General features: G+C 43.7%; 2 protein-coding genes across 3 annotated transcripts; one reads left to right on the top strand and one right to left on the bottom strand.

The window, feature by feature from the left end:
- Window positions 1–67233: 67233 nt before the first annotated feature.
- LOC132826753 (scrapie-responsive protein 1-like) lies at window positions 67234–80890 on the top strand. Its single transcript, XM_060842923.1, has 3 exons — window positions 67234–67782; window positions 68544–68792; window positions 80077–80890. Exons 2-3 carry the CDS (start codon window positions 68557–68559, stop codon window positions 80129–80131), a joined length of 291 nt encoding a protein of 96 aa, XP_060698906.1. The 5' UTR covers window positions 67234–67782; window positions 68544–68556; the 3' UTR covers window positions 80132–80890.
- A 17900-nt stretch (window positions 80891–98790) lies between these two features.
- On the bottom strand, window positions 98791–125367 carry sap30l (sap30-like). Of its 2 annotated transcripts, none has more exons than XM_060842908.1 (4): window positions 125233–125367; window positions 119040–119165; window positions 112893–112991; window positions 98791–99821 (listed from the first exon to the last, which is right to left on the bottom strand). In XM_060842908.1, exons 1-4 carry the CDS (start codon window positions 125332–125334, stop codon window positions 99699–99701), a joined length of 450 nt encoding a protein of 149 aa, XP_060698891.1. In that variant the 5' UTR covers window positions 125335–125367; the 3' UTR covers window positions 98791–99698. The 2 variants fall into 2 exon arrangements, with proteins under 2 accessions (XP_060698891.1, XP_060698883.1); XM_060842900.1 differs by having other exon boundaries at window positions 124335–125366.
- Between the last annotated feature and the right edge of the window lie 18812 nt (window positions 125368–144179).

Genomic DNA, 144179 nt, shown 5'->3' with positions numbered 1-144179 from the left:
TCAGATCATGTTGCAGTATATCTAAAGACTGAGGTGGAGGGTGGTGTTGCAGGCTCTCGGCACTGACGAATGGATTTCTTCATTCTTAGGGACAGTAAGGTCATTGAATATTTTCTCAACAAATTTATCCATCAATTCGGACATGGCCAGCAACCCGTCTACTCTTTGGGAAACGATTGAGGCTCATGCCGGGGGGATAATCATGACTTACTCTGCTCGTCAGAAACGACAGAAGAGGGAGCAACAGCGCCTGCTTGAGGTGTATTTAAAGACCACTGAAAAGACGTATTTTGATAGGTCATCATTGGTTAAGCTGCAGCTCTTCAGTCCACGTGGAATTCCTTCCTTCCTCATGGAAGAAACTTTCCTTTGCAATATGGTGGGCCGCTATTTAGTATATCTTGCTCAATGAAAGAATGCCCCCCAATCCATTACCTCATTTAGGGACGGGGGTGGGATGGTCACTTGTGACTCTAAAAAGATCAATGCAGCATTGCAGGAATTCTATTTTGAGTTATACTAGTCTGAGCATTGTGAGGGTGGATGAGCTAAGATGGAGCCCTTTTTTTAAGAACTTGAATCTTCCAGGTGTCACTTCTGAACAGGCATCTTTTCTTAACGCCCATTAACAGTTACAGGAGGTACAGGAGGCTGTTAAACATATACAGAGTGGGAAGGCACCTGGCCCTGATGGTCTCCCCAGTGAGTTTTATGAAGAATTTATAAGTATACTGTTGGGACCAATGTTAGACATGTATAATGACTTGCATAGCCATGCTCGTCTCCCACCATCCCTGAGAGAGGCTAATGTTTCTCTCATTCTTAAAAAGGGGAAGACTCCAGAGGAACGTACTTCCTGTAGGCCCATCTCACTTCGGAACTCTGATTTTAAAATTTTGTCCAAGGCTCTTACATTAAGATTGGAAACTGTGCTGCCTTCCATTGTAAAGGGCGACCAGAATGTTTTTATTAAAGGTCGTAGATCTTCCACTAATGTCAGGAAGTTGCTGAATATGATTCAAACTTGTCAGCAGCATTCAGTTATAGAGACATAGAGTCAGAGAGATGTACAGCATGGAAACAGACCCTTCGGTCCAACCCGTCCATGCCGATCAGATATCCCAACTGCCAGCATCCGGCCTATATCCCTCCAAACCCTTCCTATTCATATACCCATCCAAATGTCTTTTAAATGTTGCAATTGTACTAGCCTACACTACTTCCTCTGGCAACTGATTCCAAACATGTACCATCCTCTGCATGAAAAAATTGTCCCTTAGGTCTCTTTTTTATTTCTTTCCCCTCTCACCTTAAACTTATCCCTTTAGTTCTGGACTCCCCCACAATATTCCAACAGTGGTCTAACAAATGTCCTGTACAGCCGCAGCATGACCTCTCAAATCCTGTACTCAATACTCTGACCAATAAAGGAAAGCATACCAAACACCTTCTTCACTATCCTATCTACCTGCGACACCACTTTCAAGGAGAAATGAACCTGCACTCCAAGGTCTCTTTGTTCAGCAACACTCCCTAGGACCTTACCATTAAGTGTATAAGTCCTGCTAAGATTTGCTTTCCCAAAATGCAGCACCTCTCATTTATTTGAATTAAACTCCAACTGCCACTTTTCAACCCTTGGCCCATCTGATCAAGTTCCTGTTGTAATCTGAGGTAACCTTCTTCGCTGTCCACTACACCTCCAATTTTAGGGTCATCTGCAAACTTACTAACTGTACCTCTTATGCTCACATCCAAATCATTTATATAAATGATGAAAAGTAATGGATCCAGCACCGATCCTTGTGGCACTCCATTGATCACAAGCCTCCAGTCTGAAAAACAACCCTCCACCACAATCCTCCTCTGTTCTTCTACCTTTGAGCCAGTTCTGTATCCAAATGGCTACTTCTCCCTGTATTCCGTGAGATCTAACCTTGCTAATCAGTCTCCCATGGGGAACCTTGTCGAACACCTTACTGAAGTCCATATAGATCACATCTGCTGCTCTGCCCTCATCAATCCTCTTTGTTACTTCTTCAAAAAACACAATCAAGTTTGTGAGACATGATTTCCCATACACAAAGCCATGTTGACTATCCCTAATCAGTCCTTGCCTTTCCAAATACATGTACATCTTGTCCATCAGGATTCCCTCCAATAACTTGCCCAACACTGACGTCAGGTTCAATTATTTATAGTTCCCTGGCTTGTCCTTACCACCCTTCTTAAATAGTGGAACCACATTAGCCAACCTCCAGTCTTCCAGCACCTCACCTGTGACTATAGATGAGACAAATATCTCAGCAAGAGGCCCAGCAATCACTTCTCTAGCTTCCCACAGAGTTCTAGGGTACATCTGATCAGTTGTTGTGGTTCTGATCAGGTCCTGGGGATTTATCCACTTTTATGCATTTCATGACATCCAACACTTCCTCCTCTGTAATATGGATGTCACCATCTATTTCCGTACATTCTTTATCTTCCATATCCTTTTCGACAGTCAATACTGATGCAAAATACTCATTTAGTATCTCCCCCATTTACTGCGGATCCACGCCTTGCTGATCTTTGAGGGGCCTTATTCTCTCCCTAGTTACTCTTTTGTCCTTAATATATTTGTAAAAAACCCTTGGATTCTCCTTAATTCTATTCACTAAACCGATCTCATGTCCCCTTTTTACCCTCCTGATTTCCCTCTTAATTATACTCCTACTGCCTTCATACTCTTCTAAGGGTTCACTCGATCTATCCTGTCTATACCTGACGTATGCTTCCTTCTTTTTCTTAATCAAACCCTCAATTTCTTTAGTCATCCAGCATTCCCTAGACCTACCAGCCTTTCCTTTCAACTAAACAGGAATATACTTTCTCTGGACTCTCATTATCTCATTTCTGAAGGTTTCCCATTTTCTAGCCATCCCTTTACTTGCGAACAACTGCCCCCAAATAGACGCAGAGTAGGCATTTGATTGGGTCAAGTGGCCATACCTTTTTTACACCCTTGAACGATTTGGATTGTTGGAGTTTTTTATTAAGTGGGTAAGGATCCTTTATGCTGATCCTCTGGCAGTTGTTCTCAGCAATGGTCTAAGGTCTAGTAACTTTGATAGTTGTAGGGGCAGTCAGCAAGGCTGCCCCTTCTCACCATTACTTTTCATGTTGGTGATTGAGCCACTGGCAGGGGTGATCCATAGGGATTTTAATATAGCTGCCCTGAAAGTAGGATCTAAATTGCATAAGATCTCATTATATGCAGATGATGTTCCAGCTTTTCTGTCAAATCCACAGGTCTCTGTATCCCATCCCATTCAATGCATCAATTCATTTGGGTCCTTTTCAGGTTATAAGAGTAACTTCTCAAAATCTGAGGCTCTGCCTATAAGGGGTCTTAGGAGAATATATGAGGTGGAGGGTGAATTACGGTTCCCATTCAAATGACCACAGGAGAGTTTTATTTTTAACCTGGGCATCTTTATCACTCCTGACTTTGATTGGTTATTTAAGGCCAATTTTGCCCATTTGCTCAACAGGATTAAGTAAGATCTTCAGTGATGGGATGCGCTTCCAATATCCTGGCTAGGCCAGGTATCTCTTATCAAAATGGATGTTCTCCCTGGTTTGCTCTATCCTATATGAATGCTTCCTTTGAATTTCCCTAGGTGGACATTCCAGAAACTGAATGGATGGTTTAGTTCTTTTATTTGGTGCCGCAGGCAGCCTCTTATCAAGTTGTCTAAATTACAGTTGCCTCATGGGTTGGGTATAGAGTGGATTTCCTGGATATAGCAGAGGTAGTAGAGGCAGACATGGTAGATTCATTTAAGGTACGTCTGGACAAATGCGTGAGTAGGTGGGGAGCAGAGGGATACAGATCCTTAGAAATTGGGCAATAGATTTAGACAGTGAATTTGGATTAGCACAGGCTTGGAGGGTTGAAGGGCCTGTTCCTGGGCTGTAAATTTTCTTTGTTCTCTTTGTTTATTAAAAAATACCAACTGAGTTCTCTTCTATCTTTTGTTAGTCATTGGGCTTCTAAGGACCCAGAGCCAATGTGGCTAGATATTGAGGCCTCCCAGGCAAAGTGTCCCCTTATTAGTCTGCTATTCTTAGACAAAACAAAGGGAGTCATGCAATATTGCCATAATCCGATAATTATTAATACTGTTAAGGCATGGAGGATAATGTGGCAGAGGGAGGGTAATATGTCCAAAATGTCCTTTCTTACCCCTATTGCAGATATGCCAGTTTTTCAGCTGGGGATAATGGACATCGGATATCAGCTCTGGGCAGCTAGGTGAATCTCCTGTTTAGGCAATTTATTCAAAGGTGAAATAATGATGTCATTTGACCAAATAATCCATAAATATGGTCTAGTTAGCAAAGACCTTTTTTGCTTTTTTCCGGTCAGGGATTTTATTCAGAAAGGGACCATACTTCTGACCAACCCCTGCAGATTTGTTGTGGAGAAGAGGGTGCTTCATGCTAAAAGTACTCTGTCTATTAATGTGCTTTATCATTTGTTCAAGGGTGATCTTTCAGAAGACGCCGAGCAGCTAAGTGCGATCTGGGTGAGAGACTTAGGGGTTGAGATCTCTATCGAGGCAAGAATGTGAGGAAGACCTTGATTTGTAATAGATCCCATGCCATGCAGTTAAAGAATTTGCATCTGGCCCTAGACCATCCCTCAAAGTTTAAGGCGGAGTATCTTCCTTTTGTGCTAAGTGTAAAATGGGCATTGGTACTCTCACTCATTGTTTATACACTTGCCACAGGCTCCGTACATATTGGAGTGCTGTGGCAGGAGTTATAGAGAGGATCTTGGGGTCAGAGGTTAAGATGGAGCCTATTTCTCCTCCCCTGGGCCTACCCAATTATATGATCTCTGGATGCTCATGGGAAAAATCTTTTTAATATTTTCACTTTTTGTGCAAAGAAAAACATTCTAACGTGTTGGGTTTCTGAATCTCCCAGCACCCCCATCCCACACCCCAACCCCGGGTCTGTTGGGTTGGCATAGGTTTAACATGGAGCATTTCACTCTGGACTTTCTTATGAATATGATACACTGGAAAACTGAAAACTTTTATAGGATATGGGAGATCTTTCTGGACTACTTGGAAGTAGATTTATCTGCCATTTTAACAAGGGCTTTTGTGTAGCCATGACAATCTGATCGAGAGTACTTCATGTCCTTGAAGGAAGAATTCCGAATAACTTCATATGTAATTCTTAGTGCTCTCAGAGGTCGGGAGTTAATATTTTGTTGCGGTACTTATTTATTTGTCCACAGGTCGGCGCAACATCGACGGCCGAGGGGCCTGTTCTGTGCTGTATTGTTCTATGTTCTATGTTTATTTATTACCTTTAATGATTTGCTTATTTTGCACATAGGTATAGTTGTGTTTTGTTTATGTTGTTGGTATTGTTGCTTTTCTCTCTCTCTCTCTTTTATTGTTATATACATATAGAGTAAGGTCTTTCTTTCTCTCTTTCTTGGTTTGTTGGTATTGTAATTTTTTGCAATTTTATATGGAAAAAGAAAATTTTCTTTTAACTAAAATATCTATTAAAGTAGTATATTTATATATGCTCCATAGTCACAAACACACAGTTTGGTTCCATACCATAGCATATGGAAACAAATATTGGAGTTTGACTCTATTCAAACAAAGCAAAGGCATCTCTTATTTGAGCCAAAGAAAATTTACATACATTTGAGGCACCAGGAGGATATTATCTCTGAATGGACCCCCACTTACCTTCAAAGTAAGACCTCAGACAGTGGTCTTTTCCCACTGTGCCTTGGTGGCAGCTGCTCCAAGCTTTAGTACATCCCTCAGCATGTAGTCCTAGACTTTGGAATGTGCCAGTCTGCACATTGGTTGGGGTCAATTCCTTGTTCTGGAAGACCAACAAGTTTCAGGCACACCAAAGAGCATCTTTCACCGAGTTGATAGCTCCCCCATGCACAATTGATGTTTGTCTTGGCATGGGTCCTGGGGAACAGACCGTACAGCACAAAGTCCTGCATCATGGAACTGCATAGGATGAATCTCGACAGAAACCACTGAATCTTTCTCCAGACTTCCTTTGCAAAGGCACATTCCGAAAGGAGATGTGTGACAGTCTCTACCCCTCCAACAACTTTGAGGGCAGCTTATGGTGCTGCAGACCAACTGGGCGTACATGAAGGATCTCACAGGTAGTGCCCTTCTCACCACCAGCCAGGCAATGTTTTGGGGCTTATTGGAAAGTTCTGATGATGAGGCATTCTGCCAAATGAGTTTGACAGTCACATGCCCAGGTAAGCCTCTTTTATTTCTAACATTTTTATTCATAAATATGTAGAAATACATAGTCACAAATGCAGTTCAGTTCTGTGCAGTAGCACATCAAGGAAAGAAACAATCTTTGGAGTTTGACTCTATCCAAACAAACTGACGGCGTGTCTTACTTGAACCAAACTATATTCATATGCATTTGAGGAAATAGGAAGATCCAATGACTGAATGGCCCCCTGTTTAACATTAGCAGGAAGTAGATATGTATTATATCACTGAATCAATTTAGACCAATCTTGTTGTGCTTCTTCAGTTCTGATGAAGGTCTATACTTGAAAACTTGTTATCCTGCCTCCTCTCTTTCCAGATGTTGACTGACCACCATTTCCTGTATTTATGGAGCTGCAATATTCATGTCAGTGCATGTGCCAAACCATTTCACATTGGTGTTGCATTTTTTATACTCTTTCACAGGATCTGGGACATTTCTGTCAATGTACAAATTGATTTCCAGGTTTCTAACATAACGCCAAAGGCTACATCTCACAGAGTACTTCACTGTCTTTAAAGTGCTTTGGATATCCTGAAGGAATGAAGTGTACTGTAGACATACATGACTTTCTTTCTCTCTGTCTTGTTTCTCTCTGCACTGCTTTCAACACTTGAAACCCTGGTCCATTGATGCTACAGTGAAGAAAGCACAACAATGCCTCCTAAGGAAATTCGGCATCATCGCAAAGACTCTCGTCAATGGATGCACCATAGAAAGCATTTTATGACTTGGTATGGCAATTGCTCTGCCCAGGACTGTAAGAAACTACAGAGTTGTGAACATAGCCTAGTCCATCTTGAAAGCCAACCTCCATCTATTGTCTCCATCTGTACTTCTCACTGCCGTGGGAAGGCAGCTATCATAATCAAAGACCTCTCCCATCCCAGTTATAATCTCTTCCCACCTCTTCCATTGGTCAGAACATACAAAAACCTCAACACATGTACAGTACTGACAGATTCAAGAACTGCTACTTCTCTACTGTTAGCAGATTTCTGAATGGACTCTCAAATTTTAAATTTAATGTTGACCTCCCTCTTTGTGCATTTTCTCTGCAGCTGTAACATTGTAATCCTCGCTCTGTTCTATTATCCTGGTATACTTTGTCTGGTATGATCTGCCAGTGCTGCACACAAAACAAAACTTTTCACTGTATCTAGGTACATGTGACAATAATAAATTGAATTAAATTTTAAAAAATGAAACTTTGCTCATATTGCATTTCTTTGACTCCTCTACATCCAGAGGAGTGTTCCAGGAATCTAAAGCCCACCTTCCTGCACCAATTTTCCAGCCATGGACTTATCCACATTATCCTTCTATTTCAGTATTCACTTACCTTTATTGATTAAAAATCTGTCTACCTCAGCCTTAATTATACTTAATGACCCAGCCTCCACAGCCCTCTGCTGTTAAAAAAGAACAAATTCACCACCCTCTGAGAGAAGTTACTCATAGAGAATAATAGAACAAGGACTCCCAAATCCTTCTGTGCTGCAGCTTTCTCCATGTCCACCTTCTAACCCTGTTACACTCAGTACATTGAGGAGATATTTGTTTAACGCTTAATTAACAGATGGCAAGAAACAGAGAACTTTCACCTGTCTTGCATTCTGAGTGTTCATAAGCTTTTCTCAAGCAATGAAAATAATTTGAAGTATTATTGTGCAGGTTAATAAGATGGATAACTGTTGCACAGCCAAGTTTTGCAATTTTAGGCTTCTCATGACTTACACAGCAGTACTCGAATTCCAGGAGCAGCAATTATTGTTTTATGTGCTGTTGCATAGTTTTGGCATTTTGGAAAAAAAAAGTCAAACCAATAGCAGTTTAAAAGGGAGAAGAGCAGCCAAAGGAAGCACATGGTGAGGACAGTGCAGGAGAGAAAGACTGAGACAGAGAACCTGCACAGTTACTGCCTTTGCTGTTTGAATTTGTGTATCGCTGGACATTGGAGTGCATCTGGGAAAATTAACAAACTGTGAAATTCACAACTAATCTTGGAGGAACTGTTGGGTGAAGCTCACAGCACAGAATCAGACAAGTTAATTGTTGTTTTAAGTCTGTCCAAGAGAAAGGCTGCAGGAGTGAGTATAGTGGATTCTTTCTTGATTATATGTTTTTGGAGATAAGTCTCTTGATTAAACTTAAAATATAAGCCATAGCTATTAATTTAACCTGGGGCAGTGTTTGTAGAGGAGTAAGACAGTGTTATTTTCTGGGTCTGTAGATTGTGAAGGAGCAAAAATGGCCTTTGCAGTGATATGTACTTCTTGTTAGATGTGGGAGTTTAAAGAGAGTTTAAGGGTTATTGCGGATTATATCTGCCATAAATGCTGTTGGATGCAAATCTTATCAGAACGAGTAGATCGATTGAAGAGATAGGGAGAAGCGATGAGGAATTTGCAACAGCAATAGTATGTGATGGATGGCAGTTACAGGAAGGGGCGAAAGTCTCAGACACAGTCACATAGATGGGTTAACTCCAGGAAGGGTAAGAGAGGTAGGCACCTAGTTCAGGAGTCTTTTGTGGATATACCCATTTCAAACAGGTATGCTGTTTTGGAAAATGTAGGGGGTGATGGATTCTCAGGGGAACGTAGCACAAACAGCTATTGGGACTGGCTCTAATGCAACAAGGGGTATGTTGGCTTCCAAGAGATCAATTGTGTTAGGGGATCCTGTAGTCAGAGGTACAGACCGATGTTTCTGTGGCCAGCAGAGAGAAAGCAGAATGGTGTGTTGCCTCCCTGGTGCCAGGATCAAGGATGTCCTAGAGAGGGTGCAGAATGTTCTCACGGGGGAGAGGGGCCAGCAGGAGGTCATTGTCCACATTGGAACCAATGACATTGGAAGGGAAACGTTTGAGATTCTGAAGGGAGATTACAGAGAGTTAGGCAGAAATTTAAAAAGGAAGTCCTCAAGGGTAGTAATATCTGGATTACTCCCAGTGCTACGAGCTTGTGAGGGCAGGAATGGGAGGATAGAGCAGATGAATGCATGGCTGAGGAGCTGGTGATGGGAGAAGGATTCACATTTTTGGATCATTGGAATCTCTTTTGGGGTAGAAGTGACCTGTACAAGAAGGACGGATTGCACCTAAATTGGAAGGGGACTAATGTACAGGCAGGGAAATTTGCCAGAGCTGCTCAGGAGGATTTAAACTAGTAAGGTGGGGGGGGGTAGGACCCAGGGAGATAGTGAGGAAAGAGATCGATCTGAGACTGGTACAGCTGAGAACAGAAGTGCACCAAACAGTCAGGGCAGGCAGGGACAAGGTAGAACCAATAAATTAAGCTGCATTTACTTCAATGCAAGGGGCCTAACAGGGAAGGCAGATGAACTCAGGGCATGGTTAGGGACAGGGGACTGGGATATCATAGCAATTATTGAAACATGGCTCAGGGATGGGCAGGACTGGCAGCTTAAAGTTCCAGGATACAAATGCTACAGGAAGGATAGAAAGGGAGACAAGAGATGTGGGGGAGTGGCATTTTTGATAAGGGATAGCATTACAGCTGTGCTGAGGGAGGATATTCTCGGAAATACATCCAGGGAAGTTATTTGGGTGGAACTGAGAAATAAGAAAGGGATGATCACCTTATTGGGATTGTATTATAGACCCCCAATAGTCAGAGGGAAATTGAGAAACAAACTTGTAAGGAGATCTCAGCTATCTGTAAGAATAATAGAGTAGTTATGGTAGGGGATTTTAACTTTCCAAACATCGACTGGGACTGCCATAGTGTTAAAGGTTTAGATGGAGAGGAATTTCTTAAGTGTGTGCAAGACAATTTTCTGATTCAGTATGTGGATGTACCTACTAGAGAAGGTGCAAAACTTGACCTACTCTTGGGAAATTAGGCAGGGCAGGTGACTGAGGTGTCAGTGGGGGAGCACTTTGGGGCCAACGACCATAATACTATTCATTTTAAAATAGTGATGGAAAAGGATAGACCAGATCTAAAAGTTGAAGTTCTAAATTGGATAAAGGCCAATTTTGGCGGTATTAAACAAAAACTTTTGAAAGCTGATTGGATGCAGATGTTTGCAGGTAAAGGGACGGCTGGAAAATGGGAAGCCTTCAGAAATGAGATAACAAGAATCCAGAGGAAGTATATTCCTGTCGGGGTGAAAGGGAAGGCTGGTAGGTATAGGGAATGCTGGATGACTAAAGAAATTGAGGGTTTTGTTAAGAAAAAGAAGGAAGCATATGTCAGGTATAGACAGGATAGATCGAGTGAATCCTTAGAAGAGTATAAAGAAAGTAGGAGTATACTTAAGAGGGAAATCAGGAGGGCAAAACGGGGACATGAAATAGCTTTGGCAAATAGAATTAAGGAGAATGCAAAGATTTTTACAAATATATTAAGGACAAAAGGGTAACTAGGGAGAGAATAGGGCCCCGACCTCAAATTTATCTGGACCGTCTCAGACCCCTCCCTTCCCTTCCTAGACCTCTCCATTTCTATCTCGGGCGACTGACTCAACATGGACATTTACTATAAAGCAACCGACTCCCACAGCTGCTAGATTACACCTCCTCCCACCCTGCCCCCTGTAAAAACGCCTTCCCATATTCCCAATTCCTTCGCCTCCACCGCATCTGCTCCCAGGAGGACCAATTCCAATATCAAACAACCCAGATAGCCTCCTTCTTCAAAGACCGCAATTTCCCTTCAGACGTGGTTGACTATGCTCTCCACTGCATCTCCTCTACTTCCCACTCCTCTGCCCTTGAATCCCACCCCTCCAATCGCCACCAGGACAGAACCCCACTGGTCCTCACCTACCACCCCACCAACCTCCAGATACATCGTATCATCCTTCATCATTTCCGCCGCCTCCAAACAGACCCCACCACCAAGGATATATTTCCCTCCCCTCTCCTATCAGCATTTCAGAAAGATCACTCCCTCCGTGACTCCCTCGTCAGGTCCACACCCCCTACCAGCCCAACCTCCACTCCCAGCACCTTCCCCTGCGACCGCAAGAAATGCAAAATGTGTGCCCACACCTCCCCCCTCACTTCCCTCCAAGGCCCCAAGTGATCCTTCCATATCCATCACAAATTCACCTGCACCTCCACACACATCATTTACTGCATCCACTGCACCCGATGTGGCCTCCTCTACTTTGGGGAGCCAGGCCGCTTACTTGCAGAACATTTCAGAGAACACCTCTGGGACACCCGCACCAACCAACCCAACTGCCCTGCGGCTGAACACTTTAACTCCCCCTCCCACTCCACCAAGGACATGCAGGTCCTTGCCCTCCTCCATCGCCAGACCATGGCAACACGACGCCTGGAGGAAGAGCACCTCATTTTCAGCCTAGGAACCCTCCAACCACAAGGGATGAATGCAGATTTCTCCAGCTTCCTCATTTCCCCTCCCCCAACCTTATCTCAGTCCCAACCCCCGGATTCAGCACCACCTTCTTGACCTGCAATCTTCTTCCCGACCTCTCCACACCCACCCCCTCTCCAGCCTATCACACTCACCTTAACCTCCTTCCACCTATCATATTCCCAATGCCCCTCCCCCAAGTCCTTCCTCCCTAACTTTTACCTTAGTCTGCTTGGCACACCTTCCTCATTCCTGAAGAAGGGCATATGCCCGAAATGTCGATTCTCCTGCTCCTTAGATGCTGCCTGACCTGCTGTGTTTTCCAGCAACACACTTTTCAGCTCTGACCTCCAGCATCTGCAGTCCTCACATTCTCCTAGCGAATAGGGCCCCTCAAAGATCAGCAAGGCAGCCTTTGTGTGGAACCACAGAAATTGGGGGAGATACTAAATGAATATTTTGCGTCAGTATTTACTGTGGGAAAGGAAATGGAAGATATAGACTGTAGGGAAATAGATGGTGACATCTTGCAAAATGTCCATATTACAGAGGAGGAAGTGCTGGATGTCTTGAAACAGTTAAAGGTGGATAAATCCCCAGGACCTGATCAGGTGTTCCCGAGAACTCTGTGGGAAGCTAGAGAAGTGATTGCTGGGCCTCTTGCTGAGATATTTGTATCTTCGATAGTCACAGGTGAGGTGCCGGAAGACTGGAGGTTGGCAAACGTGGTGCCACTGTTTAAGAAGAGCAATAAAGACAAGCCAGAGAACTATAGACTGGTGAGCCTGACCTCGGTAGTGGGCAAGTTGTTGGAGGGAATCCTGAGGGACAGGATGTACATCTTGGAAAGGCAAGGACTGATTCGGGATAGTCAATATGGCTTTGTGCGTGGGAAATCATGTCTCACAAACTTGATTGAGTTTTTTGAAGTAACAAAGAGGATTGATGAGGGCAGAGCAGTAGATGTGATCTATATGGACTTCAGTAAGGTGTTCGACAAGGTTCCCCAGGGGAGACTGATTAGCAAGGTTAGATCTCATGGAATACTGGGAGGACTAGCCATTTGGATACAGAACTGGCTCAAAGGTAGAAGACAGAGGGTGCTGGTGGAGGGTTGTTTTTCAGACTGGAGGCCTGTGATCAGTGGAGTGCCACAAGAATCGGTGCTAGGCCTTCTACTTTTTGTCATTAACATAACTGATTTGGATGCGAGCATAAGAGGTACAGTTAGTAAATTTGCAGCTGACATCAAAATTGGAGGTGTAGTGGACAGCGAAGAGGGCTGTAACCTCAGATTACAACAAGATCTGGACCTGATGGGCCAATGGGCTGAGAAGTGACAGATGGTGTTTAATTCAGATAAATGCGAGGTGCTGCATTTTGGGAAAGCAAATCTTAGCAAGACTTATACACTTAATGGTAAGGTCCTAGGGAGTGTTGCTGAACAAAGAGACTTGGAGTGCAGGTTCATAGCTCCTTGAAAGTGGAGTCGCAGGTAGATAGGATAGTGAAGAAGGTGTTTGGTATGCTTTCCTTTATTGGTCAGAGTATTGAGTACAGGAGTTGGGAGGTCATGTTGCGGCTGTACAGGACATTGGTTAGGCCACTGTTGAATATTGCGTGCAATTCTGGTCTCCTTCCTATCGGAAAGATGTTGTGAAACTTGAAAGGGTTCAGAAAAGATTTATAAAGCATGTTGTCAGAGTTGGAAGATTTAAGCTATAGAGAGAGGCTGAACAGGCTGGAGCATCAGAGGTTGAGGGGTGGCCTTATAGAGGTTTACTAAATTATGAGGGGCATGGATAGGATAAATAGACAAAGTCTTTTCCCCGGGGTCAGGGAGTCCAGACCTAGAGAGCATAGGTTTTGGGTGAGAGGGGAACCATATAAAAGAGACCTACGGGGCAACATTTTCATGCAGAGGGTGGAACTGAGCTGCCAGAAGAAGTGGTGGAGGCCGGTACAATTGCAACATTTAAGAGGCATTTGGATAGGTATATGAATAGGAAGGGTTTAGAGGGATATTTGCCGGGTGCTGGCAGGTGGGACTAGATTGAGTCGGCATGGATGGGTTGGACCGTAGGGTCTGTTTCCATGCTGTACATCTCCATGACTCTATAAATCTGTTGCGTCCTTCAAGAAAACATTTGGCCAAATAAATTTAGTTTACAAGAAGATCTGGCTTTAAGCACCAGATGGCAGTAGAAAGCAGTCTTAATGACAAAATGGAAATCTAAGTTAATAGGTTTCTTGATGTTCACCTCTTTGTCAATGCATTTAATTCCTTTGTAAGATGCAGGCATTACTGCAGTACTAATATTTATTGCCTCTGAAAGTGGCTGTAAGCTGCCTTCTTGAATGTAACTGAGTGGCTTGATAAGCCTTTACAGAGGGCATTTAAAAATCTTCAGACTAGCTGTGGATTTAAGAATCACAAATAGTGCCCTTTAGCAGATAGGGATGACAGATTCCCTTCCTAAAAGACATTAAAATCAGGTGTGTTGTTGTGACAATCCGGCATTACAATACTTTTCATTTCTTTAATTTCTTGATGCAATATGGGTGTCACTGGCACAGCCAGCACTTATTGAATTATGAATCCTACATTTTTCTTTGCCAAATTTATTTGTTGAGTATGATTAATTTTGCCAGTTTAAAAAACGGTCAACTACGTCTCTTAATGTCAGAGTGCAACTAACAAGAGTGCGCAAACACTGGGAGTTGAGTTAAGTGTGGGAGTTTAGGCAAGTGAAGGAGGGAGCAATTGCAGTGTCTCACTCTAGCCATTCTTTGTGGTCGAGGTGCTGTTGGTTAGATCTGAGACTGGGCCTAGGTCAACATCGGGCTTTGCTAAGTAGGGCAAGCAGCAACAAGGTAAGGGTAAGACCTTCCCTTTTCCCTGAGTCTGCTAAGTGTTAAAACACAGAGATGGCAGTCAATGGAGTGGTATGCTCTTCCTGTCAGATGTGGGAGATCAGGGAGCAGTCCCTGGTGACTATGTCTGTGGGAAGTGTGTCCAGCTGCAGCTCCTCTCAGACCTCACGATCAGTTGGAGTAGCTGGAAGCACTAAGGAGCATGCAGGAGGCAGAGAATATGATGGATAGTAACTGTAGCAAGAAGTGGTCACACCACAGGTACAGTCAGGTAGATGGAGACCACCAGGAGAGGTAGGCAAGTAGTGAAGCACAGCAGGCCAGGCAGCATCCAAGAAGCAGGAAAATCGACGTTTCAGGCAAAAGCCCTTCATCAGGAATGAGGCTGGGACACTCATGGGTGGAGAGATAAATGGGAGGGGTATGGGGCTGGGGGATGGTAGCTGAGGATGCAAAAAGTGGATGGAGGTGGGGGTAAAGGTGATAGGTCAGAGAGGAGGGTGGAGCGGATGAGTGGGACGGAAGATGGATACATGGAACAGGTCAAGACAATGGTGCTGAGCTGGAAGGTTGGAACTGGGTTAAGGTGGGGGGAGGGGAAATGAGGAAATGGGTGAAATCCATATTGATGTCGTGGGGTTGAGGTGTTCCAAGGTGGAAGATGAGGTATTCTTCCTCCAGGTGTAGGGTGGTGAGGAAGTGGCTTGGAAGAGGCCCAGGACCTGCATGTCCTCAGCAGAGTGGGAGGGGAAGTTGAAATGTTAGGCCACTGGGCAGCTGGATTGATTGGTGCGAGTGTCCTGGAGATGTTCTCTGAAGCACTCTGCGAGTAGGTGTCCAGTCTCCCCAATGTAGAGGACATTGCATCGGGAGCAATGGATACAGTAAATTACATGTGTGGATGTGCAGGTGAAGCTTTGATGGACGTGGAAGGCTCCTTTAGGACCTTGGATAGAGGTGAGGAAGGAGATGTGGGCGCAGGTTTTGCAATTCCTGCAGTGGCAGGGGAAGGTGCCAGGACGGGAGGGTTGGTTGTTAGGGGCTGTGTACCTGTCCAGGTAGTCACGGAGGGAACGGTCTTTATGGAAAGCAGATAAGGGTGGGGAGGGAATGATACCTCTGGTGGTGAGGTCCATTTGTAGGTGGCGGAAATGTCGGTGGACGATGTGATGTATACGGAGATTGGTGGGGTGGAAGGTTTCTTCCTCTCATTGCGTCCCAACCCGTACCCTTGCACTGACACCCTTACCCTCCTGCCTGAACTGGTTCTCACCCTCAACAAATTCTTCCAATACTCCCACTTCCTCCAAACCAAAGGAATAGCCATGGGCAACCACATTGGACCCAGCTATGCCTGCCTGTTTGTCGGATATGTGGAACAGTCCATCTTCCGCAGTTACACCGGCACCACCCCCCACCTTTTCCTCCGCTACATCGATGACAGTATCGGTGCTGACTCATGCTCCCACAAGGAGGTTGGACAGTTCATCAACTTTACCAACATCTTCCACCCTGACCTCAAATTCACCTGGATGTTCTCGGACACCTCCCTCCTCTTCCTGGACCTCTCCATAACTGTCTCTGGCGACTGACTAACCACAGACATATACTACAAGCCCACTGACTCCCACAGCTACTTAGACTACACCTCTTTCCACCCTACCTCCTGTAAAAATGCCATCCCTTATTCCCAATTCCTCTGCCTCCATTGCATCTGTTCCCAGGATGATCAATTCCACCCTAGAAAGTACCAGATGGCCTCCTTCTTCCACAATCGCAAATTTCCTTCCCACACTGTTGACGATGCCCTCCAGCGCATTTCCTCCACTTCATGCCCCACTGCTCTTGAACCCCATTCCTCCTAAAGCAACAAGAACAGAATCCCTCCAATCCTCACCTGCCACCCCACAGATCTCCGCACGCAATGCATCAACCTCTGCCACTTCCAAACAGACCCCACCACCAGAGATATAACTTCCCTCCCCAATCCTATCAGCGTTCTGAAAAGAGCTTTCCTTCCACAACTCCCTCATCAGGTCCACATCCCCCAACCAGCCCACACCCCACTCCTGGCACCCTTCCCTGCCATCACAGGAAATGCAAAACCTGCGCTCACACCATTCCCCTCACCTCTGTCCAAGACCCCAAGGGATCCCTCCACATCCATCAGAAATGTACCTGCACCTCTACCAATGTCGACATCTGCATCTGTAGCACCCGGTATGGTCTCCTCCACATCGGGGAGACAGGACACCTTCTTGTGGATTGTTTCAGAGAACATCTCTGGGACACCCGCACCCACCAAACCCACCGCCCCGGGCCTGAACACTTCAACTCCCCCTCCCACTCTGTCAAGGACATGCAGGTCCTGGGCCTCCTCCACTGCCAATCCGTTACTACCCAACTCCTGGAGGAAGAGGAACACCTCATACTCCGCCTTGGGACCCTACAACCACACGGGATAAATGTGGGTCAGGGCTGACAGATAAATGGGAGTGGGTGAGGTTTGGGGGAAGGTAGCTCAGAAAGCGATAGGTGGATGAAGGTGAGGGAAAAGGTGATAGGTCAGAGGGGGCAGTGATGGACAGGTCTGGAGGGCGGTGCCGAGTTGGAGCTTGGGACTGGGATAATGTGTGGGGAGGGGAAATGAGGAAGCTGTTGAAATCCACATTTATCCCATGCGGTTGCAGGGTTCCAGGACGGAGTATGAGATTCAACAGCTTCCTCATTTCCCCTCCCCACACATTATCCCAGTCCCAAGCCTCCAACTTGGCACCGCCCTCCTGACCTGTCCATCACTGCCCCCTCTGACCTATCACCTTTTCCCTCACCTTCATCTACCTATCGCTTTCTCAGCTACCTTCCCCCAAACCTCACCCCTCCCATTTATCTGTCAGCCCCGACTCACACCCCCATTCCTGATGAAGGGCTCATGCCCGAAATGTCGACTCTCCTGCTCCTCGGATGCTGCCTGACCTGTTGTGCTTTTCCAGCACCACACTCTCAATGGCAGTCCTCAGCATCAGCAGAAACACAATGTGTGACCTCATGGCTGGGTATATCCCCACTCTACCAATGCCATCAAACCAGGAAATAAAACCCTAGTTCAATAGAAAGTTCAGGAGGGCATATAGGAGTTGCACCGGGCATATCTAAAAATGAGGGGACAACCTGGTGAAGCTACAATACAGGGTTATTTGCAGTGCAATGGCAGAAGCGGTAAGTGATGGTCAGGTTTAAGCAATACAATAACTAACAGATCAGAACTAAGTTCTGCAGTCCTGCCCATCCAGTCATGAGTGGTGGTGGACAATTCACTGGTGGTGGAGGCTCCATCAATATTCATCTCCTCAATAATGCTTGAGCCCAGCTTATCACTGCAAAGACAAGCCTGAACTATTTGCATACATGTCTGAATAGGGATTCATCTTGACCTCCTCCACAGGTCCCTATTATAAGAGATGCAACCAAATGGATTCACTCCAAGAAATATCAGGAAATATCTGGAGACACTGGATGCTACAGGGGCAATGGCACTGGAACCTCTAAAATTGACAGCACCCTATCCAAGCTGTTACAAGTTAAAAATCACACAACACCAGGTTATAGTCCAACAGGTTCAATTGGAAGCACTAGCTTTCGGAGCGTCGCTCCTTCATCAGGTGGTTGTCAGGAAGGAGCGGAGCTCCGAAAGCTAGTGCTTCCAATTAAACCTGTTGGACTATAGCCTGGTGTTGTGTGATTTTTAACTTTGTCCACCCCAGTCCAACACTGGCACCTCCAAATCAAGTTGTTCCAGTACAGCTTCCACACTGACATATACAAAATCCCAGAAATCCCTTCACTGTGCATGTATCTACAATCTAAGGATTGTAGGATATTAGATTAGATTAGATCCTTCGGCCCAACGAGTCCACACCGACCCGCCGAAGCGCAACCAACCAAGACCCATTCCCCTACATTTACCACTTCACCTAACACTACAGGTAATTTAGCACGGCCAATTCACCTAACCTGCACATTTTTGGATTGTGGGAGGAAACCGGAGCACCCGGAGGAAACCCACGCAGACACAGGGAGAATGTGAAAACTCCACACAGAGAGTCGCCTGAGGCGGGAATTGAATCCAGGTCTCTGGCGCTGTGAGGCAGCAGTGCTAACCACTGTGCCACCATGCTGTAGCTCACTACAAACTTCTCAAAGGCAGTTTTGGATGAGCACACAGTGTTGGCCTCACTAACATTGATGATGAAGGGCTTATGCCCGAAACGTCGAATTTCCTGTTCCTTGGATGCTGCCTGACCTGCTGCGCTTTTCCAGCAACACATTTTCAGCTCTGATCTCCAGCATCTGCAGTCCTCACTTTCTCCTCACTAACATTGGCCATATAGAGTCATACAACATAGAAACAGACACTTCAGTCCAACCGGTCCACATCTTCCCATGATCACATGAAAAAATAATTCATAAACCCTGTCCTTGATTTGTCATTTGCCTTTTTGAAATTTTGTTTTATTTACTTTGCATTTAGATAGCAGCTATCCTGCCACCCAAATATCCTGCAGTCAAAACCTTTCCTTCTTCTCTTGTTCCATTGCCAAACTCCTTGACCTTGCATCATTAAATCTTTTGTCATTTAGTCTCTTTGGTCCTCCACTTTATCATTAACCTTCCCTTTGTGCCCTTTATCCTCTCCTGCTTTGCCTTGCTCCAAACCTATTACATTTCAAACTTGTTTCTCATTCTGGAGAATGTTCTCAAAAGTTATTATGTTTTTCTCTCTACAGGTGCTGCCAAGAGGGCTGAATATTTGCAGCATTTTCTGCTTTTATTTCAAACTTGCAGCTTCCAGATGATTTTGCTTCAAAGATCTTAATTTCTCCAGCAAAGCTTCTGATGCCTAAATAGTCATACAGCATGGAAACAGACCTTCGGTCCGTTTAGTCCACACTGATCACTTTCCCAGACTAAACTAGTCCCATCTGCCGGCGTTAGGCCCATATACCTCCAAACCTTTCCCATTCGTGAACTTATCCAAATGTCATAACCATACCTGCCTCTACCACTTCCTCTGGAAGTTCATTCCACACACAAACCACTCTCTGTGTAAAAACGTTGCCCCTCGTGTCCCTTTTAAATCTTTACCCTGTCACCTTAAAAATATCCGCTCGCCAGTTTTTAACTCCCCCAAGCTAGGGAAAAGACTTTTGCTACTCACCTTATTTATGCTCTTTATGATTTTATAAAGCTCTATAAGGTCACCCCTCAACTTCCTTCGCTCTAGTGAAAAAAGTCTCAACCTATCCATCATTTTTTCATTTCAAAATATACTTTATTCATAAAATATTTTGATGATCTGTACAATTGGTCATGCCATGCATACGTAAACATTCCATTTCTTTGCATACAGCGATCGAGTAATCATTTGTATATACAGGTCTGTACATTTACCATCCATACATCCATATATTTAGCTGAGGAGTCAGTGGAGTCCCCTTACTGCATGGCCCCCCTGTTATTTGGCAGGCAGACGTTACACGGTGTGCCCAATGTGCCAGTCCGCAACATTCAGTCGGGGTCAACACTTTCAGCTGGAAGATCAACAGATTTCGGACAGACCAAAGAGCGTCCTTCACCGAGTTGATGATCGTCCAGGCACAGTTAATGTTCGTCTCGGTGTGCGTCCCGCGGAACAGACAGTAGAGCATGGAGTCCCACTTCACAGAGCTGCTCAGGACTCGACAAACACCACTGCATTCGTCTCCAGACTCCCTTTGCCTGGGTACATTCCAGATGGAGGTGTGTGACAGTCTCGTCCCCCCTGCAGCCGCTTTGAGGGCAGCGTGCAGTGCGGCAGAGAGTCCGGGCATGCATAAAGGATCTCACAGGCAGAGCCCTTCTCCCAACCTATCCATCATTTTTTTGTATTTCAAAAATATACTTTATTCATAAAATAATTTAATGGTCTGTACAGTTGGTCATGCCATACATACGTAAACATTTGCACACAGAGATCAGAATTTATCATTCATATATACAGGGCTGTATGTTTATCAATCATATGTCCATATATTTAGCTGAGGCTGAGAGTCCAGGCCTGCATAAAGGATCTCACAGGCAGAGCCCTTCTCACCACCAGCCAAGCCATGTCTTGGTGCTTGTTGGAAAGTTCTGGTGTTGAGGCATTCTGCCAAATGGCTTTGACAGTCTGCTCAGGGAACCGCTTGATAGGATCCGCCCTCTCCTTTTCCCGAAGGGTCTCAAGGACACTACGTGCTGACCACTTCCTGATGGACTTGTGGTCAAAGGTGTTTTTCTTCATACACTTCTCCACGAAGGGCAGGTGATATGGAACGGTCCAACTACTCGGAGGCCAGGCCCATCCTTCGCAACACCGGGGACAGGTAGAACCTCAGTATGTAGTAACACTTGGTGTTTGAGTAACGGGGATCCATGCACAGCTTGATGCAGCCACACACAAAGGTGGCCATCAGGGTGAGGGTGGCATTGGGTGTATTTTTTCCCCAGTTGCCCAGATCTTTATAATCAAGTCCCTTTGGACCCAGTCCATCTTTGATCTCCATATAAACTGGAAGATGGCCCGGGTGACTTCTGGGAATAGGTCAGACCTGTGCCATGTATAATAGCAATGACAGTGCCTCACACCTGATGACCAGGTTTTTTTCCCGCGATGGAGAGTGACCATAGCTTCTATCTGCCCAGTTTCTGTCTCACTTTGCTGATACGCTCCTCCCAAGACTTGGCGCTCGCCCCAGCCCCCCCGAACCAAATACCCAGCACCGTCAGGTGGTCGATCCTGACGGTGAAAGGGATCGAGGATTGGTCGGCCCAGTTCCCAAAGAGCATGGCCTCGCTCTTGCCTCGGTTTACCTTGATCCCCGAGGCCCGTTCGAACTGGTCACATATGCACATGACTCTGCGCACAGACAGCGGATCCGAGCAGAAAACGGTGACGTCATCCATGTACAGGGAGGCCTTGACCTGCAGGCTCCCGCTGCCAGGAATAGTCACCCCTCTCAAGCTCGCATCCTTCCTGATGGACTCGGCAAATGGCTCTATGCAGCACACAAACAAGGCAGGAGAGAGAGGGCAGCCCTGCCTGACTCCAGAACTGACTGGGAAGCTATCTGATTCCCACCCATTGATTGAGACTGCACTGACAATGTTGGTGTAGAGCAGTCTGATCCAATTGCAGATTCCCTCCCCAAAGCCCATTTTGGAGAGAACATCTCTCATATACCTGTGTGATATCCTGTCAAAGGCTTTCTCCTGGTCCAGGCTGATCAGGCAGGTGTCTAACCCTCTGTCCTGCACGTAGGCGATTGCATCCCTGAGGAGTGTGAGACTCTCAGCGATCTTCCTGCCCGGCACAGCACCAGTTTGGTCAGGGTGAATCACCGACCCCAGAGCAGACCTAACCTGTTTGGCCGAGAACCTATCCATCATATTTTATAACTCAAACCCTCCATTCTGGAAAACATCTTGATAAATCTTTTCTGAACTCTCTCAGAATAATGTCCTTCCTATAACGTGGTTACTAAAACTGCGCACAGATTCCAGAAGAGACCTCACCAACATCCTGTACAATCCCAATATGATATCCTAACTCCTATACTCAAAGGTCTGTGTAGTGAAGATAAGTGTGCTATATGCCATCTTAACCAGCCTGTCTATGTGTGATGCAAATTTCAAAGAATTATGAACCTGAACCCCTAGGTGTCTCTGTTTTACGCCACTACACAGGGCCCTACCATAAATTATATAAGTTCTGCCCTTGTTTGTTTTTCAAATATCACTGCTGTTGTTAGCGCACAGAATTTTTATAATTATTTTGGGGAAAATAAATCGCATTTCTCTCTGACTCTATTTCCCTTTCAATGTAATCTAAACTGGAGTAGGTGTTAATATTAGAATCAAACACATGATGGCGCCAAATTCTAACCATCCAGATAGTCATTCCCCACAGTTCCCACATCGTTTCCTGTAATTGTAGGAGTTCCATTTCTTTCAACTTCAATATTTTGTATTTTTCTGCTTCTCAGTGTGGTAACTGGAAATAACTGCACATTCCCTCGCTAGGTTAATGTCCAGCCGTCCCATTTAGCATTTCTTGTTTGCCCTCTGAGTTGGACATAAAAGATGTCACAGACTTATTTTGCAAGAGCCCAGGGGAATTCTTCCCAGTGTACTGACTAATCTTTAGCCTTTAACTTTGTAGTACTTTGTCATAAGGTCACTGTTGGTAAACTGGTAATGTCACTAGACTAGTTAACCCAACACACCATGTACATGGTCTTGCGACACAGGGTTGAGCCCCACCACGGTAAATGGTGAAATTTGTATTCCGTAACATTTGGAATTGAACCAAAACCTTGTCTAATTGTAATCATTGTTATAAAAGGTGAGGTGAAGTTTTTGTAATATTGCTGTTTTATTATTAATCCAGCAACTCAGGTCAATGCTCTGAGGAGCTCAAATCTTACTGTTGCAGATGATGGATTCTGAACTCAATAAAAAACTGGAATTTAGAATCCACAAAAATTATTCTCAGAAAAAATATTATCAAGTGCACTAATGTCCATTAGAAAAGAAACTCTGCCATCTTACCTAGTCTGGCCTGCATGTGACTCCAGACTCATAGCCTCTTGACTGCTCTGTGGTCAACACATGCTGGCCTAGTCAGCAATGAATGAATTAAAATAAAACTCATTTTGTTCACTAATGTCCTTTAGGGGGAAAAAACTGGTGTCCTCGCCACAGGACTCTAGAGCCACAGAAGTTGTATTAACTCTTAATTGTCCTATAGAGAGATAAGTCGAGATGGGCAACAAATATCATTTTTTAAATACTTTCCAAAAATATCCTTTATTCATAAAAATATTTTTACATGCATACGTAGTCACTGAAGCAGTTCGATTCTCTACATTAGCATATGAAGGGACAAACAAACATTAGAGTTTGACTGTATCCAACAAACAAACCAAAAGCATTTCTTACTTATATAAGATTATATTTATATGTACTTGAGACACAGGGAAGGTCCTGAACGGACCCCCATTTAACTTCAACAGAAAGACCTTTCCTCACTGGCAGCAAATATCATTGACATTTACCATATCCAATTTAAGGTTAAAATCAAATATTGTCTTTGAGAGCTTGCTGCGGGCTATAAATGTTTATCACCATCCTGACATTATAACAGCGACTGGACTTCATTGACGGTAAAGTACTTTGAAACATACAGAGGTTGTGATGCAAAATTTGATGTAAATTAGATTAGACTCCCTACAGTGTGGAAACAGGCCCTTCAGTCCAACCAGTCCACACCGACCCTCTGAGAAGTAACCTATCCAGACCCATTTCCCTCTGACTAATGCAACTAGCACAATGGGCAATTTAGCATGGCCAATTCACCTGACCTGCACATCTTTGGATTGTGGGAGGAAACTGGAACACCCGGAGGAAACCCACGCAGACACAGGGAAAACGTGCAAACTCTACACAGGTAGTTGCCCGAGGCTGGAATCAAACCTGGGACCCTGGTGCTGTGAATCAGCAGTGCTTACCACTGAGCCCTTCATCCCAGATGGAGAAAGATCGTGGCAATATGTCTGACAATAAGGGGTTACAATTCTTTGCAAATAAAAGTTTCATAGATCTACACAGGCCATTTCACCTCAGTCAACCTCCCCCTTGAAACCCTTCCTTTCCAACTTCTAAATAAGACCTGAGAGGGGACACATTTAAAAGAGACCGAGGGGCAACTTTTTCATGTCGAGGTTGGTGTGTGTATGGAATTGAGCTGCCAGAGGAAGTGGTGGAGACTAGTACAATTACAACACTTAAAAGGCATCTGGATGGGTATATGAACAGGAAGGGTTTAGAGGAATATGGACAAAGTGCTGGCAAATGGGACGAGAATAGGTTCCGGTATCTGGTCGGCATGGACGAGTTGGAGCAAGGAGTCTGTTTCCATGCTGTACACCCCTATGACTCCGTGAGCTTTTGCCCCAGCCTAGGATAATATTTCTGTTGTCAGAAACTTGCTTGCAAATTCAAAGCACTTAGTTCATGCAGCATATTTTATTTTGAGAGTTCTAGCATGAAGAGCCTTGAAGACCGTGTAATATTGCAGATGTAAGAAAGAGATATGCCACAGCCCAATAAATCAGGCTTGCTGCATATCCCCGATTTCTAGCCCCCTGTTATAATCTTACAAACCACTTTTTTTACTTTTGACTGGCACAGACATGTTGAGCCAAATGGTGCTCCTCTGAGTTGTAAATTTTCAAGGATTACAGGCAACACATGCATCCAGCTGTTTAATTCCCTCTATAAAGTTATCAGGCGGGATGATATCTGAGAGCCTTGAGCTCCTCAGGGATACAATCGCCCTATGTGCAAGGTAGTGGGGTGGAGAAAGCTTGCTTCATCAGGCTGGACCAGGAGAAAGCCTTTGGCAGGATATTGCACACCTACATATGGGACATGCTCTCCAAAATGGACCCTGGGGAAGGGATCCACACTTGGATCTGACTACTCTACACCAGCATCATTAGTGCAGTCTCAATCAACAGCTGGGAATTAGAAAGCTTCCCGATCAGATCTGGAGTCAGGCAGGGTTGCCCACTCTCTCCTGCCTTCTTTGTGTGTTGTACAAAGTCCTTTGCTGAGTCCATCTGGAAGAATGTGAGCATGAGAAGGGTGACGATTCCAGGCAGCGGAGGCATGCAGGTCAAAGCCTCCCTGTACGTGGATAATGTCACCATCTTTTGCTCAGATCCGCTGTTAGTGCACTGACTCATGGGCATCTAACGAGCTGCTCAAAGTGGCCTCGGGAGCCAAGGTAAATTGTGGCAGGAGCGAGGCCATGTTCTTTGGGAACTTGGCCAACCCATCTTTTATCCCCTTCACCGTCAAGACAGATGATTTAAAGAGGCTGGGAGTATGGTTAGGAATGTGTTGAGGGGAAAATCACCAGTCTGGAATCAGAATCGGGATTCAATGGCAGAGTTTATTGTACAAAGAACCTGAACTCCTGGGGAGAGAGAGAGAGAGAGATGTCCGGCAGCACAGCTGTCAGCTGCGAGCCTTCTCTCACCCTCGGAGCACATGTCACGATATCTTATACATTTCACGGTATAATGGTCCAGATATTGAGTCTTGGTGCAGCATGGCTTGTTCACAGAAAACCTTACAGAGTCATTGTCAGTTTCAGGGAAACATTACAGAGTCATTGTCAGTTTCAGCAGCTATGCAGACATCCATTGCTGCAGTAATTGGTCATGATCATTCTTCCTGAGAAGGAAGATCGTTTTCCATTACTGCAAATCCGGGGTATTAACACTTGTATACAAGCAATCTCACATAGTTAACGTTTCTATTGATGGTGGTGGCTGGAGTCAGATACTTCAGCGGGCAGTGGACATTACTGATGTGTATTCTCTCCCTCACCCACCTTAAACTAATTACCTATGCTCTGTGTCTATTGTGTTGGTATCCTGTTAGCCTGAGTCAGTATCTGTGTATGCATCACTGTACTTTTCCATGTAATGGCTCAGTGGCCATCTTGTGTGCTAAGCGACCAACTTATGGCTCAGCGGCCATCTTGTGTCTGTGCGCCCCGTGTCAACTCCCACTTCACTCCCCTCTTTGTGGTCAAGGAGGCAACTTTGGAGATCTCCTGCAGACAACCCAACCTTATCTAACGTCTCCCCATTCCGAGGAGTGTCAATGAATGCGAGTTTCACCGGGGGATCTTCTGTGATGACACTCGCTCCTGGCATGGCCCCCATCAGTAGCAAAACTTTAAACACCTGAGGCCTAGGCAGAATACCAGTATGAGTGCTATGAGGAGAACAGTCCAAATAGGGTCCCCAGGATTTGTCTTTCAGCCATTCTAGCCAGCTATCTCCTCCTATGGTTCCTTGTCTGAAATCATCCAGCTGGTCTCGAATGTTTTTAATCGCCTGTGTAAGATTGTAAAAATGGTCAATGGCATGGGTTATACACTTGTCACCAATGATGAGAGTCTTGGAGTCATAGAGATGTACAGCATGGAAACAGACCCTTTGGTCCAACCCGTCCACGCCAATCACATATCCCAGCAGCCGACCCATATCCTTCCAAATCCTTTCTATTCATATACCCATCCAAATGCCTCTTAAATGTTGCAATTGTACCACCTTCCACCACATCCTCTGGCAGCTCATTCCATACATGTACCACCCTCTGCATGAAAAGTTTGCCTCTCACCCTAAACCTATGCCCTCTAGTTCTGGACTCCCCGACCCCAGGGAAAAGACTTTGTCTATTCATCCTATCCATGCCCCTCATAATTTTGTAAACCTCTACAAGGTCACCCCTAAGCCTCCGACGCTCCAGGGAAAACAGTCCCAGCCTGTTCAGCCTCTCCCTGTAGCTCAGATCCTCCAACTCTGACAACATTCTTGCAAATCTTTTCTGAACCCTTTAAAGTTTCATAACATCTTTCCGATAGGAAGGAGACCAGAATTGCATGCAATACTCCAACAGTGGTCTAACCAATGTCCCGTACTGCCGCAACATGATCTCCCAACTCCTGTACTCAATACTCTGACCAACAAAGGAAAGCATACCAAACGCCTTCTTCACTATCCTATCTACCTGCGACTCCACTTTCAAGGAGCTATGAACCTGCACTCCAAGGTCTCTTTGTTCAGCAACACTCCCTAGGACCTTACCATTAAGTGTATAAGTCCTGCTAAGATTTGCTTTCCCAACATACAGCACCTCGTATCTATTTGAATTAAACTCCATCTGCGACTTCGCAGCCCATTGGCCCATCTGGTCCAGATCCTGTTGTAATCTGAGATAACCCTCTTTGCTGTCCACTACACTTCCAATTTTGGTGTCATCTGCAAACTTACTAACTGTACCTCTTATGCTCGCATCCAAATCATTTATGTAAATGACAAAAAGTAGAGGGCCCAGCACCGATCCTTGTGGCACTCCACTGGTCACAGGCCTCCACTCTGAAAAACAACCCTCCACCAAGACCCTCTTTCTTCTACCTTTCTAGCCAATTGTGTATCTAAGTGGCTAATTTTCCCTGTATTCCATGAGATCTAATCTTGCCAATCAGTCTCCCATGGGCAACCTTGTCGAACACCTTACTGAAGTCCATATAGACCACATCTACTGCACTGCCCTCATCAATCTTCTTTGTTACTTCTTGAAAAAACTCAATCAAGTTTGTGAGACATGATTTCCCACGCACAAAGCCATGTTGACTATCCTGAATCAGTCCTTGCCTTTCCAAATACATGTACATCCTGTCCCTCAGGATTCCCTCCAACAACTTACCCATCACAGAGGTCAGGCTCACCAGTCTATAGTTCCCTGGCATGTCTTTACCGCCCTTCTTAAACAGTGGCATCATGTTTGCCAACCTCCAGTCTTCCGGCACCTCAACCTGTGACTATCGATGATACAAATATCTCAGCAAGAGGCCCAGCAATCACTTCTTTAGCTTCCTGCAGAGTTCTCAGGTACACCTGATTAGGTCCTGGGGATTTATCCACCTTTAATTGTTTCAAGACATCCAGCACTTGCTCCTCTGTAATCTGGACATTTTGCAAGATGTCACCATCTATTTCCCTACAGTCTATATCTTCCATATCCTTTTCCACAGTAAATACTGATGCAAAATATTCATTTAGTATCTCCCCCATTTTCTGTGGCTCCACACAAAGGCCGCCTTGCTGATCTTTGAGGGGCCCTATTCTCTCCCTCGTTACCCTTTTTTGTCCTTAATATATTTGTAAAAACCTTTTGGATTCTCCTTAACTCTATTTGCCAAAGCTATCTCATGTCCCTGTTTTGCCCTCCTGATTTCCGTCTTAAGTATACTCCTACTTTCTTTAGACTCTTCTAAGTATTCACTTGATCTATCCTGTCTATACCTGACATCTGCTTCCTTCTTTTTCTTAACCAAACCCTCAATTTCTTTAGTCATCCAGCATTCCCTATACCTACCAGCCTTCCCTTTCACCCTGACAGGAATATACTTTCTCTGGATTCTTGTTATCTCATTTCTGAAGGCTTCCCATTTTCCAGCCATCCCTTTACCTGTGAACATCTGCCTCCAATCAGCTTTTGAAAGTTCTTGCCTAATATCATCAAAATTGGCCTTTCTCCAATTTAGAACTTCAACTTTTAGATCTGATATATCCTTCTCCATCACTAATTTAAAGTCAACAGAATTATGGTCACTGGCCCTAAAGTGCTCCCCCACTGACACCTCAGTCACCTGCCCTGCTTTATTTCCCAAGTGTAGATCAAGTTTTGTACATCCACATACTGAATCAGCAAATTGTCTTGCACACACTTAAGAAATTCCTCTCCATCTAAACCTTTAACACTATGGCAGTCCCAGTCGATGTCTGGAAAGTTAAAATTCCCCTACCATAACTACCCTAATATTCTTACAGATAGCTGAGATCTCCTTACAAGTTTGTTTCTCAATTTACCTCTGACTATTGGGGGTCTATAATACAATCCCAATAAGGTGATCATCCCTTTCTTATTTCTCAGTTCCACCCAAATAACTTCCCTGGATGTATTTCCGAGAATATCCTCCCTCAGCACAGCTGTAATGCTATCCCTTATCAAAAATGCCACTCCCCCTCATCTCTTGTCTCCCTTTCTATCCTTCCTGTAGCATTAAGCTGGAACATTAAGCTGCCAGTCCTGCCCATCCCTGAGCCATGTTTCTGTAATTGCTATGATATCCCAGTCCCATGTCCCTAACCATGCCCTGAGTTCATCTGCCTTCCCTGTTAGGCCCCTTTTATTGAAATAAATGCAGTTTAATTTATTAGTCCTACCTTGTCCCTGCCTGCCCTGACTGTTTGACGCACTTCTGTTCTCAGCTGTACCCGTCTCAGATCGATCTCTTTCCTCACTATCTCCCTGGGTCCCACCCCCCCACCTTACTAGTTTAAATCCTCCTGAGCAGCTCTAGCAAATTTCCCTGCCTGTATATTAGTCCCCTTCCAATTTAGGTGCAATCCGTCCTTCTTGTACAGGTCACTTCTACCCCAAAAGAGATTCCAATGATCCAAAAATGTAAATCCTTCTCCCATACACCAGCTCCTCAGCCATGCATTTATCTGCTCTATCCTCCCATTCCTGCCCTCACGAGCTCGTAGCACTGGTAGTAATCCAGATATTACTACCCTTGAGGACCTCCTTTTTAAATTTCTGCCTAACTCTCTGTAATCTCCCTTCAGAATCTCAACCTTTTCCCTTCCAATGTCATTGGTTCCAATGTGGACAATGACCTCCTGCTGGCCCCTCTCCCCTGTGAGAACATTCTGCACCCTCTCTGAGACATCCTTGATCCTGGCACCAGGGAGGCAACACACCATTCTGCTTTTTCTCTGCTGGCCACAGAAACGTCTGTCTGTACCTCTGACTACAGAATCCCCGAACACAATTGATCTCTTGGAAGCTGACATACCCCTCGTTGCATTAGAGCCAGTGTCAATAGCTGTTTGTGCTACGTTCCCCTGAGAATCCATCACCCCCTACATTTTCCAAAACAGCATACCTGTTTGAAATGGGTATATCCACAAAAGACTCCTGCACTAGGTGCCTACCTCTCTTACCCTTCCTGGAGTTAACCCATCTATGTGACTGTATCTGAGACTTTCCCCCCTTCCTATAACTGCCATCCATCACATACTGTTGCTGTTGCAAATTCCTCATCGCTTCTACCTGTCTCTCCAACCAATCCACTCTATCTGATAAGATTTGCATCCAACAACATTTATGGCAGATATAATCCGCAGTAACCCTTAAACTCTCTTTAAACTCCCACATCTGACAAGAAGAACATATCACTGCAAAGGCCATTTTTGCTCCTTCACAATCTACAGACCCAGAAAATAACACCGTCTTATTCCTCTACAAACACTGCCTCAGGTTAAATTAATAGATATGACTTATATTTTAAGTTTAATCAAGAGACTTATCTCCAAAAACATATACTAATGGAAAAGCGTAGCAGGTCAGGCAGCATCCAAGGTGCAGGAGAATCGACGTTTCGGCATGAGCCCTTCTTCAGGAATGAGGAAAGTGTGTCCAGCAGTTAAGATAAAAGGTAGAGAGGAGGGACTGGCGGGGGGGGAGGTTGGAAATGCAATAGGTGGAAGGAGGTTAAGGTGAGGGTGATAGGCCGGAGTGGGGTGGGGGCGGAGAGGTCAGGAAGAAGATTGCAGGTTAGGAAGGCGGTGCTGAGTTCAAGGGATTTGACTGAGACAAGGTGGGGGAAGGGAAATTAGGGAAATATATCTCTGGTGGTGGGGTCTGTTTGGAGGTGGCGGAAATGACGACGGATGATACGCTGTATATGGAGGTTGGTGGGGTGGTAGGTGAGGACCAGTGGGGTTCTATTCTGGTGGCGATTGGAGGGGCGGGGCTCAAGGGCAGAGGAGCGGGGAGTGGAGGAGATGCGGTGGAGAGCATCGTCGATCACGTCTGGGGGGAAATTGCGGTCTTTGAAGAAGGAGGCCTTCTGGGTTGTACGGTATTGGACCTGGTCCTCCTGGGAGCAGATGCGGCGGAGACGAAGGAATTGGGAATATGGGATGGCATTTTTACACGGGGCAGGGTGGGAGGAGGTGTAGTCTAGGTAGCTGTGGGAGTCGGTCGGTTTATAGTAAATGTCCGTGTTGATTCGGTCGCCCGAGATAGAAATGAAAAGGTCTAGGAAGGGGAGGGAGGAGTCTGAGACAGTCCAGGTAAATTTGAAGTCGGGGTGGAAGGTGTTGGTAAAGTGGATGAACTGTTCAACCTACTATGACGGTCCAGGTATGTCCACTGCACCCGATGTGGCCTCCTCTATATTGGGGAGACAGGCTGCCTACTTGCGGAACGTTTCAGAGAACACCTCTGGGACACTCGGACCAACCACCCAACCACCCAACCACCCCGCGGCTCAATACTTTAACTCCCCCTCCCACTCCACCAAGAACATGCAGGTCCTTGGACTCCTCCATCTCCAGACCATAGCAACACGACAGCTGGAGGAAGAGCGCCTCATCTTCCGCCTAGGAACCCTCCAACTACAAGGGATGAACTCAGATTTCTCCAGTTTCCTCATTTCCCCTCCCCCACCTTGTCTCAGTCAAATCCCTCAAACTCAGCACCGCCTTCCTAACCTGCAATCTTCTTCCTGACCTCTCCGCCCCCACCCCACTCTAGCCTATCACCCTCATCATGACCTCCTTCCACCTATCGCATTTCCAATGCTCCTCCCCCAAGCCCCTCCTCCCTACCTTTTATCTTAGCCTGCTGGACACACTTTCCTCATTCCTGAAAAAGGGCTCATTCCTGAAACGTCGATTGTCCTGCTCCTTGGATGCTGCCTGACCTGCTGCGCTTTTCCAGAAACACATTTTCAGCTCTGATCTCCAGCATCTGCAGTCCTCACTTTCTGCTCCAAAAACATATAATCAAGAAAGAATCCACTATACCCACTACTGCAGCCTTTCCCTTGGACAGACTTAAAACAACAATTAACTTCTGATTCTGTGTTGTGAATTTCGCCCAACAGTTCCTCCAAGATTAGTTGTGAATTTCACTGTTTGTTAATTTTCCCAGACGCACTCCGATGTCCAACGATACACGAATTCAAACAGCGAAGGCAGTAACTGTACAGGTTCTCTCTCTCTCTCTCTTGCACTGTCCTCACCACGTGCTTCCTTTGTCTGACCTTCTCCCTTTTAAACTGCTGTTGTTTTGACTTTTTTTTTCCAAAGTTCCAAAACAATGCAACAGCATAGAAAACAGTAATTGCTGCTCCTGGAATTCGAGGAAATCACCTCCAGCACCTAAACTTGTACGTACTCCCTCTTGCTGGGCTAACGTGGCCACTATGCATAAAGTCTGAGCTTAGCCATTTCACCATTGATTGCCCCCAGAGCCTTTGCTCCCCAAGATTGTCCATCCACACACAACATAGTTGCGGCATTTAGTGTTGACAACCTCTGTTGCCACCCCCAAAGACGGAGATCCCAAAGATCCGTACCCCAATGATGGTCCCAGCGTGGTGGGGATCTGCCAATCAATGCAGAATTCCCAGCTGATGGAGCGGGTCACTATCCTTCTCCAAACATGTCCCCCACTTGGACATGGAACAATGCGAGGTCCTATCGTTCCTACTGCGAAAAGTTCGGGAGGTTTGGTTATCAGTAACATAAATCCCCTTAAATAAGAAAAGGACTCCCTTTGCTGCTCGATAGCATACAGTGCTCTGTTCCTGGGCTTGTTTGTCTACCCATCTCATCTCTGGCTCCTCGTTTGTTCCTGATGAAGGGCTTATGCCCAAAACGTCGAATTTCCTGTTCCTTGGATGCTGCCTGACCTGCTGCGCTTTTCCAGCAACACATTTTCAGCTCCTCGTTTGTTCCCACCAGCTGGTCAGCATCAAACAGGTTATGTCCACGTGCCAATGCACCGTCTGCATACAAACTGCCTTCCCACAGTCAATGTTCAAGCATGCCTGCTCGCTGCAGGTGCAGATAAGTTGTCCCTGGGTGATTATACAGCGCTGGTGAGTACATTGTGTCTGCATGCATGAATTGTTTCCAGCTACCAGGGCAGAAATACATCCCCACCCCGTGAAATAGAGTTAGGCCTTTCCCTCCTCCTGTTGGGGCACCCAACTCCATGGGCCGGTGGGCTTGACCAATTCTACACACCTACCCCGGAGTTCCCTTTCATATTTCTCCAGCTGTCCCTTAAATGAAACGCCCGAGGAATCTATTGTGTTTCAGTCACGAGGGATCCACACAGGGATGGCCACAAATAAGGAATCAACCAGTCGTGCCAGTGGGTAGCGGACAGTCTGGTTCCCATATAAATGTAGGTGGATTTTGTAAAAGAGGTTATCCTCAAATCACAACAGGCTTCCAGGTATCGCAACATTTAGATCTACTCGAGGATGTACATGATTAAAGTTAAATGAGGTTAATAGTCAGTGTCCCTTTTTTTTAACAATGGTACCCGGAAGTTGACAACAGTGAGTGATTACTGTGTCTTTTCAGCAGTTTTATCCGTGCCTCTGTAAGGTTTGCTCAGTTGTGGTCTCGGTGCTCTCCCCTTGGTCACTGTCTTGCTCGCAGTTCCTGTCTGTGCCTGGGGAATGGTCAATCAGATTAGTTTGTTCATAGGAGTCCTTATACGGTTTGAGTTGGGTCCAGTGCTTCCACATGTTTTTTCCCCTGATGTCTGTACAGGCACAGGTGTCCCCACTGACTATAACTTCATACAGTCCATTCCACTTTGGGGCAAAGCCTGGTTTGTCAGGCAGGGTTTGTACAAGGACCCTAAGCTCCCAGCTGCTGGGACCTTAGGGAAGGTTTCGAGTTCCCCTGACTTGTCCTTTTGCTTTTGTCTCTCAGTTACCAACTTACGCATCCCTTTTAGTTGTGTGCTTAATTCCAGTACATATCTCTGAATTTTGTCTTTTAGCGGACATACATCGGTCCCATCTGTTATAATGGCCTCTGGTAATTGCATTGCTCGCATGGTCATTACGCTGTAGGCTGTTAGTCTGATTGCCTGATTCGTGGTGGCTCTTAATTTCATTGGTATGGCTGGCAGCACTTCAGCCCATGTCCTCCCAGGTGTCTGTGTGGCCTTGCCTGAAGCATTTTTAAGGGTTCTGTTCATTCTCTCTGCCATCCCTGAGCTCTGGGGGTGATAGGGGATATGAAAAATTTGTTTTTTTCCTAGTAGCTGGCATACATTTTCATAACTTTGAAAAAAGCCCATGAAATGTGTTCCCTGGTCGGAGTCGATCTGTAGGGGTATCCCTCACCTTGGGATTACCTCCTCTACTAGAATCCTGACTACAGTGGTAGCAATACAGTTCTTGGTGGGGAATGCCTCTACCCACCAAGTGAACTGGTCTATAATGACCAGGCAGTATGTTTTACCAAGGGAAGGTGGTAGTGGCCCTGTGAAATCCATTTGGAGGTATTCCCAGGGTCCCCTTGGCCTTGATTGGTATTCCATCATAACTTTTATGGGTTTACCTGGGTTGTGCTGTTCGCAAACCATGCATTTGTGACTATATCTTTTCCCATTACCTTCCACCACCACTCTCTCCCTAGACTTGCTATCATAGATTCCCTGCCTGTATGAGAGAGCCCGTGGTGCAGCTCGAGCAAGGTGTTTTGTCTGCACACTGATGCTACCACCTTGTCTACTTGCCTCCAGACACTGTCCTCCCCTTTAGGTGCTCCCTGCATTTTCCATCTCTCTCTCTCTTCCTGAAGGGTGTCCTCCTGTAGCTGCTGTGTGTAAATAGCATCTTCCACAAGTTCTATTTTTGCTGTTAGAACCTCATCAACAGTTTCCTGCTCTAAGGCTCGCTAGGCTGCTCAGTCTGCAGCTTGGCTCCCTTTAAGTTTCAGCCAGCCTGGACTATCTATCCCTGGCTCCTTTTGGTGTGCTTTGATTTTTATTACTGCCGCCTCTTTTGGCTGTTCGCTGGTGCTCAGCAGTGCTTGGGTTCTTAATTGGTGTTTGATGGGGGTTCCTCCAATGGTGGAGAGCCCTCTTCTCTCCCATGCAACCATGTAGTCATGTACAACTCCGAAGGTATATTGTCGATCTGTGTAAATGTTCACAATTCTCCCCTTTGACAGCTCAAATGCTTTGGTTAGAGCTACTATCTCTGCTACTTGTGTGGACTAACTTCCATCAACCCTTCCTAACACAACAGTCTCTAGTTTATTGTTTACCACAGATTATGTTGCTCGGGGCGACCTTGCTATATACTTCCCTGACCCATCTGTGAAGAGGGTCTCCTCAGCTGTGTCTATGGGGGTAGCCTTTGCCCTATCCCTATCGTCATCACCATCTATGTCTCTGTAACTGTGTGGTTCCCATGTGTCCAGAATTCCCTCGGCTGGATTTTCTCCCATATCCGTAACTATTACCACAGACTGACTTGGTGGGAGGAGAACTGCCTCCCACTTTGCCAAACTCATATTGGAGATGGCCCTCAGCTTCCTGGTATTTAACATTTCCACTCGGGTGTGTTCAGTGCGAAGGATGACATTTTCTGCCATTACCATGGGTTCGCTGACCCTCATGGCCCAAGCAGCACAGCCTAAGGCCGCTATGCGTCTGGCAACTCGGGTGCCTACTAGCCCTTCCTTGGTAGAGTAATACCTACGGGTCATCTCCTGCCACCGTAGTCCTATGTGACCACTGTGGAGTAAACTCCTCCATCAATTTTACATCGTATGTGGAAGTCTTTAGTTGGATTTGGCAGCACTAGCCGTTAGTAATTGAATTTTTAGTTCACTGTAAGCCTCTCCCTGTTCTGGTCCCCAGCTCAGAGGTTCCAGGGCGGGCTTGTCCCCTTTGATTAGTTTTTGAATTGGTTCAGCCAATTTGGTGAACTTCTGGTATAAAGCTCTGGATATAGCTGAATAGACCCAAGACCTTTCTGACTCCCCCTACACTAACGGGGCGTGGCATTTGCTGAATTGCATTCTTTCGGTCGCTTGGCACTTCCTTGAGTTCCTGGGATATAAGGTGTCCCAGGTATAGGACTTGAGCTTATCCACTTAGTGCTTTTGAGGAGCTGACTATTAGCCCTGCAGCTGCCAGCTCATGCAGCACAAGGTATAATGCATCCTGGTGTCCTGATTCGGACTCCAGAGCAATCAGGATATTGTCCACGTATTGTAGGACAGTGCTCTCTTCTGGTAAATCTATTTTGTTGAGGATGTCGCTCATCACTCGGTGAAAAATAGTGCGGCTGTTGTAGAACCCCTGTGGCAGGTGAGCCACATGTACTCTCTGTCCCTTACTGTGAAGGCGAACTTATTCTGGGATCCAGGGTCAAGTGGGATGGACCAAAATCTGTTGGCTATGTCTAATACTGTGAAAATTTTGTGCTCAGGGGCCAATCCATTTAGAATTGTGGAGGTGTCTGTTACAATGGGATGCAATTTGGGGGTGACATGGTTTAACCCTGTATAGTCAATGGTGAATCTATAGCTCCCATCAGGCTTTATTACTGGTCATGTTGGGGAATTGGTTTAACTTGTGGCTTTTCTCAGGATTCCCTGTTTTGCTAGTCCTTTAACCATCTCCACAACTGCATTCTCTGTTTCAGGCTTGATTGGGTACTACAGGTGGGGCTTGTGCTCCAGTCCAGGCACCATTATAGGATCTATCTCGGCTAAACCTGTGTCTAGCTTTGTCTCTGCCCATGCCTCGGGGATGGATGTGCAGATGACTCCGAATCCCCCCTTTTCAAGGTTCGAGTCCCTATTGGTGCCTGTAGCTACTTTAGTAGTCTTGAGGTGACTTATAAGTTTCCCAATCTCGGATTTTCGACCATCCTGTTTTGGCCAGATCAATTTACCTTTTGCCAAGTCAATCAAGACTTCATATTCCTTCATGAGATTATTACCTATTATGATGCTTTCATTATTTTGGCACACATAAAATCTCATCGGGATATATATATTATTGATTTCCATGAGGGTAGTCTCGCTTAAGTAAGCGGGTGTCTTATATCCTCCTACCCCAGTAAGGTGGATCATTTTATTTGTGTGGGCTAAGGATAAGTTGGTGATAGATATGGCCGCTCCTGTGTCTACCAACATCTCACACTTTCTACCTCCAATTACCTTCAATTCCGCCCCCCCCCCCACCTTTACTCTTATGAATGGGGCAGCTAATTGTCAGCTCTGTGGACTTCAGGAATTCCATGGTTCAGCAGTGTTCCAGGTGTTGCTTGGGGTTCCCCATGCTTTTCCCAGCACACTGTCTCCGTATGACCTGCTCTATTGCAGTGGCTGCAGTACACTTTATGCTGTTCCTTGTGCTATTCCCTGCCTGTGGGGCCCGACAGTCTCTGGCAAAGTGTCCCTGTTGGCCACAATTGTGCAGGATAGTTTGGTTCTGCCTTGACCTCTGTTCTGGTAGGCTGCTCTGTAGGGTTTTGTTTTTATTGCGGGAGCTTTGCCTCCTATACCCTGCTAGCCCACTCTACCAGGGTCGTCATAATTTCGGGACATTATCACTCCCATTTTCAGGATGGATTGATGGGCGCTAGAGAGCCTGTCTCTAAAAGCCTGAATGAATGCCTGGTCCCCACTTTGCTTGTCCTGAGCACTCCTGGTAAACCCTAAATAATTGTTCCCCATTCTCAGAGGCTCCTTTCCCTTTAAGCCGTTTAGTGATTTTGCTCCAGTTCGTGGGAGCATTTCCTAATAACCCCTGGATCTCTTCTTTAAAATGGGCAAAGGGGGTCTGCTGGGCATCTATCTCAACTGTAAGGGCAATGGCATGTGTCCACCATCCCACCATAGTCTTGGGCTGCTGTGGCTTTGGGTCCGCCATCTACCTGTCTCCATTTGTCTGCTGGGCAGGCTGCCCGGACCAGCTGGTGTATACCCCTCAAGTGCAGTTGGTGCCCTCCCCATATACTGTTTCGCTCTTCCCAAAACCTTGTGTTTGCACTTCGGGGCGGCAATTTGTCCAGGGAGGCCATGATCTGTTGTCTTTCCCCCAGGGAAAAGGATTTATGGTTTGCTTTTGGCTGCAACTCTGTCCCTCCTCTAGTGACTGGCACTAGATTATATTCTCGTACCTCCTTGTCTGCTGAGAGAGCAGCTGGTCCCTGCTGTACAGTTTCGTAGGACAGGAGAGAGTCAGTCTCCCTTTCCTCCTGTACTTTTTGTAATCTTTGTTGTAGCTCCTTTATCCTATACTCCAACTCCTCAATTCGTTCTTGGTCTTTTCTCTACCTGCTAGTGGAGACACCTACTTGTTCAGTTAGGCCTGATAATTGGTACACTAACATTACCCCTATCCTTTTAGTTTTATTTCATTTTTTCTCTTTGTCAATCCAATTCCGCTGCTGTACTATCATCTGGATGGGTCCCAGTCACCTTTCGTCATCTGTTCTGTCAGTGCTAGTCTATCTGTTTTGTATTTCTCAATAAGGGAACCTGCAGTATCCCCTTTAAAATCCTGATCTGGCATTTCGCAGATTGTGTAACCCCAGATACCATCAACTGTAAAGTGTCCTTAACCAGTGGGACTTCTCTACCCCCTGGACAATAGTACAATCTCAGCATCATCTGTATGGCCATAGCAACCTCCTAGCAAGGTGTGCTCTCTCCCAATGAAACTTCTCTACCCTCCCGGTCACCACTGCTAATCAGTACCTACCGGTCGGCTGGGAATGTTGGTTCAATAGGGTGTGCTCTCTACCGGGATTCCTCTAACCTCCCGGCCACCTCTACTATTCCAACACTGCCCGATGGACCCAGAAACCTACCTCTAATCTGGTGTGCTCTCAATCGGTGGGACCTTTTACCCTCCCAGCCACTGTCACTATTCAAGGTCTGTCGCTCTACTCTGGAGTAACAGGGTATCACGGTTTCTCACAGTGTCCATGCTCCCCACCTTGGTAACGTGCGCTCCACTGAGGTTTGGCTCTTAGTCAGAGTGATCAGCTCCTTTTCCTCATCACTTCAGTTTAAAACACAATAATAGACAGCACCCAACCTTGGACCAGGCCCTACCTGGACTTTGCATTGCTTGCCCCTACAATGTTACCTGACTTTGCACTTGTGCTTCACAGCTCTTAGTGCCCTTGGTGCCTCAATTCCCACTTCAATTCCCAACCATCGTGTGGGGTGGCTACCCTTCTTAACAACCAGTTTAGGGCAGGGTTTTGGAGGCAGGCGCTATCTTGCCCTCTGGTCGTTTCAGCACAAGCAGCTGGTTATCACAATAGTTAGTACACTTTCCCACTTAACACTCCACAGGCTTGCACGTATACTCAACCTGGTACTATAGCACAATTTACACATTACAATGGTATATCCTTTTTGCAGATTCAGTGTGTCCCTTATGCCGGCTCCCCAATTATGGCCTTTGACCAGAGCACCAGGAATAGGAGACCCTGTTATTAGCACCAATTGTTATGGGGAAAATCACCAGTCTCGGAGTCAGAATCGGGATCCAACAACCAAGTTTATTGTACAAAGAAACCAGAGCTCCGGGGAGAGAGAGAGACGTCCGGCAGCACAGCTGTCAGCTGCGAGCCTTCTCTCACCCTCAGAGCACAGGTCACGATATTTTATACATTTCGCGGTATAATGGTCCAGATATTAAGTCTTTGTTTGTGCAGCATGGTTTGTTCACAGAAAACTGACATTGAGTCAATGTCAGTTTCAGAGGAATGTTACAGAGTCATTGTCAGTTTCAGCAGCTACGCAGAAGTCCATTGCTGCAGTAATTGGTCGTAATCGTTCTTCCTGAGAAGGAAGATCGTTTTCCATTACTGCAAATCCAGGGTATTAAACTTGTATACAAGCAGTCTCAGGTAGTTAACATTTCTATTGAAGGTGGTGGCTAGAGTCAGACACTTCAGCGGGCAGTGGATGTTACTAATGTATATTCTCTCCCCCACCCACCTTAAACTAATTACCTGTGCTCTGTGTCTATTGTGCTGGTATCCTGTTAGCCTGAGGCAGTATCTGTGTATGCTTCGCTGTACTTTTCCATGTAATGGCTAGCGGCCATCTTGTGTGCTAAGTGACCAACTTATGGCTCAGCAGCCATCTTGGGTCTGTGTGCCCCGTGTCAGCAGGCCCTGTGTCAGCTACCACTTCAAAGGGATGGTATGCGCAAAAACTTGGGAAGATTGCATCACCAAGGTGAGGCAGAACTGACCTTATGGGAGCACCATTCCCTCTCCATTGCGGGTAAAATCTGGTCACTCTCAGGTCTAGCCCATTCCCCAAACCTGTGCAATTGCAGTCATTTCCATCATCTGGAGGTCTTAGATGGACTGTATCCACAGGGACACCATGTACAAAGTTCTGGATAAGGGGAGGGACAAATATCCAAGACTGCTGTCATCTTGATGGTCACCTTTGTTTTTTTTTTAGATTAGACTGGAAACAGGCCCTTCGGCCCAACAAGTCCACACCGACCCGCCAAAGCGCAACCCACCCATACCCCTACATTTACCCCTTACCTAACACTATGGGCAATTTAGCTTGGCCAATTCACCTGATCCGCACATCTTTGGACTGTGGGAGGAAACCGGAGCACCCGGAGGAAACCCACGCAGACACGGGGAGAACGTGCAAACTCCACACAGTCAGTCGCCTGAGTCGGGAATTGAACCCGGGTCTACAGGCGCTGTGAGGCAGCAGTGCTAACCACTGTGCCACCGTGCCGCCCGTGTGTGTGACTGTATCAAGCTATGCATAGACTCTCGGTATGCAAATACCAAATGTCACTACATACTGAGGGTCTATGTATCCCTGATGTTGTGAACGATAGGACTGGCTCTTTGCCATTGAATGCTCCAGATAGTTGGGCTGTTTCTTATTGCCTGTCCTTTGTGAAGAAATTTTCAAAGACAAACACCTTTGACCACAAGTTCATCAGGAAGTGGTCAGCATGTAGCGTCTTCAAGACCATGGGGAAAAGGGAAGAATTGTTAGATTGTTCCTTGAGTATTTGGCAAAATGCCTCATCTCCAGAACTTTCCAACAAGCACCAAGGCATCAATTGGCTGGTGATGGGGAGGGCACTGGCCATCAGATCCTCCATGTACACCCAGTTGATCTGCTCTACTGTAGGCTGTCCCTGAAGAATCTTGCAGGGTGGGTAGACACTGTCATGTGTCTCCTGCTGGAATGTATCTTTGCAAAGGAAGTCTGAAGAGAGATGCAGTAGGTTTTGGTCATTGAGTATATTTAAGAGAAAGATTGACAGGTTTTTGATTGTTTTGGGGATCAAAACATTAGATGGGTCGGTGTTTGTACAATGTGTGCAGGAGGGTTTCCTGACACAATATGTCGACAGGCCAACAAGAGGGGAGGCTATATTGGATTTGGTTCTAGGTAATGAACCAGGCCAGGTGTTAGACTTGGAGGTAGGTGAGCACTTCGGGGACAGTGACCACAACTCGGTGACTTTTACTTTAGTGATGGAGAGGGATAATCGTGCGCAGCAGGGCAAGAGCTATAGCTGGGGGCAGGGAAATTATGATGCAGTGAGGCATGACTTAGGTTGTGTGGATTGGAAAAACAGGCTTCAGGAGAAGAACACTAATGAGATGTGGGGATTGTTCAAGGAGCAGCTACTGCGTGTCCTCGATAGGTATGTACCAGTCAGGCATGGTGTAAAGGGCCTTGTGAGGCAGCCGTGGTTTAGTAAGGAATTGGAGTCCCTTGTGAAAGGGAAGAAGGCGGCATATGTAAAGATGAGGCGTGAAGGTTCAGTAGGGGCGATTGAGAGTTATAAGGTAGCCAGGAAGGAGCTAAAGAGGGAGCTAAGAAAAGCGAGAAGGGGACATGAAAAGTCTTTAGCTGGTAGGATTAGGGAAAACCCAAAGGCTTTCTATAGGTATGTCAAGAATAAAAGGATGACTAGGGTAGGTATCGGTCCAGTCAAGGATAGTAGTGGGAAGTTGTGTGTGGAGGCGGAGGAGATTGGAGAGACATTAAATCAGTACTTTTCATCAGTATTCACTCAGGAACAGGACACTGTTGCTGATGTGAATATGGAATCACAAATAATTAGAATGGATGCCCTGGAAATATGCAGGGAAGAGGTTTTGGGAATATTGGAAAGGATGAATATAGATAAGTCTCCTGGGCCTGATGGCATTTACCCCAGGATCCTATGGGAAGCTAGGGAGGAGATAGCAGAGCCATTGGCCTGGATTTTTATGTCGTCATTGTCAACGGGAATAGTACCAGAGGACTGGAGGATAGCGAATGTGGTCCCATTGTTCAAGAAAGGGAGTAGGGATAGCCCTAGTAACTATAGGCCAGTGAGTCTGACTTCAGTGGTGGGCAAAGTCTTAGAGAGAATGGTAAGGGATAAGATTTATGAACATCTGGGTAGGAATAACGTGATCAGGGATAGTCAGCATGGTTTTGTGAAGGGCAGGTCGTGCCTCACAAACCTTATTGAGTTCTTTGAGAAGGTGACTATGGAAGTGGATGAGGGTAAAGCAGTAGATGTTGTGTATATGGATTTTAGTAAGGCGTTCGATAAGGTTCCCCATGGTAGGCTAATGCTAAAACTTCGGAGGTATGGCATTGAGGATACATTAGAGGTTTGGATTAGGAATTGGCTGGCTGGAAGGAGACAGAGGGTAGTAGTTGATGGATTATGTTCATCTTGGAGCGCAGTTACTAGCGGTGTACCACAAGGATCTGTTTTGGGACCATTGCTTTTTGTTATCTTTATAAATGATCTAGAGGAAGGACTTGAAAGCTGGGTAAGCAAGTTTGCGGATGACACGAAAGTCGGTGGAGTTGTGGATAGTGAGGAAGGAAGTGGTAGGTTACAGCGGGATATAGATAAGTTGCAGAGCTGGGCGGAAATGTGGCAAATGGAATTCAATGTAGCTAAGTGCGAAGTCGTTCACTTTGGTAGGAATAACAAGATGTTGGATTACTGGGCTAATGGTAGGCTACTTGGTAGTGTGGAAGAGCAGAGGGATCTTGGTGTCTATGTACACAGATCTCTGAAAGTTGCCACCCAGGTAAATAGTGCTGTGAGGAAGGCATATGGTGTACTGGGCTTTATTGGCAGAGGAATTGAGTTCCGGAGTCCTGAGGTCATGTTGCAGTTGTATAAGACTCTGGTGAGGCCTCATCTGGAGTATTGTGTGCAGTTTTGGTCGCCATACTATAGGAAGGATGTGGAAGCTTTAGAACGAGTGCAGAGGAGGTTTACCAGGATGTTGCCTGGAATGGTAGGAAAATCTTATGAGGAAAGGCTGAGGCACTTGGGGCTGTTCTCATTGGAGAAGAGAAGGTTTAGGGGAGATCTGATAGAAGTGTATAAGATGATTAGGGGTTTAGATAGGGTAGATACTAAGAACCTTTTACCGCTAATGGAGTCAGGTGTTACTAGGGGACATAGCTTTAAATTAAGGGGTGGTAGGTATAGGACAGATGTTAGGGGTAGATTCTTCACACAGCAGGTTGTGAGTTCATGGAATGCCCTGCCCGTATCAGTGGTGAACTCTCCTTCTTTATGTTCATTTAAGCGGGCATTGGATAGGCATTTGGAAGTTATTGGGCTAGTATAGGTTAGGTAGGACTCGGTCGGCGCAACATCGAGGGCCGAAGGGCCTGTACTGCGCTGTATCCTTCTATGTTCTATGTTCTATGTTCTAAAGGTTACGAGGAGAAGGCAGGAGAATGGGGTTGAGAAACTTATCAGCCATGATTGAATGACAGAGCAGATTCGATGGGCCAAATGGCCTAATTTCTGTTCCGATGTCTTATGGTCTTTTTGTTAAAGTTCATTATGAGCAGCTTCATATGCAAGACTCTGTGCTCCACGGTCTGTTCCCTGGGACACACATCGAGACCAACACTGACTGGCCTCGAGAGCCATCAACTCAGTTGAAGATGTTCTTTGGTCTGCCTGAAACATGTTGGTCTTATAGAGCAGGGAGTTGACCCCAACCAAGTGTTGCAGACTGTCACATGCCAAGGTGCAGAACTATGTGCTATGGGATGCACTGAAGCTTGGGGCAGCTGCTGCCAAGGCGCATTGGGGAAAGACCACTTTCTTCCTGCTGAAGTTAAATGGGGGTCCATTCAATTATCAGACCCTCCTAGTAACACAAATCGCAGAACCCCGATTATTTGAAAGACATGGGCGGTGATTATTTCACTTGGTTAATCAATTTCCAGATAGTCGAATGCCAGATAAATGCCAGATAGTTTAGCTGAATATTGGGACTTTGCTATCTTGCTGAATAATCCGATGTTTGGATAATCAAATGCTGGATAATCGAGGTTCCTCCGTATTTACATATAATATTTTATAAAAATGAATTGCCTTGGATTTGTTTGTTTCTCCAGATATAAATAATGCACAGAATCGAACAGCTCTCATGATCGTACATGAAGATTTTTTAAGAATAAAATATATTTTGGAAACTTACAAAACCCATCTTTCCTTCTCTAAGACACTTCTTAAAACATTCCTCTGCGGTTGAACTTTGGGTCACCTAATCCAATATCTTCCATGAAGCTTGGTGTCATATTTCATTTGATTATTTTCCTGTAAAATTTATTTGGTGATTTTCACTATTTTGAACATGTTATACATTTAAAATCCCCGTGGTACAGAATCCCCACGTGCAGAAGGAGACCATTTGACTCATTAGGTTTGCACTGACCCTCTGAAGAGCATCTTACCCAGACTCACCCCCACACTCCATCCCTGTAATCCCACATGGGTTTTTTTTCCATGGTTAACCCACCTAACCTGCACATCCCTGTACACTACAGGGCAAATTTTACTGTGTCTAATCCACCAGACCTGGGCCTATTTGGACTGTGGGAGGGAACTGGAGCACCCAACAGAAATCCATGCAGACATGGGGAGAATGTGCAAACTCCACAGCCAATTAAGCAGGGCTGGAATTGAACCCCCAGGTCCCTGGCTCTGTGAGGCAGCAATGATAAGCACTGAGCCACCATGCCAGCCTATATTCTCTTGAAAATTAAAAAGAAGAATATTATCTAAATTATGAGAAATTGCAGAGCTGAGAAGTACAGAAATCTGAGCATCTATGAATCATCAACAGTTACTATGTAGATTGAGTAAATAATTAGGAAAGCAAATAGAATGTTATAATTTATGGTTAGTTTGATCTTAGAGTAAGCACAATATCGAGGGCCTATGGGCCTGTACTGTGCTGTACTGTTCTATAATTTGTTACAAGGGGAATTAAGTTTAAAAGTAGGGAGCTAATGCTTCAGTTATATTGGGTACTTATGAGGTCTGGTGCATTGTGCACAGTATTGGTTTCTTTATTTGATGAAGGATGTAAATGTATTGGAGTTAATTCATAATTAATTCATCCACTAATACCTGATGAAATGCTTATGCCTGAAACATCAACTCTCCTGCTTCTCAGATGCTGCCTGACCTGCTGTGCTTTTCCAGCGCCACACTTCTCGACTCTGACTCTCCAGCATCTGCAGTCCTCACTTTCTCCTAAAACCAGGAATAGGCAATTGACTTATGAGGAACATTTAAAGAGACTAGCGCTGGAGTTTGGAAAAGTAAGTGGTGACTTGATTGAAACATATACAGTTCTGAAAGGTCTTGGCAGGGTGTATGAGAATCAGATGTTTCCTCGTGTGGAATAATATAGAACTAAGTGTCATATGAGATTTCAACACACATATGGCCCAAAAATAATGAAACAGAGATTCTTTATTCCACTGGTATCAGGTCAATCCAAACAGGAAGGAAATTAAGGATAACAAGTGGGACGGGTCGTAGTTCTGAGATTATTGTTTTTGAGGTCCTACATTTTAAGATTAGATGCCTTATAGTGTGGATATAGGCCCTTCGGCCCAACAAGTCCACACTGACCCTCCGAAGAGCAACCCACCCAGACCCATTTCACTCTGACTAATGCACCTAACACTGTAGGCAATTTAGCATGGACAATTCACCTGATCCGCACATCTTTGGACTGTGGGAGGAAACTGGAGCACCCGGTGGAAACCCACGCAGACACTAAGAGAATGTGCAAACCCCACACAGACAGTCGCCCAAGGCTGGAATCGAACCTGGGACCCTGGTGCTGTGAGGCTGCAGTACTAACCGCTAAGCCACTTGCCGCCCCGGTTTTCTGGGTAGTTAGGAACATAAGAAAACAAAAAGATAGTTTGTGTTTTATTTTATATTTTAATTTGTATTTTAGATGATATTCTACTTTCAGGACTTCATCCATTTCTTACCCAGGTCACTTACAGTGAAGTGTTCTATGACCGTCCCACTCCATAACGTCCTGCAGCCACTCTGAGACATCTCAGAGTTGCATCAGCCTCCCTTACAGCCATTGTCAGTTTTAAATCTGCTACCATCCACTACATCTTGGCTCTGCACCTTTCAACATCATCTGCCATGACTCGACTGTGCTGTGGAAATCTTGTCACATGTGAGGCCCAAAGATCATGTCAGGATTTCTTTATTCCACTGGTGTCAGGTCAGTAGAAACAGAAAGGGAAATTAAGGAGAACGAGGAGCACATACAACTATCATCATCAAAGACCTCTCCCACTCAGGTTATACTCTCTTTCAACCCCTTCTATCAGGCAAAAGATACAAAAGCTTAATCACAAATACAAAAGCTTAATAGGTTCAGTAACAGCTTCTGCCCCACTGTTATTAGACTGCTGAATGAACCTCACAAATTTCAAATTTAATGTTGACCTCACTCTTTGCGCATCTTCTCTGAAGCTGTAACATTGTATTCCTCGCTCTGTTCTATTAACCTAAAGCACTTTGTATAGTATGATCTGCCAGTACTGCACACAAAACAAAACGTTTCACTGTACAAAGGTACAGCTTACAATAATAAATCATTTTTTTAAAAAAGTATATGAAAGGACTGTGAGGCTAGAAATCACTAGATGAACTCCGCAGGTCTGGCAAGATCTGTGTAGACAGAGAGCAAAGTTAATGTTTTGAGTCTAGTGACCCTTCTTCAGAACTAGGAACAGAGGTGAGGATAGTAAAGGCCAGAGATGAGGATACCTTGTATGACCCTTAAAGAGAGTCGAGACCCTTTGGAATTCTCTTCCTCAAATAGCTGTAGAAGAAGAATCTTTCAATATTTTTAAGGGGGGGAGAATCATTCTTGATAAGCAAGGTGTGAAAGATTATCAGAGTAGGCAGGAATGTGCTAGAATTGGATTAGCCATGAATGCTAGATCTGGTGTGATGGACCACTGGCCTGCTCCTAGTCCTAACTCATTTGTTTATATGTATGTTTATAAACAATCGCAAATTGCGGTAGTAGTTCCTGATGAAGTCCAAGCAAAAGCCAAAAGCTTTGATACTGGACATTCAATAAATCTGGCAGAAAATGTTGAACAGTCACTTACATTCAGATACAGCAAACCTCAAGGAATCACCAAGCCATTTTTACAAGGCCATTTGTTAATTCTGAGGCTCACAGAGATTCAATTAGAGGTTGCTGCATTCGGGCTGACAACAAGTAAAACCCAAAAAGACATTAAGTTAGTCTCAGCGATGAGACTCTGCTTGGGCGACAGTGTGGAGAACTGGTAATGATCAGCTGCTTCTATGCCTTTCTCGTGTAGAGATTTTTCACTGTTAGAGGATCATAACGCTCTTAAAATCTTTTCATTGTTGATGCTTACAACTAATGGACCTACATTCCTGTTCTTCTTTACAAATCCTTCCATCCTTATCTGTGTAATCATCTCCAGTCATGAAATTCTGTAATCTCAGCCCTGAACCTCTCTGTCTTGTTTCTCTCCTGGATGCTGTGTGTCTGCCTACAAGGGTTAAGGAGGTAGCATAGGAAAGTGGGTAGATCAGCCACGATCTCCCTGAATAAAGGAGCATTCTCAAGCAGTTGAACAACCCATTCCATCTGCTATGTTCCTATGTTCCTTCATAAGACACTTGATCATGTCTATCCTAATAACACCAGATGTGCATCATATTTTGTTTCATAATGCTCTTGTGAAGCATCTTCAGACATTTTATGACTTCAAATGTGTGACACAAATGCATTATTGTTGCAGATATGTTGTATGTTTCCTTTAACGTTCCAGTTCTCATTCCTTAAAGTTGATCAATTGGAAACAGGGACTAGTCTATCAGTCATGATCATTGTTTCATGGTTGAGTTGGAATTAAAGATCTTTAAATTTATTTACAGAATACTACTACTCTCCAGGGCAACAGTTATAATTTAATAAAGTGTAGCATTTTGCAAAATATTTCAATTAACTGTGATTTCTTTTGGCAAAAATATGAACAGCTGTTCCTAGAAGGAGGTGCAAAGGGTAACTCTTATACACAGATTGCAGCACTTAACATATTGCAATGTAAAATAAACTAATTCATTACTTAAGGACATAAAATATCTTTTTATTTTTGAACTGCCAGCATCTAAACAAATCTCCTTCTTTCTTTTTCTTTAGCAGTCCCTCAGGATCGATGGTGACTTGCCTCCATTCCGGGGGATTTGTGTGGATGGATATTCCAATCCTGTAGCAACATACTAGTCGGGCAGGTGGTGTCTGAGGTGGGCGAGTCATTCTGAATTCTGCAAACTCTGACCTCCATGTGCTCCACTTGGTGACACTTCAAGTGGTTGGCACTTTCACAGATGCCTCTTCTCCAGTTTGTGTGCATTCTCTAGCAGGCGATTCTCACATGACAGTGGGAAATGTTGTATTTGTTTAAAGAGGCTTTCGGTGTCCTTGAAGTGTTTTCTCTGCTCTCCCAGTGTTCGCTTATTGTTGTGGAACTCAGAGAGCACTTGCTCAGCAAGTCTTCTGTCGAGAACATGTACAATATGACCAGTACTTTGATACTTGGGGGAGATCGGCCTGGGAGAGTGCGTTCATGTTGGTGCACCTCACTTGTAGATGGATTAGCAAAGGCAGTGTTTGTGATAATTCTCCAGGGATTTGAGGTGTTTGGTGTACATGATCCATGGTTTCTGATGTATGCAGAAGGGTAGGGACCACAGCTGCTCTGTAGACTATGAGTTTGGTGCTGAGTTTGAGGTCTCGGACTTTGAACACTCTGTTCCTCCAAAACAAATACACTCATGTGGACAGCAACCCTATCACAATATATCAAATAAAAACTCATGAATTATATTTTGAAGTTGAGTGACTGTTGTGAACTAAGTAAGCTCTCTGTGATGATATCTTAAGTAATTGCTTGCTTCGCTATATTGGGTCTGCAAGACCATAAGACATGGGAGCAGAAGTAGGCCTTTCAGCCCACCGAGAATGATCTGCTATACAATGATATCATGGTTGATCTGATAATCCTCAACTCCACCTTCTTGCCTTTCTCTCATACTTCTTGATAGGTATGTCCATAGAAAGTCATTATTTTGTTAATTACAATATCCAGGCTCAGGCTGAGAAATATCAAGTAAAATTCATGCCACACAATTATCAGATAATGACCAACTCCAACAAAAGAGAACCTAACCATTTATCCTTGATGTTCAACCACATTCTGAACAGCACGTTTCTCACCATTGCATCCTGAGTGTGACCAGCCACCACATAAATGCCATTGCTGTTGCTACGAATCAGATGTTGGTTATTCTGCAGCAAGTAACTCACCTCTAACCTTTAACCTTCCTAAAGCCTCTCTACCCGTCAACAAAACTCAAGTCTGAAATTGTGATCGAATAGTCCCCACTTTACGGGGTAATACAGCTCCAATAAAATTCAAATGCTAACACCATCCAGGACAATGTAGTCAGTTTAATCATCAGTCCTTCAAGCACCTCAAACATCCAGTCCCACAAACCACAGTAAGCATGAGTGCTGTGTGCACTACTCACATGAAACACCACAGTAACTCACTGAGACTTCCCATCCCACAACTACCACCAACTGAAGGGTCAAGGCAGCGCTCAGTGACCCACATTGGATCTGACAACACCTTGATTTCAAATTCTCGACTTTGTTTAAAATCAGCTATCTCATGCCCAAACTCTGGAATTCCCTCCCAAAACCTTTCCATTTCTCTAACAGACAGGCTTAAAAAGTACCTCCTTAACAAAGTGTTTGGCCATCTTACTTAATAACTCCAATGTGGAAAATGTCTTGCTGGTCAAAGCACAGCAGGCCAGGCAGCATCTCAGGAATAGGGAATTCGACGTTTCGAGCATCGAAGTTTTTAACTCCAATGTGGCTCAATGACAGAATGCATGTGATAAGACTCATGTGAAGCACCTTGTGCTAGGCCATTATGCTGAATAAATGCAAGATACTGGTTTTTTTGAGACAGGAAGGAGATATCGGCTGCAAGACCAGCATGCCCATTTTCTTTTTAACTTTCTGTGGAATGTGAGCATCACATGTACATCTTCTAATTGCCCTTGAGAGGGCAGTGGTGAGCTGGCCTTCTTCAGATTAGATTAGATTCGCTACAATGTGGAAACAGGCCCTTCGGCCCAACAAGTCCACACCGACCCTCCGAAGAGCAACCCACCCAGACCCACTCCCCACCCACTAGCGACTAATGCACCTAACACTACGAGCAATTTAGCATGGTCAATTTACCTAACCTGTACATCTTTGGACTGTGGGAGGAAACCGGAGCACCCGGAGGAAACCCATGCAGATACGGGGAGAATGTGCAAACTCCACACAGACAGATGCCCGAGGCGGGAATTGAACCCAGATCCTTGGTGCTGTGAGGCAGCAATGCTAACCACTGAGCCACCGTGCCGTGATGACCAACGGTGTTGGGGAGTCAGTGTTGGATTGGGGTAGACCAAAGTTAAAAATCACACAACACCAGGTTATAGTCCAACAGGTTTATTTTGAAGCACTAGTTTTCGCAGTGCTGCTCCTTCATCCTATTTGGAAGCACTAGCTTTCGGAGCACTCTGAAAGCTCATGCTTCTACATAAACCTGTTGGACTATAACCTGGTTTTGTGTGATTTGTAACTTTTTAAAGAGGGGACCTAATGTTTGGCTGGCCAACAGAAGACAGCGAGTGGTAGTAGAAGGAAAATATTCTGCCTGGAAGTCTGTGGTGAATGGTGTTCCACAGGGCTCTGTCCTTGGGCCTCTATTGTTTGTAATTTTTATTAATGACTTGGATGAGGGGATTGAAGGATGGGTCGGAAAGTTTGCAGATGATACAAAGGTTGGAGGTTTCGTTGACAGTATAGAGGGCTGTTGTAGGCTGCAGCAGGACATTGATAGGATGCAGAGATGGGCTGAGAGGTGGCAGATGGAGTTCAACCTGGATAAATGTGAGGTGTTGCATTTTGGAAGATTGAGTTTGAAAGCTGAGTACAGGATTAAGGATGGGATTCTTGGCAATGTGGAGGAACAGAGGGATCTCGGGGTGCAAATACATAGATCCCTTAAAATGGCCACCCAAGTGGACAGGCTTGTTAAGAAAGCATATGGTTTTCATTAACAGGGGGATTGAGTTTAAGAGTCATGAGGTCTTGTTGCAGCTCTATAAAACTTTGGTTAGACCGCACTTGGAATACTGCGTCCAGTTCTGGGTCACCCTATTATAAGAAAGATATGGATGCTTTGGAGAGGGTTCAGAGGAGATTTACCAGGATGCTGCCTGGACTGGAGTGCTTATCTTATGGGGAGAGGTTGACTGAGCTAGGAATTTTTTCATTGGAGAAAAGGAGGAGAAGAAGGGACCTAATTGAGGTATACAAGATAATGAGAGGCATAGATAGAGTCAATAGCCAGTGACTATTTCCCAGGGCAGAAATGACTAACATGAGGGGTCATAGTTTTAAGCTGGTTGGAGGAAAGTATAGAGGGGATATCAGAGGTGGGTTCTTTACACAGAGAGTTGTGAGAGCATGGAATTCATTGCCAGCAGCAGTTGTGGAGGCAGGGTCATTGGGGACATTTAAGAGACTCCTGTACATGCAAATGGTCACAGAAATTTGAGGGTGCACACATGAGGATCAGTGGTCGGCACAACATCGTGGGCTGAAGGGCCTGTTCTGTGCTGTACTGTTCTATATTCTATGTTCTATGCTCTATGCTCTATGTTCTATATTCTAAAGCAATGCAGTCCAAGTTCTGTAGGTAGTTCCACAATGCCCTAAGAGGGAATTCCAGGATTTTGACCCTGCAACAGTGAAGGAACGCCAATATTTTCCCATGTCAGGATGGTGAGTGACTTGGAGGGGAACTTTCAAGTGTGCTGTTTCGATAAGTCTGCTGCTTTGTCCTTCAAGATAGAAGTTGTCATGGGTTTGGAAGGTGCTGTCTAAGGAGACTTAGCAAGTTTCTGCAGCGCATCTTGTAGTCAGTATACACTGCTGCTACTGAGCATCAGTGATGGAGGGAGTGGATGCTTGTAGATGTGGTGCCAATCAAGTGGACTACTCTGACCTGGATGGTGTCAAGCCTTTTGACTGTTGTTGGAGCTGCACCCCTCCATGTAAATAAGAAGCATTCCATAACACTCCTGACTTGTGCCTTACAGATGGTGTCAGGCTCTCTGGAATCAAGAGGTGAATTACTCACTGCAGTGAGTATCTTATTCGCTCTGACCTGTAGTAGAGGTTTAGTAGATAAATGGCCCTCATTGCAAGAGGATTTGAGCACAGGAGCAAGAAAATCTTGCTGCTGGAGTCCAGGGCCTTGGATGAAACCACACTTTGAATGTTTTGGTGTCCTCACCTAAGAAAAGATATACTTTATACAAAGGGAGTGCAACACATGATTCTGAGATAGGAGGTTTGTCCTAGCAAGAGAGAGATTGTTTGAACTGGACACATATTAACAGAATTACCGAAGAATGAGAGAGAATTTCATTAAAACATATAAAATTCTGATAGGATTAAAGAGACTGGATGCAAGTATGATGCTTTCCCTGGCTAGGGGGGAGTCCACAGCATAGGGTCACATACTCCAGAATATGCATTTGATCATTTCTGCTGCAAATGTGTTGCTGGTCAAAGCACAGCAGGCCAGGCAGCATCTCAGGAATAGAGAATTCGACGTTTCGAGCATAAGCCCTTCATCAGGAAGATCATTTCTTACTGAGTTGTGAAATTTCTTCACTCAGTGGGTGGTGAACCTGTGGTGTTCTCTGCAGAGAAGGCTGTAGGGACAAAGTCACTGAATATATTTAAGAAATAAAAATGATACTCCCAAAATTTGCCGTGATGCACTGCTATATTGTAGTTTCACCAGGCAGGCTGGTTGTGCAATTATTAGCTATGCAGCACCAAATTACAGCATCACAGCTAGGACGTTGTGCAGGCTAATTGTCTAAGCTTGGTTTAGCACTGCCAAGCAATTCGTAATGTCACAGGGAGTGAGCCAAATTGGCCAGTGGTTATTGATGTGATGGAAACCTTGGAAGGAGCCTTGTTAGGATTACTCAGTAGATTTCTAGAGGTGTCAAAGAGTATGGGGTGAGAGGAGGAGTTTTGAAATTGAGACCAAGGATCAGCCTTGGTCATGTTCAATGACGGACTGACTTCAAAAGATTAAATGGCATCTTCCTCTTCCTTTTCTTTATATTTCTATGGTATGTAGCCATTGTATTTCTAGTGCTAGTCCAGTTGAGTTTTTGTATACAAGAGGATAAGCGAGTGTTTACAAGTGTCCTCAGTGTAATATGCTATCTGAGTAATCCTAACAAAGCTCCTACTAAGGTCTCCATCACGTCAATCAGGAACCAGCCAATTTGGCTCACTCCCTGTGACATTACGAATTGCTTGGCAGCACTAAACCAAGCTAAGACTATTAGCGTGCACAACATCCTGGCTGTAATGCTGAAGTTCAGTGTTCTACAGCCAATAACTGCACAGCCAGCCTGCCTGGTGTATCTACAATATAGGAGTGCATGCACAGTAAACAATGGAGTTATCATGTTTATTCAGAGCAAGGTATCCCAAAACCAAGGGATCAGGCCAAAGCACTGTGATCCTGTCATATGCAGTTCCCAATTGCGATGAATAAAAAAAGAGAAGAAAGTTTCACAAATATCCACATCCTCAATAATGGGGGAATCTGATACAATAGTGCAAAAGACAAAGAAATCTTCAAACAAATGCAGTGACTGCATGATCCATCTCAGTCTCCTCAGTGTCAGGGCATCTTCAGTCAATTTGATTCACCCCACCTGACAACAAGAAGGGCACTGGATACTGCACAAGTAATTGGCCCTGGATGTGATATTGAAGATTCAGATCCTTCGCCAAGTTGTTCCAGTTCAACAACATTGATGTCTACTCAGCAATGTGGAATATTGTCCAAAAAGGCAGGGTGAATCCAGTCTACCTATGAACTAGTTAATACTACTTATTAACAAAATGATCGAAGGTCTCGTTGACAGTGCTATCAAAAAGATTTTAGTCACCTGTATCTGTTTACTCAGCTTGGGCCCTGCAAGGACCAATCTGTTCCAGGCAATATTATAGCCTCTGCCCAAATATGAACTAAAGTGCTGAATTCCAGTGGTGAGGCAGGAGTGACATTAAGGCTATATTTGACAGAATGTGGCATTAATAAGTCTTGGCAAAATTCATGAAAACAGGAATGAGACAAATTCTTTACTGGCCAGTGTCATACCTCACACAAAATTGTCACTGAGTCAAAATCCTGGAATTCCCTTCCTTACAGCATTGTGGGTCTACTGGCAGCATATGGACTAGAGTCATAGAGTCATAGAGATGTACAACATGGAAAGAGACCCTTTGGTCCAACTCATCCATGCCAACCAAATATCCTAACCTATTCTAGTCCCACCTGCCAGCATCCAGTCCATAACTCTCTAAACCCTTTCTATTGATATATCCATCCAGATGCCTTTTAAATGCTGTAATTGTATCAGCCTCCTCCACTTCCTCTGACAGCTCATTCCATACACATACCACCCTCTGCATGAAAATCTTTCCCCTCTCACCCTAAACATATGCCCTCTAGTTCTGAACCCCCCCCTCCCACCCATCCCAGGTAAAAGACCTTGTCTGTAGATGGTATCCATGCCCCTCATGACTTTAGAAACCTCTAGAAGGTCATCCCTCAGCCTCCAACGCTCCAGGGAAAACAGCCCCAGCCTATTCAGCCTCTCCCTATAGCTCAAATCCTCCAACCCTGGCAACATCCTTGTAAATATTTTTCTGAACCCTTTCAAGTTTCACAACATCCTTCTGATAAGAAGGAGACCAGAATTGCATGAAATATTCCAAAAGTGGCCTGACCAATGTCCTGGACAGCTGCAATATGACCTCCCAACTACTATACTCAATGCTTTGACCAATAAAGGAAAGCATACCAAATGCCATCATTACTATTCAATCTACCTGTGACTCTCCTTTCAAGGAACTATGAACCTGCACTCCAAGGTCTCCTTGCTCAGCAACACTCCCCAGAACCTTACCATTAAGTGTATAAGTCCTGCTCTGATTTGCTTTTCCAAAATGCAATACCTCACTTTTATCTACATTAAACTTCATCTACCATTACAATAAAGCCATTCAGCCCATAGTCTGCTCTGCCATTCAATCCTGACTGATACATTTCTCAACCCCATTCTTCTGCCTTCTCTTTGTAACCCTTGATCCCTCACGAATCAAGAATCTATCTATTTGTGTTATAAATATACTAAATGACTTGGCCTCTGCAGTCTTCTTTGGCAATGAGTTCCACAAATTCATACCCTCTGGCTGAAGAAATTTGTCCTCATCTCAGTTCTACAGAGTTGTACCTTCACTGTACCCTTGAGTCCTAGTCTCTTCTACTCATGGAAACATCTTTTCCATGTCCACTCTATTCAGGCCTCTCAGTATGTTCTAAGTTTCAGAGAGGTGATGGCTTAATGGCATTATTGCTTTACTGTTAATCAACAGAGGCACCAACTCAAAGACACCTCCTCCTACCGCCCCCTCAACCATGACCCCACTCCCTATCACCAAACCATCATCTCCCAGACCATACACAACCTCATCACCTCAGGAGATCTCCCACCCACAGCTTCCAACCTCATTGTTTGGGAGCCCCGCACTGCCTGATTCTACCTCCTTCCCAAGATCCACAAGCCTGACCACCCCGGCCGACCCATTGTCTCAGCCTGCTCCTGCCCCACTGAACTCATCTCCACCTACCTCGATATGGTCCTATCCCCCGTAGTTCAAGAACTCCCCAATTATGTTCGAGATACCACCCAAGCCCTCCACCTCCTCCAAGACTTCCGTTTCGCTGGCCCCCAATGCCTCATCTTAACCATGGACATCCAATCCCTCTACTCCTCTATCCGCCAGGACCAGGGCTTCCAAGCCCTCCATTTCTTCCTTTCCCAACATCCCCACCAGTACCTTTCCACTGACACTCTTATTCATTTGGCTGAACTGGTCCTCACCCTCAACAATTTCTCCTTCGAATCTTCCCACTTCCTCAAGACAAAAGGGGTAGCCATTGGCACCCACATGGGCCCCTGCTATGCCTGTTTCTTTGTTGGCTATGTAGAACAGTCTACCTCCTGTAGGTTACACCAGCACCACTCCCCACCTCTTCCTCTGCTACTTTGATAACTGCATTGGCGCCACTTTGTGCTCTCACGAGGAGGTTGAACAGTTCATCAACTTCACCAACACATTCCACCCCAACCTTAAATTCACCTGGACCATCTTTGACATCTCCTTCCCCTTCCTGGACCTCTCCATATCCATCAATGACAACTGACTTAACACTGATAGTTTTTACAAATCCACCAACTCCCACAGCTACCTGGATTACACCTCTTCCCACCCTACCTCCTGCAAAAATGCCATCCCGTATTCCAAACTCCTCTGCCTCCACCGTATCTGCTTGAAGGAGGGTCAGTTCCACCACAGAACACACCAGATGGCCTCCTTCTTTAAAGATCGTAATTTCCCTTCCCACATGGTTGAAGATGCTCTCCAATGCATCTCATCCACGCCCCACATCTCCTCCCTAAAACCCCACCCTTCCAATCACAAGAAGGACAGAACCCCCTAGTCCTTACCTTCCACCCCAACAATCTCCGCATAAACTGCATCATCCGCCGACATTTCTGCCATCTTCAAACAGATCCCACCACCAGGGATTCCTCCGCACTCCTTTCCGCTTTCCGCAAAGACCTTTCTCTCTGTGACTACCTGGTCAGGTCCATGCCCCCCAACAACCCACCCTCCCATCCTGGCACCTTCCTCTGCCACCGCAGGAACTGTAAAGTGGCACCCACACTTCCCCCTTCACCACCATCCGAGGCCCTAAAGGAGCCTTCCACATCCATCAAAGTTTCATCTGCACAATCATCAATGTCATTTATTGTATCCGTTACTCCCAATGCGGTCTCCTTTATATTGGGGAGGCTGGACACCTTCTCGCAGAGCACTTTAGGGAACATCTCTGGAACACCCACAGCAATCAACCCCACCACCCCGTGGCCAAATATTTCAACTCCCCCTCCCATTCTTCCGAGGACATGCAGGTCCTTGGCCTCCTCCACCGCTGCTCCCTCACCACCCAATGCCTGGAGGAAGAAAGCCTCATCTTCCATCTCGGAACACTTCAATCCCAGCGCATCAATATGGACTTCACCAGTTTCCTAAATTCCCCTCCCTCCACCTTACCCCAATTCCAAACCTGCCAGCTCAGCACCATCCTCATGACCTGTCCTACCTGTCAATTTTCCTTCCCACCTATTCGCTCCACCTTCCTCTCCGACCTATCGCCTTCATCCCCACCTCCATCCACCTATTGCACTCTTTGCTACCTTCTCCCAGCCGCACCCCCTTCCCATGTATCTCTCCACCCCGAAGGCTTCCTGCCTCATTCCTGATTCAGGGCCTTTTCCCAAAACGTCGATTTTCTTGCTCCTCAGATGCTGCTTGACGTGCTGTGCTTTTCCAGCACCACTCTAATCTTGACTGTTAATCAACAGACCTGGGTTTGAATTCTGCCACAACGGATGGTGGGATTTAAATTCAGTAACAGTCTGGATGTCTAATGATGACCAGGAATCCATTGTCGATTACTGGGAAAAACCCATCTGGATCACTAATGTGCTTTAGGGAAGGAAACTGCCAACCTTACCTGGTCTGGACTAAATGGCCAGAATATAATTAGCATTCACTCATATTACTGTGGGTTGGGAGTCACACATAGGCCAGGGATTAGTGAACTAGATGTTTTTTTTCCTTCATGGTCATCATTAGAGTGTCAATTTTTTTTGTTAATTGAATTCAAATTCCAACATTTGCCACGGCAGGGTTGGAACCCAGGTCCCCCAGAACATTACCTGGGTCCCTTGATTGAAAGTCCAGCATAAATATCACTAGGCCATTGTCTCCTCTATTTCACATATGTTGTCTAGGCTGGTGGGTTTGAGTTATGAAGAGAGATTGGACACTTGGGTAAAAGCTAAAGGAACTGTGGATGCTGTACATCAGAAACAAAAACAGGAATTGCCTGAAAAGTTTAATAGGTCTAGCATCATCTGTGGAAAAAAATCAGAGTTAATGTTTTGGGTTGAGTGACCCTTTCTCAGAAGGGAGTGTCCTGAGGAAGGCTCACTTGACCCGTTAACTTTCTCTCCGCAGATGCTCCAGACCTCCTGAGCCTTTCCAGCAATTTCTGTTTTTGTTTGTGTTGGATAGAATTTGAATTTGAATTTGAATTGAATTTATTGTCCCATGTACTGAGGCACAGTGAAAAGCTTTGTCTTGTGAGCAATACAGGCAGATCAAAGAGTTAAGTAGCATAGATAGTAAATAATAGGTAAATAGCAGCAAAAACAAAAACACAGGTACAGGTGAATGTTAAGAGTTTGTGAGTCCATTCAGTATTCTAACAACTGTTGGGTAGAAACTGTTGCAAAACCGGCTGGTGGGTGTGTTCAGGCTTCTGTACCTCCTCCCTGATGGTGGAGGTTGTAGAAAAACATTGCCAGGGCGGGGTGGATCTTTAAGAGTGCTGGCGGCCTTTCCTTGACAGTGGGCCTGGTAGATGGATTCGATAGGTGGGAGGTTGGCCTTTGTGATTGCCCAGGCCGAGTTCACCACTCTCGACAACCATCTCCGATCTTGAAACAACCAGGACTGTGGTTGTTTTCTTTAGAACAGAAAGTTTGAGAGGGGACATGATTGAAATGTCTAAAATTATGAGGGGCATAGAGAGGGTAGACAGGAAGAAAAATATCTCTTTGACGGAGGGATCAATGACCGTGAGAATAGATTTAAGGGGCAGAAGGTTTAGTGGAGATGTGGGGAAAAACCTTTTCACCCACGGGTTAGTGGAAATCTGGAACCTACTGCCTGAAAGCATGGTAGAGGCAGAACCCTCATAACATTTAAGAGTGCTGTGAGGAAGGCATATGGTGTACTGGGCTTTATTGGCAGAGGAATTGAGTTCCGGAGTCCTGAGGTCATGTTGCAGTTGTATAAGACTCTGGTGAGGCCTCATCTGGAGTATTGTGTGCAGTTTTGGTCGCCATACTATAGGAAGGATGTGGAAGCTTTAGAACGAGTGCAGAGGAGGTTTACCAGGATGTTGCCTGGAATGGTAGGAAAATCTTATGAGGAAAGGCTGAGGCACTTGGGGCTGTTCTCATTGGAGAAGAGAAGGTTTAGGGGAGATCTGATAGAAGTGTATAAGATGATTAGGGGCTTAGATAGGGTAGATACTAAGAACCTTTTACCGCTAATGGAGTCAGGTGTTACTAGGGGACATAGCTTTAAATTAAGGGGTGGTAGGTATAGGACAGATGTTAGGGGTAGATTCTTCACACAGCGGGTTGTGAGTTCATGGAATGCCCTGCCCGTATCAGTGGTGAACTCTCCTTCTTTATGGTCATTTAAGCGGGCATTGGATAGGCATTTGGAAGTTATTAGGCTAGTATAGGTTAGGTAGGATTCGGTCGGCGCAACATCGAGGGCCGAAGGGCCTGTACTGCGCTGTATCCTTCTATGTTCTATGTTCTAAGTGTTTAGATGTGTATTTGCAATACCAAGGATAATGGGATTAGAATAGTTAGGTGGCTGTTTTCAACTGGCAGAGACACAATGGGCCTTTTTCTGTGCTGTAGACCTCTTTGGCTCTATGATTCTAATATAGGATAATTCTGATTGTTGGTGTCCAAACATTTCAGATCCAGGATCTTGCTGAAGGAGTTCCCAATGGTTATGATGGTTTCAGATGTTTGTACGATACTGAATTTCATTTATAGCTCCTCACACACGGAAGCAGTCCACATTGAGTGCAAAACATGTGTGCCTGGGCTGCGTTGTTGGAAATAACATTGTCACAATACAAGTCCTTTTACTACAGAACTCAATATCCACCACTGAGTTCTGATGAAGAGTCACCTAACTTGAAACGTGAAGTCTGTTTTCTCTCTACACATGCTGCCAGAAATGCTGAGTCCCTCTGGCAATTTCTGTTTTTATTTCAGATCTCCAGGATCCGTAGTTCTCTATTTTATATCAATAACCATCACTTCAGCACTAAATCCCTGGCTGTGATTTCTACCATTCTACCAGAAGTATGGGCCAAAGTCTTATTCCAAACAATGTTTTCCTCAGCAATTTGCAGTCTACCATCAAGAAGCTAAGTGGCACTAACAAAGGTGGCACGGTGGCTCAGTGGTTAGTACTGCTGCCTCACAGCACCAGGGACCTGGGTTGGATTCCAGCCTTGGGTGACTGTCCGTGTGGAGTTTGCACATTCTCCCCATGTATGTGTGGGTTTCCTTTGAGTGGTCCGGTTTCCTCTCACAGTCCAAAGATGTTCAGGTTAGGTGGATTTGCCATGTTAAATTGCCCATAGTGTTAGGTGCATTTCTCAGGGGTAAATGTGGGGAATGGTTCTTAGGTGGGTGACCCTTCGGAGGGTCGGTGTGGACTAGTTGGACTGAAGGGCCTGTTTCCACACTGTAGGGAATCTAATCTAATTATAAGGTCATAGTTTCCCATCAAGTCACACACTCTGATAGATACATAGCTGTTACTTCACTATTGATACATCAGACATATGACGGAAGGCAAGTCACACAAAATTGATACAAAAATTAGCCAACTGGTTTCCAATTTGCTTTTATTGACTGATGGGATGTGGGCATCACTGGCAAGGCCAGTATTTATTGCCCATCCCTAGTTGCCCTTGAGAAGGTGGTGATGAGATGCCTTAAGGCCACAAGAAATAGAAAATGAGTAGGTTGTTCAGCAAAGTGGACAGGAGAAATGGTGTTTGAGAAGGTTCCACATGGTAGACTGGTTAGCAAGGTTAGATCACATGGAATACAGGGAGAACTAGCCATTTGGATACAGAACTAGCTCAAAGGTAGAAGACAGGGGCTGGTGGTGGAGGGTTGTTTTTCATACTGGAAGCCTGTGAACAGTGGAGTGGCACAAGGATCGATGCTGGATCCATTGCTTTTCGTTATGTATATAACTGATTTGGTTGTGAACATAAGAGGTATAGTTAGTAAGTTTGCAGATGATACCAAAATTGGAGGTGTAGTGGACAGTGAAGAAGGTTACTTCAGAGCACAATGGAATCTTGATTAGATGGGCTAATTGGCCAAGGAATAACAGATGGTGTTTAATTCAGACAAATGGGAGGTGTTGCATTTTGGAAATGCGAATCAGGACAGGACTAATTTATAAGGTCCTGAGGAGTGTTGCTGAACAAAGAGATCTTCAAGTACAGGCTCATAGTTTCTTGAAAGTGGAGTTGCAGGTAGATAGGATAGTGAAGAAGGTGTTTGATATGCTTTCCTTTATTGTTCAGTGCACTGAGTACATAAGTTGGGAGGTCATGTTGCAGCAATACAGGACATTAGTTAAGCCACTTTTGGAATATTGTGAGCCATTCTGGTCTCCCTCCGCAAAGAAGGATGTTATGAAACTTGAAACACTTCAGAAAGATTTACAAGGATGTTGCCAGGGTTGGAGGGTTTGAGGTATAGAGAGAGGTGGAACAGGCTCTTTTCCCTGGAGTGTCAGAGGCTGAGGGGTGACCATATAGAGGTTATAAAATCTTGAGGGGTATGGAGAGGATAAATAGATGAGGTCTTCTCCCGGGGTGGAGGAGGTCATAGGTTTACGGTGAGAGGGGAAGGATTTAAAAGGGACCTAAGGGGCAATCTCTTCACACTTAGGGTGATGCGTGTATGGAATGAGCTGCCAGAGAAAGTGGTGGAGGCTGGTACAGTTACAGCATTTAAAAGGCCTCTGGATCAGTGTATGTCCAGGAAGGGTTTAGGGGGACCAAAAGAGAAAATGCTGGAAAATCTCAGCCTGTCTGGCAGCATCTGTAAGGAGAGAAAAGAGCTGATGTTTCCAGTCTAACTGACCCTTTGTTCAAGCTGTCTTTAGCTTAAAGGGGCAGTTAGACTCGAAACGTCAGCTCTTTTCTCTCCTTACAGATGCTGCCAGACAGGCTGAGATTTTCCAGCATTTTCTCTTATGGTTTCAGATTCCAGCATCCACAGTAATTTGCTTTTATCCAGGGTTTAGAGGGATATGGGCCAAATGCTGACAAATGGGATTAGATTTATCCAGGATATCCAGTTGGTATGGACGAGTTGGACCAAAGGGCCTGACCCAATTGAATGGTGGAGCAGATGGAGATGCATTTTTGAACCTCTGCAATCCATTTGGTCTAAGAACACCCTAAAGGCCTTAGGGATGGCGTTCTAGGATTTTGCTCCAATGACAAAAAAACAGCAATATATTTGCAAGCTCGAATGGTGACTGGCCTGCAGACGAAATTACAGATGATAGTGTTCCCATGTATCTGCAGTCCTTGTCCTCCTGGCTGTTAGAGGCTGGCGGTTTGGAAGGTGCTGTCCAAGGAACTTTGGTGAATTTCTGCAGTGCATCTTTCAGATAGTACAACCTGGTCCTACTGTCAATAGAGGAGGGAGTGGATGCGTGTGGATGCCAATCAAGTGGACTGCTTTGTCATGGATGGTATCAAGGTTCTTGAGTGTTGTTGGAGTTGCATCCATCCAGTCAAGTGGGGAGAATTCCATCACACTCCTGACATCTATCTTGTAGATGATGAACAGGCAGAGCAGTCAGAAGCTACTGAATTCCCAAGCACTGACCTTCACTTTAGATTAGATTACTTACAGTGTGGAAACAGGCCCTTCAGCCCAACAAGACTACACCGACCCACCCAAAGCCATTCCCCTACACCTAACGCTACGGGCAATTTAGCATGGCCAATTCACCTAACCTGCACATTTTTGGACTGTGGGAGGAAACCAGAGCACCCGGAGGAAACCCACGCAGGCACGGGGAGAATGTGCAAACTCCACACAGACAGTCGCCTGAGGCGGGTCTCTGGCGCTGTGAGGGAACAGTGTTAACCACTGTGCCACCGTGCCACCCACAGTATTTAAATGACAGTTCGAATTCAGTTTCTGGTCAATGGCAACCTGCAGGTTGTCAATAGTGGGGATTCTGGTGATGGTAATTCCAATGAATGTCAAGGACCAATGTCTAGATCCTCCCTTGTTGGAGATGGTCATTACCTGGCATTTGTGTGGTGCAAATGTGACTTCAATTTAGTTTGAATTTCCACCACAGCAAGCTCAATACCTGATAAATTGCACTGTAGCTATACAAATGGTGCTCCTATTAGCAGGACACTACCTTCAAGCCAAAATTCTGCTTATCACACAAATGAATAGTGAGACAAATGACCTTCAATGCTGGTGTGATGTCAGGCAAAAAAGACCATATGGAGGAAGGACTTGCAGACTGCCCCAACAAGAATATCCTGTGGACCGGGTTACAACAAGCACTGTCTGTACCTAACCACCCCATGCTTGCAAAACGCACAACACAGTGTCCAACATTAGTTGTGATTTTCCGATTGGACGGCATTTACTGGACAATCCTGAGTATATGAAAATTTATGATGGCAACCAAATTAGGTTTACCAGTCAAGATTGCTGTGTGGCACACTTTTGTGTACTGTAATCTACATATATGAATACACAGAGCCCTGATCTTTCTTTCTCATTGGCAAATATATATATGTATGCATAAAAACCTGTGTACATACATGGTTACAAATGTAGTTCAGTTCTGTACATTCTTTGCATATGGAGAACAAACATTGGGGTTTGTCTTGCTGTATGGTTGTAAACACTCAAAGGCATTTCTTAATTATGCAAGATACTATTCACATGTATTTGAGGCACCAGAAGGGGTGGTCCAATAACTGAACGGACTCCCGCTGTGTTTTGGCAGAAAGATCGGTGGTCTTTCCCCACTGTACCTTGGCAGCAGCTGCCCCAAGTTTTAGTGCATCCCTCAGCATGTGGTCCTGGACCTTGGACCTTGTGACACTCATTTGAGGTCAGCTCCTTGTACCAACAAGTTCCAGGCAGACCAAAGAGCATCTTTCACCAAGTTGATAGTCCTCCAGTTGCATTTGATGTTTGTCTCAGTGTGAATCCCAGGGAACAGACCGTACAGCACAAAGTTCCCATGTCACGGAGCTACTTGGGACAAACCTCAACAAAAACCATTGCACCGCTCTCCAGACTTCCTTTGCAAAGACACAGTCCAGAAGATGTGTGACAGTCTCATTCCCCACACAGCCACTTTGAGAGCAGCGTGCAGTGACGCAGCTGACTGTTCATACAGAAAGGATCTTACAGGCAGTGCCCTTCTCACTACCAGGCAAAAGTAATGACTGAAGAGGCTGGAGATTAGAGTCAAGAGTCTGGTGCTGGAAAAGCACAGCAGGTCAGGTGGGAATGCTGCCTGATCTGCTGTGCTTCCCCCTTTTCACCACCAACCAGGTGATGTTTTTGTGCTTGTTGGAAAGTTCTGACAATGAGGCATCCTGCCATATGCAGACATGCACTGCGCCTGTTTCAACTCAACAAAACAGGCGAATGACATTTGCTGGTTCATGTCTCAAGACAACACCCTGACCAATCAGCCATAGAGATGTAGAGCACGGAAACAGACCTTTTGGTTCACCTTGTCCACGCTGACCAGATATCCCAACCCAATCTAGTCCCACCTGCCAGCACTCGGACCATATCCCTCCAAACCCTTCCTATTCATATACCCATCCAGATACCTTTTAAATGTTGCAATTGAGCCAGTCTCCATCACTTCCTCTGGCAGCTCATTACATACAGGTACCACCGTCTGCCTGAAAAAAATGCCCCTTAGGTCTCTTTTATATTTTGCCCCTTTCACCCTAAACCTATGCTCTCCAGTTCTCCACTCCCCCACCCAGGGAAAGGACTTTATCTATTTATCCTATCCATGCCCCTCATGATTTTATAAACCTCTATACGGTCACCCCTCAGCCTCCGACGCTCCAGGGAAAACAGCCCCAGCCTATTCAACCTCTCCCTGTAGCATCCTGACTAGTAATTCTGAGGAAGAATAACTGGCTCCAAACGTTAACTTTGTCTCTCTCCATAGGTGCCCCCAACCTGCAGTTTCTGAGTGTTTGTATCAGTCATCCTACCTGGTTTAAAATCTGAACAAGATTAATCTCCAAGAGTAGTAACACCTACAGCGAAATACTACTTATGCCCTGAAATATCATGGGATGATATTTAAATCGAGCGAATGAACTGGGCGTGTTGCGTGTTCTCTCATACTTTAGTACATCACTCAGCTGTCAGCAGGGGGCAGAATGCCATTCCCTTCATCTCTTCCACCCTCCCTATTTAAAAAAAGCAACTCCACCTTTCCTCCTCCTCCTCCTCCTTGTGAGATTCTTTCACTTTTGAACACGCTGTGGCAAATTGGTTTTCAGTTCTCTTTCTCTCTGTGAGTCTGCGTGCATGCAGTTGTGAATGAATGTTGAGCAACACCGAGTTACACTCATCGGAAAGATTGCGGTGTTGCAGACAAACGTGAAACAGCTGCAGCAAAACGAGAACAAAATAAAAGTAACCGGACAAAGCGCTCGGTTCACTGACAGCTTTGCAGAGATTAGCTCGCGGCTGCAGCGAACTCGATGCTTTGTTCGACTTTACCCAAGTCTCCTGGTCGCCGTCATCTCTTAGCTTCCGGGAGCCAGTTGTTTTACAACCAAACAGCCCGCTCTGACAGCCACCAATTCTGCAGCTATTCTTTGTGTTCACAGCGTATCAGGGTTAACAGAAAAAGTCCAGAAAGCAACTTGTATCGCCTTGGGACGAGGAAGCCGCACGTTTCAAAAGGAGGGAAGCGCCCCTACAATAGAAACACGTGGGGTAAAGGGAGATAACTTCCTTCTTTTAATATCAATTTTGCCCTCTTCTGTTTTAACGTCAGCTGAAATACAGAGCTATCAAATCCCAGAAATATATCATTGGGGTATGCTAGCTAAACGTAACAGAACCCCGAAGTCGTTAGTATTTCCTTTTCAAGCAGATAAACTGGTCAGATGTCATAGTTTGTATGGTAGGGCCAAGGGCTTATGCCCGAAACGTCGAATTTCCTATTCCTTGGATGCTGCCTGACCTGCTGTGCTTTAACCAGCAACGCATTTTCAACCCTAGCAAGTACAGAGGAGATGAAGGATTTTGGTGTGCATGTCCATAGATCAGTGAAGGCTGCAGGACAGGTAGACACGGTGTTTAAGAAGTCAAATGCAACAGAAACAGAAATTGCTGGAAAAGCTCAGCAGTGAACACAGAGGTCATGACTGGACTATACTGTATATAGCATTGGCGAGGCTACAGCTTCACTACTTTGTGCAGTTCGGGTCACCATATTGCAGGAAGGAATGGCTGCAGAGGAGGTTCACCAGACTATTGCCTAGGCTGAAGCGATGCCGCTGAGAATTGAAACTAAACAGCCCTGAGGTTGTTGAGGCTGGGGTGGGAGAACTGAGCTGTACAAAGTTCAGATCAACAATTAGGAGGCATAGTTTTAAAGTAAGGAGGATTTGAGGATTTTCTTTCACCCAGAGTCTTCTGCGTTTCTGGAATTCACTGCCTGAAAGGGTGATAGAGACAGGAACCCTCAATACAAAAACACTTACAACACTCTCACTATACACAGCTAAGGGCCAAGTGCTAGAAAATGGGATCAGAATAGATGACCCACATGGACATGATGGGCCGAAGAGCCTCTTTTCGTTATGTAGATAGACTGCAGCCAAGAGACAGAGGCCTGTGAAGGATTTAAGAACAAAGGGAGGCTTTAAGCTGGATGGATCTAAATTCTACCTTCACAACTGGACTGCTACCTTCATCAAAACAGGTCTTTCCCAACAGGGGATGATGCAAACGATGACATATGTTCCCTGCAGACCCTTAACATAGGGTTAAGGGGACTGGGTGAAGGCAGTCTCTCATTCCTCCTGCTCTCATGCATTCAACGCTTCCTTCCAAAGTGAAGTGACTGTTTCTTTTCTCTCTTAACACGTAATGTTTCCCCCCTGGATCCTGGCTGTTGAAGTGAGCTAGTTATTTTTAATCCCTGGATGGCTGAGGGGGGTGGGAGAAGAGAGCCTGTGAGCTTTGGCTACAAGCTGACCAGCACAAAGCCCCGTTTGTGGCTGCTGTCTCTACAAATCCATACTGAGGGAGAGTGCCCAGGCGTTCACATCTGTCCTCCTCAGCAGTAGGCACACACTACTCTAGAAAGGTAAGTGATCTTTGCATCACAAATTTAAACATTCATTCTATTGTGTAAATAAACATGTATTCAAAATCCTCCGTTCCGCATCTGTATAAAAAAGGGAGCAGCAACAGTTGGACCTCAGCAATTAATCTTCAAAGTAAATTTAATATATATAACCTGCTCTCAACTCATTCCATTTACCGTCACAACTGAATTATCTTAAATGTTAACAGATAATTTCTAGTTTGCAATAGCAGATTATGGCTAGGTTCAAAGTGTGGCCTTTTTTTAAAAAAAATCAATGATTCCTTAAATGTGCTACTTTTGCATGTGTTTCCTCCCGTTTCTTTCCATTTCATACAAAAAAGCAGTTATATATTTTTAAAAATCTTATTTTTGTTTGTTTTTCACGTGTGCAATTCTATATGAATTGGTAACGTAGCAACCACCCTGTCTGACTGAGAATGACTGACTGACTATCCCCTCACACATACGCCTTCCTGGACTGTAAAATTATCCTTATTTAATAGATTTGTTTCAGGTGAACTTACAATGCAAAGGCACGGAATCAAAAGCGTATATTTATTGCGGATTTCAATTTTTTTGGATTTATTTATTTAAAGTTATTATTCCAAGGAAGGAATTACAAAAGTGGGAGAAAAATAAAATCAATATTTATGTTTTTTTTGCTTATCTAAACATGGCGAAGTCTTCCGGGTTGTTTTATATCTCTGTGTTAAAAAATATACTTGTCGATTAAAGATCTGGCATGTTCTGCCTCTCAGCCTCCAGTGGAAAATGAAAAAGCCCATTGTTCTTATGCTTTTGAGCTTGCTGCTGGTTACCCAAGCCATACCGACAAATCGTCCGTCGTGTTACAAAAAGCTGTTGCAGGGTCGAAGCTGCCATAACATCCCCGAAGGGACCGAACACTTACGGCCCATAGACCAGGGGTTGACGGATCACTTCTGGGCTGGGGACGACTGCGAGATTGTGTGTTATTGCAGCTTCCAAGAATTGCTTTGCTGCCCTAAGTAAGTCTTTCTCTCTCTCTCTCTGCGCGCACACAAACAGACACATACCCCCTCCTGGCCTTGCCATTAGGGGGAGCAGTGATAACACACTCAACCATATTTGCAGATACTGTCAGGAGTGAATGACTCACTCAACAAAGTAGCACACACTTTCTTCCTGTAATGTACTGCGATTCACTGACAAATGCCACGAATTCTAGAATAGCGAAGGACATTGAGTATTTATCAAGTCACTCGCCTCCACCGCTTGCATTTATATAGCGCCTTACGAATTAAAAAAAAAGTCCCAAGCCAAAGGTTTTGGCTCAAATGTGTGCTAGACTATCACAGCGCAACGTCTACGTGGTAAACACAGTTTGGATTTGGAAAGCGCCTTCCGCAACTCGACATCTCCCAGCGCTTTCTAGCCAGAAAAATATTGCTGTTGACCCGTGACATCCCTTTTCCTCATAAGTTCCCGCACATTTGTTGACGTTTAATGTTGGTTGGGGCATTAGCCAGAAGTCTCTTTCACGTCAGAATAGTTCTGTGAAATCTTTTCCTTCCTTCCTGATAAGAGGACACTCTCAGCCCAGGTTTAACATTATGGAGAATTTCGCTGTGTATAGATTATGACATTGTGTTTATCTGCATAAAATCGCCGGCCTAGGTTGTGCGAACAATGTACCTTGGCCAGGGTTTAGAGCTGAACTCAAGACTTCTCACGGGGGGTCTTTTAGAACAGGAAATAACCCATACCAGATACCAGAGCCTTTTCAGTACTGAGACTTCTACAGGGTGGGGGGCTAACAGGTGTGTGTAACAGGATAAGATTACACATTTATGGGATGTGGGTATTACTGACCAGGCCAGCATTTATTGACCAGAGAGCTGTTAAGAGTTAGCCATATTGCTTGGGTCTGGAGTCACGTGTAGGCCAGACCAGGAAAGGATGGCAGTTTCCTTCCCGAAAGGACATTAGTGAATCATTTGGGTTTTTTTAAACAACAATTGACGTTGTTTCACAATCATCATTCGATGGAATTAAAATTCTAGGAGAAAGTGAGGACTGCAAATGCTGGAAATCAGAGTTGAGAGTGTGGTGCTGGAAATCAGAGTTGAGAGTGTGGTGCTGAAAAAGCACAGCAGGTCAAGCAGCAGCTGAAGAACTTATGCCGAAACGTTGACTCTCCTGCTCATGTGATGCTGCCTGCCCTGCTGTGCTTTTCCAGCACCACAGTGTCAACTCTGAATTAAAATGCTATCATATGCCAGGACAGGGTTCAAATCCTAGAATATTACCTGAGTCTCTGGATGAATAGTGGAGTGATAACATCGCTGGATCATTGCATCCCCTGACATGGTGTCGTCTCAGCCTTAAAAATCGCCACTGAAATGCTTAGTTACTGAGCCAGGAAATACCAGATTTGTAAACATTTGTTGATAGAGTGCAGGTATTACTGGCCAAACCAGCATATTTTGTCCATGGCTAACTGTCTAGAAGGCAGTTAATAGTCAACTACATTGCAGTCCATCAGGTAGGTCAGACCAGGTAAGATGACAGATTTCCTTATTTAAAGGGCATTAGTGATCCAGATGGGTTTTTGTAGCAATCCTTCACTTGCTCCTATTTCTCATGTTCTCAAGTCAGAAAGCAACTTCCTAGTTTCTATACTTACATACACCATTACTGTAGAATTTATTCCATTGTAGGCATGAGGGCTAATAGTCTTAAATGTTATTCCTCATGCAAGATGCAATGATTTGCATTTCCCAGCTTTCGTATACATCCAGTTCTCAGAGTCTAGTCTTTAATGGATCTTTCACTTCCTTGAGCTCTTCCTAGCCAGTCTTTTCAATTTTAAGAAACTACTCCAAACCATCTTTTCCACCAGATTTTCAATGGCCTAGTTATTTCTTCTACGAAGTCAGCTACCACAATCTTCAAATGGTAACGGGCAAAAGGTGTCAGCCCAATCATTGATCCCCACATCCCATGAACTGAATAAAGAGTATGAGGAATATTGGGCTATGTCGGGCCATTGGAAATAAGGATTCTTGGTGATGGTCCAGAAAAGTGGTGGGAGGCTTATTTTGGTCAATACTAAATGATGATTTGGAGAAGTCCCAATGCCAGAGAGCTGCGAGGAAGAGGAATGGAATCAGTGACAATAGATTGAAGAGGATCAACAGGAAAGCAGCCTATAAGATGCAAGTGTATAATTTTAGCATGAAATTCTAGGAAATTAATCTAGATAAATGGGAGATGATGCACTTAGAGTCATAGGCATAGAGATGTACAGCATGGAAACAGACCCTTTGGTCCAATCCATCCATCCCGACCAGATATCCCAACCCAATCTAGTCCCACCTACCAGCACCCGGCCCATATCCCTTCAAACCCTTCCGATTCATATACCCATCCAAATGCCTCTCAACAAGGCAAGGGAATACATGATGAAGGTAGGACCCTAGGAAGCACTGGGAGTCAGGGGAACCTTGGGTGCATGTATGCCAGTCCCTTAAAGTAGTGGGAGAGATGGATAGAGTGGTTAAGAGGTATATGGGATACTTGCAATTACAAGCCGAGGCATAGAGTTTAAGAGCAGGGAGATTATGCCACAGCTTATGCATTGTGTGCAGTCTGGAATCCATAATCTAGGAGGAATGTAATAGCACTGGAGAGGGTGAGAGGTCATTTACCAGGATGTTGCCTGGGTTGAAGAGTTTCAATTAGGAAGAAAGATTTTGTTTTACTTAGAGCAGAGGAGATAGAGAGAGGCCATGATTGAGGTGTAAAGAATTATGAAGGACATACATAGGGTAGACAAGAAGAAACTTCTCCCCTTGCTGGAGAACTAATTACCATGTAGAATAGATTTAAGGAAAGCAGCAGAAACTGGAAGGGGTATGTGAGGAAAATCTTGTTTTTAACTTAGAGGGTGATGGGAAGCTGTAACTCATTGCCTGTAAGGGTGGTAAAGGCAGAAACCTGCAAGGAGTATTTAAGATGTGCACTTGTGATGGCAAGCATACCAGGCTATGGGCCAAGTGCTGCAATTAGATAGCTGGTTGTTTTTGACCAGCGTGAACAAGATGAGCCAAAGGGACTTTTTCTATGCTGCAGACCTCTTTGACTCTACAACTTGTCCTCTGATTCACTCTTGAGCAATCAAAGTCAGTTCAGGAGATCACTGTGGTCTTGCTAATGCACATGAGGTAATAGCAGGCCCAGCCAGAAAATAGAAATCAGCTCTCACTTGAAATAATTGTAGTGAATAGGCTCTCACTGTGCAAGCCAGCAGCTATTTCAAATACTTACTGTTCTCCAGGGGAAAAAAAAACTGGTGGTCCTAATTGACAAAATTGCATTATTGTTGAGCAGTCAGTTTCTGGATATTAGAAGGTTGGCGATGTATACTGCCTTAGTTAGTCCTGCGATGAATCACCATAATATACTTACACTTTTAATAAACTCATGAAGAAAATACCAGGCTGTTTTTTCACAAATTAAAATGCGTACAAAAACTTGAGCAATATCTTAAGCTTCAGGTGGGAGTTTCATGAAAATCCAAAAGTACATACACTGTACTTGCAATTAGGTATTGGCCTAGCTGTTCTGATCAGGAACAGATTCCTTAATTCTGGCTCTTATTGGACAAAAAAATACCCACTTAAATTTGGAGGTGTTCCCGGTGCAAACCTCTGGGCCAGGAGGCTACCCAACTGAAGCTGTCGAGTCATGGCCTGGAATCCACAGCAGTGAGTGGATCTATGTTGAAACAGTGTCCCTTATTTCCACACAAGCTTCTGTTTTTCCAAGGTTGAAAAGTCTGGATTTCACTTTAACAGCTGCTGAGAGAACATAGGTGTCTAAGGTATGTGATAGGGTAGGGTGGCAGGTGAGTGAACAGATACAATGACAATAGGTATGGAGGGTGGGGGGCATGACATGAGGTGCCAGGTCGAGAGTGTGATGCTGGAAAAACACAGCAGATCAGGCAGCCTCCGAGGAGCAGGAAAATCGACATTTCGGGCAAATGCCCTTCATCAGGAATTAGGCTGTGAACCTTGGGGGTGGAGAGATAAATGGGAGGGGTTGGGGCTGGAGAGAAGGTAGCTGAGAGTGTGATAGGTCAGTGAGGAGGGTGGAGTGGAGAGGTGGGAAGGAAGATGGACACGTGGGACAGGTCATGAGAGCAGTGCTGAGCTGGAAGGTTGAAACTGGGATAAGGTGGGGGAGGGGAAATGACGGAACTGGTAAAATCCATATTGATGCCATGGGGTTGGAGGGTCCCGAGGCGGAAAATGAGGCATTCTTCCTCCAGACGTCAGGTGGTAAGGGAGTGACGATGGAGGAGGCCCAAGACCTGCATGTCCTCGGTGAAGTGAGAGGTGGAGTTGAAGTGTTCGGCCATGGGGCGGTGGGATTGATTGTTGTGCGTGTCCCGTAGATGTTCACAGAGCACTTCAGAAAACATCTCCAGGACACCCACACCAACCAACACCAGCGTTCCGTGGCTGAACACTTCAACTCACCCTCTCATTCCGCTGAGGACATGCAGGTCCTGGGCCTCCTCCACCACCACTCCTTTACCACCTGACACCTGGAGGAAGAAAACCTCATCTTCTGCCTCAGGACCCACCAATCCCACGGCATCAATGTGGACTTCACCAGTTTCCTCATTTCCCCCTCCCTCCACCTTACCCCAGTTCCAACCTTCCAGCTCAGCACCACCTTCATGATCTGCCCCACCTGTCATTCTTCCTTTCCACCTATCTGGTCCACCCTCCCCTCTGACCTACCACCATTACCCCCCACCTCCACCCACCTATTGCACTCTCAGCTACCTTCACCCCAGCCCACCCCCTCACATTTATCTCTCTATCTGAGGCTCCCAGGCTCATTCCTGATGAAGGGCTTTTGCCCGAAACATCGATTTTCCTGCTCCTTGGATGCTGCCTGACCTGCTGTGCTTTTCCAGCACCACACTCTTGACTCTAATTTCCAACATCTGCAGTCCTCACTTTCAGCTATAAGATGCCAGATGACTGGAGGTAAGATGCCAGGTGGGTGAGCTGGTCGAGTGCCAGGTGATGGAGTGCCTTGTTGGGTGAGGGATAGGGTGACCAGTGGATGAGGGATGAGTTAAGTGAATGAGTGCTTAGTGTTGGTTGGGTTTGGAGAATTTGAAGCCTGTTGAGGCAGCTGTGGTTAGGATGGTAGTCTTTGGAACTGGGGATTGGCGGTGATTGGAAACAGAATAGGGTCTTGGTCAAGTCAGTCAATTTGGTCTGGAAGGATAGTGGAGAGCAAGGGGTGTTAGATCTGGTCTGGTGTGGGGGTGGGATAGCTGTCCCGTGATGAAGGTGCTGGGGTGGGAGTTTCAGTGTAATGATGGTGGGGTAGTGTGTGTTTAAATGATCAGATTCATATGCAGCCTGGAGTTAAAGTTAAAACCCACACTTCGAACGCTTTCTTACTAACACAGGGTAAAAGTAGCGAGGGCAGACCATACGATTTATTCAGACTGCACTGTCAGTTGAATCAATCATGGCTGAACTTGGATTTTAGTCCAATTTCTCACCCATTCTTACATCCCTTGATTCCGTGAGAAACTAAAATCCCATATCAGCTGAAAATTTTAGTCACTGATGGAATATGCAAAACCCTTCAGGAGAGAAAATTCCTAAGATTCTCTGCTCTCGGTGACTCTGGGGGAGGTGATGGTCTAACACTGATGGCACCAATTCAGATCTACCAGACCAATTCCGGGATCAGAAGTTCGAATCTAATCGTGGCCTGTGGTGAATTCCAAATTCAACAAAAATCCGAAATACTTGTCTAATGGTGACCATAATTGTTTTTTTTAAATAAGCCCATCTGGTTAGCTAATGTCCTTTGGGGAGGAAATTACCAACCGACCGTGACTCCAGACCAACAACAATGTTGGTATCCCTTAGCTGCCCGCTGGATAATCAGGGATGGGCAATAAACGCTGTCCTAGCCAGTGATGCCCACAGGGAAAGCAAATCTTGGCAGGACTTACACACTTAATGGTAAGGTCCGAGGGAGTTTTGCTGATCAAAGAGACCTTGGAGTGCAGATTCATAGCTCCTTGAAAGTGGATTTGCAGGTAGGTAGGATAGTGAAGAAGGCGTTTGGTATGCTTTCCTTTATTGGTCAGAGTATTGAGTACAGGAGTTGGGAGGTCATGTTGTATCTGTACAGGACATTGGTTAGGCCACTTTTGGAATATAGCGTGCAATTCTGGTCTCCTTCCTATTGGAAAGATGTTGTGAAACTTGAAAGGATTCAGAAAAGATTTACAAGGATGTTGTCAGGGTTGGAGGATTTGAGCTACAGGGAGAGGCTGAACAGGTTGGGGCTGTTTTCCCTGGAGCGTTGGAGGTTGAGGGGTGACCTTATAGAGGTTTACAAAATTATGAGGGGCATAGATAGGGTAAATAGGCAAAGTCTTTTCCCTGGGGTCAGGGAGTCCGGAACTAAAGGGCATAGGTTTAGCATGAGAGGGGAAAGATATAAAAGTGACCTAAGGGGCAACGTTTTCACACAGAGGGTAGTACAGGTATGGAGTGAGCTGTCAGAAGAAGTGGTGGAGGCTGGTACAATTGCAACATTTAAAAGGCATTTGGATGGGTATATGAATAGGAAGAGTTTGGAGGGATATGGGCCGGGTGCTGGTAGGTGGGACTAGATTGGGTTGGGAAGGGTCTGTTTCCATGCTGTACATCTCTATGACTCTATGAATCTAAGTTAGAAAAAGAATAGTGGCATGGTCAGTACACTTGGTTATGATGACCCTGTGGAAGGGAAGAGAGAAATCGGTCAGAAATCACAATGCAGCAAACCTACAGAAGTGTGAGATCGATATGAAGAGACAATTGTTGTTAGCTGTGGTATTATTAGTAGGAGAGGTACATAGAATATAGAACATAGAAAGATACAGCGCAGTACAGGCCCTTCGGCCCTCGATGTTGCGCCGACCGAATCCTACCTAACCTACACTAGCCCAATAACTTCCAAATGCCTATCCAATGCCCGCTTAAATGACCATAAAGAAGGAGAGTTCACCACTGCTACTGGCAGGGCATTCCATGAACTCACAACCCACTGTGTAAAGAATCTACCCCTAACATCTGTCCTATACCTACCACCCCTTAATTTAAAGCTGTGTCCCCTAGTAACACCTGACTCCATTAGCGGTAAAAGGTTCTCAGTGTCGACCCTATCTAAACCCCTAATCATCTTATACACCTCTATCAAATCTCCCCTAAACCTTCTCTTCTCCAATGAGAACAGCCCCAAGTGCCTCAGCCTTTCCTCATAAGATTTTCCTACCATTCCAGGCAACATCCTGGTAAACCTCCTCTGCACTCGTTCCAATGCCTCCACATCCTTCCTATAGTATGGCGACCAAACCTGCACACAATACTCCAGATGAGGCCGCACCAGAGTCTTATACAGTTACAACATGACCTCAGGACTCCGGAACTCAATTCCTCTACCAATAAAGCCCAGTACACCATATGCCTTCCTCACAGCACTATTTACCTGGGTGGCAACTTTCAGAGATCTGTGTACATGGACACCAAGATCCCTCTGCTCATCCACACTACCAAGTAGCCTACCATTAGCCCAGTAATCCATCTTATTGTTACTCCTACCAAAGTGAATGACTTCACACTTAGCTACATTGAATTCCATTTGCCACCTTTCTGCCCAGCTCTGCAACTTATCTATATTCCGCTGTAACCTACCACTTCCTTCCTCACTATCCACAACTCCACCGACTTTTGTGTCATCCGCAAACTTGCTTACCCAGCTTTCAAGCCCTTCCTCTAAATCATTTATAAAGATAACAAAAAGCAATGGTCCCAAAACAGATCCTTGTGGTACACCGCTAGTAACTGCACTCCAAGATGAACATAGTCCATCAACTACTACCCTCTGTCTCCTTCCAGCCAGCCAATTCCTAATCCAAACCTCTAATGTATCCTCAATGCCATACCTCCGTAGTTTTAGCATTAGCCTACCATGGGGAACCTTATCGAACGCCTTACTAAAATCCATATACACAACATCTACTGCTTTACCCTCGTCCACTTCCTTAGTCACCTTCTCAAAGAACTCAATAAGGTTTGTGAGGCACGACCTGCCCTTCACAAAACCATGCTGGCTATCCTTGATCACGTTATTCCTATCCAGATGTTCATAAATCTTATCCTTTACCATTCTCTCTAAGACTTTGCCCACCACTGAAGTCAGACTCACTGGCCTATAGTTACTAGGGCTATCCCTACTCCCTTTCTTGAACAAGGGGACCACATTCGCTATCCTCCAGTCCTCTGGTACTATTCCCGTTGACAATGACGACATAAAAATCCAGGCCAATGGCTCTGCTATCTCCTCCCTAGCTTCCCATAGGATCCTAGGGTAAATGCCATCAGGCCCAGGAGACTTATCTATTTTCATCCTCTCCAATATTCCCAGAACCTCTTCCCTGCATATTTCCAGGCCATCCATTCTAATCATTTGTGACTCCATATTCACATCAGCAACAGTGTCCTGTTCCTGGGTGAATACTGATGAAAAGTATTGATTTAGTGCCTCTCCAATCTCCTCCGCCTCCACACACAACTTCCCACTACTATCCTTGACTGGACCGATACCTACCCTAGTCATCCTTTTATTCCTGACATACCTATAGAAAGCCTTTGGGTTTTCCCTAATCCTACCAGCTAAAGACTTTTCATGTCCCCTTCTCGCTTCTCTTAGCTCTCTCTTTAGATCCTTCCTGGCTACCTTATAACTCTCTATCGCCCCAACTGAACCTTCACGCCTCATCTTTACATATGCCACCTTCTTCCCTTTCACAAGGGATTCCAATTCCTTACTAAACCACGGCTGCCTCACAAGGCCCTTTACACCATGCCTGACTGGTACATACTTATCGAGGACACGTAGTAGCTGCTCCTTGAACAATCCCCACATCTCATTAGTGTTCTTCTCTTGAAGCCTGTTTTTCCAATCCACACATCCTAAGTCATGCCTCACTGCATCATAATTTCCCTGCCCCCAGCTATAACTCTTGCCCTGCGGCGCACACTTATCCCTCTCCATCACTAAAGTAAAAGTCACCGAGTTGTGGTCACTGTCCCCGAAGTGCTCACCTACCTCCAAGTCTAACACCTGGCCTGGTTCATTACCTAGAACCAAATCCAGTATAGCCTCACCTCTTGTTGGCCTGTCTACATATTGTGTCAGGAAACCCTCCTGCACACATTGGACAAACACCGACCCATCTAATGAACTCGAGCTATAGCTCTCCCAGTCAATATCTGAGAAGTTAAAGTCCCCCATAACAACCACCCTGCTACCTTCACACTTTTCCTGAATCATCCTCGCAATATTATCCTCTACTTCTCTAGGACTATTAGGAGGCCTGTAGAAAACACCTAACAGGATGACCTCACCTTTCCTATTTCTAACCTCAGCCCAAACTACCTCAGATGGCAAGTCCTCTTCCATCGTCCATTCCACTGCTGTAATACTATCTTTGACAAGTAATGCCACACCTCCCCCTTTTTTACCCCCATGTCTGATCCTACTAAAACATTTAAACCCTGGAACCTGCAACCGCCATTCTTGTCCCTGTTCTACCCATGTCTCTGTAATGGCCACAACATCGAAGTCCCAGGTACCAACCCACGCTGCAAGTTCACCTACCTTATTTCTTATACTTCTGGCATTGAAGTATACACACTTCAATCCACCCTTCTGTTTACAGGCACCCTCCTTCGAGATCGCTGCATTATTCATAACCTCCCTACACTCAAGGTCCTGTACCTTAAAGCTACAGTCCAGGTTCCCATGCCCCGGCGGAGTTAGTTTAAACCCTCCCAAAGAGCACTAGCAAACCTCCCCCCAAGGATACTGGTGCCCCTCAGGTTCAGGTGTAGACCATCCTTTTTATAGAGGTCCCACCTTCCCCAGAAAGAACCCCAGTTGTCCAGAAACCGGAATCCCTCCCTCCTGCACCATCCCTGTCTGCCAACATTAAAGAAACAAAGAGTAGTGATAAACAGCTCCATTTCAGAATGGCAGGCAGTGACCAGTGGGGTACCGCAGGGATCAGTACTGGGACCGCAGCTTTTTACAATATATGTTAATGATATAGAAGATGGTATCAGTAATAACATTAGCAAATTTGCTGATGATACTAAGCTGGGTGGCAGGGTGAAATGTGAGGAGGATGTTAGGAGATTACAGGGTGACCTGGACAGGTTAGGTGAGTGGTCAGATGCATGGCAGATGCAGTTTAATGTAGATAAATGTATGGTTATCCACTTTGGTGGCAAGAACAGGAGGGCAGATTACCACCTAAATGGAATCAATTTAGCTAAAGAGCAGTACAAAGAGATCTGGGTGTTCTTGTACACCAGTCAATGAAGGTAAGCATGCAGGTACAGCAGGTAGTGAAGAAGGCTAATAGCATGCTGGCCTTCATAACAAGAGGGATTGAGTATAAAACCAAAGAGGTTCTTCTGCAGCTATACAGGGCCCTGGTGAGACCACACCTGGAGTATTGTGTGCAGTTCCGGTCTCCAAATTTGAGGAAAGACATTCTGGCTATTGAGGGAATGCAACGTAGGTTCACGAGGTCAATTCCTGGAATGGTGGGACTACCTTACGCTGAAAGACTGGAGCAACTGGGCTTGTATACCCTTAGAAGACTGAGAGGGGATCTGATTGAGACATATAAGATTATTAAAGGATTGGACACTCTGGCAGCAGGAAACATGTTTCCGCTGATGGGTGAGTGCCGAACCAGAGGACAGAGCTTAAAAATACGGGGTAGACCATTTAGGACAGAGATGAGAAGAAACTTCTTCACCCAGAGAGTGGTGGCTGTGTGGAATGCTCTGCCCCAGAGGGCAGTGGAAGTCCAGTCTCTGGATTCATTTAAGAAAGAGTTGGATAGAGCTCTCAAGGATAGTGGAATCAAGGGTTGAGGAGATAAGGCAGGAATAGGATACTGATTAAGGATGATCAGCCATGATCATATTGAATGGTGGTGCAGGCTAGAAGGGCAGAATGGCCTACTCCTGCACCTATTGTCTATTGTCTATTAACTAGCACCACTGCTAGAATTTAGCATCACCCATTACCTAGTGCTGCTCATCACCACTCAACCATTCCTGACAGGATCTGTCAAAGCTGAAATGCGACCTTGGAAGGAACTGTTGACATTTAACAGCTTTCCATCTTGTTCTGTTTCAGGGACATATTCTTTGGACCAAAGATTTCTTTTGTGATTCCTTGCAATTCCCAATGAAAAGAAATTTTAACAGCAGCTTGAAAACCATTCACTGGTCTGCAATCAAAGAAAGGATTACCTACTCCCTGCATATAGAACTGTACAAAATCTCCTGTGATTTTCCTAAAATGTCATTTGTAGAATGTGCCCCACAACACACGTACTTTTTTGCATGAACAATTGTTAAGTTATATTTTAATTTCAAAGATTGAAATAACAATACAGTGCATGCTTTTTCAATCTAACATATTAATTAACAATCATTGTTTACCATCTTACTAAATAGTTGTTCAGTCATATTAACACCACTCTTTTTTCTAAAAATATATTTGACTTCTGGATGTTAAAAAAGCAAGCTGAAATGCACTTAAAATACTGATATTTATCCAAACTAATCATATAATTAGATTAGATTCCCTACAGTATGGAAACAGGCCTTTCGGCCTAACAAGTCTACACTGACCCTCTGAAGAGTAACCCACCTAGACCCATTCCCCCATCATTTATTTACCCCTGACTAATGCACCTAACACTATGGGCAATTTAGCATTGCCTGGCCTGTGTATCTTGGGATTGTGGGATGAAACCGGAGTACCCAGAGGAAACCCACACAAACGTGGTATTTGTTTTCCTTGCAACTGCTAACTTACTGTTTCTAATAAAATTTACAAGTACTGATATTAACACTCCATTTTATAGATTTTCTTACTGTATTTTAATAGTTTGTTATTGTCATTGATTTACTTGCTGTAATAAAAATACTGACAGTTCCACTGAGTTAAAGACAAATGTTCTAACTTTAATTATAAGATGTACTTTTCTATATAGTTGCTTGAGTCCTAAGTAGAGGCAAATATTTTCAAAAGGCTGAATTTTTACCAGAAATTGGTGATGTTAATTTCAATGAATTTAAAGGATGGTTTATCTCTATGGCCTGGCGAGATTTGGACTCAGCGTCATAGAGATCTATAGCACAGAAAGAGGCCCTTCAGCCCATCGCATGCACATCTATATAAAAAAAAACAGCCATCTAACCTTCTCACATTATTTTCTGAAATGTCCCTCATAACCAATGCACCACACCTTGAAGGTGTGCCATTGGTCATACCGGCCCTCCTCTCAAAGGCAGAAGTACGTGCCACTGCTGGGACCTCCCAGGATTCCTGACACCAGCACCATAGTTAAAAGGCAGTAATGCACCAGGTCGACCCCCATCAGCCTGGAGTTGCCCTGCACAGCTCCTGTCAATTGCCTCGGATATGGGGGACAGAAGAAAATTGACAGCTCACTCTGTTGATAGACAGAGATCCTGGTTAACAAGATGGTGTAAAGGTGGGTTGACCTCTTTCCCTCAAAGTCTACAGAGGTGATCACACCAGCAGACTCCACCAACCTGGTCCTAGATTGCCACCTGAGTCAGTGCTGCATACAAAGTGAGTAAGAACACAAGCAATGCTGCCAGGAGGCCAACGATCATCTCCACTCTGAAGGTAAGAGCCAACATCTTCTCACAAAAACATCACTCTCCCTCTATCTCCTCTACTGCACACACATCCCACCAAGGCTCATGCTCTCTGTCACTCTCACTATCTTCATATGTCAGCTGCAGTGATATGGTGGCGATGTGTTCCCTGGCATGTGCTAGAAACCATTTTCACACCCACTGTCCACTCACTATTTGGATCACAATTGAAGGAAAACAGTCATGCTTCATGGACGGAGTCACATAGTCAGCTTCTCAGTCCAGCTGATCCCCAAATTCTTCATATTTCTTTCATGATTGCCCTCCTCACCAGCTTGGACCTTCCCAAATTCCCACTGGATCTGTTTAGTCGATCATCTCCACATTTCACCTGCCAGCCCCACTGTCACCAGACATTGACACATAGAAACAAGATAGTTGCAGATGTTGAGGATGAGTGAGTGAATTTGGTAATATCGTGAAGATCAGCCAGATGGTTAATAGTAAGGCAGCTTAGATTACAGGAAAATATAAGTGGGTCAGTCAGCTGGGAAGATCAGTGACAGATGGAATTTAAGACTCATAAAAGTGATGCACTTTGGAAGAGGTAACAAGATAAGTGAGTACTTAATAAATAACAGGACACTGGGAAGCTCAGATGAACAGAAGGATCTTGCGGTGCTTGTCTGCAGATCACTCATGGTGGCAGGGCAGGTTAATAGTTTAGTTAAGAAGGCCTTTATCAGTTATGGCATAGCTTATAAGAGCAAAGAGGTTATGTTGGAGCTGAACAGAACTTTGGTAAGGTCACTGCTGGAGTAGTGTGTGTAGTTCTGGTCACCACACTAAGGGATGGATGTTATTGCACTGGAAGGGGTGCACAGGAGTTGGAGAGTTTAAGCTACGAAGAGAGGTGAGATAGGCTCAGATGGTTTTATTTCGAAGAGAGAAGGCTGAGAAGGGACCAAATTAAGGTATACAAGATTATGAAGGACATGGACAGCAGGGAAGAGACAGGATGTATTAGAGGAGAAATATTTTCACCCAGAGGGTGGTGGGTATCCGAAATGCACTGCCTGGGAAGGTAGTAGAGGCAGGAAACCTTAACAATTAGAAAGTATATGGGTGCACACTTAATGTGTCATACATTGGGCTAAGTGCTGGAAAGTGGGATTAGTGTAAATGGGTTGCACGGACCTGATGGGCCGAAGGGAATCTTCTCTGTTGTCTGCCTCTCTGTGGCATTGGGGTAGCATGTTGGAAATCACTAATCGTTGTGATGATTCCAGGAATAAAGATTTCAAAATAAATCCACAAAATTCCCCAATTCAACTGATTCCCAGATAGGAAGCTTGGACCAGGATTATGTACTTAATAGTTATTACTACTTGTTATAAGGGCAATTAGACTCTAGCTCCAGGTAAATCATCAGCATATACTACATATTAAACTCTAATCCTCTTACACACACTGACAACTGGGAAATATAAGTTATTTGCAGAGGAGAACAAAAAAGAGGCGGTTTAATGGTTTCTATTCTATGTTGCTGTGATGAGCCTTACAATCCGATTCTGGTCAGAACGTTGTTTTTCAGTCATCTTTCTTTGGATGATTTCAAGGGACACAAGATGACTGGTTCATTTACAAAAGACATAAAAGTTACAGTTTACAACCGCTAAAGAAAAAAAAACGAACTGGTTTTCATCAAATTTAAAACAGGTTTTGATGGCAGAGAACAGAGACCCCAGTCTTGTGCTGTTGGAGATCAAAATACTCTTCTCTCTCTCTGACATGTTCCCAGCCCCAAGTTGTTCAGTTACCTGAGAACCACCGGCTTTTGTCATCAGTAGTTGGTCACTAGTCCACAGATCAATGAAATGTTTGTTGCTCCAACTGCATCTGCACGCAGAACCCCTAGGCTCCAATGCTTTACAAACCAGTCAGCAATCGTTAATAATGTGTTTTAAAATGGTTCTTTCCCAATTTTACAATTTTAAAAATCACAAAAATAAAAAGACATAGCCTTTACACCATCGACACTGCATCATAACCTATGTACAGTTCTCTGACCAACTTAGCACAACTTACTGGATTTGTTGCACAGGACTGATTGTGTTCACTCCTCTGTAGTCAGAGATTAAGACCCCAGATTCCAACCACACCAAGCTGCTGAGTGACTACATCCAAGTCCCTGGATTGATATCAGAGGCTGCCTTTGACTTTGAGGTCTACTGATCTTACACCTTGAGACTAGCTATTTGTTTAATGCACAATGCAGTACGTTTGTAGCAATGTAGCATTTACTGCTGGCAGATAGTGTGGGTGTGGGTGTGAGACTGATGTAGCACAGTGACAATCAGCAACATGTCCACCCCTTATGACTGATGGCTGCTGACTATCATAATAAGCTGCCTGGCTTTGACTGCGCTTACCAGCAAGTCAAAACAGAGTTACAGTGAGTCTTTAACCACTGTTTGAGGTGACAAAGTACAAAAAGGCAAAAGCAGAGATTCTGAGCATCCAAAAGAGGGAAAGTGAGCAATCACAGAGAGCAAGAAGGCCTCCGAGGCTCATGATCCAACCCACACGTTGGTGCCTATCCCTACACTCCGAAGTGCAACATTAATGTGCCACACCATGTTGTAAGTGGGTCAGTGAGGTACCTTGAGTACTGTACATGTTGAGACTAGCATGAGGCCAATACCAATTTCAGTGGATTAGAATCCGTACAGTATGGAAACAGGCCATTTGACCCAACAAGTCCATACTGATCCTCTGAAAAGTAACCCATTCAGACAAATTCCCCTGCCCTGTATTTACCCCTGACTAATACACCTAATACTATGACCAATTCACCTGACCTGCACATCTTTGGATTGTGGGAGGCAGCCAAGCACCTGGAGGAAACCCACGCAGACATAGACAGTCACCCAAGGTGGGAATTGAACCCAGGTCCCTGGTGCTGTGAGGCAACAGTGCTAACTGGTGAGCCACTGTGCTACCCACCATGATGGGAATGCATGCAGTTGGCATCCATGGAGTATGCCCTGGGACATTGGTGATCACTTCCAACATAGGAGGGTAGGAGTAACCAGGTACCCATTCTGATGTTCAAGTCAGGAACTGTCATTGCCTAGTTTCTATCTGGTAGATGGGAGAATGGGAAACTGCGTACGAATGTGAAAAAATTAACTAATAATGCGATGCAAACATGTACAAATGTGGGCAAAAAGGCCTCACACTTATTAGCAAGGCTGGTGTCTCGCCAATCAACATGTGGTTGGAAAATGGTTCTTTTTGCCCTTAATGTTGAGAACCTCATTCCTGCCGATCTCCCTCGATTTCTTTAACTTTCGCATCATTGCTCAGGGGCTGAGAAGATTCCATTCTCAGAAACCAAGGATTAAGGATGGATTCAGCAAACTGAACTGAATGTGAAGACAAGGGATTGAATGGAACAGTGGGACTGAGGTCTTTCAGTCTGTTGGAGGATAGTTCAGCAATCAAAAACTGGCCCACAATTAACCTTCATTCTTCTGAAAAAGTTTGCACAGCCTTTCTGGTGTTACACACTGCTATTGTCTGACCTCTACTGGAAACGAAGAGGATTATTTTATGTTCATACGAAAGTTAAACAACAGAAAACAGTGCTGCAGTACTTAGTGAATGATTCAATATTCAGGGACTGCAAGAACATCAGAAATAGAAGCATGTCATATTGTTCACTTGTACCTTTTCTGTCATTCAGTAAGGTCATGAGTAACCTCATCATGGCTCTCTGTCTATTTTCCTTTATAACCAGCTCATAACTATCCCCTGCCCCCTCAATAATTGTTGACCTAATATTTCAGGATATTAAAGAAAAGCATGTAAAGCTATCACATACAAGCAATTTTTTTCCCCAATTACCAAATCACCATGCTTTTCTTTCTCTTTCTACTAACCACCGCCAGTAATCATCCATGTTTCCAAGTGAATATGTGCAAAACCTGTGAAGGATAATGCAAACCATCAAAAGGTGAGGTGGTGGTAGGGGGAACAGTAAGGAGCCAATTCAAAAGTGCATTGGAAGGGGAAACAATATATTATATTATATCCACTTCTCTCAAGGCATTGAGTGTATTATGGTCCCTCTTCAATGAGACCAGGGCTTAAACATAACTGCAGGAAAGGGGCAGTTGGCAGAGATGACCTCCTCCACAGCCTGCTGCCTGGACCTGTTTATAGCAAACATGACCAGCCCCAGGAGCAGTCCCACAAAAGGCGGTACCCTGATCTGCCCACACGCCTCAATGCCCAAGGATCGGGAGTATTGGGCTGAATTGCAAGCAAAAGCACATAAGAAGGTTGTTCAAATAACAAAAAAGGGAGTGCAAACACCCACAATCAATGATCATAATCCACAGACTCCACAACATTGGGAGTCCATGAATTGTTGCAACCTACGATTATAACAGATTGCTGAGTCCAACACCCTCACCCCACGTCGCTGATGGAAAAATAGGAGGATTTCTGCAGAGAGCGTTCTCCATTATGGATCTCAGTCACCCGGAGGTAAATAAACATGTCAACTGAGTTTGTTATATTGCAGCATGTGATGAGGCCTAGCTGCTAAGGAATTTGGTGGTGGTGGGTTTCTTTCCAATATACTTTTCCCCAACTGTAAAGCTATAATTTAGGTTAGCAGTCTGATTCTGACTTAGAATTTTAAGACTGTAAGCTAGTTTAATGAGCCTAATTTACAAAAACTGCTTAGAAATGGCAGTTACTTCCCCATCAACTGGATGTGAATGGGTGCCAACCACAGTAGCAGATGAGTGACTTAGTCATTGCAACTTGGGTATTACTCATCAAATCCTCCTGAGAGAACAGACTTAGAACACAGAACAGTACAGCACAGGGACAGGCCCTTCAGCCCACAATGTTGTGCCAAAAGTGACACTAAATGAAACTAATCCCTCTGCCTGCTTTGATCCATTTCATTCCATTGCTTGTACATTCATGTATTTATCTAAAAGTCCCTTAATCAGCCCTATTATATCTGTCTCCACCACCACCTCTGGCAGTGCGTTGCAGACTCCTACCGCTGTGTAAAAGATTTGCTCCTCAACTCCTTCGTACTTTTGCCCACACCTCGTGCTAAATGCATGCCCCCCTTGAATTAGACATTTCAACTATGGGAAAAAGATTCTGACCATCAACCCCATCTATGCATCTCAATTGTATAGTCTTCAATCAAGTGTCCCCTCCACCACTCCAGAGAAAACAACCAGAGTTTTTCTAGCCTCTTACTACAGCTCATACTGTCTCATCTAGGCAGCTTCCTGGCACAAACCAAAAGAAGAGCAAATGCTGCAAACCAGAAACAAAAACAGAAGTTGCTGGAAAAACTCAGCAGGTCTAGCAGCATCTATGAAGCGAGATCAGAGTTAAAAGTTTTGGATCTGGTGACCCTTCCTCATGCTGGCATCCAGGTAAACCTGTTCTGCACTCTCTCCAAAGCCTCCACATGCTTCTTGTAACATGGCAAACAGAATAGAACACAATATTCTAAGTGTAGCCTAAACAGAGTCTTATAAACCTGCAACATGACATCCTGACACTTGTACTTAATTGCCCAACCAATAAAGTCAAGCATGCCACATGCCTCCTTGACCACTCTATCTTTGTTATCTTCACACAGTATGCAAGCACTAAATGGGGTGAGGCCTATGTGCGAGAAGCTCCCAAGTGCTAATTTGCTGCTTTTACACAGGTATTTAAAAAAAAATCAATTGAAGTTATATGAGCATCAGCTAAGCAGCATTTATTGTCCATCTGTGATTGGCCTGGAAATGTTGGTGATGAGGTACCTTCCTGAACTGCTGCAGCCCTTTTATTTACAATGTCATAAGATCAAAAGATGGAGGAGTAGAATTCAGCCATTTGGCCTATTGAGTTTGCTCCAATAGTCAATCATTGCTGATATGTTTCTCTTCCACATTCACCTGCTTTCTCCCACCAACCCTTCATTCCCTTACTCATCAAGAACTATCTCTGACTTAAATACACTTAGTGACTTGGCCTCCATAGCCTTCTACAGCAATTAGTTCTAGATTCACCACCCTCTGATTGGAGAAATTCCTCCACAGCTCAGTTCTAAAGGAAGCTCCCTTCACTCAGAATCTGTCCCTTGAGTCCTAGTCTCTCCTATTTGTGAAACAACTTCACCTTGTCTGCACCAGCCAGAGCCTCTCAGTATTCTGCAAGTTTCAATCAGATCTCTCCTCATCCTTCTAAGCCCCAATGAGTACAAACCCAGAATTCTGAACTGTTCTTCATATGACAACAGTGTCTCCAACAGTGGCTGAGTATTTTGGCTTTAAGTAGGTGAGCAGCAAGGTGGTTTTGGGAGGGTTTTTACAGTTTTAATATCTTTAAACATGGGCAGAAATATAAATTGGTACTTGGAAGATGAAAGTGTTGCATGAAATTAGAAGATTAACTATCAAACTATTTGTAATAGTTACAGACAACAGTTGAATGATATTTCTAAACTTAAAACCTAAGTAGTAAAATAAAACAATAAATATGGCAGAGAGACTGTGCATGCTTGGTGAAAGGAGTAAATGTTGAAGATGGTGAAAGGGGTACTATTCAAGTGGGTGCTTTGTCTGGTTGGCATTAAGCTTCTCAAGTGGAGACTATTCTGTCAGACTCCTACTTTTGTCTTCCAGGTGGTGGGTGAGCCACATGACTGCAGAAATCCTAACCTCTGACCTGTTTTTGTGGTCAGCATATCTGGAATGGCTAGTCCAGTTGTTCCTGACCAATGTTGAACTGCAGGAAACTGATAATAGGGATTTAGTGATGACCCTCTTTTCTTGGAAATGATCATTGTCTGCTAAATGGCAGTCATGCCACACAATGGCCTGGCAAAGTCTTGATATTGTTCGTTGTTACATATGGATACAGACTACTTCAGTCATTGAGGAATTACAAAACATACTGAAGATTGCACAGTGAACATCCCCCCTTCTGACCTTAGAATGGAGATACTACTTTACTAGAGTCATAGAGATGTACAGCACGGAAACAGACCCTTTGGTCCAACCCGTCCATGCCGACCAGATATCCCAACCCAATCTAGTCCCACCTGCCAGCAACCGGCCCATATCCCTCCAAACCCTTCCTATTCATATACCCATCCAAATGCCTCTTAAATGTTGCAATTGTACCAGCTTCCATCACATCCTCTGGCAGCTCATTCCATACACGTACCACCCTCTGCGTGAAAAAGTTGCCCCTTATGTCACATAGGTCTCTGTTATATTTTTCCCCTCTCACCCTAAACCTATGTCCTCTAGTTCTGGACTCCCTGACTCCAGGAAAAACACTTTGTCTATTTATCCTATCCATGCCCCTCATAATTTTGTAAACCTCTATAAGGTCACCGCTCAGCATCCGATGCTCCAGGGAAAACAGCCCCAACCTGTTCAGCCTCTCCCTGTAGCTCAGATCCTCCAACCCTGGCAACATCCTTGTAAATCTTTTCCCTAATGCAGAGAATGTTTTAAACTGAATAATGATGAAGGTAGATTTGGAAGTTTAAAATGAACAAGGAAATAGCGCAGGGCAGCAATTCAGGAGATATCCAGTGAGCGACAGGGACAGAGCACAGAAATATAACAATGCACTAAAAAATAAGTCAGTAGAAAAATACACAAGCTAAAAAGACAGAATTCTAAGGTCCTTACCTGAATGCTTGCAGCATTTATAGCACAATAGAATAAATGAATATACAATATAATAGTCATTACTGAGACAAGGCTGCAAAAAGACCACAACTGGAACCTGAATGTTTATGGGTGTTTGACATTTTGTAATGATAGGGAGACAGGAAAAGGTGGTGAGGTGGATCTGTTAATAAAGGATAATAGTTACAGCATTGAGAAAAGAAAAGAACTTGACTCAGAATCTAAACATAGAATCATATTGCACAGAACAGATAAAGGAAATCTGCTACTGTTGGGAAGTGTTGAAAGAGCCCTTGACCACAGTGACGCTATACTACAGAGTATAAATCAGTAAAATCACTTAGAGGAGCTAATAAAAGTACTACAACGATCATGAGAGACTAATCTTCATAAAGATAGGTAAATTGGCAAAAATAGCCTGGAGAATATATTTGTAGAATGTACTCGGAACAATATTTTTAGAACAATACATATTGGATCAAACAGAGAACAGGCAGCTTTGGATTCAGTGTTAGGTAAGGAGGTTGGATTAGTTAATGAGTAATAATGCATAATTAGTAAGAATCCTCTCGGTAGGATTGATTGTAAAATCCATCACATCACATTCAGTTTGACCATACAATTTGCATCTAAAACTAGCGTCTTAAGCAGAAAGTTGATGAGGGAAGTCAGAGTTGGCTAAAATAGCAATATAGATTACGAGATAAGGAGGAATAGTGGTGGTAGTCATAGAGACATACAGCACGGAAACAGACCCTTCAGTCACAACTCATCATGGTGACTAGATATCCTAAATGAATCTAGTCCCATTGTCTAGCGTTTTGTCCATATCCCTTTAAACCCTTTCTATTCATATACCCATCCAGATGCCTTTTAAAATGTTGTAATTGTACCAGTCTCCACCACTTCCTCTGGCAACTCATTCCATACACACCATCCTTCGCGTGAAAAAGTTATTCCTTAGGTCCCTTTTGGAGTCTTTCCCCTCTCAACCTAGACCTATGCACTCTCATTCTAGAACCCCCCAACACATGGAAAAAAAACCCATGTATTTACCCTATCCATGCCTCTCATGATTTTAAACCTCTATAAGTCACCCCTCATTCACCAATGCTCCAGGGAAAACAGCCCTAGCCTATTCAGCTTCTCCTTATAGCTCAAACCCTCCAACCCTGGCAATATCCTTGTCAATCTTTTCTGAACCCTTTCAAGTTTCACAACATCCTTCCTACAGGAGGGAGACCAGAATTGCACAAATATTCCAAATGTGGCCCAACCAATGCCCTGTACAGCTCAACATGATCTTCGGAGATCATCTTCAATAACTTTCAACTATCATATTTGATTGAGAAAGAAAGAGTTAAATACACCATCCATGGCTAACTAAAGAAAGGTATTAAATTTAAAGAGGTGTACTACCTAATTTACACATTACCAGATCTAAAACAACTGGATCCAGAACAGTTTGGCCGGGCTGAGGACATGGTTTGTCCTGAACTGGTTGAGCAAGGGACCACATTCTCAGTGATGGTGGTGATTCAAAGTCTGCCATTCAATAGGTGAGGCTTGTTGCAAGAAACTTGTTACTGACGTTTTATGTCTCCCATTCCTTGACCATCTATAAATCTGGTGGTGGATCAGGTTCAGAATATTTGCATCTTATGGGGCATTAGATGGAAGGTGGACAGTGGATAGATGGAATAGATCATGAAATGGTCAGTGAGGTGATGACTATTTCAAACAAGTCATGGGTTTTTGCCAGTCAGCATTCATACCCATTGTCATATACAGGCATCCCTGAAGCAAATAATCCTCCTTTCTAACTGGAATTCCAATTACACAACTCTTCAGACTTGAATGCTTCAACTACATTATAAATCCAAATTAAGAAATAATTTCAGGCAGTGACTAAGTTGTTACCCTAAATATTTTTTTAAAAAAAAGTCAAATACTGAATTTTCCATCCAAATATCTTTCAAAATAACTACAAGAGTATTTCTGAAGCACAAATTCAGCTAGATATGTCTTTAGCTTGAAGCACTGGCTCATTGGGAAACAAAATGAAGAGTGACACAAGGTACAACAGACATCGTTATAGACAGATGCACAGCACCAAAACAGACCCTTCAGTCCAACTCATCCACGCCAACCAAATATCCAAAGCTAATCTAATCAATTTGCCAGCACTTGGCCCATATCCTTCTCAATCCTTCCTATTCATATATCCATCCAGGTGACTTTTAAATGTTGCAATTGTACCAGCCTCCACCACTTCCTCTGGCAGCTCATTCCACCTTAGCACTACCCACTGAGAGAAAAAATTGTTGCTTAGGGCCCTTTCAAATTTTGTCCCCTCATCCTCATTTACGGGCAACACAGTGGCACAGTGGTTAGCACTACTGCCTCACAGCGCCAGAGACCTGGGTTCAATTCCCACCTCAGGTGACTGACTGTGTGGAGTTTGCACATTTGCCCAGTGTCTGCGTGGGTTTCCTCCGGATGCTCCAGTTTCCTCCCACAGTCCAAAAATGTGCAGGTTAGGTGAACTGGCCATGCTAAATTGCCCATAGTGTTAGGTGAAGGGGTAAATGTAGGGGAATGGGTCTGGGCAGGTTGGGCTGAAGGGCCTGTTTCTACACTAAGTAATGTAATCTAATCTAATCCTAAACCTGGACTGGACTTCTCCACCCCAGGAAAAAGACCTTGCCTATTTACCCTATCCATGCCCCTCGTGATTTATAAACATCTATAAGGTCACTCCTCAGCCTCTGACACTCCAGGGAAAAACAGCTCCAGCCTACTCAACCTCTCCCTATAGCTCAAATCCTCCAACCCTGGCAACATCCTTGTAAATCTTTTCTGAACTCTTTCAAGTTTCACAACATCCTGCCGCTGTTGAGTTAAACACGCTGTTCTATGCTTTAAGAAATCATCTAACCTCAAAGTTTCTTTGATTTCTTCCCTCAAGCAATCTAATTTAGTCTTAAATGTATTTATAACTTCGCAAAAAAAAATGATTCATTTGTTATCGATCATCTGCTCTTGAACTGAATGGCCTCAGAGAACCACACTGGTGTGGGTGAGCAGTCAAGAGGGAAGGATGGGGAGATTCCTTCTCTAAAGGGCATTTGTGAACCAGAATTTTATTTTTAAAAAAGTTGCCAGAACACCAGAACTGACCAGTTTTAAATTCAAGATTTATTGGTGGGATTGAAGTTCCTTGAGCTGCCATAGTGGGATTTGAATCCATTTTCCTAGAGCATTAACCTGGGGCTCGTGATTAAACTTAACCAGCCAATACATTACCACCGGCCCCAGTTGCAATCCTCTAAATAAAGCTTTATTCCTGAATTTGAGACAGTTATTTCTGGCCCAAGTTGTGGCCTCCCTCACAATAGAAGGCATTCCTTTAGATTTACACTAAAAAAAGTTGTTTCCTAACCTTAAAGACTTCTATTGGTTAACATTCAGTTCAAGAAAAAAGACCCCAGTCTGTTCAGTCTTCTCTTGTACATATTACTTTTACGTATTGATCTCATTCCTGAGTATTATTTATGGAGATCAGAACTGTTCCCCTACTCCAAGGGTCTAACCAAGACTGAATAGAAGGTTAACATAACCTCTTATTAAAAATTCTAACATTCTGGAAATAAAACTCAGGTTGTTGTATTCGTGCAAGATCTCAGAAAGGCATTACACCTTTAGTCCTGGCAGATAGTATCACAATAGATGACACTGTATTATACTAGGTCTTCATTGTAGTCTTTGTACTTTGTTCATCTGTTAGCATGCAAATCAGCTGCAGACTCTATGTAATATAATAGTAATCCAAGTAAACATATAACCCAGACTGAAGGTCGAGGGACTGTTTGTGTAATAACTAATAAGCTTCTAGATATCGGAGTCAAGATGGTGTGCTATGTCAGCTAACATATAGAAAGCCACATGATGCACACATTAAGATTGAACTTTATTTTTAAAAATGGTATTAACTTTTAAGGCTACTTTTTAAAAGTGATTTGCGATATGTACTCACCTTTTCTCTTAAGATATTTATCAAGCAGATTGCTGCCTCTATTTTTGCTTTCAGGATATATCTCAAATTTACTAGGGTATTATTCAACAAGCAATTGTTATCCTCCATGGTAGTATCAGGTGGAAATTGATGCCATTGCAGCAATTATCCCATCACACAACTGGGGAGTTTTAAACTAGAACTAATGATAAAGTCAGAGTCGTACAAGCATGGAAACAGACCCATCACTCCAACTCATCCATGCTGACTAGATATCCTAAATTGACCTAGTCCCATTTGGCAGCATTTGGCCCAAATCTCTCTAAATCCTTCCTATTCATATACCCATCCAGATGCCCTTTAAATGTTGTCATTGTACCAGCGTCCACCAGTTCCTCTGGCAGCTCATTCCATACACGCACCACCCTTTGCATGAAAATGCTGCCCATTAGGTCTCTTTTAAATCTTTCTCCTCTCACTTTGAACTCATGCCCTCTAGTCTTGGATTCCCCTAGTCTGGAAAAGAGATCTTGGCTATTCACCCTATCTATGCACCTCATGATTTTATTAACCTCTATAAAGTTCACCCCTCAATCTTTTATGTTCCAGGAAAAATAACTCCAGCCTACTCAGCCTCTCCCTGTAACTCAAACACCCCAACCATGGCAACATGCTTGTAAATCTTTTCCGCACCCTTCAAGTTTCGCAACGTTTTTCCTATAACATGGAGACCAGAATTGAATGAGGTATTCCAAAAGTGGCCGAACACAGCCACACAACTTGCTAACCCAACTCCTATACTCAATGCACTGACCAATAAAAACAATAATAATACAGCATCACTACCCTGGCTGTGACTCCAACTTAAAGGAATTGTGATCTGCGCCCCAAAGGTCTCTATTTGGCAATATTTACCAGGGCCTCACCATTAAGTGCATAAGTCCTGATTTGCCTTACCAAAATACAACACTGCACGGTTATCTAAATTAAATTCCATCTACCACTCCTCGGCCCATTGGATCAAAGTCCCATTGTACTCTGAGCTAACCTTCTTCATTGTCCACCACACCACCAATTTAGGTGTCATCTGCAAACTTATGAACCATTCCTCCCTAATCCTATCCAAATCATTTATATAAATGTTGAAAATTAGATTAACAGATATCAACTTAATTTCTGTCAGTGAACACAGCAACCTGCTCAGCAGAAAGTCTCATCTGGTTCTCAAGTCCTTTGAAAAGGAAACTTACTACCATTATCCAGCCTTACATGCAACTCCAAACTCTTAGCAAGATGACTGATTTTGGATTATTCTGAAGTGACTCATGAACATCAATACAGTAGTTCACATCTACCATCTTCAACCCTTTCAAATGAATAAAATCAAAAATCTTTCCCAGTGTGTTAAAGCTTTTTGTCCTTTGCAGGGTGGTAATGCATGAAACAGTTCACATTTTCAATAAATGTCACAAAAGCAGGCTTGAAAAGGAAACCTGGACAACTTTTTTTCCAAGGAAGATTACTTACAGGGCCTTAGCACAAATTGGAAGACACAATCAAATAATCTTGATCTCAGAGGTTCAGCCATTCACTAAAAAAACTGTTCAGTTTTTATTTAAAACCAAGCATAGTCTGGAATTCTAAAGTAAAAGCTGTGTACTTTTGTTTGCGGCAGTCAACTAAATAGAATTTAAACATTACCAAAATTTTGTTCATCCAAGGTAGTTTTTAGATTAGATTACTTAGTGTGGAAACAGGCCCTTCGGCCCAACAAGTCCACACCGACCCACCGAAGCGCAACTCACGCATACCCCTACATTTACCCCCTACCTAACACTACGGACAATTTAGCATGGCCAATTCACCTGATCCCGCACATCTTTTGGACTGTGGGAGGAAACCAGAGCACCTGGAGGAAACCCACGCAGACACTGGGAGAACGTGCAAACTCCACACAGTTACATGAGGCAGGAATTGAACCCGGGTCTCTGGTGCTGTGAGGCAGCAGTGCTAACCACTGTGCCACCGTGCCACCCATAAGTTAATTGAACTTAACACTATTCTTCCTCCGTAATGACAGCATGAAGTAATCCAATAAAATGAGTGGGATTTTATGTTGATTTAAAAGGGTTGCAGTAAAATTTGTTGACTCAAACATTCTCCACTTCTACACTCAAAAGCAAGTGATTCACCTCGATAGCAGCTTTTGTTGTCAGCTACTTTAGGCAAGTACCAACCTTCAAAGTAATGAGGGTAATGAATGTCAACAGCAGCCGTTGGAGTGGATAAATTGATCCCAATTCTGCCCAAGGATTAGCAAATAACAGGAATGACAGTCAGAATGGACTTTTAAAAATGTTTTAGCCAGAATATTAAATAATCAAAGAACAAAGAAAATTTACAGCCCAGGAACAGGCCCTTCGGCCCTCCAAGTCTGTGCCAATCCAAATCCACTATCTAAACCTATCGCCCAATTCCTAAGAATCTGTATCTCTCCGCTCCCACCTACTCATGCATCTGTCCAGACGTATCTTAACTGAATCAATTGTGCCGGCCACGCATTACAGGCACCTACCAACCTCTGTGTAAAGTACTTTCTGTGTGTACCCCTCTTAAAAACTTTTCTCCTCTCATCTTGAATGCATAGCCTCTCATTATTGAATCCCTCATCCTAGGGTGAAAGTTTCTCTCTCTCTACACCAGTCATGATTTTGTAGACCTCAAATCAGGTCCCTTCTCCTTTTTTCTCATGAAAGCAATCCTAACCTACTCAACCCCTCTTCACAGCTAGCACCTTCCTTACCAGGCAACATCCTCGTAAACCTTCTCTGCACCTTCTCCAAAGCATCCATATCCTTTTGGTAACGAGGCGACCAGAACTGTACACAGTATTCGAAATGCATTTGAACCAAAGTCTTATACAATTTTAACATTACCTGCCAGCTCTTACTCTCAATATCCCATCCAATGAGGGCAAGCATACCACATGCCTTCTTGACCACTCTATCCACTTGTGCAGGCATCTTCAGGGTACAATGAACCTGAACTCCCAGACCCCTCTGCTCATCAACTTTTCCCAAGGCTCTTCTGTTCACAGTACAGTTCACTCTAGAATTAGACCTTTCAAAATGCATACCTCGCATTTGAACTCATGGATTGAACTCATCTGCCACTTCTCCGGCCAACCCTCCAGCCTATCTATATTCTCCGACAGTCCACAATGTTTTCTGCCATTCCACCAATCTTCGTGTCATCTGCAAACTTACTGATCAGACCACCAATGCCCTCTTACAAGTCATTTACATATATCACAAACAGTGGTTCCATTTAAACTTCAGACAAGACCATTTAATGCAGTACTGAAAATGAAGCCTTCAATCCTTTGGGTTTCTGTGGTTCAGCATAATTTTCTTGCGTTGCCTGTTCGCTTGAAACTGAAAATCTGTTGCTGGAAAAGCGCAGGTCAGGCAGCATCCAAGGAACAGGAGAATCGACGTTTCGGGCATAAGCCCTTCTTCAAAATGTTGATTCTTCTGTTCCTTGGATGCTGCCTGACCTGCTGTGCTTTTCCAGCAACACATTTTCAGCTCTGATCTCCAGCATCTGCAGTCCTCACTTTCTCCTGTTTGCTTGAAAGTATGGGACACAGAACAGAACATAGAACAGTACAGGTCCTTCGAACCTCAATGTTGCACCAATCTTTTATTCTACTCTAAGATCAAACTAACCTACATACCCTTCATTTTACCACCATCTATGTGCCTATCCAAGTATCATTTAAATGTCACTAATGTATCTGAATCTACCACTGGCAGTGCATTCCTCGCACTGTGTGTAAAGAGCAGACCTGTGACATCTCCTCTAAACCTTAAATTATGCCCTCTTGTGATAGATGTTTCTGCCCTGGGAAAACATCTGACTATTCACTCTGTTGTCTATTCCTTTCATCATCTTCTACACCTCTATCAAGTCACCTCTTATCCTTCTTCACTCCAACGAGAAAAGCCCTAGCTCCCTCAACTTTTCTTTATAACTCTCACCCTCCAGCCCAGGCAGCATCCTGGTAAATCTCCTCTACACCCTCTCAAGCTTCCACATCCTTCCTATAATGAGGCGACCAAAACTGAACACAATATTCAGAGTGTGGCCTAAGCAGGGCTCTATAGAACTGCAGCATACCCTCGCAGCTCTTAAACTCAATCCCCCAGCTAATGGAAAGCCAACACACCATACACCTTAACAATCCAATCAACTAGAGTGCCAACTCTTCCAAACCACGGATCGTCAGGCACAAGCTGTACAAATAAAGTTGCCTTTCAGGGTGCTTTGTCTATGCTTCAGGATTTACATGTGGGAAGTTGCAACTTGCAGTGGGCAATTCCACTGTTACCCTGCAAGTGTCTCTGATTCAAAGTTAAAGACCTAGAACATAAAGAAGGTTACAGCACAGAAAGAGGCCATTCACCCCATTATGCCTATGCCAAAAGTTACTCAGGAAATGTCAGACAGATAAAAAGCTAATCTAAAACATGATCAACTATACACATTACTGCCCACCTTCATCATTGAAGCATACCAAGCCTCCTCTTACAAACATGCCCTGACTACCCTCCTCAGGTAGTCAATCACTCCCCTTTAAAACCTTATCGTACCACAGTTAGTGCCATAGCTGTGTCCAGTCTTCCCTTGACTCTGTGCCATTTGAGTTCCTCCAGCAGCACTGCATTGCCAATTTCTATGAAAGCCTAGATTGGAAGAGCTAGAAGAAGTTCAAAGCAAGATCCAGGCAAACTTGTCTAATATGGTCACCTTCTACATTTCAGAATGGAAGGAACATCAGGTTTTATCTTCAGGCTGTATGGAGTTACATTAATGCAGTATCACAGTAGTAAATGGACTGTCAACAATCATTAGCTTGGCTCAACTGGAGGGCAGCCAATTAATAGTAAATGTTCAAGAGCTTGCAATCCCTCAAAGCCATCTTTCAAACAAACGTCAGTGTTCAAAGAAGTGGAGACAATTTCCTTGACCCATCAAGGCCACACACAGCTCAATGTGGCAAACTAGACATCTTCGATGGCTTTAGGGATAGATGATTGGTAGTACAGACTCAAAAGGCCAAAGAGCCTCCTCTGTACTGTATGACAAACAGGCTCCTTTCTTTTGATTACATAAAATCATCAACAACTCATGGTCTACTAAAGCCACTAATGTTATCTGACCACACACACCACTGTAGTGTAATGGCTGAACCTTCACTTCAGGAGATTTCTGTGTTCACCAAGCATTTATGAATATTTCAGTCTTTGACTGAATCATGGTGCTTGGTCCCTTGAGAGATTCATCTTAAGGAGTCCTTTGATGGGGAATAAAAGATGAAATACAACCCGAATGTCAAAAAGTTGAACTCTAAACAATCACCAACATTGCCCGAACTTATCAAATAACAAAAAGAATAACAAGGTTAGGGTCCACATCTGTTTAATGCAAAATTGACAATCAAGTCTTAAGTAGCCCGCCAAATAACAGTAGTAACAAACGTGTACCTCTGCAACCACATCCCAACCCCACTGAAGCTGACAAGTGTAAATATTACAAAAATTCTGACAGTCATTGTACAGTACATTGTATATTTGTGCACACAGAAAAAAATTAACACTGTAATCAATCTTAAGAAAATTCTGGTGCACAAAAAAGTTCAAACTTTATAATTGATCACTGTATTGCAGACAGGACAATGTCTCACTTCCAACTATGATAAATGTTTTGCTGCATTAAAAAGAATTGAATTAATAAGCGCTACGATTTTCTCAACTGCGATCCTTCTTTTTCCAGAGTTGTGTTTTCTTGCTACGAATTCCAATTCCAGCCAAGTTTTAAAAAACTTAAACCAGAGTTAGGTATGCCTTTTGCAACATAAATTGCGATGCAGAGCTGAATTCCTGCATTCTGCAATGCTGCCCATCTTCTGCGTTTCCAGGGTTGCACTAATTGGAGCCATGTTACTTCCAAGATGATGGGACAAAATAAGAATTCTAAACAATGAGGTGGTCTCCAGGTCCTGAAGCACTTCCTCAGAATGTGTGTCGCAAGTGTAATTTTCTCTTTCAGTACTTGACTTCATTCAAGAGCTAATAAAAATATGCAAAGGGAATCTGTTTTTCTCATGGTTCTATTTAACTATAGCATATTCTAGACATTAAAATTCTGAGACTGGCAAATAATAACTGCAAACGTTTTGCTTTTACATAAGAATTCAAAGAAAATCACACGCCAATTTCAGCTGATGCTTTTAAAGAATAAAATGGCTTTAGAAGTGGAAATTTTGTCACTGCATGATCCTGTGATCAACAAAAGCCCAGTTAATGTCTTTCAGTGAATGCTGCTGTCAGATTTCTGATCATGCCTCATTTTTTCATTCTTCACCATGTAGATAAAATAGGCTAGAGTTTCCTTTTCGTTGACTGGAATGGTCCTAAAATGACGACTGATTGTCTAGGGGAGAAAAAGATGATATTTAATTTTTTTTTAAATTAGTACATATTTTCCATTTTCATTGAAAGTGTGTTACATTTCAAACAGGTATTTTTCCCTGAAGCTTATGAAATTCAGTGCAGTATAGATGATCTTTCTGCCCCATTTGCATAACCATATCCACCTGCACAAGGTATTGAGATTATAACTACCACATACACAGTTAATACTCTTCTTATAAATCATCAACAAATGCACAGAAGATAGCAAGAACCACACCAGGATTGCTGTGTTATCTGCAGTTTGAAAAAAACTAAGACAGATTATAAAGGGTAACTGAAAAAGTAAAATATTTCTATGAAGAATGAAATATTTAAACCCAAATTTTAATAGAAACATGGGAGAACTGCCCAAAGGCTGTTCAGTCATTTTGAGATCGCGAGTGATCCTTGTTGATATGCACAACAACTCCGCTCTCCATAAATTGGATTCCCATCACAGGGAAAACATTTCATGCAAGACTGGCCTCCCAGCAGCACAAGTTGTTGCAAAACATTCAGGGAATTACAATATCAGTCATGTTTCACTATTCCTTGAGGAATCAAAGGTTTCATTCAAAAGGGATTGGGGAGGCTCTGGAAAGCAGAATTACTACACAGAAGCAGGTTACAAAATCAACTCACGAGCAAGACTTAGCAACTGGTAAACTAACTTGTACAAATCCCTCAACTACAATGAATTGCCAACAGTAGGAAAACGTGGAACAAAGAAACTGATTACTTTGCATTGAAAGGATATTCATAAATATTCTACTGATCTGCACTCCTTGGTTAGCTAAATCAAGTCACATAGTTATTGTAAAGCACACAAAATAATGCCAAATTCACCATGTTATGCTGCAGCAGAAACCAATAAACTCTCAAATTTGAATCCTTGAGCATGTTAAAATTGCTCATAATAGAGTCATAGGGATGTACAGCATGGAAACAGACCCTTTAGTCCGACCCATCCATGCCGACCAGATATCCCAACCCAATCTAATCCCACCTGCCAGCACCCGACCCATATTCCTCCAAACTCTTCCTATTCAAATACCCATCCAAATGCCTCTTAAATATTGCATTTATACCAGCCTCGACCACTTCCTCTGGCAGCTCATTCCGTACACATCCCACCCTCTGTGTGAAAAAGTTGCCTCTTAAGTCTCTTGTATATCTTTCCCCCCTCATCCCAAACCTATGCCCTCTAGTTCTGGACTCCCCGATCCCAGGGAAAAGACTGTCTATTTATCCTATCCATGCCCCTCAATTTTGTAAACCTCTATAAGGTCATCCCTCAGCCTCCGACGCTCCAGGGAAAACAGCCCCAGCCTGTTCAGCTGCTCCCTGTAGCTCAAATCCTCCAACCCTGCCAACATCCTTGTAAATGTTTTCTGAACCCTTTCCAGTTTCACAACATCTTTCCGATAGGAAAGAAACCACAATTGCACGCAATATTCCAACAGTGGCCTAACCAATGACCTGTACAGCTGCAACATGACCTCCCAACTCCTGTACTCAATACTCTGACCAATAAAGGAAAGCATACCAAACGCTTTCTTCACTATCCTATCTACCTGCGACTCCACTTTCAAGGGGCTATGAACCTGCACTCCAAGATCTTTGTTCAGCAACACTCCCTAGGACCGTACCATTAATTGCATACATACTGCTAAGATTTGCTTTCCCAAAATACAGCATTTATCTGAATTAAACTCCATCTGCCACCTCAGTCCACTGGCCCATCTAATCCAGATCCTGTTGTAATCTGAGGTAACCCTCTTCACTGTCCACTACACCTCCAATCTTACTAACCGTACCTCTTATGCTCGCATCCAAATCATTTACGTAAATGACAAAATGTAGAGGACCCAGCACCGATCCTTATGGCACTCCACTGGTCACAGACCTCCAGTCTGAAAAACAACCCTCCATCACCACCCTCTGCCTTCTACCTTTGAGCCAGTTCTGTATCCAAATGGTCAGTTCTCCCTGTATTCCATGAGATCTAACCTTGCTGATCAGTCTCCCATGGGGAACCTTGTCGAACGCCTTACTGAAGTCCATATAGATCACATCTGCTGCTCTGCCCTCATCAATCCTCTTTGTTACTTCTTCAAAAAACAGAATCAAGTTTGTGAGACTTGATTTCCCACGCACAAAGCCATGTTGACTATCCTGAATCAGTCCTTGCCTTTCCAAATACATGTACATACTGTCCCTCAGGATTCCCTCCAACAACTTGCCCACCATAGAGGTCAGGCTCACCGGTCTATAGTTCCCTGGCTTGTCTTTACTGCCCTTCTTAAACAGTGGCACCACGTTTGCCAACCTCCAGTCTTCCGGCATCTCACCTGTGACTATCGATGATACAAATATCTCAACAAGAGGCCCAGCAATCACTTCTCTGGCTTCTCACAGAGTTCTCAGGTACACCTGATCAGGTCTGGGGATTTTTCCACTTTTAACTGTTTCAAGACATCCAACACTTCCTCCTCCGTAATCTGGACATTTTGCAAGATGTCACCATCTATTTCCCTACAGTCTATATCTTCTATATCCTTTGCGACAGTAAATACTGATGCAAAATATTCATTTAGTATCTCCATTTTCTGTGGCTCCACACAAAGGATGCCTTGCTGATCTTGGAGGGGCCCTATTCTCTCCCTAGTTACCCTTTTGTCTTTAATAGATTTGTAAAAACCCTTTGGATTCTTAATTCTTTTTGCCAAAGCGGTCTCATGTCGCCATTTTGCCCTCCTGATTTCCCTCTTAATTATACTCCTACTTCCTTTATACTCTAAGGATTCACTCGATCTATCCTGTCTATACCTGACATATGCTTCTTTTTTTTTTTAAAAACCAAACCATCAATTTCTTTAGACATCCAGCATTCCCTATACCTACCAGCCTTCCCTTTCACCCTGACAGGAATATACTTTCTCTGGATTCTTCTCATTTCTGAAGGCTTCCCATTTTCCAGCCATTCCTTTACCTGTAAACATCTGCCTCCAATCAGCTTTCGAAAGTTCTTGCCTAATACCGTCAAAATTGGCCTTTCTCCAATTTAGAACTTCAATAATGCTGTTCTTGAGGACACCAAAGTTAATCTCAGCAATTCTATGTGAGGGTGGGGGAAGAAAGTCACTACACTGCACATGTAATTACTGGCTAGGGTCCCCAGGTAATGACATGTGTGGACATCAACTGAGGGTGAAACTCTTCAATCCAGACTGTGTCCAAATCTCACCCAGGCACATTAAAATAATTTGGTATCATTCAGTTTTGTATGGGTCCGAAAGGGTTAATGCTTGACTCAAATGCTGGGCCAGTATTTACTGCCATCCACAGATGCGGTCAAGGAGGTGGCAGAGAGTTGTGTTCTTGAACTACTGCAGTTCCCTTGTGCTGTAGATGGACTCAACACCATTAGGGAGGGAATTTCAGGACTTTGACGCCGATGGTGATCGGCTTGGACAGGCACTTGCACATGGTGGTCTTCCATGTACCTGCTGCTCTTGATCTGCCAGATGGAAGTGGTCACTGGTTTGGAAGGTGCTGTCTAAGCAAGTCAGATGAATTTCTGCAGTACACCGTATACACACTGCTGCTACTGAGCTTTGGTGGTGAAGTGGATGTTTGCGGATGTGGTGACAACCAAGTGGACTGCTTTATCTGGATAGTGTCAAGCTTCCTTGAGTGCTGTCGGAGCGGCACTCATCCAAACAACTGGAGAGTATTACATCCACACTCCTGACTTGGGCCTTGTAGATAGTGGACAGGCTTTGGTGAGTTACTCACTGCAAGATTTTCAGGCTCTGACTTGTTCTTGTAGACACACTGTTCATGCGGAAAATTCAATTCAGTTTCTGGTCAGTGTGGGATTCAATGACGGTAATGCCATTGAATATCAAGGAGCAAAGGTTAGATTGTCTGTTATTGGAGATGGTCATTGCCTGACACCTTTGGCATGAATATTACATTCCACTTTTCAGTCCTAGTGTTCCTAAAAAAAAATCTCTGCAGTAATAGATGTTGTACTCATGTAGTCTGTAAACAATTGCAGTCATACAATATACTGTTTCTTGAACAAGACTTTTAGTCAGATGAGAACAGTACGTAACCTTATCTATAATAAATCACTTTGGGCATGAAAGAACTCTCAACTTCCTGAATGCAACCTGGTGACAAGAGGAACACTTTCCACAACGTCATGACCAATGGTGATCAGCACCAATTTCCAAATGGTGCCAAGCTAGAGAAATTAGAATCTGGGACTTCAAGGAAAAAAAGTATGTTGGTGACAGAGAAGACTTCAGGAGAAGGAGATGTCACAAATTTTGTGACAGCACCCAACAAAGGAGAATACTTCAGAGAACACTACAGAAAGTGCTCATGAGCAAAGGAAATAAGCAGGCCAAATCACAAGGTGGCCTGTTGAAGCAGTCCTAAGCCCATGTTGAATTGGTGAGCCATCAGCTGCACGAGTCAAAACATGGAAATCCCTTACACAAATAGGGCAGCCTTAAACAGCAACAGTAACTCGGGTCAAAATTGCACTAACTTAAAATCTGCTGTTCCTATTGGGGTTCAGCGGCATAGTGCACAAATACAGTGAGGCAGGGCAGGAAAAACAAAACAAAGAGGATGAGAGAATATTCATGCATTCCAAGAATGAGAGTCAGCAAAACTCTCTAGTCATGTATATGAAACACACTGGACAACTGAAAGATGGTCACTATTCTAATTGAACTATTCTATTTTCAGGAAACAAGAAAGCAACAAAGAGTCTTAACAAGGTTCTGAAGCGAGGGAGAAACTTTACAAGACGAAGGATGGCAAGATTCCTGTTACTGCAGAATGAAAACCTTAAAAGGAACATAAAATACCTAATCACGTTAGGAAACTGAGGTATCAGAAATAGTATTACCAGCAAGATTTGTGTTCAGAGATGGGTTAAATAAAAATCAAAACTCAATACCAAAAAAAAAATTCTTGAACAGCTCCCAAATTGGACAGTTAAACAGAAGCTTAAAGTATCAATACAATTTGGTACATAATTAGATGTAGAGCAGATGTTGTTATTGGTTGAACACGAGAACATAAATACAATAGGAGTAAGCCATATGGTATCTCATCAAGTAGGCCTGTCATGTCATTCATCAAGACCTTAACTGATGTAGCTCTGGCCTCAGTTCCTTTGACATACCAACTCTCATAGTCCTCAACTCCCCTGATACTTCAATAATCTTAACTCCTCTTTAAATATTTTTAGTGGTCCAGACTCCAGCTCTATCAGTAGACAACTGCAGACATTCACCACTCCTTGGGAGAAGACATTTCTTCACATCTGAGTTTTAATTGAGTGTCTGCTTATTCTAGAAGTATGTCCTCTCAGCAAGATTACCCCAGAAATTGGAATATCATCTTAACGTTGATCCTATCAACCCCTCCCCTCCACCACCACCCCCCACCCCTACCAATGGAGTTATAGTCAAAATGATTTTGTAAAAAGGAAGTCAGGTTTGACAAATTTACAAGAATTCTTTGAGGATGTAACAAGTAAATTTGCATAAGACATCTGATGATAACAAGTAAATTTGCATAAGACATCTGATAAGGTGCCACTTAAAAGGGTACCGCGAGATCACCTCTTGTTCTTCTAAACTCAAATGAATAAAGGTTTAACCTATTCTTGTTAGGTCAAGCCCTTCATCCCAGGGGGCAGTCTAGTAATCGCTTTTGAACTGCCTCCAATGGCAGTATATCCTTTCTCAACCAAAACTGTCTGCACAACTCCAGGGGCAGGTGAATCTATACCCTGTGCAATGTTAACAAAGACTTCCTTACTTTTAAATTCCAATATCTAAGTCTTAATTGCTTGCTGAACCTGCATGCAAACTATGCTCTATGCACACAAAAAAAATCAGATACCTTTGTGCTGTGCTTTTTTCAAAGTCTCTATTTAAATAATATCATGCCTTTGATTCTTCTGACCAAATCTCTGACTTTCCTATATTTCTGTGGCAAGTTTTTTGCAAACTCCCGACCCATACCCCTTTGCAGATTTATTACATCAGAACATGCACTCCCACCTACTTTTGTATCCTCATATATTACATTATGCCCCCTCCTCAAAGTTATTAATACGGATAGCAATTGAGGCCCAAGAACTGGTGCGTCTGGCACTCCACTAGATAAGTCCTTCCAACCTGAAAAAGATCCACTGATGACAATTTTTTCTGAATCTAGAATCCATGCTAATATATTAACCCCAATATTACGAGCAACACTACATGAGCTCCTAACTTATGCTGTAGCCTTTTAAGTGGCACCTTATCAGACGCCTTATGCAAATTTACTTGTTACATCCTCAAAGAATTCTTGTAAATTTGTCAAACCTGACTTCCCTTTTACAAAACCATTTTGACTGTGACTCCATTAAGCTTTTCTAAACACTATTTCTTCCTTAACACTGAACTCTAGCATTTTTCCAATGAAGATGTTAGGCCAACTAGCCTAGTTTCCTACTTTGTTTCGCTTCTTCTTCAACGGTGGCGCTACATTAGCAGTTTTCCAATCTGCTGGAACCCTCCTACAATCCAGTGAGTTCCGGAATACTTTGACCCACGCTTCCACTATTTCACAGCCACTTCCTTTAAAACCTTTGGATGCAGGCCATTAAGACCTGGCAACTTGCCTGCCTTCAGTCACATTAGTTTGCCAGATACTTTGTCCCTCGTGATAGCAACTGTTACAAGATCTTTTATCCCATAAAACCTTGCTCATGTCTTTGGGATGTATAAAGTGTCTTCTACCATGAAAACCGACACAATATATTTGTTTAAATTAACTGCCGTTGCCCTGCTTTCTGTTATTAATTCCACAGTTGCATTATCCAAGTCTCCCACACTTAATTTAGCAATCTTTTTCTTCATAGTCAGAATTTCTTGCTGCTTGTTTCATCATTCCTAGTCAGTTTACTTTCGCAATCAAAACCAAAGAACCTCAGATGCTCGAAATCAGAAACAGCAGCAGAAATTGCGAGAAAAGCTCAGCAGGTCTGGCAGCACAGATGAAGAGAAATCAGAGTTAACGCTTCGGGTCCAGTGACCCTTCGTTGGAAATGCACCTGAAACATTAACTCTGATTTCTCTTCATAGATGCTGCCAGACCTGCTGAGCTTTCCAGAAATTTCTGTTTTTACTTTCATTATCAATTTCCTCCCTCATTATTGGCATTTTAAGTCATCCACTGCTGGGTTCACAAAAGATTTCAAATCCAAATAGCCCTTTTGTCTGCCACTTCTGAAGTTCTATGCAAAACACAGGATCTCTTGGTTAGTTAGATTGGAATAAAACAAAGTCTTGCACCTTAGGTGAGACGAAAAACTGACTATAGTGGTTTGGATGAAATAATTTCCACAAGTGTCCAAACTAGAGAATCCAGATTCCTAGTGGCAAAGTTTTTCATGAAGATCAAACTAAGAAGCAACATCTGAATAGACTACACCACTGAAAAGGATGCAAAGTGATAGACAACAAAAGATTCTGCCACAGAATTGAGCCAGCCAGATTTCCACACTGCATAAAGTCCATCAGTCATTGAAGCGACTGGAAACGGTCAAGATTGAGCAAAATACCCAACCTCGTGACCTCCCAACTAAAGAACCCCAACAAGAATAAAAGGCCATTACATCAGTCAGTAACAAATCTGCAGCTATCAAAATTGAGGAAGCAAAAAAAAATGGTTTCAATCATTTCTGAGCGCAAAGTTGAAAGCCCAGAATATTGAAGAAATTGAGGATGTGAAAGCTGAACATAGGAAGTTAGGAGGCAAGTTAAAACGCAGGCCCTCAAAATGGAGTAATCTCAGGATTACTCCCAGTGCCATGCGTTGGCAACAGCAGGAATAAGAGGATCGATCAAATGAATGCATAGCTGGAGAAATGGTGTACCAGAGAGGGGCTTAGCTACTTGAGGCATTGACATAATTTCTGGGAAAGGTGGGATCTGTATAAGCTGGACGAGTTGCACCTAGATGGAACAAATACCCTTGTGGAGGCTTTTGCAAGCTCTGGTGGTAAGGTTTTAAACTAATATGGCAGGAGAATGGGAACCAAAAATTACACTTTGATGGGTCAGATTCAGATGAGGAAACAGAAGATAGAATTAGTTAGTATGTAGTCAGCAATCTGGAAAGTCAAAAGAAACAAGGGTTAAAAAGCGCCCAAAAGAAATCAACAGAGTTGAGCTGTTTATATTTTGATGCAAGGAGTATTACAAATAAGGCAGATGAACTAAGGGCACAAAGAGACTGTTGGAAGTATGGAGTAATTGCTATAATGGCTAAAGGAGGGCAGAATTTTCGTCAATACCCCTGGATATGCAGTTTTCAGGCAGGATAGAGGTGGTGACAAAAAAAAAGGAGTAGGCGTGGCAGTATTGGTTACAGTTGCGAAAGGAATGATATACTAAATGGATTAACAAATGAGGCTTTTATGAATTGAGCTTAGGACTTAAAAACAAAAGAGTGGGCAATCACACTTACAAGACAAACTACAGACAACGCCCCACCCCCACCGCCCACCCCCACAACCAAATAGGAAAAGGAAGATAGAACATATACATCAACAGATTTCTGTCTATAGGAATAAGAGATCAATAACAGGAGGAGAGGACTTCAACTATTCCAATAGCAATTGGATTTCAAACAAAACAAGGGGCATTGAGGGTGAAAAATTCATACACTGTATTCAAGAATTTTGTTGAAACATTAGGTGACAAGCCCATTGAGAGGAGATGCAATTCTGGATTTAGTTTTGGGAAATGAAGATAGGCAAATGGGTAAACGGATAGTGGGTTACCATTTGGGGAGAGTGACTACAACTTGGTTAGATGTCGTATTATTATGGAAAAAAGGACAGAGGTAAATCAGGAGTAAAAAGGTTTTAACTTGGGGAGAGGAAAAGTTTACAAAACTGAGAAGCGATACGGCTGAGGTGAACTGGACAGCGCTGCTCAAGGATAAATCAGTCGGAAACCAGTGGGAGGCACTAAAAAGTGAGATCCTTAGGGGTAAAGGCAAGTGTGTCCCCTCCAAAAATAAGAATGGTATTGCCAAATCTATGCCCTCATAGTTCTCTCGAAAAATACAAGGGAAGATTAAATAGATTCTGGGTAATTCAAGATGGAGGAAGGGAAAAAAATTGTGGATCTAAGTGCTACGCCTTTGTTTTTAAAGTATTTTAGGTGTTGGAGGTGATTTACTCGAATTGCAGGAGCAGCAATTACTGTTTTATATGCTGTTGCACTGTTTTGGAACTTTGAGGAAAAATGTATCAAAACAACTGTACTTTAAAAAAAGCAGGACATCAGACAAAGGCAGCAAACACATGGTCACAGAAAGAAACCTATACGGCTGTCTGAGGAAGAGTTCAGAAACCTGTGAGGAAGAGTTCGCAGCATAGGACCAGATAAATGCATAGTTTTTGAGTGTAACCTTGCAGTAAATCTACATCAGTGAATAGAATGGGTTCTTTCTTGATGCGATCTGTCTCTTGGTTAAATCTTAAAAATATAAACCACAAAGTACTAAGTTAGCCTGGAGCAGTGTTTTTTTTTTTAAGAACAATAAGACAGTGCTATTTTCAGGGTCTACAGATTGTGAAGGAGCAAAGGTAGCCTTTAGTAGAGTGATGTGCTCTTTCTGTCGGATGTGGGAGTTCAGAGAAAGTTTGAATGTTACCGATTATTATGTCTGCAGGAAGTGTCCTTGGTTGCAAATCCTACCAGATTGTTGGAGCGGCAGTTAGAAGCAGTGAGGAATTTACAGGAGCTGGGGGTGTGATGGATGGCAGATAGGAAGAGGGAAAAGCTGCAGATAGTCAAGTAGATGGGTTAACTCTAGGAGAGGGAGGCAGAGTAGGAATCTCCTGTGATTATCCCCATCTCAAACAAGTATACAATCTTGGAAAAAGTAGGGGATGATGGACTCTCAGGGGAATGTAACACGAACAAGTTTCTGGTACTGAGAATGGCTCTGATGTAGTGAGGGATACATCAGGTTCCAGCAATCGGTTGTGATAGGGGACTCTAGTCAGAGGCACAGACAGATGTTTCTGCGGCTGGAAGCAAGAAATCAGAATGGTGTGCTGCCTCCCTGGTGCCAGGCTCAAGGATATCGCGGAGAGGGTGCTGAATGTTCTCAAAGGGGAGAGGGACCAGCAGGAAATCAGAGGAAGTGGTAGAGGCTGATACAATTACAACATTTAAAAGGCATCTGGATGGATGTGTGAATAGGAAGGGTTTAAAGGAACAAGGGTCAAATGCTGGCAAGTGGGACTAGATGAAGTTGGGACATCTAGTTGACATGGACGAGGTGGACTGAAGGGTCTGTTTCCGTGCTGTACATCTCTATGACTCTGACAAAACAAAAGCTTATGTTAGTCACAAACAACAACACTGCAGATCACCTAGAGGAGTACAGGGATCAAGCATAAAGAAAAGGAAATCAAAGAGAGGGTGTGAAAAAACATTAGCAAGATAAAGGAAAGCCCAAGGATATAGCAAACATTTTAAATGAGTTTTTTGACTCTATTCACAACAGAAAATGATGACTTGGATATAGTAATCTGAGAAAACCAATGTGAAATACTGGACAAAATAATCAAACAATGTAAGTTTAGACCAAAATAATCATGAAGTTAGAGGAGTTGGAATCCTTGAAAGTGGATGGATTGTTCTCAAGGATTTTGAAAGAGTTCAGGGACAAAATAGTAGATGTTCTGAGAATTATTTTCCCTTCTTCACTAGACTGACATGAGGTGTCAGAAGACTAGGACTGTAAATGTGGGTCTATTGTTTAAAAAGGTACAAAAGAAATGCTAAACAATTAAAAGCTCAGTTGGTCTTACTTCGATAGTGAATAACTTTTGGAATCAACACAGAGATCGCATGAACTGTTACTGAGAAAGGCATGGACTGGTCAGGGGTAATCAGCATGGCTTTGTTAAGTGAAGGTCATGCCTTATAAATTTTACTGAATTCTTTAAGTGACAAGGCAGACTGGTCAAAAAAGTAAAAGCCTTCGGGTTACAGGGTGGTGCGTCAAATTGGACCTAAAGTTGGCTTAGTAATAAGAAACAAAGGGTAATAGTGATGTCTGCTCATGTAAATGGAAAGCTGCTTCAAGTAGTCTTCCTCAAGGCTCAGTTTTGGGACACATGCTTTTGATTTATACATTAATAATTTGGACTTAACAGGAGGGACATAATTGGGAAATTCGCAGATTACACGAAAATTGGCCACATTGTGCATAGCGCAAAGGATAACTCCGGGCTCCAAAATGGTATCGATGGATGGATGAGTGGGCAAGAAAGCAGCAGGTGAAGTTCAATCCTGATAATTGCAAGGTAATGCATTTAAGGAGGTCAAACAGCTAGGGGGAATGTACTGACTGGGGTGGGGGTGGGTGGGGGGGGTTGTGTGTGTGTGTAGGGGAAAGAGAGGCAGCGGGAGGTAAAATATTGCGACTACAAGATCAGGTATTATGACTACAAGATCAGGTCAGAACTGCCAGGAAATCTGGAGTGAATAACTTGCATCCTGTCTTCCATCTACACAGCACAAGTCAGGAGTATAATGAAAAGTTCTCCACTTACCTGGATGTAGCTTAATACCAGTCAGAACAAAGCAACCCACCCAACGGACACCCCATCCACTACCTTTAACATTCACTCCCTGGTGCACGTTGGCAACAGTGTATATCATCTCTAAGATGCACTTGAGCAACTCACTCAAGTTGCTTCAACTGCAAATTCTACAACTTGGAAGGCAGCTGATACGTGATATAACATTATCACCTGCACGTTGCTTCCCCCAAACTCACATCATAAGAACCTGGAATCATACCACCACAGATTTCTTGTCAGTAGATCAAACACCTCACTCCCCTTTTCCAACAGCAAGTATATCTATACCAGGCACACTGTGGTAGCTCAAGGTGGTGAACCTTAAATGCAATTGGGGAATGCTACAACAAATGGTGAACTCAGTAGCAAAACCAATATCTATGAATTGAACTAATTCAAATCACTATCATAGCAGTTTACATGTATTCAAAGAAATCCAAGGAATGGAAGTGTTGAACATTTCCAGTAGAGATTCTCTATCCAATCCATTTGCTTTTGTAGTGCTGCTTACCCAGTGATTAAAATGTTCAGTTTTCAGTGAGTCTTGGCACTGATGAGATGGAGGACTCAAAACGTTGCCCTAGGCTCCACTCTTGAAGGATCCACTTAAGATAGTTCCCCAAGTATAATGTGACATCTTTTATATTTTTAAAAAACATAATTTTAAGTTATATCATTTGGGGAATTTATTCATTTTAAAGCACCATATTCCTAATATGCAGGTACAAAGAAGTTTTAACTTTTCCCTGCTAGAGAAGCCTGAAAGAACCTTATTCATTTTAACATCGAGTGGTATAGAAATCAATGCTTCACATTAAGTCGTTTCAAATGATTTCCAGGAACGCAAACATCATTTTAAGTGAGGATTCCTGTACATCAAACAGGGCCAATGTCAGAGAGCTTCTACGAAATACAGCAAGCAATGTATGACTAAAACTATAGCAAGATCTCCTGATTGAAGCAGGATTAGCTCTCCAGCAAAAAGCAGTCGCTGGAGGATAATTACACAATACAAAACCACAGACATCAGAGCAAACCAGTGACTTAAAGCAAGGGAATCTCCAGGGATGATGGCAGTGCAATTACCCATTGATATCTATTCTCACTGGTGCTTGTATTGTCATCATGTACAGTGCCTTAAATACTTCCTGCTAAGTGTGCCATACTAAAATGTAATAGTTTAAAACACATTAGTAACTTGGGCAAAAAGAAATGTTCAAACTTTTCAATGTAGGATCCTATTCACAATTCAGCAACTGTATTTGGCAAAATAATTTTCAAGTGTCACACACTCCACAGTCAGTTTATTTTGTGACAACAGTTAAACAACAGCAAATAAATAGACCAGAGAATGTATAATACCTCAGCTAGCTGAGCTTTATTTAGTCCAGGTCTGGTCTGTAGTTTGAAGTGTCTCTTATAACGCCTCAGCGTGTTTACTTGCAATTGAAACAAATCAACCTAAACAAAAAGAGAAAGAAAAAAGGTTTGAGTATCTTCTGTGTAAATCAAGTTGACAGCCACAGAACAAATTTAGAAATAATCTCAAAAGACATGAATGATGATTGACAATATGAGTAGAGCATTATTTCAGGAAACAAGGATTGAAAAAAAAGGAAAAGCTATACGCAAGACTTCTGTACCCTAATAACAAACATCTACAGGTCTGTACCAAATTGCAGGCTGTGAGATTGCTCATTACAACATTCCAACTATGTTTACATTGTCTTCGATTCTCAAGTGGCACAAACTAAAACTGGGAGCATACAAAACAACAGTTTAAATGATACTACAAAATAAAATATTTATGGTGTTGTAAATTTGAAACCCAAGTTGCATGGCGATAGGCAAAGAGTGAGGGAGCATTGCTCTTTAAAAAAAAATCACGAAAATTGGTTTCGGTTTCTGCTGTACGTTTCTACACTGCTGCACAAGACGATTGTTCTCAGAGCCTTGCCTCACCCTCAACTATCTCCATGCAAAAGTAGCCACTTTCTTTTCAAAATTTGCACATGACAGTAACTGTTCTGACTGAGTACAACAGGCTGGAGACAAGACATTTGCACCAAGACATCGACATCAAAATGAGTAGGAGTAGGCCATTCAAACACTTCAGGCGAACGTGAGGACTGCAGATAATTGAGATTAGAGTCACAAGTGTGGTGCTGGTAAAGCATAGCAGGTTATGCAGCATTAGAGAAGCAGGAAAATTGATGTTTTGGGTGGAAGGTGAAGGGCTTTTGCCAGAAACGTCAATTTTCCTGCTTCTCTGATGCTGCCTGAACTGCTGTCCATTCGAAAACTTCAGCCTGCTCAGACATTCAATAAGATTGTGGCTGAGCCCACCTATCCTGATAACCTTTCATATCATTTCTTAACCAGAATCTATCCACTTCTACCTCTCAAAGTATTTTAGGACTGCTTCCATCATTTTTCAGGAATAGTCTAAAAGATTGTCAACCTTCAAAAAAAAATTCTTCATCCGTTTTAAGTAGGCAACCCCGATTTTTACAAAGTTCCCACAAGAACAAACAACAACCTCCAGAACTACTAAAACTTTAGTAGCTGTAAGCTTAGTCTGTCTGACCTTTCTACATAACGCAACTTGTTAATTCCAGGAATTGGACTGGTAAGCATCTGAACTGCTTCAAACACATTTACATCCTTCCTCAAATAAAATGAACTATACAACACCAATATTCCAGATGTGGGCCTTTACTGCCTTCCATAGCTGAGGCAAAGCTTCTCGATTGTTGTATTCTTTTCCCTCATAACAAGTATAACATTCAATCAGTTTTCATAATTACTTCCTGTATCTGCATACCAATCTTTTGTGATTCATGCACTACGCCAAGATCCCTTTGTACCGCAAAGTTCAGCGCTCTCCCTATTTGATAATTTTTTTTCCCAGAACAGATAACTTCACATTTTCCCATGCTATATCTCATCTGCCCAGATCATTGCCCACTCACTTACACTATCTATATTCCCCTCCCCTTGCCTCTACGTCCTCTTCACAACTTACTTGTCTTGCCAGCTTTGTCATCAACTTTGGTAATTAACCTGACAATCCATCCCTTCATCTATGTAATTTATATAGATTATTAACAATTGAAGTTCCAGCACCAATCCTTGTAGAGCACCACTCATTGCATCTTACAACCCTGAGAAAGACCCATTTATGCTTACTCTCTGCTTTCTGTTAGTCAGCCAGTCTTTAATCCAAATCGTAAAAGACACTTATTAACCTCAGGTACTATGTGCAGTTCTGGGCACATTACAGGAAGAACAGGGAAGCATGAGTGCGTGCAGAAGCGGGTAACTAGAGTGGTTTCAGGTGGGAAACTTGTTATGAAGATAGATTGAAGAAGCTGAGACTGTTCTCCTTGGAGTGCAGATAGCTTAAAAGCTTTCAAAAACAGATTTTCAAAGTCATGAGCAGGCTGGATAGAGATGATGGGGCAACTGTTTTCACTCAAAAGGAACAAGCAGCACAAAACTAAAATAATCTGCAAAAGATGCAAAGGTGAAGTGAGAAAACACTTTCTCTCAACAGATAAGTAGGCAAGGAATGCATTGCCTGGAAGTGCGGAGAAGGCACGCTCAAATGAAATATTCAAGAGCGCATTGGATGATTACTTGGATAAAACTAAACGTACAAGGGCACAGGGATAAAGCTGGACATTAGCACCAGTTTTTAATGCTCATTGAATAGGCCAGTGCAGCACAAGAGGCTGAATGGTCTCCTTCTAGACTGTAATCTTTGTGATTCTGTAATCTACTAATCACTGATAAAATGCTCCATCAAAGATTATTGTGGAATATAAAAAAAACTTGTATAATATCTCTTCTGGAAATCCAAATAAAGTACATCTACTGGTCTCCCTTCATGGGCGGCATAGGTTACTTCTACAAAGTCATCAGTAGATCAGCAAAACATTTTCCTTTCACAAAAGTCATCTTGGATCTGCCTAATTACTTTTACCTAAGTCCCCTACTTTAACAATATTTTCTTATATTTCCAGCCACCCGGAACGGAAAACTGGAATAATTATTTTTGACTTTTTGGGACACCAAGCATCAGAGTAATGATATAACCCAGGAACACCAAGGTAATTTCAGGGAAAAGGAACAATTCCATTCATAATGTTAGACTACAAATTCTTCTACCTAGGGTAACTTGGTCATGATTTTAGTTAATGACCGGATCTGGAGTGCTACACAATTATCACAAGAAAGGAAGATTTTGTATTTATAAAGTAGCTTTCACGGACTTGGAACTTAAAAGAATAGTTCCAAGGTACACTCCCTGCTCTAATTTAGAAAAATGTGGCCAATTTGTGCACACCATTGCACCACAAACAGCAACAATCATTTACTTTTGAAGTCAGGATAAATATTGACCGGGTCAGAGAAAAACTATTCTTCCCCGTAAGATAACAACAGCCATAGAATCTTTCAAGTTTTATCTTATGGGGCTTACAAGGCCTCGATTTAGAATCTCACCTTAAAACCAGTATTAAAAAGTGCAACATTCATTCAGTCCTGTACTGAAATATTGACCTAGATTTCATACCCAGTTCTAGGGAGTAACACTTGAACTCTCAGTGTCAACTCAAGCAGAGTGCTTTGTCTGATAACCCCTTACCTAAACCAAATCATATCACTATTCTACCTGATTTTGACAGCACTTATTCAAAGTTCCAAATATTTAACGCTCCTCAAACAATAAACTTAATGTATTAACAAATACAGATTTGACGCAACAGTAACTCTTCCCCAAATTGGACAGGTATTGGACGATAGTTAGCTACCAAAAAAGTGCATATTAGCATGAAATAGTACCATTCTGAGAGTGCCATCGTGGCCAAAATGTTAGATATCTGAACAAAAAGCACAGGCTGACTGAAGGAATAGTGCCCTTTGTCATACATGTCATCTGGTGGATGAGACATTTGTCACAAATGTGAAGTTTGTAAGATTGTTACGTTTTGGGACTCTCTGCAATCTAGTGCCACGAGGAAACAGAAAAGTCACAAGACTTGCCCTGAATTTTCCCCAAAATTGGGTGGTTTGGTTGTGAAAGGTGAAGAGAGCCCAGGCTGTTTGAAGGAAGAAAGCGCAAGATATCTGCACCTGTGGACAACGACAAGACCATCTGTGATGACTTTAATCACACACTGCTAATCTCAGTCTTACAGGGTGGTGGTAGGAATGTCGGATTTTATAAATGGATGTACTTTATTAAATGCAGAGAGCAAAGACAACTATTCTCCATCATCTTCATTGACCTCACAAAAGGCCTTTGGTGTTGTGAGCAGAGACAGCCTGTTCAAAGCCCTCACCAGGATTGGTTGTCACTTGAGGTTCTTCAGGATAGTTCAGTCATTCCACAGAGACATGAAGGGCATCAATCATCGCGGCTCTTCTTTGGAGGCCTTCAACATTCACAGCAGTGTGAAGCAGAGCTGTGTGCTCGCCTCCACCCTGTTTGGCATCATCTTCGCAGTCATGCTGAAGCACGCCTTTGGATCATCAACTGATGGCGTCTACCTCCACCAGAAGGCTGATCAATCTGACCCAGCCAAGGGTGGAAACCAAGGTTTGTTAAGTACTTATCAGGGACATGTTGCTTGCAGACCACGTGGTACTGGCAACACACGTGGAAGACCAACTGCAACACTTCATGGACAGCTCAAGACCCTACCAGGACTTCAGCCTGACAATCAGCCAAGACGACTAATGTGTTGGGTCAAGGCGTTGAGCACCCCCCCGCCCCTACCATTACAAACAACAACTATGAGCTGGAGATAGTCCACAAGTTTACATACTTGGCTCCACCATCACAGTCTCTCCTTAGACTCCAAGATCAACAGACAAATCGGACAAGCAGCCTCAACATTCGTGAGGCTGACAGACAGTCCGAGAGAACAGAAAGCTGCTGACGAATACAAAGATTGCTGTCTACATGGTCTGCTTCCTCAGCACACCGCTTTATGGCAGCGAGACCTGGAGCCACTACTCCAGACAAGAGCAGCGTCTCAACACCTTCCACCTTCCCAGCCCGAGACGCATCTGGGACATCAACTGGACTGACAGAGTCACCAACAATGATGTCCTGGCCCATGCCCAGACACCCAGCTCCAATAACACCGTTACCACTGATTGGGCTACATGCATTGCATGTCAGCAAGGAGGATCCTGCAAGACCTGATGTATGAGGAACTGGCTTCCGGCAAGAGAGCAGAAGGACGGCCCCATCTTCATTTCGAAGATGCCTGCAAGCGAGACGTGAAGTCACTGAACATGAACATTGAGAGGCGGGAGGACATTGCAAGTGATTGCTCTCGTTGGAGACTGGAATTACGCAGAGGTCTAAAAAGAGGAGAAGAGAAGCTGAGGCTTGCTGCTGAAGACAAGTGCACCCACCGAAAAAAGAAGCCGCACCAAGACAACACCTTTAAGTGCAGTCGCTGCAGGCGAGTCTGCCACTCCAGTGTGGGCTTCTACAGCCGCAGCTCTACCAAAGACTGAAGCAAAACTTCCCAGGCATAGATCCATGGTTTTGCTAGACTAACAGATGTCACCACTTTAATTCTAAGATAGAACAGAGTTGATTTAGTAAACAGTCAATCAGCACTTCCACCTGGATACAAAGCCCACGTGATTTCTGCCAACATTGGTTTGAGACAGGAACTAGTTGTGGAAAGCATTGAAGTACCAGCATATAGGATTTTTTTTTATAAAGGTAACCCAGAACCCCTCAGACTGATAAATCTGCAATAATCATGGAAAGCAAGAGAAGGCAGAAAGGTAAGATAGCTATCGTTCATTACACAGGTGAGAGCTCACACTTGGATTTAAGACACTACCTACGTTAGCACAAGGCTGGAAGAGTTGTCAGACTTTAGCCAGATGTGGGGATCACTTTGAAAGTGAATTTGGGGTTGGAGGTTATCTGGCTGGAAATGGGAAAACAAACCATCAGGAGGGACAATGCCTAAGACCTACCTAGTCCAAAGCCAATGTCCAATAGCAGGGGAATTAAGGTTAAATGGGGGAAGTCTTCTGGAGTTTAAAGTTGCTTATTGAAATAGCGTGTAATGATTAGTGTTTTTAGTTTGTTACAATAAAAATGGTGTTAATCTTAAACTCTTGAAAGACCCTTCCAGTAGCTTGGGGATATTCAAACTTTTATTTAAAGGTTGTTTGCCTTTATATTTATCTTGCAATCAATCTCTCTTATACAAAGTATAACAGTGATTAATCAAAAAAAAAACCAAAACTATACAGTGTGTTCTGGGTTGTACAATATGCTACACATCTGTCAACATTTCATCTAAAAGGGTTAAAGTGCAGAGGTAAAATTTGAATACACAAGATAAAACAATCTCATTTGTATAAAGTGATGCCAGAAGGATAGAGAATTGTATGATTAGAACTGTATGATTGGATTGCAAAAGTCCCTAACCAAAAATCACCTAAACAACCAGTGCTGCACACACTTACCTCTGGAGACTCCGCATCGTGGTCTGGTGAATCACCTCCATCATCATCACTACCTTTTCTCTTCCTCTTGTTTCGCACACTTTGTATGAAACTTTTGTGAAAGTCACATATGTACAGATGTCGAACCTGAGAAAGAAATATTTAACAAAAAGAGAAACAAATTACAACAAACTGATTCTCATAAGAAACAAGCAAAAAACTCATCACCATTCTGCAATGATTCAAATCTGAGAGAGGGGGAACTGACAGTTGAATTGGAGTTAAAAACACTTCTTCCCAAGTTCTTGACAAAAGTTTGCAACCACTGCAAATTCACTTCATGAGACTCTAAAATCATTACCTACTAAGCACTATCCTGATTGGGTTGTGTTGGGGAGGAAGGAGAGATTACAAGATTGCTTTTGTGATTAAAGTAGACTACAAAATTCAAACAGTTGATTATTTAGACAATCGTGAAGAATTATCACATATCGCAGTCAAATAGGCCTACACTATTCCAAAATACTGTTCATTGACACCCTGACTTGTAGACTCATTCTACCCGGAGGGCAGAATCATCACTGGAGACGGGGTTCCTTCCATTCAGGCAATGCTGCCAGTTAATGAATGTCTTGCAGTTATATGGTGCTGCTCATAGTCCCCAAAATGTATGAAAATATTTTACAAAGATGTACATCATGAAATGAAATCACCATTATGACATAGAGAACAAGACAGGGAGAAAGTGAGGACTGCAGATGCTGGAGACCAGAGTTGAAAAATGTGATGCTGGAAAAACACAGCAGGCCAGGCAGCGACGTTTCAGCCATTCCTGAAGAAGGGCTTATGCCCAAAATGCCGATTCTCCTGCTCCTCGGATGCTGCCTGGCCTGCTGTGTTTTTCCAGCATCACATTTTTTTCAACATAGGGAACAAGACATTGGCAACATGCCAGCAGCAACCAGATCATCTGCTTTTCGGAATATCTAAATTATCATTACACCAGGGATAAACCTCTCTTTCACCTTCAAAACTGTCTTTTTTTCAAAATGCCCACCTGAGAGTAAATAGGGTTATGGTTAGGGATAGGGACTGATTCCTCATCTGAAGGACGACACCTCTGACAATGCAGCACCCCCTCAATACTGGACTGGGGCATCAAAAAAGCTTTTATTTTGACGTGCAACTTCTCCTGTGAACTTGAACCCATGACCTTCTGACACAATGGAAATGCTACCCATTAAACCAAGGCCAACACTGCCCTAAGGCAGTGACTTAAGTAAACAAGCGGCAGTAAACAAGAGTGTGAACTCCACAACTGGGAAACAGAATTGCCCAAATGTCCAAAGCAAACCAAAAAAAAGCAACATAGGTGGTGGTCATTGTTAGGTTGCGAAGTAGCTGCATGCAGGATGGTCAAGGCAATTTCTTATTTGCTGATCTAGAGTGCACTGTCTGAAGTAGTGGTGGTGATTCAGTAGTGACTTGTAAAATGGAATTGGATACTTAAACCAAACAACATTACGCAAATATCTTTGTGAAATTTTCAGCTGATATTGAAAACTCTGAAGGTGGGCAACAGATCTAAAGCAAAACTTAAAGCTTTAAATCAGCTAAGTCAAAATTTGACAGAACAAATCATAACCTTTTTAAAAGTCATTACTGAGTCAGCACTTCTTTTAAAAATAACCTAGTGAATGACATCGTAGCAAAGAAAGCAAGTTCGGTGTGCTGCATGATACAAAGGCAAATTTCCCAATACAGGAGGTGTCAGCCTTGACTGAGTCACATCTGATTCAGAAGGCTGTGGGTTCAAGTGCCACTCAAATGACTGCGGACCCAAATCTTGCCACTGTCATAGTCAGCATTCGGAAAGCCTTTTGACTGTTAGCAACTATTGTGGCACTTGCCAACTATAGCTACTGCACTAACTGCAATTAATGTGCACTTGGTCATAAAATTGCAACGGCCACGTTTAAGTGACAGATTTAAATGTAGCAAATAGTGACTTACAGAAGTGTTATCAGACATAACATCAAACTATGTAAAGAGTAGTTAATTTAAGATGAGTAGCAAAATGCCTGGACAAAACGATAGGCCAGAAGGAAGTTCTTGAAGGTGAGAGCGAATGCTATTGGGGTTTAGGGAGGGTATTTCAGAGTCCACGGCCCATTGAAATCATAGCCATAAATAATTCGTTGAGAATAAGATGTCAGAATTAAAGAATGAAGAGGATTAAACATTTTAGAAACAGGGTATGGTAAAATCTGTTTGAGGAGTGATTTAGGTACAGGTTCCTTGACAGTGCTACTGTGCAAGAAGTCAGTGGAAGATGTGCAACAGATGTTTTATTTTTCATTACTTTGTAGGTAAACTGCTCACCTAGGGTTCAATGTTCCTCCCAATATTACATAGTATAACTATTAACACACTAACAAAAATCTTAGTGCCCTCCGGACCCGGACAAACCTGCTTCCAAACCAACTCACGAAGAAATTAGCTTCAAAGTGTTCACAGTCAAGAGGTGATAGTCATCAAGCTGCAGTCCCTGGCACACAGTTGCCAAATACATTTGACAACAATACTGACTGGTCTGAATACTAGAAACTTTCAGCACAGAACTATTGGATGGAAATTGCTCCCATGCAGAGGCCAGACCTCTCTAAGCCACAACCCAACAGAACAGGCAGCTGCCAGGATGGGTCTGCAGCCTAAGAATTATTTGGTCTCTGGTAAGGAAGCACTTGTGGTGGCAAAGTTGGTTTACAATGCACCATGGATAAAAGCAAGGAGACACAGGATAGTTCTTCCAAAAGTTTTACATAGTTTAGCATAGGCTGAATGGTTCCCTTGTGCACTGAAAGACTCTTAACCCTCACCTATGTGAAAAGTTAGGCAGAATGCATTCGTTTGATCTCTCAGCAACGATGGAAGCTGCACAATTCGGATGCATCTGGGTTTGGTTGCAATGCCCTTGTGATCAAATGGCTTTCCCCACTGACTTATCCCTACTCAAATTTCAAATTAGCAGCAGAGAAAGCTTCTAAAGGATATTCCCTGTTGAAGATAGCAAAATTCAGCTCATGACAAACAATCAGAAAAAGCAAATTTCCCCTTTCCACTCTGTTCCTGAATACATCATACAAAACCACCTCTCATTAAATATATTCTCCCATTCTGTTAGATAGCAGCCACAGTCACTCAGCATCTGAGACCAAAAGGTTTATGGTTTGTGTCCCAGAGACATGAATATACAATCCAGTCTGAGACTCTTGTACAGTACTGAGGGAGGGCTACACTGCTACCATTGAGTGGAAGCTCAAACTGGCATCTTGGCTGGTTGTTTTAAGATTTCGTTGCAAAGATCAGGACGGTCTCACCAATTCAATATTTACTGATCAAACCTTTATTGCTCGGATCAACATCATCAAAACAAAACAGTCACAATGCTTTGTGTTGCCCTTCATCTTTAAATTGGCAGCAGTGAACATTATTTAAAATCATTTCAGTGGCTAAAAGGTATGTTGAATTGGTCTGAGGCAGGAAAGGCACTATATAAATGCAAGTTCTTTTTTTCATCCTTCTTCCCTTCTCAACACCCTATAGTAATCCCTTTTCTTCCAAAGCTTCCCATACTCTAGAATTGATTGTTCCTTCACTGTCCATACAGCAGCAACTTGTGGAGTCAGTGTACGGTCCAACATCACTAATTCAACTCAAATACTTCAAATAAGTCGCAATTATAGGTGATAGCCCACTGAAGTACTTTACCAACACAAGCCAAAATATATCCTTGCCTGACATTTGAGGACAGACACTTCTGCTAGTCAGGGAGCATGATCACGGTCTCAGGATATACCGCTGCAGATTCAGACAAGGTGACGTCTCACTCTCAGGGTGGCGAATGTGAGAAATTCTCTACCACAAAAGGCAGGGAGGCCAAATAATTCAACGTTTAAGAAAGAAATTGAAAAATTTCTAGAGGCTAAAATGTCAAGGAGAGAATACAGCATTGAGATAGAGGACCAGCCATGGTCATGTTGAAAGGCTCAATGAGTCAAATGGCCTACTTTTTTTTTTAAACAGAGTCATACGGCACAGAAACAGACGTCCATACTGAACATAATCCCAAACTAGACTAGTCCCACCTGCCTGTGCTTGGCCCATATCCCTCAAACCCCTTCCATTCATATACATAGCCAAGTGGTCTTTTAAACATTATAATTGTGCCCACATGCCCTACTCCCCTCTGGAAGCTCATTCTACACACTAACCAGCCTCTGGGTAAACTGTTGCTCTGATTCTGTGTTTTCAAAAACGTACAGAAAATAAAAGATTGGGACCAGGTCTTTCAGGAGTGAAGCTCAGATACATTACTCTAAAAAGGTTTGTAAGGCTCAATGCAGGAAACAGCCAGATTAGACCACTTGGCTCCTTGAGACCGCTCCCCACTCAATATGATCATGGTTGATCATCAACCTTAACTTGAATCCCCTTCCTGTTCACCATCTCTTTCGATCTCAAACAAAAAAATTGTCAAAATCTGCAGCAATTGATAGTGAAGTACCTGTCTTTTTAAATTTAGATTGATAGACACCTCGTAGCAAAGAATGTTAAGAGATAGGGAGAAGGGGCTATATGGAGTCAATCTCAGGTCAGCCACAAGCTCAGTGAGTGGGTGGTTGGAGGGCCTGAATGTAATCCTGAATGTCAGGATTAGCATGGACCCCCTCGCTGATTTCCCCCCTTCTCGAAACCAGTCAGTTAATCTAATGATTAAACACCCCCCTAACTCCCGCCCTCGTGACACTAGCTGAAGTAGAACAAGATCAAGAATGAAAGCGGGAGTTTTCCTGTTCTGCTACAGGGGCTGCTCAATTACCAACTCGAAGACTCAAAAGAACATGACACATCCTGGCCCGGGGAAACTCAAGTAAGGACCGCGTTTACTCCGTCGCCAGACTCCCCAATGTTAATCAGGAGGTCACACCAGCGTCAGTTTAAACACAACAGCGAGCGTGTGGAAACTGCTGGCCTTTTAACCACCCGGAGAAAGAGAACTAACAACAAGAAAAATCCCCACCTGGTATTTTAATCTTTTAAATAAACAAAGATTGCTCAAGTTTGTACAGGCAGTTCAAATCTACTATTTTCAGGCCTTTAATCGACCGCACGACAATGTTGTTTCACATCAGCTTCTACACAGTATTGTATATGTGTTCAGTCTACCTCTACCAACGATGTTACTTTGCAGAATGTATATTTATTTTTAAAAGGGGGAGGGGGAAAGAAACAATCAAGAGTCAACAGACTTACGTTCTTGTCGGTTTCCAGTTTGAGTTTCTTCTGTGAAATACTTTTCTGGATTCTCTTGCTAAAGCTGGCGTTGCCGGCTGGGCGGTTGCACCTCTCTCCATCATCAACCAGACAACAAATGTGGCCAAAGCCCGGAGCCCCGGCGCCGCCATCCCGGCTGTCTTCTTCGGTACTGAAACCGTTCATTTTTTTCCCCTACTGTTCCCCCCCCCCCCCAAACCCCCTCCCACTTTGGAACCCCCTTTCTCGCTCTCCTCAAATACTCTTCTTCTACCCTGAAGCGGGTTCAGAGAACGGTTCTATCAACTCAACGCAAGTGTGTGGGGATTCGAAACCAGCGGTAGCACACTCAGTTCCACAACAAGCAACGAAAAAAAAACTCATATATACACATATAAAAAGAATTCAATATGGCAGAAAACGTCTCTTTAACGGTAGGTTAAAGAACTCACATTGCAACTTTCTTAGTGAGAAGTAGCGGGGGTGGGGGGGATGGGAACAGAAGGGTGATCGAATTCTTATTTTTAAACAAAAATTACAACTCTCTAAGAAGCTCACAATGGCCGGGCTGTTCCATGCAAAGCCCTTTATGACAATATTCGCTTTCTTGCGCCGATAACGCGCGTCTTTGCAGAAGAAAAATGACAAAAAAAGGGGTGCTGAAGAGGAAGAAAAAGAGATGGAAAGAAAAATTATCCACCCGGATTAAAGTACGGTGTTTTCATTCAGTCTTATTGGACACACGTACAATACAAACCTCGAGCTTAAATGGATAATAAAGCAACGCGCACCATACGTCTTACACACGTCTCCCTCCCCTTTAAAAAGACGATAAAAGGGTGGGAATGGAAACAAAAAACACAAACGACAGCAACAAAATATAATAAATTACACTGACGTCCGCCCGCTGCAGTGCTTGGGCTGCTGCTGGCGAACAGCTGTTGCCATGTACCAACGTTCCAAATGGAATCCAGGAAATAATGCCCCTGCATTGATACATTACCAGCGTTCCAAACCCGAGGAGCCTACCGCTTCGCCCGCACTGCAACACGGGAACTGTAGTTCCTCCCGGCTCGCTGCCACACATGTCACGTGTTGTTACCAGGCGACAGTGAGGACTACAACTCCCAGGAGGCTGCACGCTGCGTTCAGCCTCTGCGCATGCACATAGCTTTAAACACGGAAGAAGCCTATGTGTGTAAAAAAATAAATGAGCGCAGCGATTTTTTTCTGTCTCAAAACTGTATCTTGGCTCAGCAGTTAACGTCTTGTGTTTTTTTTCAGTTCAGCAAGTATTGCCGTACAACGAAACAGTTTTAGATTAAGGTTGTTATAGGACCGATTATTGCCACAGACCCTGTAAAAGTGCCAACAAATAAACAAATCTTTCTTTGAAAACAATACATTGTGGGGAATTCCGTTTTCTTTTGCTCCAGTGTTGTACCGGTGGAGTTGAAATCTTCCTAATCGTGTGTTTGTGAATGTGTCTGTTTTTAATACCACTTTTGCAATCATTCTACGGTCTCTCTTCCTGTTTAAGTGGTTCCGCGACAAACAATGTTTTAAGCTTCTCACTTCAACTGGCAAAATGATTGAGGACCTTCTGTGCTCGTCGCTTAAATAGCTGCGCCAAACTCGAAAATCTGGCAGCTACAGAAAAAAGGATTGACTGTACAATTTACATGTTTTCTGGGAGGTCACAAGTTAACCGAGAAAATATACACGGGCAACAGACTGGCAATGTCAAAGTTAAGTTTTAAAAAAGGTAAAGATTCTGCCGCCTCAGAGACGTAGTAAATTACGATTGGATGAAAAAAAAGGCCTATTGTAAAGATGTAGCGTGGGGAAAGTCAACGCGAGTGTGAATGACATGTTAAAGCACAATGGCTGATTCTGCAGTGAGAAGCGGTCCGGGCCTGTAGTACCATACATAATAAATTAGCTCTTAGTGTGACGTTAACAGGAAGCGTTGAGCACAGGAAAAGAAATCGAGTCGATAGGATATATTCACAGTGTCCTGGGCCAGCCGTCTTTCACATATTTCCTAGTTCTCGTTCAGGGCAGCTTTGAAGACGTACAGAACAAACCTTGAGTACAAAAATGCACGTGTACGATGCTCTTTTTTTTTAACGCTAGTACAGCGAGTGAGGCGCAGTGCACGATTTAGCGAAGAGCATAATATCATGAGGGGAAAATCCTTCGACAAAAGTAGCAATAAACTCGCTAAGGCGTCTTCAACAGCACCTTCCAAACTCCGGAACTTGTAGTGGCAAGAAGCAAAGGGGCTTTAGCTGCCTATAAGCACCAACAAGAACAATTCATTCCATCGATCCTGTTCGGTCTTTCAATGACTCATGGTTGATGGAATATTTCAGTACGTTTTACTAACTCAATCCCCATAATGCTGTATGCCATTGGAACTCAGAAATCTATCAATGTTTACCGTAAAACTACTCCTAGCCTGAGCTTCCACAACCCCTGAGAGTAGAGAACATCACACGTGAACCGCCTGAGTAAACTTATTTTTCTCCTCAACTCTGATCTAAGCGGCATCAACCTTATTTTAAATTGTGCTCTGATTCTGGACTTCTCAACCGAGGGAAAACAAAACCAAAAGAAAAAGCCAACTGTGGATTTTTTAAATTTCAAAAATATACTTTTTCATTAAAAATATACATAATCAGAAATGCATTGTAGTTCTGTACAGTAGCATGAGGAAAAAATCGAATATTGGAGTTTGACTAACAAACAAACTGAAGACATCTCTTACATAAATCTCTTATATTTGAGGCACAGGGAGAATCCGATACTGAACAGACCCCCGTTTAACTTTGGCAGTAGGATCTCAGACAGTTGTCTTTTCCCAGTATGCCTTGCAGCAACTGTGCCAAACTTTAGCCTATCCATCAGCACATAATCCTGGACTTTGGAATGTGCCAGTCTGCAACATTTGATCGGGGTCAACTCTTTGTTGGAAGACCAACATATTTTAGGCAAACCAAAGAGCATCTTACATTGAGTTGAGGGTCTTCCAGGCCAGATGATGTTTGTCTTGGCATGAGTCCTGGGCCACAGACTATACAGCAGAGTTCTGCAGGAACTGGTTGGGATGAACCTCGACAAAAACCATTGAATCTTTCTCCAACGTCCTTTGCAAAGGCACATTGCAGAAGAAGATGTGACAGTCTCATCCCCTCCACAGCTGCTTTGAGGGCAGCGTGCGATGGTGCAGGCAGACCGGGCATGCAAGAAGAATCTCAAAGGTAGTCTCACCACCAGCCAAGTGGTGTCTTAGTGTTTGTTGGATAATTAGGAACAAAAACAGAAGAAATTGATGGGAAAACTAAGCAAGTCTGGCAGCATCTGTGAAGAGAAAGTAGAGTTAACGTTTGAGCTCTAGTGACCAAAAGTTCTGAAGGAAAGTCACTGGACCTGAAGCATCATTTCTGTTTTCTCTCCAAAGATACTGATAGACCTGCTGAGCTTTTCAACCAATTTCTGTTTTGTTGCAGGAGAAAACTCTATCCTGCACCTATTGGTCTACCCATTTAAATATTTTGCATTCTTAATAAGAGCTACCCCTCATTCTCTGATATGGCTACGTTCCCTTCCAATGTGCATATTAACTGATATTTATGTAGCACCTAGAGTAATAAATTTGAAGACATTTCTCAGGACTACTCTTAAACAAAGTGTAAAATCAAGCTATAAGGAGCGTGTAGGTCAGATTCGAAGCTTTGTCAAACAGGTACGTTTCGAGCCGTGTTTTAAAAGATGAAAGCAAATAGGGAGACAGAAGTGTGGGGAGGGAATTCAGAGCTTGGGCCCGAGAAAACAATGACCTGTTCCCTGGGATGCACAAAAGTCATTTATCAGAATGCCTCATCACCAGAACTTTCAACAAGAACCAAGACACTGATTGGCTGGTGGTGAGAAGGACACTACCTGTGATATCCCTTATGTATGCCCAGTCAGTCTGTGCCACTGCACACTACCGTTGAAGCAGCTGAGAGGATAGGGGTTGGGACTGTAACACATCTTTTTCTGGAATGTCTCTTTTAGATTAGATTAGATTAGATTCCCTACAGTGTGGAAATAGGCTCTATGGCTCAACAAGTCCACACCGACCCTCCGAAGAGCAATCCACCCAGACCCATTTCTCTCTGACCAATGTGCCTGACACTATGGGCAATTTAACATGTCCAACTCATCTAATCTGCACATCTTTGGACTGTGGGAGGAAACCCACGCAGATACGGGGAGAATGTGAAAGCTGCACACAGCCCGAGGCTGGACTCGAACCTGGGACCCTGATGCTGTGAGGCAGCAGTGCTAACTGCTGAGCCATTGTGTTGCCCTATTGCAAAGAAAATCTGGAGAAAGATGCAGTGGTTTTTGGCAAGTAGTTCCATGCGGCAGGACTTTATGCGCAGGCTCTGTTCCCCAGGATGCACACCCGAGACAAACCTCGACTGCACTTGGAGGACCATCCACTCAGTGAAAGGCATTCTTTGGTTTGCCAAAAGTGTTGATCTTCCAGAACAAGGAGTGATCTCAACCAAGTGTTGCAGACTGACATATTCCAAGGTCCAGGACTATGTGCTGACGGACACACTAAAGCCTAGGCAGCTGCCACCACAGCACTGTGGGGAAAGACCACCATCTAAGGCCCAACGATCCTTGAGACCCTTCACCATGAGGACAGATTACCTGAAGGTGCTGGGAATATGGTCCGGAAGAATCGGGGAATGTGAAAAATCTTGGAGCGTAGCTCCAAGGTGTGGCAGAAACTGGGCACTGGCAGCACCTCTCTGTCTCCATTGCAGGTAAAATTATAGTCTTTAGATTTGTGGTATTCTCTTGTTTGATATACATGGCGCAGGTCTGGCCCATTCTCGAACCTGTGCCATTGGAATCACCTTAGCCATTTTTCACTATCTGGGGGTGTGAGATGGACCGTGTCCAAAGGGACACCATGTACAAAACTCTGGCTAAGGTGCGGGTTACAAACGAATCCAATGCTGTGTCACTATGGCCTGAAGTTCTACCTATCCTCAGTGTTGTGAAGGATGAGACTGGTCTTGTTGCTATGGAATGCTCCAAGAAGTTGGATTGCTCAGTATCACCTGTCCTTCATAGAGAAATTAGCAAAGAGAAACAACTTTGATCGCAAGTTCATCAGGAAGTGGTCAGCACGTAGTATTGTGAGAAACCCTGTGGGAAAAGGAGAAGGTGGATTCTGTTGGGTTGTTTCCTGAGCAGACTGTTAAAGAACTTTCCAACAAGCACCAAGACATCGCTTGGCCGATGGTGAGAAGGGCATTACTAGTTAGATCCTTCATCTGTGCCTGGACTCTCTGCACCTCGACACAGTGCCCTTGAGGTGGTTGTGGAGTAGATACTGACACGCATGTTCTGCTGGAGTGTGTCTTTGCAAACAAGTCTGGAGATGGATGCGTTTGTCCCAAGCTTTCCCATCACATTGGACTCTGTGCTGTATGGTCTGATCTCTGGAATGCACACAGAGACAAACATTGACTGCACCCAGAAAACCACTACTTTGATGAAAGACGTTCTTTTGTCTGCCCAAAACTTGTTGGGTCTTCCAGAGTAAAGAGTTCATCATGACCGAATGTTGTAGGCTGGCATATTCTAACATCCAGGAATATGTGCACAGGGATGCACCGAGGCCCGGGTTAGCTGCCACTAAGGCACTGTGGGGAAAGGCACAGTGTGAGGTCTTTCTGCCAAAGTTAAATGGAAGTCTTTTCAGTTATTGGATTCTCCCAGTACATCAAATGTGTTTAAATATGGTCTTGTACAAGTAAGAAATGCCTTTGGTTTATTTGCTGGATAGAGTCAAATTCCAATGTTTGTTTGTTTCTCCTTATGCTACTGAACTGCTTCAGAGGCTGTCAATATAAATATATTTTTATGAATAAAGTACATATTTGAAATAAGAAAATACAATTAAAGAGGTGCATAATTGACCAGAATTAGTACAGCATAGGTATCTTGGAGATTTGTGAAGAGATTACAAAGATAAGGAAGGCTATACCTTGTAGAGATTTGAGTAGTTTTAGAGATTTACTGCACAGAAATAGGCCCTTCAGCTCATCATGTCTGTGCTGGTCAAAAACGACCAGCTAACAATTTAATCCAATTTTCCAGTATTTGACCCTTTGCATCACAAATGCACATCTAAATACTTAAATGTTATGAGGACTTCTGCCTTTACCATGCCTACAGGCAGTGAGTTCCAAATTCTCACCACTTCTCCTCTAAAGCTCTGCTTCTTACCTTAAATCTATGTTTCATTGATCCCTGCACCAAAGGGAAAAGTTTTTTTTTCTGTCTACTCTATCTATGCCCCTATAATGTTATACATCTCAAACAAGTCCTCTCTTAATCTCCTCTGCTCTAAGGAAACAATTCCAGTCTATCCAATCTCTCTTCATAAGTGAAACTCTCCAACCCAGGTAACATTCTGGTAAACCTTCTCTGCAGCCTATCTAGTGCTGTCATATCCCTCCTTCATGTAGATTCCAGAACTGCACACAATACACGAACCAGCTTTCTATACAGTTTCAGCATAACCTTCCTGCTCTTAAAATCCATGTACCTCTGTACTTGTCTGAAAGATAAGTATACCAGATGCCTTCTTAACTTTATTCACCTGTCCTGATACCTTAAGGGTAGAGTGTACATGCACATCAAGGTCGCTATGATCCTTGTTACTTCCCAGGGTCCTACCATTCATGATGTATTCACTTGCCTTGTCCTGCCCAAGTGCATCCTCACTTCTCGTTGCTGTGAAAAAGCTGCCAGTATTATCAAAGACACCTCTCACTCCAGTAATGCTCTCTTCCAACCTCTTCCACCAGGCAGAAGGCATGGAAGCTTGAACCAATGCAAAATCCTCATTCAGAACCTCACCCATTTTCTCTGACCCCACGCATAACTTGCCTCTTTTATCCTTGAGTGGGCCAACCCTTTCTCTAGTTATCCTCTTGCTCCTTATATGCAAATAAAAGGCTTTGGGATTTTCAAACAGATTAAAGAGCAGCTTCTTCTTTGCTGTTATTAAATTGCTGATTGGACCTCTCTAACTTTAAACAATGTTGATCTTGGTTGGGGAAAACCACCTATGCAGCTGTAGTAGCGTTGCTTGCCTTGCCTAAGCACCTGATGACCTTGTTTGCTATGATCTGCCTATACTGCTCACAAACCAAAAATTTTCACTGTACTTGAATACAATAAATCAAATGAAATCAAATCACAAGGATGAAAACTTTAAAATGAAGACATTATTTGATCTGGAACCAATGAAAGTCAGTAAGCACTGGGAAACAGTTTTTGCTTGAAATTAAGACACAAGCAGTAGGGTTTTGGACAAACTCAAGTTTATAGAGGATAGAATTTAAATAGGTAATTCAGCCAAGAGTGTGTTACAATAGTTGAGCCTAGAGGTAGCTAATGCATAAATGAGAGTTTCAGCGTTGAGAGTTGAGCTGAGGCAGGATAGAAGCCTAGTGATCTGGAGGTTAAAATAGGTGATCTTAGAGACAGCACAAATATGAGGTCAGAAGGTCACCTTGGGATTAAGTTTGTTTGTAAACTGATTAGCTTAAATATTTTCTAATCAACCTGCTCAGAGATGTTATTATACAATTCTAGGACACGTAGAATTTGAACTGATTGGCTTAATGTTAGACAATTGTTGAGGAGAACAGTGAGTTGGAAGTTAAGGAACAGAATTTGAATCAGTGGCTTCAGTCTTAGCAATATATATTTAAAAGGAATGTTTGCTTATCCATTACTAGTTCTCGGGTGAGCAGTCTAGTAGTTTAGCAATAATACAGGAGTCAAAAGAGGCAATAGTGAGATAGAGGTGGGTGTTGTCATGTGTGCAGATGAAAATTAACATGCTTTCAGATAAGAAATAGGAGGGGAAAGGTTAAATTCTTTAGGAGGGATCAATGATGTAGAGAACAAGATAATGTAAGTGATTCTACTCTAGCGACAATTAAGCAGGTACGTTAGGACACAAACTCTGAATACTGGACAAACTCAGTAGATCTGGCAGTATCTGTTCTGAACAATTCTGAAGAAGAGTCATACTGGATTCGAAATGTTAACTTTGCTTCTTTCTTCACAGATGCTGCCAGACCTGCGCAGTTTCTCCAGCATTCTGTGTTTGTTTCAGATTTTCAGTATCTGCAGTATTTTGCTTTTATCATACAGTAAGAAAGGATATTTTGTTTTGTTCCAAGTAAGTCATATCAGACTTAAAATGTTAACTTTGTTTCTCTGTTTCATCACAGACGCTGTTGGACCTGCTGAGTTTCTCCAGCACTGTCTGCTTTTAATTGGGTAAGAAGGTAACCAGGAGAGAGCAGTGCCACCTAGCTGCACGACCGTGGAGCAGTTTTGGAAGTGAATGGTGTGGTCAACCATGTCAAAGGTTGCAGGCAATATGAGTAGCATGACGACAGTAAGTCTACGTGTCACAGTTACATAGGACATCATTTCTGATTTTGCTAAGAAATCTGGTGCTCTGGCAGAGATAGAAATGCAATTTGAGGGATTCAAATGATCATCATATATTATTATTCTTTCTTTGTGAGTTAAAATCCCTGGAAGACTTTACCTTACAGCCACTTGTTGTTTATGTAATTTAGAATCTAATTACTGTAGCAGACAACACCAGGAAAATAAAACTGAGCAGTGTTCCAAAACCTGTGCCTAAGAGAAGTGGGGTAGCTGCTTACACAATGCTTCTTCTTTCACGCAATTCCTGAAACTAGTTTGGTACAGTGCAATCCAGTGTAACATCCTACAATAGGTTTGAAAATTACCTACTTACCCCATCACAGCAGTGATGTTCCTATAAAAACTTCTAGAGACCATAAAAATATACATTTCTAAGCAGAATAAACTGCTATGATATTAAGTAATTTGCATGCACCCTCATCAAGGCCACCTATATTAAACCACATAATTAGACAGAGAAAAGTGATTCAAGCTAACTCAGATTAATTAACACAGGTTTATAATTTATATTCAACAGTTCATCATTACAAACCACTGTATTTCCTACAATACAATGATGATATTTCAAAAGCACTTCATTGAACGTAATGTGATGTCCAAGATTCTTACATTTTCTACAGTATAGCCTCATAGAAATGCAAGTCTTACTTCCTTTCTGTTTATAGATATACACTTTATCTGAATTTTTGAACAATGCCACATACTGACCAGATTATTTCCTGGTAATGAACTACAAATTGTTTCTCAAACTCAGGAGAATCATAGAATCCCTACAGTATAGAAAGAGGCCATTCAGCCCATCAAGTCTGCATCCACTCGCCAAAGAGCATTTCACCGTGACCTAGTCCCGAACAGATCCCTGTAACCCTGTATTTATCCTGGCTAATACACCTAGCCTGCACATCCCTAGACACCTCGGAGACACAGGGAGAATGTGCAAACTCCACACAGTTACCAAAGTTGCAATCAAACCCAGGTCCCTGGTGCTGTTTGGTAGCAGTGGTAACCGCTGAGCCACCCATTAAGTGTTTAAAATAAAGCTCATCATGTAGGGTCTTCAAAGACAATACACTATTTTAAGTACATTTGCTTCTTATGTCACCAATTTCCACAACTAACTGGCATGCAGCAAAATCTAATGATGGTCAACAAGGAAATAACTAATTTTGGTTTTGACAACCACTGATTGACATGAAGAATGTGGATGAGTGTATATAAACTCCAACTCTCATCAATACTGCTTTGGGATAGGTAACATCTACCTGAACCACCAGAAGGGGCCATCTTAACTGAAAGACAGAATCTTCCATGGAAGAAGGATGATTTTGATGGTATTAGGCAAGAACTTTCAAAAGTTGATTGGATGCGGATGTTCACAGGTAAAGGAACAGCTGAAAAATGGGAAGCCTTCAAAAATGAGATAATGAGAGTCTAGAGACTGTATGTTCCTGTTAGGGTGAAAGGCAAGGCTGATAGGTGTAGAGAATGCTGGATGACTAGAAAAATTGAGGTTTTGGTCAAGAAAAAGAAGGAAGCATATGCCAGATATAGACAGCAGAGATTGAGTGAATCCTTAGAAGAGTATAAAGGCAGTAGGAGTATACTTAGAACATAGAACATAGAAAGATACAGCGCAGTACAGGCCCTTCGGCCCTCGATGTTGCGCCGACCGAATCCTACCTAACCTACACTAGCCCAATAACTTCCAAATGCCTATCCAATGCCCGCTTAAATGACCATAAAGAAGGAGAGTTCACCACTGCTACTGGCAGGGCATTCCATGAACTCACAACCCGCTGTGTAAAGAATCTACCCCTAACATTAGGGGCAGCACGGTGGCACAGTGGTTAGCACTGCTGCCTCACAGCGCCAGAGACCTGGGTTCAATTCCCGCCTCAGGTGACTGTCTGTGTGGAGTTTGCACGTTCTCCCCGTGTCTGCGTGGGTTTCCTCCGGGTGCTCCGGTTTCCTCCCACAGTCCAAAGATGTGCGGGTCAGGTGAATTGGCCATGCTAAATTGCCCGTAGTGTTAGGTAACGGGTAAATGTAGGGGTATGGGTGGGTTGCGCTTCGGCGGGTCGGTGTGGACTTGTTGGGCCGAAGGGCCTGTTTCCACACTGTAAATCTAATCTATACCTACCACCCCTTAATTTAAAGCTGTGTCCCCTAGTAACACCTGACTCCATTAGCGGTAAAAGGTTCTCAGTGTCGACCCTATCTAAACCCCTAATCATCTTATACACCTCTATCAAATCTCCCCTAAACCTTCTCTTCTCCAATGAGAACAGCCCCAAGTGCCTCAGCCTTTCCTCATAAGATTTTCCTACCATTCCAGGCAACATCCTGGTAAACCTCCTCTGCACTCGTTCCAATGCCTCCACATCCTTCCTATAGTATGGCGACCAAAACTGCACACAATACTCCAGATGAGGCCGCACCAGAGTCTTATACAGTTGCAACATGACCTCAGGACTCCGGAACTCAATTCCTCTACCAATAAAGCCCAGTACACCATATGCCTTCCTCACAGCACTATTTACCTGGGTGGCAACTTTCAGAGATCTGTGTACATGGACACCAAGATCCCTCTGCTCATCCACACTACCAAGTAGCCTACCATTAGCCCAGTAATCCATCTTCTTGTTACTCCTACCAAAGTGAATGACTTCACACTTAGCTACATTGAATTCCATTTGCCACATTTCTGCCCAGCTCTGCAACTTATCTGTATCCCGCTGTAACCTACCACTTCCTTCCTCACTATCCACAACTCCACCGACTTTTGTGTCATCCGCAAACTTGCTTACCCAGCTTTCAAGCCCTTCCTCTAGATCATTTATAAAGATAACAAAAAGCAATGGTCCCAAAACAGATCCTTGTGGTACACCGCTAGTAACTGCACTCCAAGATGAACATAGTCCATCAACTACTACCCTCTGTCTCCTTCCAGCCAGCCAATTCCTAATCCAAACCTCTAATGTATCCTCAATGCCATACCTCCGTAGTTTTAGCATTAGCCTACCACGGGGAACCTTATCGAACGCCTTACTAAAATCCATATACACAACATCTACTGCTTTACCCTCGTCCACTTCCTTAATCACCTTCTCAAAGAACTCAATAAGGTTTGTGAGGCACGACCTGCCCTTCACAAAACCATGCTGGCTATCCTTGATCACGTTATTCCTATCCAGATGTTCATAAATCTTATCCCTTACCATTCTCTCTAAGACTTTGCCCACCACTGAAGTCAGACTCACTGGCCTATAGTTACTAGGGCTATCCCTACTCCCTTTCTTGAACAAGGGGACCACATTCGCTATCCTCCAGTCCTCTGGTACTATTCCCGTTGACAATGACGACATAAAAATCCAGGCCAATGGCTCTGCTATCTCCTCCCTAGCTTCCCAGAGGATCCTAGGGTAAATGCCATCAGGCCCAGGAGACTTATCTATTTTCATCCTTTCCAATATTCCCAGAACCTCTTCCCTGCATTTTTTCAGGCCATCCATTCTAATCATTTGTGACTCCATATTCACATCAGCAACAGTGTCCTGTTCCTGAGTGAATACTGATGAAAAGTATTGATTTAGTGTCTCTCCAATCTCCTCCGCCTCCACACACAACTTCCCACTACTATCCTTGACTGGACCGATACATACCCTAGTCATCCTTTTATTCCTGACATACCTATAGAAAGCCTTTGGGTTTTCCCTAATCCTACCAGCTAAAGACTTTTCATGTCCCCTTCTCGCTTCTCTTAGCTCTCTCTTTAGATCCATCCTGGCTACCTTATAACTCTCTATCGCCCCAACTGAACCTTCACGCCTCATCTTTACATATGCCGCCTTCTTCCCTTTCACAAGGGATTCCAATTCCTTACTAAACCACGGCTGCCTCACAAGGCCCTTTACACCATGCCTGACTGGTACATACTTATCGAGGACACGTAGTAGCTGCTCCTTGAACAATCCCCACATCTCATTAGTGTTCTTCTCTTGAAGCCTGTTTTTCCAATCCAACATCCTAAGTCATGCCTCACTGCATCATAATTTCCCTGCCCCCAGCTATAACTCTTGCCCTGCGGCGCACACTTATCCCTCTCCATCACTAAAGTAAAAGTCACCGAGTTGTGGTCACTGTCCCCGAAGTGCTCACCTACCTCCAAGTCTAACACCTGGCCTGGTTCATTACCTAGAACCAAATCCAGTATAGCCTCACCTCTTGTTGGCCTGTCTACATATTGTGTCAGGAAACCCTCCTGCACACATTGGATAAACACCGACCCATCTAATGAACTCGAGCTATAGCTCTCCCAGTCAATATCTGGGAAGTTAAAGTCCCCCATAACAACCACCCTGCTACCTTCACTCTTTTCCTGAATCATCCTCGCAATATTATCCTCTACTTCTCTAGGACTATTAGGAGGCCTGTAGAAAACACCTAACAGGGTGACCTCACCTTTCCTATTTCTAACCTCAGCCCAAACTACCTCAGATGGCAAGTCCTCTTCCATCGTCCATTCCACTGCTGTAATACTATCTTTGACAAGTAATGCCACACCTCCCCCTTTTTTACCCCCATGTCTGATCCTACTAAAACATTTAAACCCTGGAACTTGCAACAGCCATTCTTGTCCCTGAGGGAAAGAGGGAAATCAGGAGGGCAAAAAGGGGACATGAGATAACTTTGGCAAATAGAGTTAAGGAGAATCCAAAGGGTTTTATAAATACATTAAGAACAATAAGTTGACAAGGGAAAGAGTAGGGTCCCTCAAAGACCAGCAAGGCAGCCTTTGTGTGGAACCGACGGAGATGGGGTAGATACTAAACAAGTATTTTGCAAGTTTTACTGTGGAGACGGACATGGAAAATACAGAATGTGGGGAAATAGAAATGGACACCTTGAAAAAGAGGAGGAGGTGCTGAATGTCTTAAAATGCATAAAGGTGGATAAATGCACCGGACCTGGTAAGAACTTAGAACTCTGTGGGAAGCTGGAGAAGTGATTGCTGGGCCCCTTGCTGAGATATTTGTATCATCGATAGTCACAGGTGAGGTGCTGGAAGACTGGAGGTTGGCTAATATGGTGCCAATATTTAAGAAAGGTGTATGGAAAAGACCAGTGAGTCTGAAATTGGTGGTGGGCAAATTATTGGAGGGAATCCTGAGAGACAGGATTTACATGTATTTGGATAGTTAAGAACTGATTAGGGATAGTCAGCATGACTTTGTGCATGGGAAATCATGTCTCACTAACTTGATTGAATTTTTTGAAGAAGTAACAGAGAGGATTGATGAGGACAGAACAGTTGGCATGATCTATGTGGACTTCAGTAAGGGGTTCGACAAGGTTCCTCATGGTAGACTGGTTAGCAAGGTTAGATCACGTAGAATACAGGGAGAACTAGCCATCTTCCTTCCCACCTATCTCTCCACCCTCAGCTCCGACCTATCACCATCATCCCTCACTTGCATCCACCCATCACCTTCCTAGCTACCTACCCTTCAGTCCAACAGCACCCCTCTTCCTGTTTATCTCTCAGCCCCCTTGACTCCCAACCATTCCTGATGAAGTGCATATGCCCAAAATGTCGATTCTCCTACTCCTCCGTTGCTGCCTGACCTGCTGTACTTTTCCAGCGCCACAATTTTGACTAGTGAAGCAGGCTAGGAGAAAGTGAGGACTGCAGATGCTGATGACCAGAGTTGAAAAATGTGGTGCTGGAAAAACACAGCAGGCCAGGCAGCATCCGAGGAGCAGGAGAATCGACGTTTGGGCATAAGCCCTTCTTCAGGAATGAGGCTGGTGTGCCAAACGGGCTGAGATGAAGGGTGGGTGGGTGGGGGAATTTTGGGGAGGGGCGCTGGGAATACGATAGGTGGAAGGAGGTGAGGATGAGGGTGATAGGCCGGAGAGGGGGTGGGGGCGGAGAGGTTGGGAAGAAGATAGGCAGGTGCTGAGGAAAGAGATGTGGCTGTAGTAGTGAGTCTGTTTCAGGACATGGCTGAAGAGCTTCAGGTCAGAGGAGATGACCTGGTGGGTGCAGTGAGAGAGGGATTCACTGAGATCCTTGTAGAGGGAGGAGGAGAGCTTCTTCAAGGTAGGCTTCCTTGCAAGAGGCTACTGCGAATCCTCTCGCAAGGATGCCTTCCTTGAAGAAGCTCTCTTCCTCCCTCTACAAGGATTTCAGTGAGTCTCTCTCTCACTGCACCCCCCAGGTCATCTCCTCTGCACAGAAACTCTTCAGCCACGTTCTCAAACAGACTCGTTACCACAGCCACATCTCCTTCCTCAGCACCTGCCTGAGGAACCGACTGATCCCACACGGACTACCCTCCAACCAAAAGGTATGAATTCAGATTTCTCCAGTTTCCTCATTTCCCCTCCCCCCACCTTGTCTCAGTCGGTTCCCTCAACTCAGCACCGCCCTCCTAACCTGCAATCTCCTTCCTGACCTCTCCGCCCCCACCCCCCCCGGCCTATCACCCTCACCTTGACCTCCTTCCACCTATCCCACCTCCATCGCCCCTCCCCCAAGTCCCTCCTCCCTACCTTTTATCTTGGACTGCTTGGCTACTCTCTCTCATTCCTGATGAAGGGCTTATGCTCGAAACGTCGAATTCCCTATTCCTGAGATGCTGCCTGGCCTGCTGTGCTTTGACCAGCAACACATTTTCAGCTGTGATCTCCAGCATCTGCAGACCTCATTTTTTACTCGAAGATTCACAGTAGTTTAAGATCAACTAGGAGAAAGTGAGGACTGCAGATGCTGGAGAAGAAGGCATTTGGTATGCTTTCCTTTGTTGGTCAGAGAATTGAGTGTAAGAGTTGGGAGGTCATGTTGCAACTGTACAGCTCATTGCTTAGACCACTTTTGGAATACCGTCTCCCTCCTATCGGATGTTGTGAAACTTGAAAGGGTTCAGAAAAGATTGTTTTGCCATAGTAGGAGGGTTTGAGCTATAGGGAAAGGCTGAATAAGTGGGGCTGTTTTTCATGGAGTGTCAGAAGCTGACGGGGTGACCTTACAGACGTTTATAAAATCATGAGGGGCATGGATAGGGTAAGTAGACAAGGTCTTTTTCATAGGTTGGAAGAGTTCAGAACTAGAGGGCATAGGTTTAAGGTGAGAGGGGAAAGATTTAAAAGTAACCTAATGAGGATTTTTTTCACGCAGAGGGTGGTGCGTGTATGGAGTGAGCTGCCAGAGGAAGTGGTGAAGGCTGGTAAAATTACAACATTTAAAAGACACCTAGATGGGTATGTGAATAGGAAGGGTTAGAGGGATATGGGACAAGTGAAGGCAAATGAGCCTAGATTGGTTTGGGATGTCTGGTTGGCAAGGATGAGTTGGACCGAAGGTTCTGTTTCTGTGCTGCACAGCTCTATGACTCTCTAACCTGCAAAAATGCAGCTTTCCATCAATATTATGCTGAAGTGTCAGTATTAGTAGGGAAATGATTTTGGAAAAGTTGATGGGAATAGAGGCCAATAAATATCCAGGGCCCATTTACATCTCAAGAGTATTTAAGGAAGTAACTCTAGAAATAATGAATGCATTGGTCATCCTCCAAGATTCTATCCAATACATAACATTTCCCACAGATTGGAGTGAAGCTCATGTAACCTCACTATTTCAAAAGGGAGATAAATAGAAAACAGGAAATTATAGACCAGTCAGCTTCAATCTTGGTAGTGGTAAAAATAATAGAGTCCATGATAAAAGATTTAGTAGCATAGCACTTGAAGAACAATGATGGGATCAGATATATTCAGCACAGATTTATGAAAAGGAAATAATACTTGACAAACGACTGGAAATTTTCCATGTGTAGCTCGTAATGTTGACAAGGGGGAATCAGTGCATGTGTTTCACTTTGACCTCTAGAAAGCTTTTGATAAGGTCCCACATAAAAGATTGGCATGTAAAATTCAAGTACATGGGTTTGAGGTAATGTAATGATATTTTTAGAGAAATGTTTCCAGACAGGAAAGAAACATTGCAAATAAACCTGTTTTTCTCCAAGTGACAGGCAGTGACTCGTCATGTCTGCAGGCTTCAATATAAGGCCTTTAGCTATTCACAATATAATTATTGAATAATGGGAGGCAATGGCTGAGTGGTACTATCGCTAGGCTGTTAATCCAGAAACCCAGGTAATGTTCTGGAGACCTGGGTTCAAATCCCACGATGGCAAATGTTGGAATTTGAACTCAGTAAAATCTGGAAGAGCCTAATGATGGCCATGAATCCGTTGTAGATTGGAAAAATCCATCCGGTTCACAAATGTCCTTTAGGGAAGGAATCTGCCATTCTTACTCGGTTGGACCTACATGTGACGCCAGACCCAGAGCAATATGGTAGACTCTTAGCTGCTCTCTGGGCAATTAGGGATGGGCAAGTGATGCCCTCGTCCTGTGAATGAATGTGAAAAAATAAGGAAACTTAACAAAATGTCATTGAGTCCTACACCACGAAGATAGGCAATTCAGCCTAAACTGGCCCAGCCAACCAAAAATGTTCATCCATGTTAACCCCATTTCCCTGCATTTGGCTCATATCCCTCTAAACCTTTCCTATCCACATATTTGTCTCAATGCCTTTTAAATGGCCCTAATGTACTCACCTCAACCACGTCCGCTGGCAGTTCATTCCATATATGTACTATCCTCAGTGTAAAAAAGTTGCCCTTCAAGTTCCCATTTATTCTTTCTCCTCTTACCAATGCCCTCTTGTCCTCAATTCCCCAACCTTGGGAAAAAGACTGAGTGCATTCACCCTATCCATGCCTCTCATGATCTTATACACTTATATATGATCCCCCTCAGTCTCCTATGCTCTAAAGAAAAATGTCTGACCTTGTACAACCTCTCCCAATAACTCAGTCTTTTGAATCCTGGCAACATCCTTGTAAACCTCCTCTGCACTCTCTCCAGTTTAATAACATCCTTCCTTGAGCAAGGTGACCAAAACTGAACACAATACTCCAAGTACAGCCTCACCAATGTCCTGTACAACTACAACGTAACTTCCCAACAATGCCCTGACTGATGAAGGCCAGTGTGCCAAAAGCCTTCTTCACTGCCCTGTCTACTTGTGACACAACTTTCAGGAACTCCAAAGTCCCTCTTTTCCACTACATTCCTTAAGGCCATGAAACTCCTACTTTGATTTGACTTTCCAAAATGCAAGATGTCACACTTGTCTATAATAAACTCCATTTGCCATTTCTTGGCCCACTTCCCCAGATGACCAAAGTCCTGCTGCAATTTCTGATAAGCTTTCTCACTGTCCACAATACTGTCTATTTTAGTGTAGTCTGCAAACTTACTAATCATGCCTTGCACATTCTCATCCAAATCATTGATATAGATAACAAACAGCAATGGACCAAGCATCGAACCCTAAGGTATACCACTAGTCACAAGCCTCCAGTCCAACAAGCAAGCATCCTTCCACTATTGCCCTCTGTTTCCTCCCATCAAGCCAATTGTGTATCCAATTTGCCAGCTCTCCCTAGATTCCATGCGATCGAACCTTCCAGAGCAGCCTTTGGAACCTTAGCAAAGGCCTTACTGAAATCCAAATAGACTACGTCTACCGCCCTGCCCTCATCAATCTTCCTGGTCACTTCATCAAAGAACTCTAACAAACTTGTGAGGCATGATCTCCCACACACAAAGCCATGCTAACTACTCCTGATCAAACCCAGTCTTTCTAAATGCATGTATTTCTTATCCCTCAAGTAACTTACCCACCACAGATGTTAGGCTTACTGCTTCATAGTTCCCAGGTTGTTCTTTGCAGTCCTTCTTAATAAGGACACAACATTCACTAACCAGTCTTCCGGGACCTCACCCATCACTAACGATGATGCAAGTATATCAGCCAGGGCCGACACAATTTCTTCTCTTGATTCTTGCAACGTTCTTGGATATATCTGGTCAGAACCAGGAGATTTATTCACCTTCATATATTCTAGCACATCCAAGACCTCTACTGTGATATGGACTGTCCCCAAGAATATCACCACTGACTTCCCAAATTTCCCAAGTCTTCATCTCTTTTGCCACGGTAAAAAGAGAGGAGAAATATTTATTGAGGACCTCGCCCAGCTCTTGCAGTTCCACAAGCACATGTCTACCTTGGTCCTTGAGGGGTCCTATTGTCTCTCTAGTTATTCTTTTTCCTTTAATATACATAAAGAATCTCTTTGGATTCACCCTAATCTTCTCAGCCAAAGCTATCTCATGCCCTCTTTTTGCCCTCTTAATTTCCTTCTTCAGTCAACTCTTATATCCCCTATAAACCTCCAGGAATTCTCTTGATCCAGTTGCCTGTACCTGAGCCATGCCTCCTCCTTCATTCTGGTCAAAGCCTCAATATCTCTTGTCATCCAGGGTTCCCTACTCCTACCAATCTTGCTCTTCACCTTCACAGGAACATATAGACCTTGAAGTCTAGATATCACTTTTAAAGGCCTCTCACTTGCCTGTGGTCCCTTTGCCTGCAAACAAAATACTATAATCAACCCCGGCAAGCTCCTGTATCATTCAATCAAAATTTACCTTGCCCCAACCTAGAAATCAAACCTGTGGACCAGTTTTGTCCCTCTTCATAACTATTTTAAAATTAATAGAACTATGCCCACTGGTCCCAAAGTGCTCCTCAACTGTCACGGCAGTCACCTGTCCTGTCTCACTTCTAAAGAGTAGGTCGAGTTTTGCCCTTTCCAGAGTAACACCCTATCTATATATAATGCTTGAGGAAACGTTCCTGAACACAGTTAACAAATTCCACCCCATCTAAACCCTTAACGCTATGGCAGTCCCAGTCTATGTTAAGAAAGTTAAAATCCCCTACTATGATAACGCTATTGCTCCTGCAAGTTCCCCCCAATGTCCATAAGACATAGGAGTGGAAGTAAGGCCAGTCAGCCCATCGAGTCCACTCCACCATTTAATCATGGCTGATGGGTATTTCAACTCCACTTATCTGCACTCTCCCCGTAGCCCTTAATTCCTTGTGACATCAAGAATTTATCAATCTCTGCCTTGAAGACATTTAACGTCCTGGCCTCCACTGCACTCGCTGGCAATGAATTCCACAGGCACTCTCTGGCTGAAGTAATGTCTCCGCATTTCTGTTCTAAATTGACCCCCTCTAATTCTAAGGCTGTGCCCATGGGCACTAGTCTCCCCGCCTCACAGAAACAAGTTCCCAGTGTCCACCCTTTCTAAGCCATGCATTATCTTGTAAGTTTCTTTTAGACCTCCCCTCAACCTTCT

This window comes from Hemiscyllium ocellatum, chromosome 2 (genome assembly GCF_020745735.1).
Source record: "Hemiscyllium ocellatum isolate sHemOce1 chromosome 2, sHemOce1.pat.X.cur, whole genome shotgun sequence".
Taxonomy (NCBI): Eukaryota; Metazoa; Chordata; class Chondrichthyes; order Orectolobiformes; family Hemiscylliidae; genus Hemiscyllium; species Hemiscyllium ocellatum.
The sequence above is the reverse complement of the archived record's forward strand: the minus strand, read 5'-3'. Positions and strand labels throughout refer to the sequence as shown.

What these genes read in the sequence shown, in the direction of transcription:
- LOC132826753 (XM_060842923.1), top strand. Translation starts at nt 68,557, where the DNA reads ATGAAAAAGCCCATTGTTCTTATGCTTTTGAGCTTGCTGCTGGTTACC. An exon ending in GAATTGCTTTGCTGCCCTAA is followed by an intron (nt 68,793 to 80,076) that starts GTAAGTCTTTCT and finishes GTTCTGTTTCAG; the next exon opens with GGACATATTCTTTGGACCAA.
- sap30l (XM_060842900.1), bottom strand. Translation starts at nt 124,520, where the DNA reads ATGAACGGTTTCAGTACCGAAGAAGACAGCCGGGATGGCGGCGCCGGG. An exon ending in AACTGGAAACCGACAAGAAC is followed by an intron (nt 119,166 to 124,334) that starts GTAAGTCTGTTG and finishes TTTCTTTCTCAG; the next exon opens with GTTCGACATCTGTACATATG. An exon ending in ACGATGCGGAGTCTCCAGAG is followed by an intron (nt 112,992 to 119,039) that starts GTAAGTGTGTGC and finishes CTTTTTGTTTAG; the next exon opens with GTTGATTTGTTTCAATTGCA.